General features: G+C 36.6%; 6 protein-coding genes and 2 non-coding genes across 11 annotated transcripts; 3 read left to right on the top strand and 5 right to left on the bottom strand.

Moving 5' to 3' along the window:
- Nucleotides 1-4,766: 4,766 nt before the first annotated feature.
- Nucleotides 4,767-10,419, bottom strand: LOC117339608 (transmembrane protein 127-like). Its single transcript, XM_033901297.1, has 3 exons — nt 9,910-10,419; nt 7,088-7,258; nt 4,767-6,536 (listed from the first exon to the last, which is right to left on the bottom strand). The coding sequence occupies exons 1-3, from the start codon at nt 10,319-10,321 to the stop codon at nt 6,220-6,222; spliced, it is 900 nt and encodes a 299-aa protein (XP_033757188.1). The 5' UTR covers nt 10,322-10,419; the 3' UTR covers nt 4,767-6,219.
- Nucleotides 10,420-20,059: 9,640 nt separating this feature from the next.
- LOC117339346 (galactoside 2-alpha-L-fucosyltransferase 3-like) lies at nt 20,060-24,968 on the bottom strand. Its single transcript, XM_033900887.1, has 3 exons — nt 24,839-24,968; nt 24,461-24,540; nt 20,060-21,060 (listed from the first exon to the last, which is right to left on the bottom strand). Coding segments are annotated over exons 1-3 (1,032 nt in total). The 5' UTR covers nt 24,841-24,968; the 3' UTR covers nt 20,060-20,110.
- Nucleotides 24,969-31,541: 6,573 nt separating this feature from the next.
- On the bottom strand, nt 31,542-31,613 carry Trnat-agu. Its single transcript has one exon. It is a non-coding gene; the product is annotated as a tRNA-Thr (tRNA).
- A 146-nt stretch (nt 31,614-31,759) lies between these two features.
- Nucleotides 31,760-31,831, bottom strand: Trnaa-agc. The gene has a single exon. It is a non-coding gene; the product is annotated as a tRNA-Ala (tRNA).
- A 2,528-nt stretch (nt 31,832-34,359) lies between these two features.
- Nucleotides 34,360-36,692, top strand: LOC117338902 (epsin-2-like). The gene is made up of 2 exons (XM_033900266.1): nt 34,360-34,377; nt 34,896-36,692. Exons 1-2 carry the CDS (start codon nt 34,360-34,362, stop codon nt 36,690-36,692), a joined length of 1,815 nt encoding a protein of 604 aa, XP_033756157.1.
- Nucleotides 36,693-39,899: 3,207 nt separating this feature from the next.
- On the top strand, nt 39,900-62,143 carry LOC117339361 (testis-expressed protein 36-like). Of its 2 annotated transcripts, XM_033900903.1 has the most exons (5): nt 39,900-40,213; nt 53,645-53,785; nt 58,009-58,041; nt 59,708-59,788; nt 60,718-62,143. In XM_033900903.1, exons 1-5 carry the CDS (start codon nt 40,163-40,165, stop codon nt 61,159-61,161), a joined length of 750 nt encoding a protein of 249 aa, XP_033756794.1. In that variant the 5' UTR covers nt 39,900-40,162; the 3' UTR covers nt 61,162-62,143. The 2 variants fall into 2 exon arrangements, with proteins under 2 accessions (XP_033756794.1, XP_033756795.1); XM_033900904.1 differs by lacking the exon at nt 58,009-58,041 and having other exon boundaries at nt 39,902-40,213.
- A 3,008-nt stretch (nt 62,144-65,151) lies between these two features.
- On the bottom strand, nt 65,152-82,962 carry LOC117339596 (E3 ubiquitin-protein transferase MAEA-like). The gene is made up of 9 exons (XM_033901286.1): nt 82,868-82,962; nt 80,448-80,633; nt 79,585-79,788; nt 78,939-79,061; nt 78,260-78,336; nt 77,003-77,111; nt 74,086-74,219; nt 72,578-72,773; nt 65,152-71,481 (listed from the first exon to the last, which is right to left on the bottom strand). The coding sequence occupies exons 1-9, from the start codon at nt 82,904-82,906 to the stop codon at nt 71,380-71,382; spliced, it is 1,170 nt and encodes a 389-aa protein (XP_033757177.1). The 5' UTR covers nt 82,907-82,962; the 3' UTR covers nt 65,152-71,379.
- A 1,573-nt stretch (nt 82,963-84,535) lies between these two features.
- Nucleotides 84,536-102,468, top strand: LOC117339595 (C-terminal-binding protein-like). Of its 3 annotated transcripts, none has more exons than XM_033901284.1 (11): nt 84,536-84,653; nt 92,909-93,071; nt 93,302-93,471; nt 93,892-94,049; nt 94,417-94,561; nt 95,094-95,300; nt 95,820-95,918; nt 96,388-96,513; nt 97,368-97,496; nt 97,833-98,003; nt 99,176-102,468. In XM_033901284.1, the coding sequence occupies exons 3-11, from the start codon at nt 93,402-93,404 to the stop codon at nt 99,412-99,414; spliced, it is 1,344 nt and encodes a 447-aa protein (XP_033757175.1). In that variant the 5' UTR covers nt 84,536-84,653; nt 92,909-93,071; nt 93,302-93,401; the 3' UTR covers nt 99,415-102,468. The 3 variants fall into 3 exon arrangements, with proteins under 3 accessions (XP_033757175.1, XP_033757173.1, XP_033757174.1); XM_033901282.1 differs by having other exon boundaries at nt 97,365-97,496; XM_033901283.1 differs by lacking the exon at nt 84,536-84,653 and adding an exon at nt 85,271-85,361 and having other exon boundaries at nt 97,365-97,496.
- Nucleotides 102,469-104,118: the final 1,650 nt, after the last annotated feature.

Raw genomic sequence — 104,118 nt, 5'->3', positions numbered from 1 at the left:
TGGTGGGTTCTGGCCCCACAGGGGCCTGAGGGGTAGGGCCAAATATGGAAAATGCATCTTGTATAGCAAATCCTTCTTCTGCAGAAATGTAGTGTTTTCCAATATTTACTGCCAAATACAGGTGAGCAATACAGGGCCTTTAGGTCTCATGTTTTTTTTGAGAGAATCCAAATCTTTCATCTTAGATGTAAGGAAGATAACTCTTACAACAGCCACTAATTTTAATAAAGCTGTGTTGGTCTCCCTTGGACCACATTTGAATCGACCAACGGTTGACTGCTTTCTGAACCACCCGTAGTGCTGGAGGGACGAGTCTCAAGAGGAAAATTGGCTTATTTATTTACAATACATTTTTTGTACTCTTCAGTTATACAATACACAAAGGCAGATGATACTGTCAGTTCATCACTATAAGGTAGCTGAAATTAACTTACAGGCTATCAACCAAAAAGTGCATGTAAGTGCAGCTCTCTGATTAAATAACTTCTTTAGAACCAAAATACCTAGCCATTAAGTGTTTTACATACTGGAATGAAGAAACTATTAAGGTTGTTCAAATAAATCTTTTGTACTCACAAAGTCACAGAATCCAAAAAATGTGACGAGATGATTTATGAGATTTGTCCACCAATATTTGGTAATTTACCTGCTGCCCCCATTGCATGATTCCTAAGAGGCGACTAAATTTGGGACCACATACAATCAATAATTTCTTTTCCTTCATGACAACTTTCTTCTTCGTACCATCTCCCTTGCCACTTCTCACATTTGGCCTTTAGTTAAGCGTTCGCCCCTGTGACCCCTGGCAGAGACATAGCAGAGTCTATAATATTGGTAGACACTAAACCTGCTTAGCATTTCGGTAGAAGCTGACTGGTTGGCCAGTTGTCAGTATAATGTGACCAGGTGAGGTGTTATGCTGGGTGTTTTCGGTAGTATGCTTCAGTGAGATAGCACTATAAAGTGGGTATCGATTCTGTGCTATCACTAAAAGACAAACATCACAGTCTTACAAAACACATACACTACACACAAGCATCGTCGGGGAAGTCATCCATTTATGACAATAGCTATTATAGGACATTAAACAATACAAAAACCCAACCTATTGTTTCGTGTATTTGGGTTATGAGACATAGTACAGTTTCTTACAGATAAAAATATTAACCAAAAGTATATTTGGTTTGTTTTTGCTTAACGTCCTATTAACAGCCAGGGTCATTTAAGGACGTGCCAGGTTTTGGAGGAGGAAAGCCGGGGTACCCGGAGAAAAACCATCGGCCTACGGTCAGTACCTGGCAACTGCCCCAGGTAGGTTTCGAACTCGCAACCCAGAGGTGGAGGGCTAGTGATAAAGTGTCGGTACACCTTAACAACTCGGCCACCGCGGCCCCTTTCCCAAAAAGTATAAACAAGACTTGTGTTTTTCAATCTTTTATATAAACATGTTTCCATAAAGAAATATTTACAAATAAACCACACAAGCAATTTCATTGCTGTACCATCCATGACACAAACATTACAGCATACATTGTAACCATGAAGGATGCATGAAAAAAGAAGAGGCCATGGGCCTTAACGGTCACCTGCGATTGAAAATATTTCAGTTCATTCAATTGACCCTGACGATCAGCCCCTGGGGGTCAGTCAGGGCCACATGAGCATACCATCAAACTGCCATCCCAAGCTGATAATGTTAACAAAGTTAGAATGAATTCCAATAGAAATCCAACAAATCATAGTCAAAAATGTGGTTTCCATATATAAACTATAGTAAAGATTACCCCCTCCCCAGGGACAAACATGAGACCCAAGGGTCATGAAATTCACAATTGTGGTAAAGCACCTTAAGATCCTTTCATGTATGAATGAAGAGTGTTTGATTCCACCATATCTGAGAGTAGAGAAGAAGATTTTTGAAGTTTTTATCAATTTAATCCTTTTTGGTCCTGCCCCTCATGCCCCTGGAGGTTGGGGACCATATAATTCACAATTTCGGTTGACCTTTACCCATAGAAACTTCCTGCTAAATTTCATTGAATTTGGTTCAGTGGTTTAGGAGAAGAAGTCAAAAATGTAAATTGTTTATGGACAGACGACAGACAAAGGGCTATTAGAACAGTTCACTTGAGACTTCGTCTCAGGTTACCGAAAATCCCAGCTGCAATGCAAAATGGTGTTATATCTTAAAACACAGAAAATAAATAATTACAGAACTCTACATCTATCTATCTATCCATCCATGTCATGACTTATGATTATAAACATTGTACGTATGTATGTAGATATGCCACTCAAATGTTGAACATGTATTTAAGGATCAAATGCCAGTTGGATAGCATAAATATGATAGTATGAATAAAGATAGCAACAACCATATTCTGTGGTGAGCACAGGTAATCATTCAAGAATATATCTGTTGCCCACAGTATCAATACTAATCTATACACACTTATACATATTTACTTCCCACGTATTTTTTTTTATGCAACATGAAGAGAATAAAACTTTTAAGAAGGTAACTTATTGCATTAAAATGTTTTAGAATGTTGCCACCACGTTTTATTGGTAGATACGAAAAATTGAAAGTTTCTGGAATACAGTTAATAGGCTTTCCAGTGCTTATTTAATTGGATATGATAAACCTTGAATATACCTTGTAATCTTCACATATTTTAGGAACTAAGCACTTGATACCAACATACATGTAATAATGGAATATTTATTTGTGAAACAGAGAGGATGATAAATGTTTTTCAATGCCTCCGCTAGGGATTGAGCCCGGGACCTCCATCTTATACTCAATTAAGCTAGAGAGAAGTTCTCAATAGCCGAGCAGTATATTGCGACTAGTATTTACCACATTTACATATACTCCCCCTCCAGGTTAGAACTCATCCTGGAGTTTCCAGGGGTTACAACGATGCTTGCTAGGTATGATTCTCGAGTCCTGGGTGCCAATGAAACAGAGACATAATGAAATCTGTTTTAATGCCTCTTCTAGGGAACGAACCTGATACCTTTACTAGTCTTACACTCAACCGATTGAGCTAAAGAGAAGATCTCTCTAGCCAAGCTGTATATTGCGGCTAGTATTTACCAAGGTTATATTCTAAAATATCCCATATGATACATACATTACTAGAATCGCCTAGTTTTACACCACACTGTTGTAGTTTTACACCACACTGTTGAACAACTGTGAAAACATGGATTTGATTCCAATCATTCTTTGCTATACATGTATACACTGCTAAAATTGTTGAATTCACACTCTTAATATTGGAAATCTCTACACAGAATGTACACATTAAACATAGAATATATCATGACAACCAGGAAGGTACATATTGCATAATTCACTGTCATAAACATAGCATGACATAATATCTATAACTGATAAAATAGTGAATCCTTCCCAGTATCACAACGACATTTATAAGTATTTTACTCTGATTTTGTGTTCAACACATCTCCATCCATTCTAGAAATAAAAGCGAAGTATGGAGTTATGGCCAGAGGATGCTGGCCAGTAATGATTCGGCCAATATCATCATGCACTGATGCATTTCTGACACTTTCATTATGACACCATTATCATTTCACAACTCTAATTCTAGGCTTTCCTCTTAATTATTGGATAATAACACTGATGCTGTGACTAGAGAACATGAAGAAAGTTTATACAATGTATACCGTCCTATATAACATGTTAATCATTGAAAAGTTATCCTCTCATTAAAATTATTTGATTTCCTAAAGATTTATTTTATCTTTAAATTCAAAGAATTTGTTTCAGTTTATAATCATCCCTTCATCAAAATTATGTACATGTATTTTCCTTTATATATTTAGATGAAAAATTAAAGTTATAGTTATAGCTACCGTATTTGAAATGATTCCTTTTACAGTATTCACAAGAGTAGTAATAGGTCACTGCACACTTCTGTGTTATTTCTATTTTTATTACAGGACAGATTGTCACCAGACACATTTTTCTACAGTCAAAATCCTCGAGAAGGTATAAAATGTTATCTCCCCTTGGAGATAAGAGTGAGGGCAGATAATTCCCCGGGCAATAACTTACATCCCACATCAGAATTAATGACATATCATAATTATACTAAACATTCCAGAGCCGTTCCACTCGAGTATCAACATGTATGGCGTTCTGCAGACATACACAGTGAAACTAACACCAAGGAAATCAAAAAAGATAGATAGGCCAAACCATAGTCATGATGGTAACTAAGGGCAAATTTGTTGCAAATAAACTGGTTTAGGTTTGGGTTTATGGTTTAAACCTGGTTTTCAAAACGGTTTGTAAACTAAAACTGGTTTGCTCTTGAGAAACAAATGCGAAATTCTAGTTTTCAATATGGTGTCTTTGGGAAAAAAAGCTTCAGAGCAGTATTTGAAACGTTAATACCTCCTGAACGCACAAAAATTCCCCGAATCCCAAATTATGTTGAAGACATACTTCCACAATTCAATGCAATGGCAAACACAAGGGAACACTGTCATACCAATGGGAAAACAATTATTAATATTTATAATTTATATTTTATTTGTCCAGTCAAATGACACTACAAGCCATAACTGGCAAGTTTGGAGCACGTAGCGCACTTCAAGAGCACATTCTGCATGTTGACAACATTCGCCATCTTGTTTTCAGAAACGAAACCTTCCAAACCACAACCGGTGGTTTGAATGGTTTAATAAACTAGTTAAGGTTTATCAGAAACAAATGAATGAACCGGTTTCAGTTTAGATGTGGTTTGAAACTGGTTTACTCAACAAATGGAAAGTTTACAGAACCGGTTCGAAACTAAAACTGGTTTTAGGAGAACAAATTCGCCCTAAGATTAAACAATACACAATCCATATCTAACTCTGGACAGTAATAATTTTATCACAACTTTAAAAATGGTTATAATACATAAATGCAAGCTTAAGATTCTTTTTTAGAGCTTAAAACAAAGTCAATTGAAAATTTCAAGCAAAAACAGCAAAAATTAAAATCTATCTGAACAAGCATACTGGTAGCAGTAGCAGTGACCTTGACCTTGACCCAAAAACCCTGAAACTCAATTTTGTCTGAGACATTATGGTTCTTTATCATCGTGTGAAGTTCGATAAAAATCCATCAAGGAATGAAGCCTTTAGACCACTGACAAAGTTTGGTATTATGTACGTATATACGAACAAGATGTATACCGGTAGTCCCCCCAGTTTTACTGGTAGACGACAAATAATTAAGAAACTCCAAAGCTGGCAGGCCTAAGTTCATTACTGCTACATAGATATATTATTATTAGTGAACTTATTAATAAGCCAAGCACTAACAATCATAAATGATAATCACACAATCTGACATATTTACTGCCAAGAATATAAGGATAACAATCACTTAAAAAATGGGTTCCCACAGATCTTCAGATTTTTATCATCACACAACAGCAAAATATTCATGACGGAATACCTTTGTGAAAGGCTCATTGATTGACAGAAGTAAAAAGTTCTCTTGATCAGATTGTCATTAATTAATGTTATTTTGGAGAATGGTCACTTGTTATCGACATGTTTGCTTCATTAGTATACAGAGTGTCACATGGTCGTTAGTAGCCAGTGAGCTTTCAATACAAAGACAAGGCAGAATTTTGCGTGGGTTAGAATGAAATCCAAGAGTTTCAAGACTTTTCATTTGATAACTTTAACTGTGGTCAACTTTTACAGATTAACTATTAAAACAAAGCTTATAACATTCTATATATATAGGCAAAACAGAAATCATTAAATATTTTCACAGGAAACAAAAAATAAGTGAAAATAAGCAGGAGCCCATCTTTAAGATTTCTTCACAACTATGATTATCAAGAGTGTTTTCTACAGTTCGCATATTTTTCAGGATGTTTTTATAACACGATTACACATATCTTTTTTTACAAATGAACTTATACAAAATTCGAAATTTGAAATGGAGTTCAGATATTTCCAATATCCTATGGTATAAAGCGATGTATATTACAAGTGCTGTGTTTACAGTATTAATCCTGAATTGTATTCATTTTCACCATAACAATCGTCTTGTTACAGATAAAGCTCATTACAGCTTTACAGTGTGTTAAAAACAGGTGTATCATGTGAAGTCTTGCCAAGGTCAATGTACAGCACTGTGTGAAAATATTTAGGCACGGCAGCAGTCCTGAAAGTTAGATATCACGGAGTGTAGGCTGGTGGTGGTGGAATATTAGCCATGGGGGAGGCATCAGGTTCTGGAGCTAACAGTCCCTCCATTCCATCAAAATCATCCAGTAAGGCTTCAGATGGGCTGTCATCATAGGCAGGGTACCTACGTAGACAGTTCAAGGCTGTGGCTAAAACTCCCACAGCCCCAGCCGCTGCCACCAGGAAAAAACTGATGTCAAAGTTTACATTTACTTTACTGCCAATGTGAACCTTGGTGTGCTTCTGAAGTGCCTGCACCTCAGCCGTCAACCAGTAGCAGAACATGTTTATAATCACGCACATTATCACTGAAAAACACAAGATCGAATACATTTTAATATTTTTGCGTAACAGATGAGATTAGCATATGATCTTTTCAGACAGAACAGTAAAATATGAAAATTAATGTCTACTGACAGGATACTAGTAACTCTGATAATACAGTGTTGCATTTTGATGGTTTTTCTGTTTATCCAAGATATTAAATTATCACATTCATTTGAATATTTCAAAAAGTTTATTGAAAAAAGAATTTACAGAGAAAAAAGACAAATGAGTTTTTTGTTTCTGGTTTTTTGTTTTTTGTTTTGCTATAATGTATTATCTGAATTTCATTTATTCATTAATTTCTATCATCATAAACACATTAATATTAACTACTTGTTACAAATTTTACCAATTTAAGTTAAAATAATTTCTTATAAAGATATCTCCCTTGCGGTGTTAAATTATACAAAATTATCATCTCTATTGGGATGTTGTTTTGACAATCATCTTTATTGGGATGTTGTTTTGACAATCAAAGTACAGAAAACTAAAATGTCATTTCTTTTCAAACAAGTAAAGAAAGGTTTTATACCAGCAATAATATTCAATATTGCATTTCTCCGTAAAATTTTGAGGGCTCTCCGGGAGGGACCAATCAGATCTAAGAGGAAACCTCCTAGGGAACAGGCCATGGCGATGAATGTGAAGGTGATTATGACCTTCATCAGGACCACAGCCTTATAGGTCACACAGTTATGCATATCTGTAAACAAAAAATCAAATTAGAATATCAAGTCATTAAATTAGTACATGTGCTTAATAAACAAACAAATCCTTATATCTTGTTGATCAATGTACCATATCTTATTTTTATTAAACCTTTTAATATCAGAAATCACTATTGGTAATCATACGTTGTCCTGTATAAATTAACAGGCAGCAGGATCTGTCCTTAACCAAACGTTTATATTAGCAATACAAGTGGAGCAAGCACAACAAACAGGTGTCCAAATTTTAACTGTCCAAAACACCCACTAATAATATTTTTGGGGAACTGACCCATTTTCAGTACCCGGACACACTAGTTACAGATCTAGATCAGGTCGATTCAAGACTTAACAGTAAGTTGCATGTGCCAATCAAATTTTGACAGAAGTATAAATGGATTTGAGTTGCCAGGCCTAAATCTTTTTTGAAATCTAGATCTCCTTCAGATATTGAAAGAGCTTCGGTCTTTTAAAAGTGGCACACATTAAGTTATAATTTACACACGAGTATATATATAGTTAAAAGAGCTGCAATTTTGACAATATTTTAAAGAGTTATTGCACTTTATTGTTTTCTTACTTCTATTCATTATTTTAATCATTTCCTGACAAAGCAAGGCTATCAATACCTCAATGTGCATCATTGGTATTTTGTCTACCATAATTTTCACTTCCTATCTCACCAAAACAGACAAGGCTTTAGCATACATATATGTATTATTCATGTAAATACTTTACATCAAGAGATATCAATGAGTAACAGGAGAGGAAAATGCAACGATCCCGACCAGGACTTGAACCCAGGACCTCAAAATTCTAGGCAGATGCTCTTATAATTACCATTTGAGCAACCTGGCAAACGGGCCCGGGGTTCAGCCCAGTCCGACTGGGCTGAACCCGATGAGTCCAGTTCCGCTACATTCCTTCCTCCTTCAACTACATATGTAAGTCTTCTACGTATTCCCCAAAGTCACACTAGATCTAGACCACTAAGGTAAGTTGGGCATCAAATGTAACAGGAGAGGGTAAATGCAGCGACAAGACCAGGGTATCATTTCACAAAGCTTCGTAACTTACGAACTTTGCTTAAGTCATATTTACGAATTACTAAGCGTTTCACAAAAACTTCGTAACTTACGAACGTTCGTAAGTTTACGCCATATCAACCCTGTCGTAACTTACCAAAACAATTTAAAATCATGCGCAGGCATGCCCTTTGAACAGAAAATGACGTCGTACACATTTACAAATTAGTATAAGAGAACGACTATGCCCTGTGAGCGATTGTTTCGAGGTTGAAACCGGGTTTTGAAAGTCGAGGAGGGTGCCGGCAAAATAAACATTGTCATGAAACTAATTGTACGCATATTCGCAGACCGTGCCAAAATATGGTCGATTTTAAGAACATTATGTATGTCTTTGGGCATTGAGCAAAATCTGTGAAAATTGCGTTGTTACTGTTTGTTTTAACGCATGATAAACAATAAGAATTGGAATTTTATAGAAAAAGTGATCTTCTATCAATAATATGGTTGTTTTGATAGAACAAAATTAAGTTCATGGTCTGTGTACGTGACCCGGGAATAGGACCGGCGTACAATTTTCACCCCAGAAGTGTCATCCTTTTTTACCTCCAAGTTAGAGAGTGGTATATTTTTACCGGGAGAACGTATGATTTTGACGTAAGATACGAAAAAAGTTACGAACACCTTTGTGAAACGCACTTACGAAATTCGTAAGTTTTGCATAACTTTTTCGTAAATATTTACGAACGTTCGTAAGTTACGAAGCTTTGTGAAACGATACCCAGGACTCCAACCCCAGGACATCCAAATTCAAGATGGACGCTCTTACCATTTCAGCTACGTATATATACCTGGCCACTGGAGTTAAGCCCATCAGTCCCTTCAGCTAATAAGTCTTCACCCCCAAAGACACATATTATTTCTTTTTTCCACAAAGAATCTTGATCGCGAGCTCACCAATTGTCCATGGTGAGCCATGCATTAATTTATACATGTACATATTACATATTACCATATCTCGGTCTTGTGTTGGGTGTTGCTTATGTAAAACTTTGCAATCTTTTAGATTGACTACATTAACTTTCAGAATCTAGTTTTTAAGATGATTCAAAGCAAATACAGTCTGCATCCCAGGCGAATAAGTTACGCAAAAAAAAATGAAATACTCTGATTTGAAAGAATAGGAAATAACACTACTCTTATAACATAAGTGGCCGCTGGTCAGCCCTTTTTCTATCAGATATGATTTTGCTGACTGAAAAACTATCTCGCTGTGTAAAACCTCTAACATTGTTGGAGTCGAAATAACACATTCCTGTCGAGAGCCCCGAAATAACACATTCCTGTCGAGAGCCCCGACAGGAATTGAACTCGGGTCTCCGTCACGTGCAATTTGATAATTCCGTGGCTGAACCTCATGAGAAGCATGCTCTGTCACATTAAGATGATGCATGCTCCAAACCAAAACTGGTCAAAATCCATCGAAACCATATATAGTCTTCAGAAGGACTTTTAATTACCTACATTTAGCCCATAACCACGTACTGAGTATACAAATAATCTACAATCATATTCTAAATATCAATTAACTTCTGAGGACTTTCTTATACGAATAAACTTACAATCATCGGAAGATGATCCATATTTGTAAAGTGATTGTTCATTTGCATCTTCAGTGTAGAATTTCCCTGGATAGAAAAACTGGTAAGCGCCAAGATGGTCCAACGGTGTGGATACGGTCCCCTGTACGTCTCCTACGGTACAGCCTCCGCCCCTTAATGACACCCAACGAGGCTCTGACAATGCAGTGCATAACACAACAATAGCAATCATACTACAGGAAGCCGCCTTGAAGTTTTTCTCTTTCTGTTTCTGGCGGAACCTGTAAAGCTGGCGGAGATGGGAATTGATGGAGTGGTGGCTATGCCGATGGTGATGGTGTTCTCTGTCATGTCTGTGGCGGCCACGAGAACGGCCGCTCGACGATCTGCTCCGTCGAGACCCAGACTCTCGACTTCTGCTTGATCTCGGCATTTTCTACCCGACAGATGTCATGTAAACAACACTATGCTGCACAGCTATATCCTTTTGTCGAACTTCTGACAACAGGAAGTAAAGAATGTCAATAAGAAGTTTTTTTTAGTTTCGTACAAAAGATTTACGTATTTTAAGTGGGAGACAATTAATTTCGACGTTTTTATTTAAATCATATAAAACGATATATATAATTTCACATGAAAGTAATAACGCGATTATTGGGTTATTGTAAATATACATATACGTAACTATCCCTGATTAGCAGAGTGAAAAGAACGACAACTCTTGGCCGAGATTGAGGTTGTTCAGTCCGTTCAGTCTGGTTAGCTTGCGTTTAAAAAGTAAGAAGAATTTCTTCCGTTGTCCTTTGATCAGCAGGTGTTTATGTTAATAATTGAGATGTGAAATGGTTTTAAAGAAGTTTCTATTGGTCGGAGCAGCTATAGACTGAACATATGTCACGATAAAACATAGTTTATGTGATCTATATTGTCCGAGATCAAATAAAAAAGTGCGATGTACAAAGTTGTCATACTTGTAGGTTATGGATGGATAAGCCCATATGATCTTGCTTCAGCACAGCATCATCATCATTGACATCTGTTATCAGACCCCGTTCTGTAAACAGATATTGTTATTGAGAATTGAGAATTAAAGAGATTATATTACTTAAAACTTCTTATTTAGGTGTAACGTGCACCTGGTCCGTCCCAAGTGTCCTCTGGGATACGCTGTGCCTTAAGCGCACTTGTCTAATATAATCTCAATGGTATGGAATCAGTAATATTTACAAATGATTAATCTATATATGACATACAAGAACAAGTGAAACGGTCGTGCTGCTTGCCACGGACCTCTAAAACTACCATACAAATATAACAATAGCAGGCACTGACGCTCGCAAACGCCTAATGCATGTGCTCTCTCTGTGCACTGGTACGAGCTGTGACTGTCGTGTGCGCCGGCAATGACCAATCAAGCACGCCGGCTACCTCGGGCACCGGCAGCGCCAGATCAAGCACACCTATTACAAGTGCTCCCGGCACTGTAACCTTGTGCACCGGCTACCTCGCGCACCGGCAATGCCAGATCAAGCACGCCTATTACAAGTGCTCCCGGCACTTGCACAGCGCACCGGCTACCTCGCGCACCAACACTGCCTGGTCAAACACGCCTATTACAGGTGCTCCCGGCACTTGCACAGCGCACCGGCTACCTCGCGCACCACTGCCCGGTCAAGCACGTGCTCCCGGCACTGGTACGTCGCAATGGCTATCTATATATAGCTAGCGCACCAGCTTATACAGCGCAGCAGCCACACTGACCTCCCTGCTGCCTAACGACCACTGGTCACTTACTCAGCGACCACTACCTTACAGTCTTTCCCCAGAGACTTATTCAGTCTCTGTAGTATTACCTGTAGTCTGTAGTCTTTTCCAGTCGTAAACACAAGCCAGCTTCTGTCAGATTTTCTCTCCCAGAATGAAACAAACCCGCTCTTATATACAGCCGGCCTAAACCATTTCTGGGTAAATCAGGTTATCCCATTTCTCGTGACGTCACCTGCATTCTGGTCTTACGAGCGCTTTCATCCTATACCTACTTGCATGCACAAACAACCGGACGCCACATGACAATGATTACACGTGGTTTATTTATAGATCATACACAACATACACACATAAACGCGAACATGGTTAACTCTACTATACGTTTTCATTACATAGGTATCCTTAAGTCCTTATAATTCATATTCTATTTTGACAGTTGAAATATTTATCATTATTTCTTGAGAATCAAGTACTTGGGAAGAATTTTTCAGAAACTACAGGCCAGCTATTCAGTTTCGAGGCTGATTGGAAAAATAAAATGGCCGACTTGAGCAGCCATCTTGGATATTGGTGGTAGAAGTTAGTTATAACTATTTCTTGAAGAGTATACATATTTACGTAACATTCACATGCAGCTTCTCAGACCCTGTTTAATTTTGAGACTATTTGGATGAAAACAAAAATGGCCAGCAAACAACAGCAAAAATAGGGGGTGGGTGATCTTGGTTTTTGACAGTTGAAGTTTTCATTGTTATTTCTTGGAACAATTTCGTATGGAACATACCCAAGTTACCAATGCTGGTTGAAATTTGATACTGATTATAAGAACAAAATGGCCAACCCAGGAGGCCATCTTGGATTTTGACAAAGTTTAATTTGTTTCCATTTCGTCAGAAATACTAGTTAGACTTGTCAGAGGGTTAAAATCCTTTGTGGAGATAGCTCATGTAAAGCTAATATTTGTTTCTCATCCATGTGCTCTGTGATAGGCGAGATTTGAAAGTAAGAACCATATATAAACCAATGATTACAGGTACCTGTGTGGAGGGAGTAAATCTTTTTTTAAATTTTTTTCCCCTATTTAATAGCCAAATTACAACTGGAGTTATTTTGAACAAAGACAGTCAATACCATTTTGCAAGTGTATGTGGCATTTAGGGAATTAAAGTACGGTAGTTTATAACCATTTCCTCCATTTCTGTCTCTATACCCACTGTAATGATGTGTTAATTTATTTAGCATTCCATGCTTTTGATCAACTCTCTTTGTTTGGCATAAAAAATCCAAAAGGTTTCTTGCGTTCTGCGCCCCATTTCAAATATGAAAAATTTCTGATTACTGTAATTGTGGACATTTATGCTAATTATATGCGGAGTCCTTTTGATCGTTAATATTTCTCTCATGTATTATATTGATATAAATTAGCCTAATCTAGAACTGCAAATAAGTGGATCAATTGCAAAAATTACCCCCATGCGTATAGTTTACATATTGAAATTTGGACCCCCCCCCCCCCCCAAACGAAAATAATCGCTTTCTCAGTACTTTAAGCCAACCTTCACTTGGATGACTCATCATTTTGCCATTTGTATTTGACTATATTTGTTGAAGTAGACTATCATTTTGCAATGCTGTATCTTCATTAGTATTGACATAACACTATTATATAACAATAGGCCCAAGGGCCTTAACGGTCATCTGACTCTAAAGACCCTTGTACTAGTGTAGCATACATACTCAGTAGCAAGTATAGTGGCACAGTAATGGCCATGGCGGCCATTGTGGATTTTGGACCGAGCAGAAAATAAACAACACTTGGTAAGGACCATCTCGGGATTATTTCATGTAAGTTTGAATCCCACTGGTGGAACTTGAAAAGAGGTTTGAAATAGATGTTGTTCAGGAAAACCATGATTGCACAATCATGTTACAAACTGGCCATCGTGGCTACCATGTCAAAGTTTTTACGAAGCTAAAAATTAACAACACTTTGTTGGCGCCCCTTCCTTAACATCCTCACCAATTTCCAGTTCAATGGCACCAGTGGAACTGGAGAAGAAGTTTAAAATGTGTTTTTCAATATGGCGACCATCTTGGATTTCAGACCGATCCGAAAAATAACAACACTTGGTTAGGACCATCCCAGGATCATTTCAGGCAAGTTTCTGCTCAATCCCACTGGTGAAACTTGAAAATAAGTTTCAAATGTGTTTTCAAAATGGCAGCTGTGGTGGCCATCTTGGATTTTAGACATACCCGAAAAATAACAACACTTGGTCAGGACAAATCCCAGCATCATTTCAGGCAAGTTTCAGCTCAATCCCACTGGTGGAATTTGAGAAGAAGTTTAAAATGTGAAAAGTTTACGCACGGCGGACGGCACACGACGACAGATAACCTAAAAACCTAGCTGTCTATGGCTAACGCTGATGTCAGGGGTATAGCAATAACTCCCCTGAATTTTTTTTTAACCCAACGAGCTAAAAATGTGAAAAAAAAACAACAAACATTTTCATTAAAACTTAGTTTATAATATTTAATTTATATAAACCTCACACACCATAAAAAGTTCTGGGACCACAATAATAAAATACATGTATTCACATTCATTCATTAACACAGAATAAAACTAAAATAATGGGAAATGTAATGCTATTTTCATGTATACATTTACATTGGATATGTAATAAAATTTGCTTAGCAATAACAATTGTTATCAATCTTGGAACTGACTGCATGTACAGTGTATTCACACTCAATATCAATGTTACCATGGTGTTATAAGCCAGATCGCAAATACAGACAAGAATTTGGTATCAAAAAGTAAATTATAATGTTCAACAACATGGATCATCTTAGTATATGAAGATTATCTTGGTACATATGGACTAAGTTAACATGAACCACTTTCATGGAAATGGAATTAAATGGAAAATCCAAAACATGGTAAAAGTTTACACAAACAAAATATTTTTCAAATTTGACTATAGAGCATCAATGTTTTGCCAAAAAAAAAAAAAAAAAAAAACTTTTCATACAAAATATCAGCATCCTGTCACTATCAATGAATGATGACAAACTTCCAATACCAAAAATGTTAAATGCAAAACATTTTAAAATTCAACAAAAATTAAAATAATATTTTACACCTATAGAGGGCATTCTGTATAAGTTCCACCAAATTATTTCTTATTTAATTCATTATTTCCTGTATGTACTGTTCATCAATGTGACCTTCAACATATGAATACATGTGTGCTTTGGAAATCCTGACATAGTTCCCAACAACATGACATCAAAATCATTTATATGGCAATAGGGAATTAATACAGTACAAACTTGTATAAATATCTATCAGAACTTTGTATGATCTTGGGGAATGGACAATAGTGACATTGCACAACAAAAAACCAAGATAACATTTCAACTAAATTTGATAAAGATATGTACATTCTGAAATGTAACAATAACAAAATTCTTCCCTGAAACCATAGCTGTCTCTTGTTTCTCATTATCAACACACTAAGGTGGTATTTCTCATCTCAAACACCAAAGAAGAAAAACTACATAATTGGAAAGAGCAAGGACAAATTGATAAACATCCTTGATACTCCTTAGGTTACGTTCACTTTCACTCTGCAGAGGGCATAACCCTTGGAGCAGAGAGCATAGTCAACGTAACACAAGATCAAAATATAACCAATGGAGCAGAGCTTAGTCAGTGTAACACAAAGTAAAAATAAAACCCCTAAAGCAGGAAGCATAGTCAACGTAACCAAAGGTCAAAATATAGCCCCTGGAGCAGAGAGCATAGTCAACGTAACCCAAGGTCAAAATATAACCCCTGGAGCAGAGAGCATAGTCAAGGTAACCCAAGGTCAAAATATAGCCCCTAAAGCATAGTCAACGTAACCCAAGGTCAAAATATAGCCCCTGGAGCAGAGAGCATAGTCAACGTAACCCAAGGTCAAAATATAACCCCTGGAGCAGAGAGCATAGTCAAGGTAACCCAAGGTCAAAATATATATATAACCCCTGGAGCAGAGAGCATAGTCAACGTAACCCAAGGTCAAAATATAACCCCTGGAGCAGAGAGCATAGTCAAGGTAACCCAAGGTCAAAATATAACCCCTGGAGCAGAGAGCATAGTCAAGGTAACCCAAGGTCAAAATATAACCCCTGGAGCAGAGAGCATAGTCAAGGTAACCCAAGGTCAAAATATAACCCCTGGAGGAGAGAGCAAAAGACTTGGATAACTCAAAGTTTGTTCATGATCCCGACTTTGAGTTAACGCTGTGTGACTGAATTCCATAACATATCCATCAAAATCCAAGGGTGTGTACTACTTTTGGGGTAAACATATCACCAGTGTTATTTATTACTTTATTATGTGCTAACCGAGTATTGTGAGGACATTCATCCACATTGCACTATTAGTTAATCATTTGCTGTATTATGCTAATACTGAGAAACGCAACAATAAATATGCAAAATGACTTACCTGGTACATTATACACATACAATGGAAAATTAACACAGCAAATTTTTTTTTCTCAAAATATACTAAGAAATACACTTATAATAAATAATTAATTATGTACTGTCTAATATCAAACCTAGAAAATGTCTGCAAGATATAAACGCCCTGCTGCCACTTGATTGTAATTCAATTTTTTTCCCCTTTAAAAACGAGGGCTGTCATGTTTTCATCCCTCCAATCAAAGTTCATTGAGATCCATCAAACAGAAGAACAGTTATTACTGTAGATGATCTCCGAGGCTGTGGCAGCCATCTTTGATGTTTGATCCGGGAAAAAACAGGGTAATGTGCACAACAAGTCGACATACCGTATTTGACCTAATAAGGGCGCCTGCCCTAATAAGGGCGCCCCTACCTTTTTTCAAGGAAATAAATCTTTGACTGAGTGTCAAAATGGTGTCAAAATGGTGTTCAAAAGTAATAATTCATGTGAAATATTTTGCTACTTTATGTGTTCAATTTTCTTCAGCAAATTAAGTAACTGGAACATGTTTTTGCCACATTTTGTGTATTCCTACAGGCTACAGATGACATGTCAGTGCAAAGAGCACCCAAAACTAAACACACATACAAATAATAACTTACCATCTTTATTTGAAGATAAAGTAAAGATTTCATTCTTGTTGATAAATAACTTTTGTTCAGAACAGAAAGCTAGTAAAAGACATTGTAAATCAATTATAAGGTCAAAGAAAACGATGTCTGATATGATCTGGGAAATCACCTGTTTCTATAAATAGAACACAAAAGAGTTCCATTTGAACATAAATGGTGGAACACATATTCTCTGGTCAAAAGATCAGCTGGCATGGTTTACAAGTTTACAGGAGTATTCAAGTGATGTTTAAGCTTAATATATGATAATGAATAGATATCTTCATCTGGAATATTTTTATGACTGAATATTTTACCGTTTCCACAACCTTGGGTATTCTGCTATAAGGTATAGTCTGTTTCATTAAACTTCAGAATAACTAATCTTAATAAGGGCGCCCCCACTGTCAATTACCCGCGCCCTGCGCCCTTATTAGGTCAAATGCGGTACTTATTATGTATGTAAAGTTTGTTTGCATTGGCACATCCTTAGATTAGCTATTTCTATTTTAGATTGCATCACATGGTTCACTATATCACCCCCCCAATATTTCATTGCTGGGGCATAAAAAGAAGTAGTTTTACTCACAAGTGAATGTACATTAACATTTAAAAATTATTTAATGTTACAATGCATGTACACACAATGATTCATAGAACTGATTCATAGCTATAGGTCAACATAAAAATAACCACTTGTAAATTTAAAAAATGTGCAACTATACTATTAAGGATTTCTAAATAAAACATTAAAAACAAACAAGAGTAATGTATCCAAATGGATAACTAATACCCCCCGTGGGTGTCTATAGTTGAGTAGGCTATTGGTGAGTGTAATCATATCTAATCCAGTCAGTTAGTACATTTTATGAATGATAATATTTAGACACCAATTGATCCAAAACCAGCTCCAATTTTTAAATAATACATGATATACACCATCCTATACTGCGATTGTAGATTGGTTCGGTATCAAATATCTAACACTCCTGATAACATTGTAAATTGACTTGTGTTTATTTTAGTTGGGCATAACCGATGTGACCGCATACACATGCATAAAATCGTAATAACAAATGCATGACTGACACTCTTTAACTATATGCTGCCATAATACATGTACATGTATTAGCAAAAAAGGAATGGACAAGCCTCAACCAATCAGAGGTCGGTGGCCATTTTGAAAAACGCATTATAGTAAAAAAAAGAGTCGAGATGCACAACAACATGTTGTACTGATTATACATGCCAAGTTTTGTTGAAATCGGAACAGTACTTTAGTATGAGTTGTCCGGACAAGCCTCAACCAATCAGAGGTCGATGGCCATTTTGAAAAATGCATTATCGTAAATAAAAAAGTCGGGATGCACAACTACGTATACATGTTGTACTGATTATACATACCAAGTTTTGTTGGAATCGGAACAGTATGAAGTTGTCCAGAGAAGATTATGGGACGACAGATGGACTGAAGGACGGACAGGTCAATTCCAGTATACATACCGCCCCTTACTTCGTTACGAAATTAGACCATGGCCATGTACATTTTAGAAGGCAAAAAAGGTCTAATGGACAATGCACAACTGTAGACAAAAGGAAAAGACAAATGTTATATACCACCACGACTATTGTCAACCAGCACACATGGGTGATAAAAATGAGTAGCAAATAATATATTAATCAAGGATTTATGATGTAGTTAAAAACTTAAATATAACTTTTAAACATGGTTATATCATGCCAACATGCTAACAAATCTTATCTAACAATGTACCAGTGCATATATACCAGTATCTTGTAAATTATGTGTACACAAAATATATGTCTATGATCTGTACTATATATGTTTATGTAGGAATGTAAACAAAAAAGTCTTTTCAACTGCGCGCAAAGCAATGACATTATGATCAGAATACCATTACAGAATATTCAATATGTATCTTCTGTTGTATCGGGAAAATATTTGGGTTACTTTAATTTTAATTTTTTTTTTTTTTCGAAAGAGTAATTATATATAAATTTCCAACAAAAAGGCTAGATCAGGTCTTCTTTCTCTATTGGGAAAAACAGCTTACATCTGCTCTATTTGTCACAGGCCATTATATATCTTGCTAATAAATTTATTGCATCATCACAAAACTGTTGCTATAGGACATTACAAGAATCATGAAAATTATAAACCCCGTCTATAAACCATGACATTGCATCTACACTCGCCAGTCAGAGACGCATGTCCCATAGACAGGAAATCCTCAAAACCCTCGGGAAGGATACGCCAATCCAGATCTGGTTAGAGTACCTCTATCTTGATATCAACTCATCCCCTTTAAAAAATTTTTGGTCCATGGAACACGGTCATGCATGATTTCATTAGACGCCATTTTGTGGGATGCCACAAATGCAACCCATGCAACAGCATGACATCATAACACAACAGGAAGAAACAATAAGTTGACATCACATGTACAGGAACAACAAATACAAAATGTACACTGTCATGATCAGCTATCATTTAACATATTAGGCTACAAATACATTATTTTGTAATCTAATATTTGTACAGAGAAAAACAATATCTCCAAATATGGTCATAAATGTTTGTCAGAAAAATAGGGGTTAGATTTTTGGATGTTGCTGTTAACCAAACCTTCGATTACACTGGTAATTCACAGTTTGAACCATCCCCTGGGTAACACTAACGCAGATTGAATCATCCCCTGTGTACTAATGCTATATAGCTAGTTCACTGATGGAAACATCCCCTGGGTAACACTCTAGCCAACTCACATTTTGAACCATCCATTATCTTGCTTAACATTAATTCACAGTTTGGACCATCCTTCGAGTTAACACTAACCCACAGTTTGAGCTATCACTTGGCTTACTTAACACTAACAGTTTGAACAACACCCTTAGGTACAACAATAACATCCTCTCTGCTTGTTATTTTGCTGTACAGCTTTCATGATGGATTTTATTGATCTTTTCCCCTAAGTAAAACAGGAATGTATATATATTAACTCTGAAAGACAATACACGTACAGTTCAATTTATATAACATTGAATATAGCCTCCAGCCCTCCACTGACCTTAATTATCTTTGTTTTTTAAACCAAAAGAAAAGCAGTTTATAAATCTGTTCTTTTTCTTTATATCTGAAAGAGGTAGAAACAAGAAAATCTGAGTTACTGAGAGCTTTAAATGAAAATTCAAAGGCATTTTGATATATGTTTATACTTCAGCACCAGAAAAAATAAAAAAGATGTCTATGTAAAGATATAAAAACATTCAATCATTTCATTATATAATTAGCAATGCATGATCAGTCCATCCCGATCCAATGAGGTAGGAAGTGGTCTTGGATTCCAGGTCCAAACTCCCATTCGTATCCAGATCCAGGTCTCGCAACATTCTTATAATAAATCACTGTTCCGTTGGTCATCCACCCGATGAACCAACCAAATGTTCCGACAGACATGATTGTGTGGTTTGTCATTGTAAGCAGACACATGTCTACTTCTCCAGAGTTGCCGGACACAATATAAACATCCTTGTATTTGCTTAAAGTAGTTGTCACCCATGGTGTATCGTCAGAAATCACAACAAACAGGATATCCTTGTATCTCTGTCGAAAATAGTTCATGGATTTATTAAGATAGCCTTCCGTAGCTACAAGTTTGCCAAACTTAACGTCACTTCTTTCAATTTGATCCCCACGTCTGACATGGATTCCGACCAAGATTGATCCCTTCTGTGGTTTCTTACCAGTTTCTCTCAAAATCTTCTGCATATAAGACCCTGCTTTATCTTTTACATCATCTTGAAAAACAAAAATCTTACGCAAGTCTGCATCATAATCTTTCCAATATTTCCAAGACTGGAAGAAACCTCGAAACGACAGATCTTTATTTTTTTCCAAGTCCTCAAATGATGTATCATATGCACAGTTCCATTTGTCATCTATTGTCCAGAAACACCAACACATGTATCGACTAAAGCCATATTGATCTCCTGTCTTTGGCTGGATCCCAAATACCTTCGTAAGGTATGACGGAGGAACAATCATTGACAAACCTTTCTTCTTAGCAAAGGCATAGAGAAAAGCATAGTCAAACATATGATTTGCCAGACGACCTCGAAATTTTACACAAATAAATTTCTCTCGTTCCCAACCCATCATATCATAGAGGTAGAGTTTCCAACATTGTGTAACAATGAAGAGGGTATACAGGAATACGAGGAAAAGCAGGAAACGGAGAAATCGCTTAAACCCTGAAATAGAAACACATACAAAAAATTACTATAAGTGTAATAACACTATCATATAACCTGTTATCAGTGTAATAACACTATCATATAACCTGTTATCAGTGTAATAACACAATCATATAACTAACCTGTTATCAGTGTAATAACACTATCATATAACTAACCTGTTATCAGTGTAATAACACTATCATATAACTAACCTGTTATCAGTGTAATAACACTATCATATAACCTGTTATCAGTGTAATAAAACAATGTTATAACTAACCTGTTATCAGTGTAATAACACTATCATATAACTACCCTGTTATCAGTGTTATAACACCAACATATAACTACCCTGTTATCAGTGGTATAACACCAACATATAACTACCCTGTTATCAGTGTTATAAGACTATCATATTTATAACATATATACCCTGTTATCAGTGTAATAACACCATTATATTTATAACATAACTACCCTGGTATGAGTGTTATAACACTATAATATAACTAACCTGTTATCAGTGTAATAACACCATTATATTTATAACATAACTACAAAAATCCTGTCTCCAAGGCGATATCAAGATTTGCTAAGAATACACAATGAGATAATATGAAATCGTGATGAACACATTCATTTTATACGATTGCACGATTTAATGTATTGGGACGAAACTGCATCTGAGGTATACTTCATGTATTGATAAGCGAATTTTTATTAAGCGTATGAAAAAGTGTAATTGTTGCAATTAAATGTACACCAATATTATGTATTGCTACATGTATGCATATGTATGGAAGAAAATAAAAAATTTCCAAAAAAAAAAAAGAAAAAAGATTAGATCTACTACAAAAAAAAAAAAAAAAAAAGATTCGCTAAGAAAAACTCACATCTCCAATTATTTGATAAAGTTACCATATTAAACCTAATAAGCACACATGCCCCTATAAAAGAAGATGGGAGAGCTAATTGAAACATAAAAGAGTTCCATACCCACTGATATGCCAATATAATCTGCGCATGCAGTGTTTTACCAAAGACGTACAATAGTTTTCAGTACATAAATGAAAACAAAAATTTCACACAGATTTTTTTCTCTGTATATGGTTTTATGAAGTGCACCCTTTTTGAATTTTTGTAACTTGTGCAAAATGTGCTTATAAGGTCTAAAATGATATATAGCCTTTTGATCAGGTTTATTACAAGATTTCTTCAACCTGAGAATAAAAATCAACCGAGGGTGAAGTAATGCACTTAACAAAATCTTAAGGCTAATAATGGATGGATAGCCTGTTTCCATTACCCCTGCCCGCACTTTATTACAAGGGTTGGGGTGTGTCAGGGTGGGGGCGTATAACAAGAAGTATATCAAATTTAAGATGAACTGCAGGAACATACTACTAACTGTGAAGCAAATACCAAGAGTTTCATGTTTAAATATGAGAATATATTCATATTGAATATGTTCTTGGTTCACAGAAATAATACAAAGTGATTCCAGGGTTTTCACAGGTTATTTTCTTAATGGGGTCTTTTTCTTACATCCAATATGTTTTTTTTTTCTATACAATGTGTATGGGATCCTTAAGGTCTTTTTGTTTTTAATTTCTATGCTTTTTGATAGGCTTTCGGGAAGGCTTTAACACAAATTCAGAGTGATGCTATTCAGTTTAAAAAGAAATATTATGGCTGTCGATATCTTATTAAACAAATTTACTGACATTATGCGTCGGCTTTTATTTCCTAAAGTTCACATTTACTGGTCATGTAGAGCAAAATTTAAATTTCAATGACATTGAAGCATCAAATGAAAATGGAGTCAGTCAGGCGAAACCACTGGAATATTTCATTGGTTTTGTGGGGCTGCCTTACCCTGATAAGAAAATTATGCTGCATTTCAACATTTTTAGATAAAGAACCAAGGGTCAATTGCTTTAAGGGCAATATTTTTCTGAAGCCCATGGATGTCTCAAACAAAACTGTACAAATTTCAATAATCAACTTCACATAGTCTAGCTCACTACTAACTATATTTATATACAGGGTAGTTATGTTTCATGAATAGTCGAAACGCAAACTCTACAAGTACCTCAATATGTTACCTGAGCATTCTATACCTTCATTTAATATCTAAATTAGATCTCACTACAGCAGTGTTTGAAAGTAAAGGTGGTCCGATGGCCAGAGGCTATAGAAAACCTGGTCGGTCTATGTAAAATTTCAAAGTGTTGGCCCCATTGGCTATGAAAAGTTTGAGTCCTGACATACATTACAATTCATGTAAACAACATTCCAATATTTTCAGACAAATGATCATATGAAATCAGAGCTTACAATCGAGGTTTTTTAACCCATAACAGCGTGTTATTACTGAATGATGCAAGCGTTTGCGTGACAGTTATGCTACTTTCAACTATATGTTTACAAAATGCGTCTATGGAAAAATGACTCGGGCTATGGGATTTCAATTTTCTGTAGACATATTGTATAAAGGAATTTTCATATATACTTTCATACACTGCTACAGGTATTAAAGTATGATACCTGAGACTTCATTATAATCTAGCCATATCAAAACTTTAATTGTGGTCAATACACATGAATCTCTGTACAGCTACTAAAAGAAAAATACATAACATACAACCAAATTTAGGTAAATCAAATTCTAATAGTGATATCATATATTGTCAAATTTTGTGTGTAAATTAGTTTTAAGAAGACATAAATCAGTTTAAATAAATAGACAAATTTAACATTGTTTCATTTTCCACCCTAAATTTTTTTTTTGCCAACCTTATTTTTTTTATATAAATAGATCTACATGTATTTCATTTAAGAATTGTTAATGGAGGGAAGAACGGACGGACAAAGTACCACGGACGCAGGGCGATTTGAATAGCCCACCATCTGATGATGATCGGCTAAAAAACGGCAGTTATGTTTTTGTTGGTTCAGTTTTCAAAATTTACGAAAATGGTAAGACAATAAAAATATAAGCATTGATCAGTGGCTTTAATCAATGTGATAGTTGATATGGCAGCTAGATTCATGGTTGGCAAGTGCCATGGCGACCCTAAATTTACCTGTCATATATCATGCTTCCATATCAACTATAACAACATTTAAACCACTGTTCATTTCTAAAATAAATACCTGTATTCATCACACACTCATGGCCTTAGATGTTCCATTGCAAGATGTCAAAAAGTGAGTTTTCCCTGTTTTTCACATTATGCTCAGAGACTGTTGGGATGAGGGTAGGGGAAGGGACTTGGGGCAGTAGCAGATCCAGACACCAACCACCCCCCCAGCTCCTGGTGCTCCCCCCCAAGTAAGGAAAAAGACTAATAAATAACTATTTTTCTAAAGGAATTTCTCAAAGCTTGTATACAAGCTCATTATAAATACTGACACTTTCCGTTGACAATAGCTTTGAATGGTGGACACCTCAGGTTCGTCAGGCGAACTCCTCCAATACGCTTTAAAAACATCCTACAAACAAAATAAAAGTTTTCATAACGGTCGAAATTGTGATTTAGTAATTTATTGTTAGATTGTGTGTATACATATTGAAATTTAATGATTTAATGCGCCGTATACCATGATGGACTTCGTAGATCTACGTACTCACAGACCGGCCTTTGCGTCCATGTTTGTTAGGCTGGAGTTGTCGAAATGTTGGCTTCCATGTGTTTAAGCATTTACTGAGTCAAACATTTATGGCCTGTTAATCCTGTAGTCAAAGTACTTTTTGATGTGTGACTTTGATAATGTGATACAATATACTTACATCGCTTTGGGTGTGTAGACCTGTCTCCAATAGGAAGCGCGTCAACTGTCTTCACCACAGTCGAGTGGAACTCTCGAGTGACCAGGGTGCGATTCTGACGTAGTTACGTCCCCTTGACCACAGGGGCAAGTTTAGTCTAATAAAAAAAAAAATAGTCAGAAATAGGGTCCTAAAGTCTTTCTTCTATAGGTATTTCTGGCAGCTTTTTTAATATAAGATTAGACATGCCCCTGTGCCTTGACTTAAGATTGACTGTAAATGATAGGGAACTCATAACAAAAGATGTTATGTGCATTTATACATGTATATTTAATATACTAAGTGGTTTTGCCGTTGATATGGATCACTGAAGTAATTAACCGTATCATCATTTTATGTGATTTTCAGTGAAAGACACTTTTCAGAGTCAGTCATGCGGAAGACATGGCAGTTCTATGTCGTTGATAAATCGGTTGAATAAATAAATAATTTATTCACCTTCAGATTTAAAAGTAATTCCACTTAATTCAAAATATTGTTTTAGATCTACTTTGGTTAAACGAATTTGTACTGTGTACTCTAAATATGTAGTTCTACATGTCTGCACAATGTATTTTTTTTATTGTTTTGGTTAAGTGAAATTTTGTTTCATTAACAGTAAAGAGAAAACAGATGATATAATCTGGAAGACATTGTATACTATTACCCCGCTCAAAAAGTCCGAGCTTCTAATTTTATCTTTTATATTCAATGTGGATAAATAGAAGAAATATTTTCGTGCCCTATTTATTTTGTATGTAATATTGGTCCTACACTTAAGGGTTCATGGTTAAAGGATGACATGTTTCGTGTTTGCATGCTTTATTGGCATGTAAAATGACAAAGGATTAGTAAGTTTTCCCATAATGCACATATATATTACATAAACATTACTTCACATGATGGCATTCAACTTATTGGACGACTACAGATGACTTATTGGCAGCTCCGTGTTACTTAGTGGACCACTACGGGTAACTTATTGGACAGATCCATGTAACTTATTGGACGGGTAACTTATTGAACGACTACGGGTAACTTATTGGACAGATCCATGTAACTTATTGGAAGGATACATTTATCTTTTAGGACGGCTGCAGGTAACTTATTGAACAGCCAGTCAACTACAGGTAACTTATTGAACAGCCAGTCAACTACAGGGAACTTATTGAACAGCCAGTCAACTACAGGTAACTTATTGAACAGCCAGTCAACTACAGGTAACTTATTGAACAGCCAGTCAACTGCAGGTAACTTATTGAACAGCCAGTCAACTACAGGTAACTTATTGAACAGCCAGTCAACTGAAGGTAACTTATTGAACAGCCAGTCAACTGCAGGTAACTTTTTGAACAGCCAGTCAACTGCAGGTAACTTATTAAACAGCCAGTCAACTGCAGGTAACTTATTGAACAGCCAGTCGACTAAAGGTAATTTATTGAACAGCCAGTCGACTACAGGTAACTTATTGAACAGCCAGTCGACTAAAGGTAACTTATTGAACAGCCAGTCAACTGCAGGTAACTTATTGAAATGCCTGTCGACTGCAGGTAACTTATTGAACAGCCACTCAACTACAGGTAACTTATTGAACAGCCAGTCAACTACAGGGAACTTATTGAACAGCCAGTCAACTACAGGGAACTTATTAGACGACTACGGACGGTGAGTTTATTGGACGGCTTCAGATAACTTATTGAACAGCAAAAGTAACTTATTGGACAGCTACAGGTAACTTATTGGACGAATACGGCTGATTTATTAGAAGGTAAAAGTAAATTATTGAACGAATGCGATAACTTTTTGGACAGGTACAGGTAACTTATTGAACGATTGTTTGGTTTATTTTGTTTAACGTCCTATTAACAGCCAGGGTCATTTAAGGACGTGCAAGGTTTGGATGTGGAGGAAAGCCGGAGTACCCGGAGAAAAACCATCGGCCTACGGTCAGTACATGGCAACTGCCTCACGTAGGTTTCGAACTCGCAACCCAGAGGTGGAGGGCTAGTGATAAAGTGTCGGGACACCTGAACCACTCGGCCACCGCGGCCCCTTTATTTAACGAATACGGCTGATTTGTAAGAAGGTAAAAGCAAATTACTGGACGACTACGGATTACTTATTGGAAAGATAACTTTTTTACGACTACGGATAACTTATTGGACAGCTATATGTAACTTAATAGACGACTATGGTATCTTAATGGACAGTTACAGATAGCTTATTGGACGACTATGGTAACTTAATGGACAGTTACAGGTAGCTTATTGGACGACTATGGTAACTTAATGGACAGTTACAGGTAGCTTATTGGACGACTATGGTAACTTAATGGACAGCTACAGGTAGCTTATTGGACGACTATGGTAACTTAATGGACAGTTACAGGTAGCTTATTGGACGACTATGGTAACTTAATGGACAGTTACAGGTAGCTTATTGGACGACTATGGTAACCTAATGGACAGTTACAGGTAGCTTATTGGACGACTATGGTAACTTAATGGACAGTTACAGGTAGCCTATTGTAAGGATACATTTATCTTTTAGGATGGCTGCCGGGTAACTAATTTGACGGCTAGAGGTAACTTATTTCACGAATACGAGTCACTTATTGGACAGTTACATGAAAATTATTAGACGGCTACGGATAACTTATTGGACGAATACGGGAAACTTATTGGACGAATACGGGTAACTTATTGGACGTTAGAGGTAACTCATTGGACGAATACAGGTAACTTATATCTAATTATTGGACAGCTACAGTTAACTTAAGGGACCGCTTCAGATAACAAATTAGTAACAATACGCACCAGAGAACCCCCATGGATGTCCAGTGAAATTCGTAAATTATGTCGGAAAAGAAAAAGATTATTCAGATTAGCCAAGAGATCAGGAACTGCGGAGGATTGGAGTAAGTATAAAAGAGTCAGGAACAAATGTGTAAGTTTAATACGTAGTGCGAAAATTATCTACATTCGTAAACTTTGCGGAATACTTGGTAATCAAACACATGGGAAATCTTGGTGGAAAACGGTAGGTAAACTGATGTTAAACTCTAATAAAAAGAGTAATATACCACCCATTCATACTAACACGTCTACTCTTACCAATGACTCTGACATAGCCAATGCATTTAATGATTTTTTCTGTCTTAACTCCACTGTCGATGATACTAACGCAGAACTTCCACCCACTTACAACAATGAACCTTTGCTTACTCATATCCATATTGAAACAAATGACATTTATTCCGTCTTATCTAATCTGGACTGTTCCAAGGCAGTGGGACCTGATCTTGTAAATCCAAGACTACTTAAGGAAGCGGCAGCAATTTTGTGTTATCCCCTTCAAATAATCTTTCATTATTCTTTAGCCACTTCATCTTTTCCTAGTACATGGAAATTAGCAAATGTTACCCCTGTGTTTAAAAAAGACGATCCTTCTCTTCTCAAAAACTATCGACCAATATCTTTAATTTCAATAGTAGGTTAAGTAATGGAGAGATGTGTTTTTAAGTACCTTTATAAGTTTATTACTGAAAATTCTATATTATCACCGTCTCAGTCTGGATTCAGAGCTGGCGACTCTACAGTAAATCAGTTAATTGCAATTACTAATGACATTTATTCAGCACTAGACAAAGGTAAAGAAATTCGAATGATCTTTTGTGATATTAGTAAGGCATTCGATCGAGTTTGGCATACGGGTTTACTTTCCAAATTACGCAAAATAGGCATCGGTGGAAGATTTTTATCATGGTTTCAAAGTTATTTAAATAATAGGAAGCAAAGAGTTGTTGTTAATAGTAAGACTTCCGAATGGATGGAAATTAGTGCTGGGGTTCCCCAGGGGTCAATATTAGGCCCTCTATTGTTTTTGATTTTTATTAATGATATTGTTGAAGGCATCAACACCAAAATAAAAATTTTTGCAGACGACACTTCTCTTTATGCTATAGTAGATACTCCCACTCACTGTGCTGATATGTTAAATGACTGTTTAAGGAAAATACATGAATGGTCTGAACAGTGGTTGGTTAAGTTTAACCCAGAAAAAACAGAATCTCTTTTAGTGAGCAGGAAAATTAATAAACCCCGTCACCCTACATTATTCATGAATAACGTTCCTGTAAGTGAGGTCAAACATCATAAACATATAGGGCTATTCCTCTCCCATGACGGTACTTGGTCTGAACATATAAATTATATGATTAAAAAAGCATCAAATAAACTAGCCATATTGAGACGTTTCAGATTTAAAATAGATAGGAATTCACTTCAAACCTTATACTTCTCCTTTATCAGGCCCATACTAGAATATGGGGATATCGTCTGGGATAATCTTACTATTCAATAGTGTCAATCTCTAGAAAATATTCAACTGGAAGCTGCAAGAATTATAACGGGTGGGACCAAACTTACAAGCCATGCTAAATTATATGAAGAAACTGGGTGGGACACTCTACAATATCGCCGTAAAGTGAAGAAAATTGTTCAGGTACACAAAATGATTTTTGACCTCACTCCCCCATACCTTTCTAATTTACTCCCTCAACGCAGAATGGACGTTCATCAATATAACACACGCGACGCTGATAACTTAAATAATGTATTCTGTAAAACGAACTTCTATACAAACTCTTTTCTCCCTTCTTCTATTGACCTGTGGAACTCACTACCCCCAGATATTAAAAATAGCCCCTCCCTTAGTAACCTGAAAAAATACCTACACAGACACTCACCGACAGTCCCTCCTTACTATAGTTATGGGAAACGTTCTGATCAGGTTCATCATGCTAGATTGAGGATGAATTGCAGCTCTCTAAATGCCCATCTATTTAGTCGTAATCTTATCGACAGCCCTGTATGTTCATGTAGACAAGCGTATGAAACCACTGAACACTTTCTATTGTCTTGTCCAAACTATACCATTGTAAGAAACGAATGTTTTGTAGATCTACCAATAGACTACACTTTTGATATGCTTCTATACGGAAATCCAAATCTATCGATTACAGAGAATGAAAATATTTTCCATTGCATCCAACTTTATATTTTAAAAACCAAACGTTTTTTAAATTAGTAGTGCCATTTTACGAGTCCCAAGAGGTCACTAGTGCTGTATATTTACATTATATCACTATGTTTTATTATGTCATTATGCTTATGTAGCACCTATAGTATCACTAGGTCCCATTACATCTCTCTCTCCCCTCTCTCCCACCTCTCTCTCTCTCTCTCCTCTCTCTCTCTCTCTCTCTCTCTCTCTCTCTCTCTCTCTCTCTCTCTCTCTCTCTCATCAATAGTTTTGTTTTTAAGTTATACTATTTGACTAATAAATGGCTATACAGTGTTGTCACCCGCCAATCTATTATTTAAGGAGACAGATTTAAATAAGTATTTTCATACTTTTTTTCTGAATCCTTTTATTATTATGTATCATATATATGACATGTAAATATTGAATAAAATATTGTTTAAACTAACATATTTGACGGCTGGAGGTAACTTATTTAACGGATACGGATAACTTATTGGACGACTACGGGTAGCTTATTGGGCGGCTAGAGGTAACTTATTTGACGAATACGGTAACTTATTGGACGACTACGGGTAGCTTATTGGACGACTACGGATAGCTTATTGGACGACTACGGATGGCTTATTGGACGACTACGGATAGCTTATTGGACGACTACGGGTAGCTTATTGGACGACTACATGTACCTTATTGGACGACTACGGGTAGATTATTGGACGACTACGGGTAGCTTATTGGAAGACTACAGGTAGCTTATTGAACGATTACGGGTAGCTTATTGGACGACTACGGGTAGCTTATTGGACGACTACGGGAAGCTTATTGGACGACTACGGGTAGCTTATTGGACGACTACGGGAAGCTTATTGGACGACTACATGTACCTTATTGGACGACTACGGGTAGCTTATTGGAAGACTACGGGTAGCTTATTGGAAGACTACGGATAGCTTATTGGACGACTACGGATATCTTATTGGACGACTACGGGAAGCTTATTGGACGACTACATATACCTTATTGGACGACTACGGGTAGCTTATTGGACGACTTTTTCGGGTAGCTTATTGGACGACTACGGATAGCTTATTGGACGACTATGGGAAGCTTATTGGACGACTACATGTACCTTCTTGGACGACTACATGTAACTTATTGGACGACTACATGTACCTTATTGGACGACTACATGTTACTTATTTGACTTCTTCAGGTATTTCAATGGACGACTACAAGTAACGTGATTAGTGGACGGCTATATAGGTAACTTCTTGAGCTGCTACGGGTAACTTTTGACGGTCACTTTTAGCTTGATCCTGTTTATTATGACGTCATATATAAGGGACAATTCCACATGTCCTCTTATGACGTCACAAGTAAATTTAGCAAGCCATGTCAACCACAACATAAGGGACGGAAACAAACGGGTAAGTTTTCTTAGATTTTAACAAAAACGTCAATCCCTGTTTTGGATCCAAAACGTATTATAAATTAACTGTTTCTGGTCAACTTCATTGAGTCACTAGTCACATATCACCGGACTGTTGAAAAGCGGAGTGTTTTAGTCGAGGGTGCTCCGAGGTCCATATACAGTCAAACTGCATTATCTCGAAATGTAACAGGAGAGGAGAAAAGGTAGTGGCCAGACCGGGGTTCGAACCCGGGACCTCCGAACACTAGCCGGATGCTCTACCAATTGAGCTACCTGGTCACCGATGATCGACCCAGTCCAGTCCCGCTATACACCTCCCTCCTTTTTTCAAGTCTTCGCCCTCAAAGACAAACGAGACCCTTATACCACAACCGTGGGTATTTTAGTTGGGCGCCAATTTTGTAACAGGAGAGGGGAAAATGTAGCGGCCCGACCGGGGTTCGAACCCGGGACCTCCGGACGCTAGCCGGATGCTCTACCAATTGAGCTACCTGGTCACCGATGATCGACCCAGTCCAGTCCCGCTACACAGATATGTCGAAGGCCCTGCTAAGTTCGAAGTAAAATTCAGTTTATACAGCAACAAACCTATATGAAACATTCTTGGTTACATCGAATACTCTGGATATCTCGAAGCTTTTTCATGAACCTATTTAATTCGAGATAACCAGGTTCGACGTTAGTATGTAGTATGATCTTACATTGATCAAGTTTAATTGCCTTCTTTTTCTTCTTTCTTCTTTGACCACTGCCACCAATAATGATGATTATACATATTGGAGGTGTGTGTAGTGCATTTATCAACAGTAGTGATTTTTATTATCATTTGGCTCTGCTATTTAGATCAATTAAAATGGATAGGTAAAAAGAAATTTAGATCTTACTATATTTTTACAGGCAAGACGGGCAACAAAAACATAACATAAAATGTTATAAAATTGGGAAGTAGCTAGTTATGCTACCCCGCAAAACCGTTCAACGGGAGGTAACTCCATTTCGTTTCGATATTAAAGACTTAGTCCTTTTAAAATGAAATAAAACAAGGCAGGTTGTCTCCTCCCTCGACCATGAACCCGTCCGCTATAAAAATATCAAAAACAGCCCCTGCTTATTTACAGCACCGCATTAATAAAGACATTTTGGGTGGTCATGTGGCACAGTGGTAACATACTTTGCCTCTGACCTTGGCGGCCGGGGTTCGATTCCCTGATCTGACGTGGAAAGGTCTTGGTTCGCCTGCCCGACCACGTGGGGTTTATCCGGTTTACTCTCACATTAAGACCCATCCGGGCCAACAAACGTGATTAATAGTTTTAAAGTTTATATAACTTTTTTTTTCGCAATTGTTATTTCTTTACAAGAAGATGCGTAAAAGAGACGAATCTTCTGTGAAATTCTTAAATTACGTTATTGAATATTGATATAAATGAGATAATAATTCACAATACTGATTTTCATCCTGTTTTACCTTGCATTATTGTTTTCCATTTGTTAATACTCATATTCTCTGCACTGTACTGTTTACGAGAATAAACAATTGTCATTGTCATTGTCAGATTTGTCATTAACATACACTAAGTATACTGAAGGGCCTTGAGGGACCCCTTCTTTCATGATACCGGTACCAGGACGAGAAAAAGAATTTTAGAAATAGCAAGAGATCCCAGAGAGATCTTGGCGCCCACCATGGAATGATCCATATCGGTCAAATGAAAGACTGCTCTTTTCTCTTTTTTTCGCTTCTTTCACATTTCTTTCAAAACATTTGATAACTTTATATAACACTATATAGCAGGAGCAACCTGCAATTGTCAAATCCAAGATGGCCATACTCTTTGTCATCCATTTGATTTTCAATCAGACTTGCATGCACAACTGGAGACCAAGGGGAACCTCAAATTTGAGAAAGATTCATAATGGCCATTTAGTACTTTAAGAAATTGTTATAACATTAACAATGCAGTTTCAATTGTCAAGCTTCAATATGATTGCCTGTTGGCCATTTTGTTGTCAGGTTGGTCCTATACAGGAATATGCATAACTAGGGATCAAAGGGAACCTACAAATTTGCAAACTAGCAGCAACAAGCTTCAATCAAAATCAAAGATGGCCGCCTGTCGGCCATGTTGTTTTCCGATCGTCCCAAAATGCTATATGCACAACTAGAGATAAAGGGGAACATACATATGAAATTTGAGAAAGATTCCTTCAGTACGCTCTGAGAAATAGCGATAACAATCTTTAATTGTCAAAATTCAAGATGATTGCCTGTTGGCCATGTTGTTTTCAGGTTGGTCCTATACAGGGATGTACATAACTAGGGATCAAAGGGAACCTACAAATTTGAAAACTAGCAGGAACAAACTTCAATTATCAAAATCAAAGATGGCCGCCTGTCGGCCATGTTGTTATCCGATCGGTCCCAAAATGTAATATGCACAATAAGGAACCAAGTGGAACTTACATATGCGATTTGAGAAAGATCCCTTCAGAACTCTCTGAGAAATAGTGATAACAAACTTTATTTGTCAAAATCCGAGATGGTCGACTGTTGGCAATGCTTTTTTTGATTTCCAAAATTCACAATGCACAACTAGAAACCAAGGGAAACCTTTCTATGAAAGAGAAAGATCCCTTCAATACTTAATGTCTTCAACTGACAATGGTCTGTCTGTAAAACAATACAAAAACAACACATCCTGGCAGGGAGGTTGGTCTGAAGGTCACGTTTGACCATGACTGGAGTCCCAGTATACCAACACCAGGTGACGGTTAATCACCAGGCGGTTGTTCACGGCTGGAACAAACATTGTTTTTATATGTGTGATAACAAGTAAAACTGTGATAGCTGATGTGAACGAGTCGACAGAGTCGGGCCGAAGAACTGGGCAGCCAGGCTCCATTGTGAGAGACATTGTAGTTCTGATAGAGAGGTCATGTACTTCAACCCCTGGATGTATTTAAAGGAATATGGATTATGATGGCTTGATCAAGTAATGGGGTCAACCGAGATTAGATTTCATGGATGGAGAGCGATGTGATTGTAAGCTACAGGGTAGAATATGATATGTAATTGAGGCTATTTAAAAGCGTCTATCATGTCCGAAACGGAGCTGGTGTTAAGATAGTTGTTACATTTTCTAACTATAGTTGCTTTGGAAGGTAATGATGGAGCGCCAGACTGAATCAGACTATACTAAGGAGCGCCCGACTGAATCACACTATACTAAGGGGCGCCAGACTGAACCAGACTATACTAAGGGGCGTCAGACTGAATCAGACTATACTAAGGGGCTCCAGACTGAACCAGACTATACTAAGGGGCGCCAGACTGAATAAGACTATACTAAGGGGCGCCAGACTGAACCACACTATACTAAGGAGCGCCAGACTGAACCAGACTATACTAAGGGGCTCCAGACTGAACCAGACTATACTAAGGGGCGCCAGACTGAATAAGACTATACTAAGGGGCGCCAGACTGAACCACACTATACTAAGGGGCACCAGACTGAACCACACTATACTAAGCGGCGTCAGACTGAACCACACTATACTAAGGGGCGCCAGACTGAACCACACTATACTAAGGGGCGCCAGACTGAACCAGACTATACTAAGGAGCGCCAGACTGAACCACACTATACTAAGGAGCGCCAGACTGAATCAGACTATACTAAGGGGTGCCAGACTGAACCAGACTATACTAAGGGGCGCCAGACTGAATCAGACTATACTAAGGGGCGCCAGACTGAATCAGACTATACTAAGGGGCGCCAGACTGAACCAGACTATACTAATGGGCGCCAGACTGAACCAGACTATACTAAGGAGCGCCAGACTGAACCAGACTATACTAAGGAGCGCCAGACTGAACTACAATATACTAAGGGGCGTCAGACTGAACCACAATATACTAAGGGGCGCCAGACTGAACCAGACTATACTAAGGAGCGCCAGACTGAATCAGACTTTTGGCCTACTAAGGGGCTCCAGACTGAACCACACTATACTAAGGGGCGCCAGACTGAATCAGACTATACTAAGGGGCGCCAGACTGAACCAGACTATACTAATGGGCGCCAGACTGAACCAGACTATACTAATGGGCGCCAGACTGAACCAGACTATACTAAGGAGCGCCAGACTGAATCAGACTATACTAAGGAGCGCCAGACTGAACTACAATATACTAAGGGGCGTCAGACTGAACCACAATATACTAAGGGGCGCCAGACTGAACCAGACTATACTAAGGAGCGCCAGACTGAATCAGACTTTTGGCCTACTAAGGGGCTCCAGACTGAACCACACTATACTAAGGGGCGCCAGACTGAATCAGACTATACTAAGGGGCGCCAGACTGAACCAGACTATACTAATGGGCGCCAGACTGAACCAGACTATACTAATGGGCGCCAGACTGAACCAGACTATACTAAGGAGCGCCAGACTGAATCAGACTATACTAAGGGGCGCCAGACTGAATCAGACTATACTAAGGATCGCCAGACTGAACCACACTATACTAAGGAGCGCCAGACTGAATCAGACTTTTGGCCTACTAAGGGGCTCCAGACTGAACCACACTATACTAAGGGGCGCCAGACTGAACCACACTATACTAAGGGGCGCCAGACTGAACCAGACTATACTAAGGATCGCCAGACTGAACCACACTATACTAAGGAGCGCCAGACTGAATCAGACTTTTGGCCTACTAAGGGGCTCCAGACTGAACCACACTATACTAAGGGGCGCCAGACTGAATCAGACTATACTAAGGGGCGCCAGACTGAACCAGACTATACTAATGGGCGCCAGACTGAACCAGACTATACTAATGGGCGCCAGACTGAACCAGACTATACTAAGGAGCGCCAGACTGAATCAGACTATACTAAGGGGCGCCAGACTGAATCAGAATATACTAAGGAGCGCCAGACTGAATCAGACTATACTAAGGGGCGCCAGACTGAACCAGACTATACTAAGGGGCGCCAGACTGAACCACATTATACTGAGGGGCGCCAGACTGAACCACACTATACTAAGGGGCGCCAGACTGAACCACACTATACTAAGGGGCGCCAGACTGAACCATACTATACTAAGGGGCGCCAGACTGAATCAGACTATACTAAGGGGCGCCAGACTGAACCAGACTATACTAAGGGGCGCCAGACTGAACCAGACTATACTAAGGGGCGCCAGACTGAACCAGACTATACTAAGAGGCGCCAGACTGAATCAGACTATACTAAGGAGCGCCAGACTGAATCAGACTATACTAAGGAGCGCCAGACTGAATCAGACTATACTGAGGGCGAACTTGGGTATTTTAGGCATCGTCCTTGATATACCGAGATTTTAATTTAGGATTTCGCCCTAGGAATCCTAAGGATGGATTTGTCTTGAATGTAATAGTTTATATGGCTGTACCATCTGTGATTTGAATGGATGGAGACTATTTTGCAGAATTTGTGGTTTGTAATGTAGCTAGAAAGGGTGTGGACGAGAATGTATTTTGATGGGTATTTGGTTGGTTTTATTTAGTATTGTTTAATGTCCTATCAACATCCTATCTCGCCATGTGTGGCATGATATGTGTTTTGGGAGGCTGGCGGTATGTTTGTGTTTGTCACCTTTGATATCACGGAACTGATGCCGACTGCGCTACCTCACTAAACCAGACACTCAGCACCCCGCCCAGCGAACCAGTCGTTCCACTCCAAATATGCTGAGCAATAAGAAGGAGTAGCAAGTCAACTACCAATTTTATAGACGCCGGTATGTCGCGGCCAGGGGACAGAAACTTAAACGAACCCTCAAATAAAGGCCAAACGTGAGGCATTATCAGTGTAGACATTCGGAAGAATAATGTTGCTGGAAAAAAGGAGAACATATAAGATCCCAAACTTAGTCGCCTCTAACGACCATGCAATGGGGGCAGCAGTACTCTCTTTCCCAGGCTCCTGCTACATATAGACCAGACTGTAGTTTCTCCTGTATCAGAAGTTATGTTTCTGTATACGGTGCTACCATCGGCGCATACACGGAGAGTACTCTATCTGATATATTCGACCAGGACATTGGTATAGATTAGAAATAGTATGGGGGCTAGGCCATAGGCCAGTACCCTGTGTGACACCAGAGGTCACTAGAGGTGACAGAGACTGTATGGGAAGAGTGTTTGGCCTGATATTACAGAAGTATAGATTGTATATTACATTTTTGTATATGAGGATGAGAGACAGTATCAAACGCCTTACCGAAGTCCACGATAATAACGACAGTACGTTCGCTCTGGTTACTGGATGAGGTAGGTTTACTATCGCCGTTAACCCACGATCCTGACGTTCATGGACAGAGACCATCAGGACCGTAGGTTACCGATGATGTGATTTTCCAATAACATGTTGATCGGAATCCATGTTGGAGAGTATAGATAAGGTCATTGGAGTGGAGATTAGTCACGACAGAAAATGTGTTCACAAAGTTTACAACATATATAGGAGATTGGCCGATAGTATTGAAAACTGGCCTTGCGTTAGCATGGTTCAAGTCACTGAGGCATTACCATATATATATATAGAAATAAAATTTAAAAAAAAATAAAGATACGAATAGGATTGATATACTCGACTGATCATTTTATCGGAGAAATCATCCATTATCTCTAATTCTGCACGTGGCTTAAAACAACTCGAAACGAACGAAAGGACTTGTCGTCACAATGAAGATGATGGCTGTTTCGCCCCGTGGGATGTCACTGTTCCCCGTGGAGTGTCACAATGACGATGATGGCTGTTTCAACCTGTAGAGTGTCACAATGAATATGATGGCTGGTTCACCCCGTGGGATGTCACAATGAAGATGATGGCTGTTTCACCCTGTGGAGTGTCACAATGAAGATGATGGCATTTCGACATTTGGATTATCAATGAAGATTATCGCTGTGTTGCGTAAGAATTAAAACATTATTTCGATTCACGATTTGCTAGATATGAGAAAATATCGGTTCGGTATACTACATCTTCATTTTCTCGTTAGTTCGTTCAGCTGCTTCAAAAAGAGATGTATCGGCATTTCTTCTGCCACGAAAAATACTAATTAGCCAACAGCTTTTCATTTTTTGATTTGCAACACTCATGATGGCGTCCGTGATAATACAGACCAACACATATGTACAGTACGTAATGATCTTCACAGTATCGTGTATAATGATGACCTGTATTTTAACCAGGTTGGACAGACGACGGAGTTGGGAAAGAATAAAATAATTAAGGAGTAAATCTTAAATATCGTAATTGAGGCACCAGACTTACTTAGTCGCCATCGTCATCGTGTCCCAAAACAAACGCAGGAAAACAAATCCCGAATTCTGCAGAGAGTATCCACATTAGGACCCCCCGCCCCATCCCTCTCAAACTCCGGTGTGCTGTGACATTATAATGTTTTTTTCTTTCTTGCTGGATCGTTCAGATGATGATGTACATTTTCATATCAAATCATACAGACTTCCCCGCCCCAGCAAAAGGAGGGTCCACTTACCGCTACTCCACCCAGCTACATGACCGTAGTCTTCTGTATTCCGATTGTATCGATATAATTCAATTTTTTTCCGAGACATTCTAGAAACCCTGGACCAATTTTATCATAACCTCACCTACGTTTGTTTAATTTCACTATCGGTATATTCGGCACATAACCGTATTGGTTTGTATTTTAATGTTGCCGATTATCACGTGAATCTAAAGTAGTTTTATTAATATCATTGAGAAATAAAATACGAAAATCTTACAAAAAGACATTCTTTAGAAACTTTGTAAAGACATCATATGAAACAATCTTGAGAAAATAAAATATTATACAGTCCGAAATAGTCTTGAAAGATATCACCTAAAATTATAATATGAAATAGCCTTGTAAAAATACAATTTGAAATAGCCTTGTAAAAATACAATTTGAAATAGCCTTGTAAAAATACATTTTGAAATAGTCTTGTAATGCAATTCTGGGATTCAGAACAATAGCTGTCAGATTGACACAGATTTGGGTTACTAGCATTTATAAGTTGTTAGTTAGGAAGATAAATAAACAAAAACAATTCACAGTTTACCATAAGGGACAAATGTGTTGACATTAAATTAGATATATCTCGTTATGACATTTGTGCTAGCCATTAGGTCTACCTTAAATTTTCAAAATCTGTGAAACGATTTATTTGTTCTTGATAATGTTACAGTAGTACGTTAAATTCTGATAAGAAAACCACCTTACTTAATAGCTCTGCCGATATCAAAAAGTGCTAGCGATCTATTCGAGTTATCTTTCTTAATAGAGTTCCACTATTAGCGTCGTTAGCAACCACCCCGAATAAATTAATCCGCGTGGTTATGAAAAATTATGCTGAAATAAGGTTTTGCTCCAAAATTTACTTTAAATTCAGTTTAGAAATGACCGTTTCATATAATAAAGTCATAATTTGTTATATCAATTCACCTATAGTTCTGTAATAAGTGTTTCCATGGGACTAAGTTTTACCTGTATTGGCGGATGGATATGTGTGCCACGGTACCATGTGTGCATAACCTGATATGGGAATGACTATAAGATAAGAGTTGATGTATTGAATTGTGTATATTGTCGGGTCATACTTACTGTGTTAGTGAAAGTATGACAAGTGTATAGAACTGCTCTGCTGAGATGGCCCAAACTAACGGAATACGTCCAGTATAATGACTTTTAATCGTACTTGATTATTTTTTACTGAATAGGTGAGAGTGCTAATTAGTGATTGTGTCCAGGTGAAAACCAGGTGAGACATGGGCCGTGGACGTAGGTTTGCACCCCCCTCGGCCAAGGAAGGAATCTGGGTAAGTACACCCCCCCCCCCCCCCCCCCCCCTTTTTTTTTTTTTTATTAATTTAAGGTACAAAATTTATTATATAGACGTTTGCTAGTTTCGATATACAATATCATTGGTTTACACACGGTATTGAATATAATCCCAGATAATCTGATATACTGTAATGCTTTTGCTACATCGATAAGCTCTTAAAATGAACTCGGTATTTTTAAATACTTTATGGTTCAGCAGTCATAATGCTTAATAACTAGACTTGGACTTGACATACATAAATTCACTGCAATTTAAGTATTTTATTACAAGTATGTACCAACATTTCCGATATATTTTGGGGAACAAATACCCAGACACAATCCTACCACCAGGAATATACCCTCGTTTAATTAAAATTGCTTAATCTAGCGTTTAACACAATCAGGATTTGGTGACATTTTCTTGATTCAAATGACATAAAACCGATAGAATCGAAGCAGATTTACTGTATATCATTATATATATACATAATACTTTAAAGCCGTAGAATACGTGAACGTAATGCTAGAAATACTTGACGAGTTCGTACGTTTTTATCTATAGTACTTATACACGTGGTAACCGGATTCCAATAAAGAGACAGATCGCGACAGACACTACTGATTCTATTAATACTGCTTTATGTCCATAACAATATACGGGCTGAGTCTGCTAATTGAATACAGTGTGTGATATTTAAGCTACCTATTTGTCTATACGTAATGTGGTTTAAACAAATCTACAGGTAGACTGTATATGTTATTTGTGGATGACGTTATAATGTATCCCGGTACAATACCACTTACCCCCAAAAACTATCCTCTCATATGTGACCACCGCCCCACCCCCAAAAAACTATCCTCTCATATGTGACCACCGCCCCACCCCCAAAAAACTACCCTCTCATATGTGACCACCGCCCCACCCCCAAAAAACTATCCTCTCATATGTGACCACCGCCCCACCTCCAAAAAACTATCCTTTCATATGTGACCACCGCCCCACCCCCAAAAAACTATCCTCTCATACGTGACCACCGCCCCACCTCCAAAAAACTATCCTCTCATATGTGACCACCACCCTACCCCCAAAAAACTATCTTCTCATATGTGACCACCGCCCCACCCCAAAAAACTATCCTCTCATATGTGACCACCGCCCCACCCCCAAAAAACTATCCTCTCATATGTGACCACCGCCCGCCCCCTTTTCTGCTCAAAACCTGGAAGAACTCCCAAGTTGACCCATAAAGAGCCGTACATTTACACGAAGCACCTACAAAAACTATGCTTGGAATCAATCTCCTCGTCCCCACTCAAATGTGAGAAAACCTGCTCCCTTTTCCGAAATACAATACTCTGTGAATTATTGAAAAGATGCAAACCTGTCAGTCATCGTGTTAATCTATGTCAGTCCTACCTTTTGTTTATTGTTAATAATTGTATCGTAGGTATCGATCGGTTAAATAAAGTTCTGTTCCTATACACACTCCTCAACACCAACACCCAATCGCCTAGACACCACCCCACAGCCAACACGGAAGTCAGGACAGTTTAGCAAACAGATTCGATGTAGATAATAAGTCAGTACAGGTTAACAAACAGATTTGATGTAGATAATAAGTCAGGCTGTAGATGATAAGCACTCCACTTCCTTATTGTCTTTTTCCATATTGTTTGTTAAATTCGTCGAAACGTCTCATCAGTAACATTTTATGGTAGGAGTCGTGTTCAAAATATAAACTGTTATGCTATCACGATGTCTCAAATTTAACATTGCTTGTTATTTGTAGATAATGATATACTTACCTATAAGATATTCTAAGTAGAGTTTGTAAGCCTAAAACATAACATTTTGAGGCGACTAATATGATACCCATTGTAGACTAGGCCACAAGGACCTGAGCATTTGTTAGAGTTTAGGTGTACATGTGTTTGGACCTATCCTAGTGTGAACATAACCTTTTCAGACGTTTTAGGGGGTCAGACAGGTGCTATACATGTACATACTAGAATAAGTCCAAACCCACCTAGACTAATTCTCAGGTTCCTGTCGACAAGGTAATACATCAGAAAAATAGAATTTCTCTGCATAATGTGGTACCAATATTATAACTAAATTTGAGGTTGCTGATTTTTTCACAGCTTCTATACAATGTGGGTATACATCAGGTGTATGACATAATTCAAAGATTATCAGAATTTTAAAATGCCGATAAAAAATATCAGAAATCACTTCAATGTAATGTGTGTTTGCGTCAGTTGCACGACATGATCCAAAGATTACCAGATTTTTAAAACGTCGATAAATAAGATCAGAAATCTTCGGATTAGAGTATACATTAGACACAGTTTGGGTTGGAACGTCCTGTCAGCCAGGGTGATCATAAACTGACTCGAACAAATGGCCGCTACAGCAATGCTAACACTAGTACGAATACGTTACCATTCCTACATAATTTCGTTTGTTTTCTCATTTTGTATGCACGGTTGATCTTTCGATATAGCAACGTGATCATTATACAGATGTAAGTACATAATTATTCTGTCAATATTGACTTATCCGCGGCGCCATTTTTGTGCTCCGACCTCTGCGACAAGTTGATAATCGAATTTTAAATACGTGTTTGTAATACATAAGGTTGGGTAATGGACCGATGTTCGTTAAACACTTTTTAAGTTCCCGTATATGTAAACTGTTGTCTTATTACCTGTATCAATGCCTTTTAATTAAACACCTGTTGGTATGATACCTGTTATTGACATACCTACATGAGTATGTGTACTCTAACTGAGCAGGTATTTACTCATGTAAGTAATGTCAACATGATTCCAATTGATAAGTTTCGGTACTGTCTGGGATATGAGGACACTTGTCTATACTGACAGTCTAGGTGGACTTACGGGTGGTCAGGTTACAATGTCATTTGTATGTGGTCAGTTAGAGATTCCTAACACCAATGTACGGGAACAGTAGCAGTCATTTCTATTGGATTGGTCGGGATCTATACATAACGAATGGTCAGCGTACAGAGACAAGGGTAAATGGTCAGTTGTAGTGACCTCTGTACCTGGTGGTCAGTTCTGTAGTGAGACACGTGGAATAGTCAGTTAAGAGGCCGCGGGCTGTATGAAGCAGAAGACGCTTTCTAATTAGGAACACCTGGTCTTTCTCGAATGGTATTTCCAAAGATTTCTAGGCAAACCTATATTTTGTTGGTATTTTGTCACTGTCTTATCGATTTTGAGTCAGAATTACGGTTTTGTTGCATGCTGGTATTTTTTGCTGTTTTTATATTGGTCAGTTTTGTAGTAACATTCATGACATGGTCAGTTGGTACCTTTGTATATACAAACACATCGATGTGGTCAGTATCATATAGTCTGTACCTAAATTCATTAACCGGACTGTCAGCTCTGTTCATTTGCAGTTATTTAGCCATATTGATAGTCAGTTTATCAAAGATTTAAAAAATAAATCATTTATCTAATACGTGTGTTTATCGACAGAAGATCACACTGGGCACTTGAGCAAGGCACTCCAATCTGACACGACTGTTTGGATTCGGTGATTTAAAGGGTATATTATACAATGGCTACATTTCATTTACGTTCGGCATTTCAATAGTCACATTTCATTTATATACGACTTTTCAATGACAGAAGTGCTGTCCTTAGACCCGGTCCGATGACTTTCAATAGAGAAGAAAAAACGTGTATATATACACGTATGTAGTCCAACTTTAACGACACTCGATAACTACGCGGTCCTAAATGACTGGAAGAATAACGGATTTTTATTCTGAAATAAAACCTCATCGGTTAGTTTAAATGTCCTGTATAGAAATATATAAACATCACAAATCCAATGTCATTACACGAAGCCATGAGAGTTTAATTATTTAACGCCCACCCACTCAATGTATACCCTAAACAATCACATACTTGTGTAAATTACAACAGGGACCGGGCCCACTCGGGTATGTCAAAACAGGGAACTGACCATCTCGTGTATGTTACCACAGGGAACTGACCATCCCGTGTATGGTACCACAGGGAACTGACCATCCCGTGTATGTTAGGACAGGAGTCTGAACATCCCGTGTATGTTACCACAGGGAACTGACCACCACGTGTATGGTACCACAGGGAACTGACCATCCCGTGTATGTTAGGACAGGAGTCTGAACATCCCGTGTATGTTACCACAGGGAACTGACCACCACGTGTATGTCTGACCATCCCGTGTATGGTACCACAGGGATCTGACCACCACGTGTATGTTACCACAGGGAACTGACCACCACGTGTATGTTACCACAGGGAACTGACCACCACGTGTATGTTACCACAGGGGTCTGACCACCCCGTGTATGTTACCACAGGGAACTGACCACCACGTGTATGTTACCACAGGAACTGACCACCACGTGTATGTTACCACAGGGAACTGACCATCCCGTGTATGGTATCACAAGGATATGGCCATCCCGTGTATGGTACCACAGAGGTCTGATCCTCCCGTGTATGTTACCACTGGAGTCTGGTCCCCTCGTGTTTGCTACCATAGGGGTCTGACCATTCCTTGTATGCTACCACAGGGGCCTGGTCGGTCATCCTATGTATACTACCACAGGGGCATGGTCGGTCATCCTATGTATACTACCACAAGGGCCTGGTCGGTCAACCTATGTATACTACCACAGGGGCCTGGTCGGTCATCCTATGTATACTTCCACAGGGGCCTGGTCGGTCATCCTATGTATACTACCACAGGGGCCTGGTCGGTCATCCTATGTATACTACAACAGGGGCCTGGTCGGTCATCCTATGCATACTACCACAGGGGCCTGGTCGGTCAGCCTATGTATACTTCCACAGGGGCCTGGTCGGTCAGCCTATTTATACTTCCACAGGGGCATGGTCGGTCATCCTATGTATACTACCACAGGGGCTTGGTCGGTCATCCTATGTATACTACCACAGGAGCCTGGTCGGTCATCCTATGTATACTACCACAGGGGCCTGGTCGGTCATCCTATGTATACTACCACAGGGGCCTGGTCGGTCATCCTATGTATACTTCCACAGGGGCCTGGTCGGTCATCCTATGTATACTACCACAGGGGCCTGGTCGGTCATCCTATGTATACTACCACAGGGGCCTGGTCGGTCATCCTATGTATACTACCACAGGGGTCTGGTCGGTCATCCTATGTATACTACCACAGGGGCCTGGTCGGTCAGCCTATGTATACTTCCACAGGGGCCTGGTCGGTCATCCTATGTATACTTCCACAGAGGCCTGGTCGGTCATCCTATGTATACTACCACAGGGGCCTGGTCGGTCATCCTATGTATACTTCCACAGGGGCCTGGTCGGTCATCCTATGTATACTTCCACAGGGGCCTGGTCGGTCATCCTATGTATACTACCACTTAATTATTTGATGTTATCCCGCTTCTATAGTAGAAACACTATCGTTGAAGATATTGATACACTTTATATTTTTGTGAAGAAATCTGTCGAAATCTAACCTTTCTTCAGTTATACATAGTGAAAGTATAGCGAAGGAAGGAGTGATAGACAATATTCCAGAATGATGTTGGGGATATACAATTTGTTTCAACTGTACCAAGAACATTTCATATCGTTCTATATCAAATGTTCTCAGATGTTAATCACGGGCCAGTTGGATTCTCCCCCCCTTATCTCTGGCTATTCATCGTGTCAAAAATATGCCAAAACAAAACCAATCAATATTTCTCTAATGTATGTGCTGGTACTCTCACCCCGGCGCAGTCTAACATAGGGCCATACCGTAACGACTTCTTTTGTAAATACTTTGACGATCGATTTAATTTTTATAATCACCTAGCAGGCAGATCGATAAAGATTATGTCTGTGTTTGTGGAGGCTTCGGCTATTTACATAGTATGTATATTTCAAGTAGCCACAAATCTCACGAAAGCCAATTTTAACACGTGTTAACGTACAGACCGTTAAGGGTGTATGTTACGGCAAAGACCGTTAAGGGTGTATGTTATGGTACAGACCGTTAAGGGTGTATGTTACGGCAAAGACCGTTAAGGGTGTATGTTACGGTACAGACCGTTAAGAGTGTATGTTACGGTTATGTTATGGTACAGACCGTTAAGGGTGTATGGTACAGACCGTTAAGAGTGTATGTTACAGACCGTTAAGGGTGTATGTTATGGTGCAGACCGTTGAGGGTGTATGTTATGGTACAGACCGTTAAGGGTGTATGTTATGGTACAGACCGTTGAGGGTGTATGTTATGGTACAGACCGTTAAGGGTGTTTGTTATGGTATAGACCGTTAAGGGTGTTTGTTACAGACCGTTAAGGGTGTATGTTACAGACCGTTAATGGTGTATGTTACAGACCGTTAATGGTGTATGTTATGGTACAGACCGTTAAGGGTGTATGTTAGGGTACAGACCGTTAAGGGTGTATGTTAGGGTACAGACCGTTAAGGGTGTATGTTAGGGTACAGACCGTTAAGGGTGTATGTTATGTTACAGACCGTTAAGGGTGTATGTTATGGTATAGACCGTTAAGGGTGTATGTTACGGTACAGACCGTTAAGGGTGTATGATACGGTACAGACCGTTAAGGGTGTATGTTATGTTACAGACCGTTAAGGGTGTATGTTACGGTACAGACCGTTAAGGGTGTATGTTATGTTACAGACCGTTAAGGGTGTATGTTACGGTACAGACCGTTAAGGGTGTATGTTATGTTACAGACCATTAAGGGTGTACGTTATGGTATAGACCGTTAAAGGTGTATGTTACGGTACAGACCGATAAGGGTGTATGATACGGTACAGACCGTTAAGGGTGTATGTTACGGTACAGACCGTTAAGGGTGTATGTTACAGTAGAAACCGATGTTTGCCTGTACTTCCTATATTGCTCTTTTTAAAAGACTTCCAAACTAAAACACGTATATAACATCTGCCCGTTTCATTATCAAAGCAACGAACTAAAGCCATTGCTCGGACGGACATTCAAGACGTTGTATAAAGTTTACTTTATAACTCTTAAATGCATTCAGATAAATATGCAGTGATTTTTTTAATGTAGAATGGTATGGCAGCAATTGTCGTTTTGTTGGTTTTAGAATGATGGTTCTACCTGCATAAATATCTGTTTTCCATACTTAAATTTATATGTGCTAGTTATGCTAAATCACACCCCGGTGACATGTTAAGTGTGCTTTGAGCTTTCCACAACTTTACCTGTATTCTGATATGTAAATAGTTACCGGTTTAGACAACAGACCCGCGTCGCTATGACTGTGCTTCCTTTGTAAGATCCATGTGATCAATGCAACTGTATTATAAATAATCTAAACGATTTAGGTGAAATTGAGACATCCAATATTTTTAAACGCCTCAACGTCACATTAGTGACTCATTTTGGCCTTGTAATGATAACATTAAAAGATAAGCGAACGCGTTTATCGTGGCATATAAAAATAAATTCATAACCGAAATTACGAATGGTTCTCACAGATATATATTTAGGAACGTGGATGTGGTGTAGTGGTATAAGCTGCAGGTATTTGTGGCTAGGCGATTAGGTGCTGTAGATCATGACACGAGTCATCAATTGTCTTTCTTCATCATTTGTCTTTGCGAGTTCGCTCGCAGGTAGGGCATGGGTCATTTTGGGAGGAACTTGACTGTCAATGTACCTGGAGAAAAATCACGTGGTCGGACAGGTGAACCGTACTTTGGGGATATTGAACCAGGGTATTTAGAGTACTAGTAGAGATAGAAATAATGATACAAACTGTGATACTGAAAACAAAGATGGCTGTCGTGAAACCATATTGTTCTTTATGACTACAAGCAAAAACGATTATTACACAGCTAGAACCTAAGATAAACATATGTTTAGACTGAGAAAGATCTGCCCATTATAGATAACAAGAGTTAGATGGCACGTGTAGACACCTACATCATGTCCTGTGTCATCACAGGGATTAGACGCATTTGACCGTGGTTTGGGAATTCGTGCCTCTGTGCTTATAGAAAATTACAGCGTAGTCTAAAGATCAATACAACAACGTTTCTCGTCCTTGTTCATGTGGTACAAGCCAGCATTAATTGTTTATAAAAAATATTGACATAAAAAAACACACGAATGTCGTCATTGTGTTTGCTACAGCGGTGCGTGGTTCTTCATGACAGATCGATCACCAACGAGTTTTCAATGTCAACGCCGCGACAATAGGAGTAACGAACTGCAAAGGCTCCTAAAACACATCGATATTAAACAGTAATACTACATCCGGTATTCAAGAACACCACTTCCGGTATTTGTATCTCTGTTTTAGAGCTGACGTCACTTAGTAAATCTGCATTGGGTCCTTTTCTTTATCGAATATATTTCTACCGCTTTTAGAATTGATAGTGGCGGATTAAATAATATCGACCGCGGTTTTCTCAAAATGTCAATACATGTAGCTGTGTCAGGTTGTCGTTACGTACACCTGTCAAAAAACTGAACGGCAAGACATTTGGCTACATCTTCAAACTATCTTCGCAAAAGATATGTCATTCACTAACTTGTTTCATATTTATATACTACAATGTTTTAATCCAAACCGAAAGGATTATATTTGGATGGATTGTTTCTACACAAGATTTCGACATTGAAGTTAAAATAGTTCATTCTTTACTAGGCTAATTATAATTCGGTTTAACCTACTTTTTCGCCAGTGGCAGAGGTATGTATACGTGTGTAAGAGGAAGGCGACTCTGGGTAGATATTGGTAACATTTTATAACCAGAGTTGTCGTTCCTCTAAGGAGAATGCTGCTGTTCTTGTTACCACAGACGACTGCATCTTCTTAGTATTTATCGTAAAAAACATTACCTCCTACTATATCAACAAGGTGTGGGGGTGAGCTTCGCTTCATTTAATATCAAATACACACAATGTACTTTCGTTTAGAATCCTCTTTTGTCATGTGACAATGATTTAAAGATGAGGCTATGGACCGGAAGCGGTCGTAATAGCCGAATATTCATCGACTGTGGAACAGGAATAGACTTAGGAAATCTAATTTGTGGACAGTTGTTAACATTACTAACTATAATTGTCAACCAATCAGACTGCCCGTTTTAAAACAGCTCTAGGATAAATAGTCTACTTCCGTTCCACAGTCGATGAATCGTCCGATCTTCAAGTGTTGCACTTATAGGATTAAGGGCAAATGTTTTTTCTTCTAAAAATACATGCAGTTACGGGGTCGTCATGTTGACCTTTTTGTGGTCTTAACTTGTTTATTGTATCGGCATGGAATTTAATTTGATTCTGATCTGTTTTAAAATGATGGCGTTTTGTTTCTTAATGAATAAGACTTATATCATCAATGTTACATCCAAGGAAGTTGGCATTTATATGAACTGTAATCGTAAAATATGATTCCGGTTATATATTGTAGTTTTTTGTTTGTTTTTTTGTTATATATATACATGTATATATATATATATAACCCAGAAAATCACAAGCGCTTCCACATGCTTTGAGAGCAAGCTCTTCAGGCGTTATCATATGGGATTGCGTATATGCTATGTAATTTTATGGTCGACACAAAAATTAGGGGTCGTCAGCAGGGTCGTATGAAACAAACGTTTTGTTTTGAAAAAAATATTCACGGTTACAGCATTACATTAAAATTAGACACTGCTTGAGTGGATCCCTTCCGTTACAAATGTCTGTGTACACTTCTGCAATACAAAAATGTTGTACTGTAAAATCGCTCACTTATAATGGTTCATTTGAAATTTAAATATTGAAGTATAGGCTAATACCGAAGTTAAATATGTTGTTGACCAGTCGAGTTTAAAACATAGCTCTGAATTCATTCGTGCGCAAATCTAAAATCACAGGGAGAGCTTTGTATCGGAGAGGTGTACAACAAATCATCATATTATTGTTTGTATTTGCGAAGTCGCATGTGATCTGAAACGTTCGTTTTGGTTCGTATTCAATTTCTTAGCCAGACTGTAAAACCCAGCATTTAACAATGTGTTATTGTCTATGAATAGCTAAAGGTTATTTAAGTTAACAAGTGAAACTGAACAATGAATAATAGAGCCATTCTATAACAATGACCATTATAGTAGATGTGTTGCTATAGAAATGACCAATCGCAACATCTCGACCAATTTCGTCAAAACTAGGAACTTATCCATAAGTCATTATACAGATAAATTTTGAAAATAAGCTTATTTCTGTTTCTAAAGTTAGTTCACGAATAGAGTATTAATATAATACATTTTCGGCTATCATCGATTGCCAAGCTTATATCATCATGTCAGTATACCGACAGAGTAAAACTAAGGGGAGTAACTCTGGTAGATCATAATGATACAATATTGAATATCATTAAACTTGGTTATTGATTGTATATCAAACGATGTTTTCAGTTTAGTTCATTAGAACCACGGATTTGATGTGCCGGAACATTGCAAAAATACAAAATTTTCTTAGACTGATTCACATTAAATTTTATTGAACATGTAAAGTCGAATAAGAACATAAACTGTATATTTAAAATACACGATTTGACTACTAATAGAGATGATTTAAATGGACCTCTGTTAGCATGACTAACCATACGTTATTTCCAGTAGATTTACCTTTTCATCCGTCAGACACCGACACTAGCCAGCTTTGTCGTGAAGTATTAAGTAGTATACCCACTATCGCAATGAATAATTCAAATTTGTTTATTTAAATCAGGAAATATCGATCGTTTGCATCTAAATTTGTTTAAGCTGCTTTTCAAAGGAAAGATCGTGCGATCAACATGTTTATTCCATGTGTGTACGACGGTCCACAAATATTGAAACGGATTTTTGAGAGATCGTCTACATTCGAAAACGTACGTCTTGTCGAGTGGTAAATTTTAAACGCATGTGTTAGTCAATTCTGTTAAAACATGTTGACATTCAGTGCCAACTAACAAAAATCTAGTGAATTTATGCGAGTTCTGGGTTTGGGTGTAAGTGTGTATAGTTTTAGGGTTCAGACATATTGACTCCTGGGTTTGGGTGTAAGTGTGTAGTTTTAGGGTTCAGACATATTGACTCCCGTGTTTGGGTGTAAGTGTGTAGTTTTAGGGTTCAGACATATTGACTACTGTGTTTGGGTGTAAGTGTGTAGTTTTAGGGTTCAGACATATTGACTACTGGGTTTGGGTGTAAGTGTGTAGTTTTAGGGTTCAGACATACTGACTCCTGGATTTGGGTGTAAGTGTGTAGTTTTAGGGTTCAGACATATTGACTACTAGGTTTGGGTGTAAGTGTGAAGTTTTAGGGTTCAGACATATTGACTCCCGTGTTTGGGTGTAAGTGTGAAGTTTTAGGGTTCAGACATATTGACTCCTGGGTTTGGGTGTAAGTGTGTAGTTTTAGGGTTCAGACATATTGACTCCCGTGTTTGGGTGTAAGTGTGTAGTTTTAGGGTTCAGACATATTGACTCCCGTGTTTGGGTGTAAGTGTGAAGTTTTAGTGTTCAGACATATTGACTCCCGTGTTTGGGTGTAAGTGTGTAGTTTTAGGGTTCAGACATATTGACTCCTGGGTTTGGGTGTAAGTGTGTAGTTTTAGTGTTCAGACATATTGACTCCTGGGTTTGGGTGTAAGTGTGTAGTTTTAGTGTTCAGACATATTGATTCCTGGGTTTGGGTGTAAGTGTGTAGTTTAAGTGTTCAGACATATTGACTCCTGGGTTTGGGTGTAAGTGTTTAGTTTTAGGGTTCAGACATATTGATTACTGTGTTTGGGTGTAAGTGTTTAGTTTTAGGGTTCAGACATATTGACTCCTGGGTTTGGGTGTAAGTGTGTAGTTTTAAGGTTCAGACATATTGACTCCTGGGTTTGGGTGTAAGTGTGTAGTTTTAGGGTTCAGACATATTGACTCCTGGGTTTGGATGTAAGTGTGTAGTTTTAGGGTTCAGACATATTGACTCCTGGGTTTGGGTGTAAGTGTGTAGTTTTAGGGTTCAAACATATTGACTACTAGGTTTGGGTGTAAGTGTGTAGTTTTAGGGTTCAGACATATTGACTCCTGGATTTGGGTGTAAGTGTGTAGTTTTAGGGTTCAGACATATTGACTACCGGGTTTGGGTGTAAGTGTGTAGTTTTAGGGTTCAGACATATTGACTCCCGTGTTTGGGGTGTAAGTGTGTAGTTTTAGGGTTCAGACATATTGATTACTGTGTTGGGGGTGTAAGTGTATAGTTTTAGGGTTCAGACATATTGACTCCCGTGTTTGGGGTGTAAGTGTGTAGTTTTAGGGTTCAGACATATTGACTACTGTGTTGGGGTGTAAGTGTATAGTTTTAGGGTTCAGACATATTGACTCCCGTGTTTGGGGTGTAAGTGTGTAGTTTTAGGGTTCAGACATATTGATTACTGTGTTGGGGGTGTAAGTGTATAGTTTTAGGGTTCAGACATATTGACTCCCGTGTTTGGGGTGTAAGTGTGTAGTTTTAGGGTTCAGACATATTGACTCCTGGGTTTGGGTGTAAGTGTGTAGTTTTAGGGTTCAGACATATTGACTACTGTGTTTGGGTGTAAGTGTGTAGTTTTAGGGTTCAGACATATTGACTCCTGTGTTGGGGTGTAAGTGTGTAGTTTTAGGGTTCAGACATATTGACTCCTGTGTTTGGGTGTAAGTGTGTAGTTTTAGGGTTCAGACATATTGACTCCTGGGTTTGGGTGTAAGTGTGTAGTTTTAGGGTTCAGACATGTACTTTAAAGTTGCACTGTGTTTGTCGCTATATTATATATCATTTATGACAAGTGTGTAATTTTTGCTTGTTATGAAATCTGAAGTTGTAGTTGCTATAGTATCATGAAAAAATGTACGGCACGGTAACACACTTGCCTTTCACCGGTTGGAGTTTGATTCTTCGACGCGAAAATGTATGGGTTCACGTGCCTGTCTACGTAGGTACTCCGGTTTCCTCCCACAGTAAGACCCCTCGCGCGCTTCTACCCGGACCAACAATGTGTTTTAAACATATTATTTGCAAATATACAAATGGAATCAGATACAAGTTTAAAACTTATAATCCGTCTTCTCCCGTAAAACATAAATAATTAAATAAACATATGACCGCAAATTAAAACAAAAAAACAGTGATGATGAAACAAATTTCAAAAGTTACTGTATCTGCATGTCTGTGTAAAATGCATGTTCATATGCAATAGTATTATACATTGTATATACATTACATTGTATAATTAGAATGAAAATCAGTTTAATATATAACATAAGGAGGGTTATAAGTTGATATATGTTGTTGTCAAAGCATATTTCAATATACCCGACTCCAAAACGAGGATGTAATGAGGACCATTTTCTTCTGATTACAGTTTAACCACCGGGGGTCGGAGAGTGCGGGAGGACATCGAACAGCCGCCACTAGTACCGGGATCATGTTGACCGCGCCCTTCGACAGCGAGAACGAGGCTCGACCACAGCCTCCCCCGGCACCCTTCCGGTCAAAAACAGAGGTGAGTCCATGTCAATGTTAAGGGGGTATTCAGGGTTGATGTACACATGTTAGGTCTCTTGAGATATTAATTGTTGACAGGTATATCTTAATTATCATTCCATTCCAGAAGATATATGTTACTGTCACATATAGCAGTAGAACAAAGAAATGATGAATTAATTCATACTAAGCCTCAAATTAGTTACATTTGTTAACAGCATGTGACAAATAACAGTCATTCTTCAATACTAGCCACGTTTTATTGTGTTCTCCATTTCGTGACTTCATTGGATTTGCGATCTCGAATATGTATACGTCATAACGTCATATGGTCATGATTGTACACAGTTGCGAACTGTTCCTTGTAAATGTGCTCCAGTCAGTACCGTGCCAGTCACCATACCGCCAAGGATTTGTGTGTTTGTGTGTGGATATTTTCGTTTGACTACTTTTGACTGCCGTGTTTACTGACCATTGTGTGGTCTTTTTTGTGTGTGCATGATATTTTTTCTGGTGACTTATATGATAATCTACCTTGTTGGTATGGTAACGGAACCCCTACCCCCAGGAAATGGTCTTCAATGTTGAGGTTTGACAAATCGTACGTCACCTTAAAATTCTATGTTCCACACATTGTCTGTGAAGTTGTCCCTCTGACAAACATCAAGTCTGATAACCAATAAGCCCAACTTTCGTTTTTAGTACTTGTGGAAAATTAACGACCTAAAGTACTTTACCTTAAATTTAAACAGCTAGTCCGTAAACTGTATTATATCGGCCGATGACAAATAGATCATATGTGTACTCTGTGTATTTGTCACAATGACACTAGATATTATCTCATAACTTAAAGTCATATATCAATAAATCTTTAATTCATCTCCACATTAATTAAAGATTAACACTGATAAGCCTCGGTGTATAGGTGTATAGATATATCCTCACTTACGACATCACAATCACAGCATATACCACTATACTTAGGATAAATACGTCCCCGAGGACACCATACCACTATAGTCATAAATACGTTCCCGAGGACACCATACCACTATAGTCATAAATACGTCCCCGAGGACACCATACCACTATAGTCATAAATACGTCCCCGAGGACACCATACCACTATAGTCATAAATACGTCCCCGAGGACACCATACCACTATGTCATAAATACGTCCCCGCGGACACCATAACCACTATAGTCATAAATACGTCCCCGAGGACACCATACCACTATAGTCATAAATACGTCCCCGAGGACACCATACCACTATAGTCATAAATACGTCCCCGAGGACACCATACCACTATAGTCATAAATACGTCCCCGAGGACACCATACCACTATAGTCATAAATACGTCCCCGAGGACACCATACCACTATAGTCATAAATACGTCCCCGAGAACACCATACCTCTAGTCATAAATACGTCCCCGAGGACACCATACCACTATAGTCATAAATACGTCCCCGAGGACACCATACCACTATAGTCATAAATACGTCCACGAGGACACCATGCCACTAGTCATAAATACGTCCCCGAGGACACCATACCACTATAGTCATAAATACGTCCCCGAGGACACCATACCACTGTAGTCATAAATACGTCCCCGAGGACACCATACCACTATAGTCATAAATACGTCCCCGAGGACACCATACCACTATAGTCATAAATACGTCCCCGAGGACACCATACCACTATAGTCATAAATACGTCCCCGAGGACACCATACCACTATAGTCATAAATACGCCCCCGAGGACACCGTACCACTATAGTCATAAATACGTCCCCGGGAAATAGAGGCGGGAAATCTCCTGTGATCAATGTCAATCGTTCTTTAGGATGTGAAATAGAGGCGGGAAAATTCCTGTGACCAATGTCCAACGTTCTTTAGGATGTGAAATAGAGGCGGGAAAACTCCTGTGACCAATGTCAATCGTTCTTTACGATGTGAAATAGAGTCGGGAAATCTCCTGTGACCAATGTCAATCGTTCTTTAGGACGTGAAATAGTGGCGGGAAAACTCCTGTGACCAATGTCAATCGTTCTTTAGGATGTGAAATAGAGGCGGGAAAACTCCCGTGACCAATGTCAATCGTTCTTTAGGATGTGAAATAGTGGCGGGAAAACTCCCGTGATCAATGTCAATCGTTCTTTAGGATGTGAAATAGAGTCGGGAAAACTCCTGTGATCAATGTCAATCGTTCTTTAGGATGCGAAATAGAGTCGGGAAAACTCCCGTGATCAATGTCAATCGTTCTTTAGGATGTGAAATAGAGTCGGGAAAACTCCTGTGACCAATGTCAATCGTTCTTTAGGATGTGAAATAGTGGTGGGAAACTCCTGTGATCAATGTCAATCGTTCTTTAGGATGTGAAATAGAGGTGGTCAATGTCAATCGTTCTTTAGGACGTGAAATAGAGGCGGATGAATTCCTGTGACCAATATCAATCATTCTTTAAATAAGACACGGAAGAGGGACGGGAAAATTCTAGTGACCAATATCACTTGGGCATGTGATAGAGGCGGGACAACGAGAAGTGTTTGACAGAGCTTTCGGTAGGCTTGTCCATAGAGTAGGGAATGGTTGGTATCCTGTGTTGTTGGAATTGTGCCTGTCGTGTCAGATTAAGCCATTGTTTTGATCCTTATCAGATCCTTGTCGGATTCACACATAGACTTTATACAGTTCCACACGGCGCTTAAAAATATATACCTCATAGCAACATTGGTCTCTGTCGACAACAAGATCAAGAACCGTTGCCTGCGGTTTCTGTGTTTCTTAAATAGTCCATGGATTCATATTTTTGGTGAAAATTGTGTAATACATGCTGTGTTTTGGAAGATTCGCCTATCTCTACTTGTCGTCTGGATTTCCGGTTGATTATTACTCCAAAGTCAGGCGTAAGGTTATCACACCGTGGATATTAGAGCATCAGTATATCGACACTTTAAATCTAGTGGCTTTGTGTTACGTCTTGGAACATCTGTCCTTGTTGAATATTTTACTTGAAATGCTCATTCCACTATTGTGATGGCTTATTTCTACCGCGGGGATCGTACTGCCACTCGCCGCTGGCTCTTAATGCCAGGCATGAACGACGTACGTATGAGATTTCTTCATGGCATAGGTCACGTCATCGCCGGAAACCTACAAACAATAGAGCAGTCTTGTGGGTTTCCGACGGAAGCTACATGTACTTTCCTAACTCGATATTTATTTATAATATTTATTTATCTATTTTTGCAAGTACAAGTACTATTCATTTCATTTCCCACTCGTTGCCTTATCTGATTAATCAACTTGCTTTAGAAACGGATATAGATGGTAGTGGAACAAAAATAAAACTGAATCCAATTAAAATGGGAATGTTATTCCGCTTTATTATATACATGTATACATATCTAAATGGAAAAAATAGGTTTTTATGTGTCGTTATAAAACAGCTTATATCGTGAAGTGTTTGAGAGGCTAACATTCCGGTGATTTCACTTCATCATCGTCATCATTAAATTGACAATTTCCGGGATAATGCACATTTCGTTTTAAACACACTGTATGTGAACGGACGTTTACACGTTTAGCAAGTGGTATTATGGTCTAATAACGCGCACTGCTATATTGCTGATAAAATTAAATTAATATGTTAGTTTATTAGCGAGCTCAACGTGTGTTATAGGGCCATAAAACGGTATTACACTCTCCTACTGTCAGTTTATCGACGTCTTGGAACAATTAAACGATTTCGTCAAAATATTGGACCGATGACATCACAATGAAGTCACGTGATCAAATGGTATTATAATCCTGTAACACATATGGTATCGTATTTGGGAGGATATAAAACAAATACAAAAAAAAGGATTTATTTGTTTGGTGGGTATATAGCCCCGGGAATAGCCAGGGTCATTTTGAGGCGGGATAACATTGTAGTAGTTGGTGACTGCCTCAATGAACAACATACGGGAGGCCCATCGCATACCATACAGAGCAATTAGGGTAAGGTGTTCTTCCCGAAAAAATAACCACGACAGCACAGACTGGCACGTTTCTCAGCTTTAAAATGAAGTTAAAATAGTTGCTATAGAACACAAAGAGTTCCCATTATAAGCTATCTGTCACATTAACATCCCCAAAGACTGACTGTTATATATTGTTGAGATAATACCCTGCCACATCAGTACCCAGAATAAAGAGAACTAACATGGTTTACTTGTTTTCAGTTGGATGGCACCGAATCGGTCTGTTCTGACAAAGTAAAGTTCCCCAGTTTGGTTTGTCGTTGAATGGTGACTGGTATTTTATTTAGGTGTTTTGGTGAAGGAGTTGTTTAATATTTTATTTTTATAACCCTAAACTTGTGTTATGTAGCTAGAGTATTTAATACTAGCTAGTTCAAAGAAGCACTCGTGTGTGAACCAGTTAGACAAATAATACCTTATACACGTCTATTGGTTTATTGGGAAATAGAAATTACAATATATATATATATATAAGTAATGGTGGTAGGTATACCTGTACGTGTATGATCAGGTTAACGAACTTGCGTTGCTTTATAAGTGATATTTGCTATAAATAGAGATATTAGATTAATAACAAACGTAACATTGAATTAGATTTCACGCTAAACTGGTTTTCCATAGCGCTTTGTAGATATGAGCAGAGTGAGACCTTTGTATAGATAAAAGGTTTGTAGTGTGGGGTGTAAACTCGATTGGTATATGTACATGATCGGATTCACCTGAATGTTTAAATAAATAATATAAGTATGGCCTGATTCATGTGTATGCTTGTATGCAGATATATGGCCGAAATCACGTGTATGTTTGAATGTAATGTTTGAATGCAACTGTATGGTCGGATTCACATGTATATGCTATACACACACATGTACAGTCTATGGTATGTTTGAGTTCACTTACAAATTCAAATTTTGATTTTGATTGTATGATAGGATTTTCGGATATGTTGGATTCATGCACCTCTAAAATGTAATACATGTGTAAACATGTGAGTTTACTGAGTGCACGTGTATATGGTCAGATACATAATGCACGTGTATATGGTCAGATACATAATGCACGTGTATATGGTCAGATACATAATGCACGTGTATATGGTCAGATACATAATGCACGTGTATATGGTCAGATACATAATGCACGTGTATATGGTCAGATACATAATACACGTGTATATGGTCAGATACATAATGCACGTGTATATGGTCAGATACATAATGCACGTGTATATGGTCAGATACATAATGCACGTGTATATGGTCAGAAACATAATGCACGTGTATATGGTCAGATACATAATGCACGTGTATATGTGGTCAGATACATAATGCACGTGTATATGTGGTCAGATACATAATGCACGTGTATATGGTCAGATAATAATGCACGTGTATATGGTCAGATAATAATGCACGTGTATATGGTCAGATACATATTGCACGTGTATATGGTCAGATACATAATGCACGTGTATATGGTCAGATACATAATGCACGTGTATATGGTCAGATACATAACACACGTGTAGGTTCGTGTGTTTACTGGATGTATATGGCCAGATATACATAGGGAGGGCCAAATTATACTTGTCAACGGAAATACTATTTAAAATACCAATGTAGATATGTGGATAAATATACTAATCCTGAAATTACATTCATATAGAAAAACAAAATAAAAGTGAACAGTCCAAGGTACACGAGAATGTTAGAGGTGGCCGGACGCATCATTCGTCATAATAAGTTTGTATTTCTTTTAGAAAATAAAATATTTGATAAACACGATGTATATGATGGACCACTGATTTATCAATTTACTCAGTATATCTGATAATTTCATATTGTCAGTACATTCTCTATGTATGATCTCTCTAAACCACACCTTTCTTATATTGCAACAGATTAACTACAAGACGTCCAACAAATTTTCCGATCATGACAACAGGAATGCTTTCCAAGACCATGGAGTCTACTTCGGAGACGTAAGTATACCGGAATAGGGAGAGTGCACTTCCGGAACGGAACTATTGGTAATGTACCTCGGAACGTCAGTATACATTGAGGAGACGTTTTCCTTAATTGATGACATGCTACAATATATATCGATGACGCATTGCCGTAAATGTTTATTGATGGGGTATTTGCATATAAATGAGACGCAACGATATATTGATGAGACGCTCGCTAGTACTGTGATCTAGACGAGACATGTATTTGAGACGCAACGATATCCCAAGGATTTAGATACCTGTAATATATGTCCGTGAATATACTGACGAGACGCTTGTACTGTAGCTTGATGAGACATTACCGTATTTGTGTATTGATGAGACACTACCGTATTTGTATATTGATGAGACACTACCGAATTTGTGTATTGATGAGACACTATCGTATTTGTGTATTGATGAGACACTACCGTATTTGTGTATTGATGAGACACTACCGTATGTGTGTATTGATGAGACACTACCGTATTTGTGTATTGATGAGACACTACCGTATTTGTGTATTGATGAGACACTACCGTATTTGTGTATTGATGAGACACTACCGTATTTGTGTACTGATGAGACACTACCGTATTTGTATATTGATGAGACACTATCGTATTTGTATATTGATGAGACACTACCGTATTTGTATATTGATGAGACACTATCGTATTTGTGTATTGATGAGACACTATCGTATTTGTGTATTGATGAGACACTATCTTATGTGTATTGATGAGACACTACCGTATTTGTATATTGATGAGACACTACCGTATTTGTGTATTGATGAGACGATAAGATGTATCAATGAGACGCTAAAATATAACGATGAAACGCTACTGTATATCTTGATGGATGTATATTGGTGAGACACTCCATTAACTAGAACCTGACCTTTATGTGTTTTGTTACAGGGTCGAGATGACCGGACACAGGGCCGAAGGATCATACTTCCAGACCTGAGACTTCACCACACGGAAACCTGCTTCCTGAAACACTTTGGGCGTTCCGCAGTGGACCGAGATTTGAACACCACGTACGGGAACTCATTCATGGGCACGCCCACGAAACAGCCCCCTATACATAGGCGGTTTCCTAAACAGTACAAATCACCACAGAATGGCTCCCAGAAGCTCAACACCTCTACCACACACTGGTTCAAACAACCGGACGTCCCTCACAAAACCCCAACTCAGGTCCTGGCCGTGTCTCAGGAACCATTCCTAAAGCACAATGCGTGGAAATATTCCAACCACGGACTCCGGAAAATATATCCCCCATACGATAGAAAAAACGAACCGTTAATTAATAATGAATTTAATAGATATGGCGCTGCTTTTACTGTAGGAACACAGTGACGTCATCTTGCACACATGTGACCTCACTGCTGGGTATAAGTGTCACGTGACTTACGTTGAAGACGCGAAGAGTAAGCACGTCGGGAATGTTGTGAAAGTTTCGCTAGAAAAGCCGGAGTAGAAGCGACTGAGCAGATATGTTAAATTGTTAGATTTTAAAATTACCACAGTAATTAAGTTTTAAATGCTCAATCTTTGTTCAAATTGGCACCTCTTCTGTAACATGTTATATAAGTTATTACCTAATTGTTGTCCATTCGTTTCCACCCTTCCGTGATGTTACTGTCTGCCTTTCCACCCTTTTAAGGTCTACGGTGGAATCGTTGTTATATATATGTTAAATGCTTCAATCGTCATGTGTGGTTTTGTTGCAGAAAATATTTATATATTCTGGATTAACAGAATGGATTTCGTGAAAATAAGAAGGAAAATTTAATGAAGTAGAACGCTGGGGGTTTATCTTATATAACGATTTAACAGAGAGTCGACCGATGGAGTGAAAGTTGTACTAAATATAAAATGTGTGTACATGTAATATGATTTAAGTGGTCTGTGATAAAGGCTAAGTATATTATATTTATATTTCCCTAAAAGATGCATCTAGTGTGTCACAAATATATATTTTATTCAATATAATTATAAATAATTATATTTCCCTTGTTTATAAATTCTTCCCTTCCAAACCAAGCATTCGAAGAAACATAATGATGGTATCAAATCACATTTCGTGATCTGGTTGATCCAAATATGTAATATTATGTATTGATATCCTTAAAAGAAGTAAATTTTTAATTGATCGTTGGCTATGTTAGCGTTAATATTCTAGTTCAACCTTGTTACTTTTTATGCTTGTTTCCAGTAATTGTTATCACGGTGCCTTATTTCCCCATTGTTTTATTTCTCTTCATATATAATCTGTGATACGTATGCTTATTGCATATATTTTGAAAAAATGAATCAATAAAATATTTCTTGAAATTCATCTTATCTGTTATTGTTTTAACATATAATACAGATCATGGTAATTTTATCTTTTCACAAACTCTAAAAATACACGGGTGTAACATAATTGTACAATCACGGCATCTTGACAAATTCCGTACATAACAATAAAGAATACCGCCATAATAACTGACACATGATTCCAACTCAAAGTCAAACGGACAAAATAAAAATACATATTTGCATGGGGGCTGCTGAAAAAGGATAGGACCAGGTGTTCCATACGAGTAAACGTCTTTTGCCTCATCGACGACACCCGTCTTGAAAATACAAGTCAAATCCGGGATAAGTCACATTCTCAAAATGATAACTAGGGTGTGACTACAAAACCACAAGGTATGTCAGGAAACATCGAACACGTGTGACTTATAAGGAAATAGTGTATTTCCAAATAAGGTCACGATGGCTCGGACTAACTTTCTGAGCCTTAACGGAATTAGCCAAGATGTTTCAAACGTCCTTGTAACAGCCAGTGTCATAGGAGGATGGATGGATGTAAAGAAAAAAGGGGGTAAATGTGGAAATGGGCGCAGCAGCTCCATTCAATAGGTAATGATTTGTAGTAGACTCACCTCCTTAAAACGACATCAAAAATTGCCGCATGTATATAAAAATAATCACAGGCACTCGACTCGTCTTTAACCCATGCAATATAGGGGGGAGGGGATCTTAACAGACAAGCGGGTGCCTATGGAAATAATATGTACACGAGTTCTTTGTCTTAACTTGTAAAAAAATTCTCCTGAGTAAAATAAATTATACAACGACTTTTTGATACCACGCAACAGGCACATCAGCAACCTATAAGGTAATATATATATATACATTTATATATCGACAAAAACGAGGCTTATGATCTAGTGATATGTCTAGTAATACTTCTCTACAACAAAGATGCTAATACTATTTTCAATGTATCTATCGGGCAGTTTTCCTTCATCGAATGTAGCTGAAATGTTTTTTTTTCTTATGTTTGGTCGTCCACAGCGGCTTATATCGGTGAGAAATGACTCCTCCCTTTCACACCTCTTTACATTCCAGTAGAATACGCGAGTGTATCTGAAGCCGGTCTAAAGCCAAGACATCTAGGAGATGACATCTTTCTGAATAAATTACTTCTTTCTCGTCTTTAGATAACATTGTGGCTATAGCGATATGGGGTAACTAAGTTCTAGGCCGATGTCATGTCCTTATCAGCTCTCCGGTACTTGTGTTATTGCTCACTTGACCACATCAGTCAGGAGTTGCTGGTGGGTGGGAGGTCGTGAACGGCTGCAGCATCATTACTTCCCAAAATTTCAGCTGTTATTTTCCTTCAAAATTCTAGACATATATTACACCTTCATCATCCATATTTTGAGATTTTCCTGTCGCCTCTAAGGTATCAATACTTCAGGGCCAAAGCCTCACTGATGACTACCAGGGGGGAAATCCCACATTTTTTCCCTGCTGTATCTTACTCTCAATTTATATTGATATGTTTAATGTCTTGTGTCTATTGTACCTCTTTGTTTCACTCAGCAATGACATACTCTATCGAGTCTGGTTGCCAAATAAATGAAGTATTATGAAGTTTAACCTCTCCTCAACAGCAGTAAGCGTGCTACTGTACATATATAGCTAGCATTGGAGATGTTTATTGGCTTGGCTTCTGAAATTGTTTTACTTTTGTGGCTGAAGCTGATTGAGAATAGGAAGGAGAAAGTTCATTCCGTAATACAAGACTGGTTTCTATTATGTGGTCGGGGTGCTCTGGCCCCATTGAATCACAAGCAGTTTGTCTTCCGTTCATAATATTTGCAGTGACATTTTGATGTCAAGCTTTTTATTTCTGAACTTGAGATAGCGCATACTTTTGCTGTAATCCACCGACATACGTGGTGTATGTTCATCTGTATTGCGACCTCTTACTCTGATTTTGGATTGAAGTCCGTCATCTGCAAATGTAGGTGAATAATCCGAAGATGTCCGATCTTTTATCAGCCTTTAAACAAAATCCAGAATTTCTTGGTCGTTCCAAAAGATCGTTGATGCATAGGCACTTATATCTGGTAATTAAAACCCCCGAGTTAAAATTATCATCGATATAATTTTAACTCTGGGTTTTTAATTACCAGATACAAGTGCCTAGCTATGGTTGATGTAATATCTACAGTTTCGTACCGATAACTCCCCTTGCCAGAGTACACAGACAGAACACTGACAATATGAAACATAGCATAGGTTATATCATGTAGACGATTAAATTATTAACTAAATAACCCTTTACCGACTCCTTGAAGCATCGGACAAGAATGTGAATTTACATCCTCCTCCCACTTAACGGGTTAAGTCACATCCGTGATGTAATCTCTTATAAGGGAAAATAGGGACTTGGCACAAATTATAAACTCACTTTCCGTCGTCTCAGGTGACCTTAATACTCTTAAGACTCGTTTGAAAAATCACATATCAGTGGCGTAGAAAGTCGTCAAAAAGCCAATAATTATCATTTCAACATCCCCATGATGGGATCATTATGAAATCAATCAACTTCACAAATTATCATCAACTTATCGAATCTATGTGATGAAGTTCAGCAAAATTCCGTATTAAGATATAAATATTGACTTACAAGGCTAGTGCAGACGACCGACACACAGGTCTGAGGATTGATATACTAGTATAAAAGTCGGAATGTTCCGGATGTACAAGATTACGATTTTATCGTTGCCTTCAGGAAAACATTTTTGGTTCGAAAATTTAGATATTTATCAAAATAAATATCAAAATTCGTTAGTTTTTTTCCCTTTTTTAGATTTTGGATGTCAAAATCCCCCCCCCCCCCCCCCCCCCCTTCCCCTGTAAAAAGTGGGCTTCATACGCCACTGCATATAAAATACTAACCATAATTATGTTGTTGTCATATGATGTGTAGGTCTTTGTACGATCATGAGGATGGCCCGACAACACACTGCGCCAGGCAAATATATGACAATGACATTGATATATATATTTTTAATCATTTAATATACTATGCTTTGCATATGGAACTCAGTATTGACATTTGCATCCATATCTAAATCACTTGAAGCAAGAAAACATAAAAAAAAATCTCAAGGTGGCGTTTGGTACTCAGCAGTTACCCCCCTTTGGCAGTTCTATCTGGCACCTGCCTCTTAGCATGGTAGATAATTACTTAACAAACACAATGAATTTTCAACACTTCCTGAAGTGTTTCAATGACAAAATCTTAAAACAAACACAAACTTATATGAAGGTGAAAAATAGAAGTTGTTCCACAACTGTAAGCACTTTCTGAAAAGTTGGTGAAAAATTCACTTTCAGGAATAAATTTTGATGCAACCCCATCAGTGAAAACACAGACTTAGATATACATATGATATATATATATCCGCAGTGAAAACAAGCATAATTCTTCAAATTCCATCTGATAAGTTCTTTGATTCTTTTTTATCTGAGAACTGTTTAAAATCCAGCATCTCTAGGAAAATCTTTCTAATGCAAATTGCCAGTCAACAAAAAAACCTTCCTTTTTATATTTCCTAGACATACCAAATAACTCTTAAAAATCACTTTATCTTTAAAGATGTTCTTTTTATAAATTCTACAAAGATCACTTTCATAGAAGTTAAAGTTATATATATCCTCAATCAGAAACTTTAAATATTCCTGAATAAAATTGGCAAAGTTTGTGAAAAATTACTAATGTATATTCGAAAACTGAACTTTTTGAAATATTCATCTACTTTTTCATTATCTTAAAAAAAATCCAGATGATTTTCAGAAAACAAGTGTGCAAGTTCGCCAAGTTCCATGCTGCTATTGTAATTATATTGTAATTGAAATAAGGAGATTATCAGTCCCTACAGCATTCCACTAGAGGACATTTTAGTTTAAGTTCACATCAATATATGACATGCATTTTATACTAGAAAATAATCTGATACAATTATTTAATTTTCTTGATAGGTTTGTTGATTTTTGAGTCAAAACTCCTATGTATCTATACCAGTATTGATATATCAGTATATATACCTGGTATGTACAGGTCTGTATGTATCAATATATAATTTTTATGAACATATGTACAAAATACTCCCTGCACTGTCAAAAAGTTTGAACTTAATATGTGGTATCCCATTGGTAGTTTTTTTCTTTTAGAAAATGTAAATGTACTCCTTATTTACTAATTTACTTACTCCTATATCTTCTATGTTTGCTACAGCTACCCCGATCTGACAGGAAATGGTATAGGTCACATGGGCTTTCACCAGGTTTTCCAGTTTGCTCCCATATAAAGACCACAATTAATACTTTCATTTTCATTCTAACCAACATGAGTGCTTGTACATTATATAAGTTGATGTCACTTGTTTAGTACTGTTTGGTAATCATTTTTAAATACAGATTTAGTTTAATTATAAATGCTAAGAGGTGTATACAGCTTTAAGGTGTGTAAATCATATACTAGAGCAGGTTAGGGTTAAATGGGGCTTATTAACATACAGTTTCTGATTTCATAATTTAGATTGCCAACAGATCTAGGTTGAAGTAACTGTGAGTGAAAAGTTAAAACAGTATCAAAGGACACGATAATTATTCTTTAGGTTAGAAAATATAATGTCACAGGATCTTTTAACTTAAAGGTTAGGTAGTCATCAAAAACATCTCTCCTTCAAACATTCCAGTCAGAATGTGTTATGTTAACATGCACACAACCAGCACAATCCTTTACAAACCTCAAACAATTATGGAATCTCTTTAATCACAACATACTCTGCAACTAGTATACAAACGTATGAAAAACACTCCGCTTCACACATACAGTTAACTTCAAACATATACTTTCACTTGTACCCGTCTGACGTTTCTTTTCTCAATTAAAATGAACATAATTAACATGTAATATGAAAATAATGTTTTCATACCTTACTATCAAATACTTTAATCAGACCTATAGGTCTTCCAAGTAAGCAAATTAATGTTATGTATTTGTGGTTTCCATGATTTGTACTGTATACATAGGCTATTCTGACTCAAATACACATCTTTTTCCTTTTTTTTTCAGACCTAAAATGACTCTTCAGATATAGTGTGATTAATATAATAAGCTTTAATTCTCTTGAATTGATAAAATTTGGGGGTTAGTGCATGCACACCCCTTCTGTTTTCATATTTGAATATCGTAGGCTGGTTTAGATTTCATCAACTCTCAAACCCTCTGGATTTCTATACATAGTGTTGGCCCCTAATATCACTGAAGGCCCTATAAGGACCAAACAGCTGTATCAAAGTTTAAGTAACTGTAGATGTATTCTTGGGCAAGCTTTCCACTTAACCAATGGTAAAGAAAAAATTTCTTCAGATTTTAAAGAAATGAAGTAGAAGTTAAATAATATACCTCAGGACAAACTCTATTACTTAAACACAACCAGATACCTTTCATCTAAACACTGCATCACAAACATAATCTCCACACCGAGGTATAATACTACACTCAATCACTGCACACTACCAGCAGTGTATGCCTTTTGTTCTTCACAGTATGCAACTGCATCATTCAAAATTTCTTTAGGGTCAGCAGACACCACTTGGGGTTAACATGAGGTGTGTTCCTGGGACCAACTCGCATTAAGACTTTAGGTACCAGTACCATGCAGTCATGGCTCCTGAACGGATGCTCAGCTGAGGCATGCGAGAAAAAAATACACACACAGTGACCCTCAAGATAAAATTGGACCTTCGTACACTATATTGTGAAAACATTTTTGTTATATAAACAATCAGACACATTACTTTTAATTTGAAAGACTGTTTGAAATATAAACAAATATACCTGACCTTCATTCAAATCATTTAGCAACACATCTCAGTTAAACAATAAATGTACTGCACTTGGTACCACGGTCAACATGACTGATAGTCTTATGTCAGAACATTGTTATATACCGTGGTCAACATGACAACTAAACTTATGTCAGAACATCTTTATATACCGTGGTCAACATGACAACTAAACTTATGTCAGAACATCGTTATGTACAATTGTCAACATTACAACTAAACTTAGGTCAGAACGCCATTATGTACAACTGTCAACATGACAACTAGACTTATGTCAGAACGTCATTATGTACAATTGTCAACATGACAACTAGACTTATGTCAGAACGTCAATATGTATCGCAGTCAACATGACAACTAGACTTATGTCAGAACGTCATTATGTACAACTGTCAACATGACAACTAGACTTATGTCAGAACGTCATTATGTACAATTGTCAACATGACAACTAGACTTATGTCAGAACGTCATTATGTACAATTGTCAACATGACAACTAGACTTATGTCAGAACGTCATTATGTACAATTGTCAACATGACAACTAGACTTATGTCAGAACGTCATTATGTTCAACTGTCAACATGACAACTAGACTTATGTCAGAACGTCATTATGTACCGCAGTCAACATGACAACTAAACTTATGTCAGAACGTCATTATGTACAACTGTCAACATGACAACTAAACTTAGGTCAGAATGTTGTTATGTACAATTGTCAACATGACAACTAAACTTATGTCAGAACGTCATTATGTACAACTGTCAACATGACAACTAAACTTATGTCAGAACGTCATTATGTACCGCGGTCCACATGACAACTAAACTTATGTCAGAACATTGTTATGTACTGCGGTCAACATGACAACTAAACTTATGTCAGAACGTCGTTATGTACCGCGGTCAATATGACAACTAAACTTTTGTCAGAACGTCATTATGTTCAACTGTCAACATGAGAACCAGACTTATGTCAGAACGTCATTATGTACAACTGTCAACATGACAACTAGACTTATGTCAGAACGTCATTATGTACAACTGTCAACATGACAACTAAACTTAGGTCAGAACATTGTTATGTACTGCGGTCAACATGACAACTAAACTTATGTCAGAACGTCGTTATGTACCGCGGTCAATATGACAACTAAACTTATGTCAGAACGTCATTATGTACAATTGTCAACATGACAACTAGACTTATGTCAGAACGTCGTTATGTACCGCGGTCAACATGACAACTAAACTTATGTCAGAATGTCGTTATGTACCGCGGTCAACATGACAACTAAACTTATGTCAGAACGTCATTATGTACAATTGTCAACATGACAACTAGACTTATGTCAGAACGTCATTATGTACCGCAGTCAACATGACAACTAGACTTATGTCAGAACGTCATTATGTACAATTGTCAACATGACAACTAGACTTATGTCAGAACGTCATTATGTACAATTGTCAACATGACAACTAGACTTATGTCAGAACGTCATTATGTACCGCAGTCAACATGACAACTAGACTTATGTCAGAACGTCATTATGTACAATTGTCAACATTACAACTAGACTTATGTCAGAACATCGTTATGTACAATTGTCAACATGACAACTAGACTTATGTCAGAACGTCATTATGTACAATTGTCAACATGACAACTAGACTTATGTCAGAACGTCATTATGTTCAACTGTCAACATGACAACTAGACTTATGTCAGAACGTCATTATGTACCGCAGTCAACATGACAACTAAACTTATGTCAGAACGTCATTATGTACAACTGTCAACATGACAACTAAACTTAGGTCAGAATGTTGTTATGTACAATTGTCAACATGACAACTAAACTTATGTCAGAACGTCATTATGTACAATTGTCAACATGACAGCTATACTTATATCAGAACATCGTTATGTACAATTGTCAACATGACAACTAGACTTATGTCAGAACGTCATTATGTACAACTGTCAACATGACAACTAAACTTATGTCAGAACGTCATTATGTACCGCGGTCCACATGACAACTAAACTTATGTCAGAACATTGTTATGTACTGCGGTCAACATGACAACTAAACTTATGTCAGAACGTCGTTATGTACCGCGGTCAATACGACAACTAAACTTATGTCAGAACGTCATTATGTTCAACTGTCAACATGAGAACCAGACTTATGTCAGAACGTCATTATGTACAACTGTCAACATGACAACTAGACTTATGTCAGAACGTCATTATGTACAACTGTCAACATGACAACTAAACTTAGGTCAGAACATTGTTATGTACTGCGGTCAACATGACAACTAAACTTATGTCAGAACGTCGTTATGTACCGCGGTCAATATGACAACTAAACTTATGTCAGAACGTCATTATGTACAATTGTCAACATGACAACTAGACTTATGTCAGAACGTCGTTATGTACCGCGGTCAACATGACAACTAAACTTATGTCAGAATGTCGTTATGTACCGCGGTCAACATGACAACTAAACTTATGTCAGAATGTCGTTATGTACTGTGGTCAACATGACAACTAGACTGCTCTCAACCATTGTTACGTACCACTTATGTCAGAACATTGTTCAGAAAACATATGATCAAACCATTGTACATCATGTATAATGTCTTCTGTTGAAAAAATAGATTTCCTGATGCACAATCAATTCTTATCTTAAAATGACATGTTAAAATTCTACAATGTTAAACATAAACACCATTTGAGATTACCGATTCATAAAGTAATTAGATATTGCAAGGACCAACTGAATGTGTTGAAAGGATTATTCAACTCAGCATATTTACACTGGAATCTTACAAGACTAATTAGCACTCAGTTCAACATTTAATCCTCATCTGTTCTTTAATTACAATTCGCTCATCTTTAGCTTAAAATGAGCCAAGTTATTTGCAGATGACAACAATAGTATTACTAGCACCACCTGTTCACTGAAAGGGATTCATTTTCTTTGTGAAATTGGAGTTTTGTCTTGCCCAATAAAGAGAACGTGGAAGCTATACTGAACAGATATCATGAAGGTATCCAATCTCTATCCAAGAAAAAGCTTTAAAAAGTTGGTCCAAGGATTGACTCTCCCCTGTAGTTTGTTGGTTTAGTAAAATACCAATACAGGTACTCGTGTCTCTCAAAAACATTGAATTATCTAACAATGAAAAAACCCATTTTTCATGTCAGAAGACATATTTTAACAATTTTGATGGTTACAATACGCTACTATGTGGGATGGTCTTGCTGAAACATTTAGCGAATACTAGCTTCACAGCTTTGCAGGGAAGGGAGTATACACAGGCATATATTGAAACACAAGTCAGTTGCGTCTACATAACAAAGACTTTTTCTGCCTCATCTATGTGGAATATTTCTCTGGTTCTGGGACAAACTACTCGCCCGTCATTTTGTGCAGCTTGCTCAGCTAAAGACTGTAAAATGACAAAAAAAGAAACAGGTTTCAGAACAATGCTGACTAATTAGTTCAGAATAACTAGTTTCCTTTCAGGCAAGAGGTACAGACATATTTAATTTAATTTCCCCTTCCTTATACAGGTTATATTTAGATAAATATAGGGTTTTTTCATTTTATGATACATAATCAGGTAGCATCGAAATAGTTAATAGTTCCTGTCCAGAGTAAGAACTGCATGTGTACCTGACCAAGCAAAACTTGAAAAATAAATGCGTTACAAAACTTGGTAGCATGCTAATTCCTTTTTGAAATATTGTAGATCTTCTTAAAATACTTCTTTTAAGCCGGGCATTGACCAGAATTTGGGGCAGTAGAAACTTGCTACTTATGCCCACATTTCAATTGTAAAACAAATTTCAAAAAGAATATTTGGTATTGCTAAAGCAAAACATATACCCTACCTGTCTCTGATAAAAATAGTAAGTGACCTTGACCTTGACCCAAAATCCCTGAAATTTGAACTTGACCAAGATACTAAGGTCCTTTCATTGTTTGAAGTTTGATCAAAATCCCTCAAAGAATGAAGCCACTAGAATGCTAACAAACTTTGGGGTCACGTACAAGACAAAGGGAGAGGAAACCTATATTTTCTTACCCTGGACACCGACAGGGATATCCGCAGTTTTACCGGGGTGAGATTTTCTTATCTCACCATAGAGAAAAACAAGCTACACATCTTCTTTTCACGCTCTCAACAATTGTATTTCGTCACGTCAACAATACCATGACGTCATGGCAACAGTACAATGACATCACGTTGACAATTCAATCATGTCACGTCAACATTTCCTTGCATAGATGTAACGTCAATATTAGATACATAAGAGGGTAAACAGGGTAAGAGAAAAATAATCATTCACCCCCATGGAAGTGAGACGAGGAATCTCAACCCTCGGGGTAAGATAATTAAGCTGCCAAACACGAACTTAAGAATCTTCTCCTTCGGTTGAGATCCCCCTGTCTCACCCCCAAAGGGTTGAAAGATTATATTAGTCCCCTGGTTTCACTGATAGGGGACTAGTAATTATACTGGCAGCTTATTATAAACTTACATTGAAGCCATACACATGACCGTTTGGGAGTGACATCGGAGGATTGTGCTCATTCAGAGGCAGTCCTGTGATGGTACAGATAAGCTTGGAGTTGGCACAGTGAGCGTAGGGTAGTGGTCGTGCAAGTTCATTCAGGTTCCTTACACACACAGGACAGTCAGCGTTCCTCCCTTCGTGCTCCTCCTTGTAACAAAATCTGGGGCAGTCAAGGAATCACATCCATTAATGAAAAGAGCACATTCTTTTTTTTCAGTTTTTAGATAAACATTAAAACAACTGATGTCTTCATAAACTAAAAAATTTCAGCCAGGATACTATAAATTGGGATATATTGGATGTGTTTTGATTACTTTCAGGATTTTATTGTATAAGTAGTTCCACATGGCATTGATTTGTTTTACTTCCATCAATCGATTGTAATAATCACAACATTAACATGGGTAGTGTATAAAAGTACAATGTACATTAATTTAATTAATCAATTAATTTAATTTGTTATCAAATGTGTCTCATTTCATCTCCCGAGTCTGCATCAGTTCTTGGTCTAATGTTCCCCAGGTATTTGTAGCAGGTCCCAAGGAAGGTTTTGACATTTAAAGAGTCTTTTCCCTGGTGCAGGCTATTAAACTGATAACTTCTTTTTTCAGATGCATACAAATTATTTTGAAGTAGATACCTATTTAATGAACAATGGGGTATGCTCTAGAAGCTAAGTGGTGATGTGTTTACAGATTAACATTAAAATGAATTACACGTAATTATATGTGTCGTCTGTTCTATTTTGTCAATATCAAAAGCATTTTACATGGGTAATCAAGGATATATTTGAAGAGATTAATGAAATTCACTGATTTTCTTCTTGTTTTTACCCAAAAAATACAATAATCATAAAATGCTTGTAAAAAGTGTAATGCATTCAGCTATACATCCCACGGTACACCTATAACCCAACTTTGGTTGCTCCAGCTTTTATAGTTTGTCAGAAACAGCCTAATAGGCAAGAGCTTAATACAAAACCTTCAACGTTGATATTTTCCAGAAGTCCAGAAATTTGAGAATTTCACCCAAAAAATTCAGAAATCCATGAAATGTTTTTAGTGAAGTAGGCTCTACTACCCATGCTACATCTATGACTGAGGTTTTGTTGGTCTAGCTTTGTCAGAAACAGCTAAACACAAAACCTTAACATTATTTACGATGTTGTCAGCATCCATCATGGCGACACAAATATGACTCATTCATGTTGAAATATTTCTCTGAACATAATGTTCAGGTATAACAGGTATAATGTAAAGGCGGCCGGGTGGCACAGTGGTAACACACCAGCGGTGGTTTGACTCCCCTTTCAGATGTGGAAACGTATGGAGGTCAACTGACATGTTGGTTTTTCTGAAGGTACTGCAAACATACCCCTTCTGCACTTTCATCTTGGTCAAAAAGAGCAATTAATAATAGTTTATAACTGAAAATAAATAGATTAAAGTTTACGGTACTTTATGGAAGGATACGGTGTCTTAAGGGCAGATAACCCTGCCTGTAAACTGACAGCAAACACTGATGACTGGTTGAGCTGGTGAAGTTTAAAGTTCTCATAGCGGAACTGCTGGACCAAGTCCTGCCATCGTTCATCATTTAACAGGTCCTGGAAACAAGAAATAAATCAATTTTAAAGAAGAAAATATTTGTTATAACTAGTGTATATAACAACTCAATCAGGATACACAGTAACACCTCTTCCTACAAGTCATGTCTTATGACTTCCAATAATTTATTTTAACAGCAGTTACTGCCAGTACTGTACTGTCTGATGTTTCTTTCATATGATAAGTTGTAATACAGTGCATTCCGCTTAATCGGGTTGCCTATTTGCAGTTCTGAACATGACAAAACCCCGACATAACATTACCGTTTAAGGTAATATTTAACTGTTTTTTGACATTTGAACCATCAAAATTACACTATTTGTTGATAAATGTCTAAAACTTAAAGAAATACGCGATGACTTTCGTGAAAATCGGAGCATTTCTATTTTTTGTCCCGATTGTTCTATTCGAATAACCGAAAAATACGACTTTTCCAACCCAATTAAACGAATTTTTTTAACATGATTTAAGAGAAAATGGTTTTGGTTTTTGAAATTTTACCCAATTAAACGAAATACCCGATTAAGCGTTACCCGATTAAGTGGAATGCACTGTACCTACTAATTGTGTACCTACCTGGTAAGTTGTAATACCTACTAATTGTGTACCTACCTGGTAAGTTGTAATACCTGTTAAATGTGTACCTACCTGGTAAGTTGTATACCTGTATAATTGTGTACCTACCTTGTAAGTTGTAATACATATGCATTTTTTGTACCTGCCCGGTAAGTTGTAATACCTACTGTAAAAACCTGTGTAATTTGCGCATGTGTGTAATTTGTGCAGGTACGTTTTGGGGCTGAAAAAAACTTCTCTAAGTATATTTTGCGCATGGAAAATTTTGACCAAAAATGATGTCCAGGAGGTCCCGAAAACGAAGTATGAAAATGACACCAACACAGATAAGCAAAAAACTTTGCTAAAATCATTTTACTTAATACTTGATGATTAAAATAAACTGATTATTTTGTATTTGTAATGAGAAAATAGCAAAGTTGTGTCTTGTTTATTTCCTTTTAAATCGACAGTAAGAGGAAAAGCTACAGTAACCGCTGTGTACATTGCATTATGAAAATTTATCAGCTCAAACTTGCACACACTTTCAAAGAAAAGTAAAATTAAGTAATCAATACTAATCATTTTTGCATATATCGCGACAAGTATGTCTAATTAATCTAATTATTTATCCCAATAAATCTTTATGCGGTAATTGACGACAGAAATAATGTCCGCTTGGATGTGGGTGTTACGCTTCCATTAGAACCGCTGCTGCAGCTGTTGGTAGCTATGAAATAGTATAACTGACCTTGTGGCTGGTATACTAATTATGTCATCATTGATTGTTCTAAAATATGGGTACTGGTCGTGTTGATATTATTTTAAGTGCTCCCAGTTTACGAGACTCTCCCAAATAAAACGTGTACACCGTCCGGGTCCTAGTTACCAAAGTGACTGCATGTGATCATCCTAGAGTTTGCTCAGTTTTAGCGTAAATATGCAAGGTACAGCCAGTTTCATTGTCAAATAATCTTAAATAGATACATATAGGACTTTATATTAGCAGTTTTCAATTTATAATAAATAATAAAATCAGCAGAATGTGTTATTTTTAACTACACAAACATATTGGCAAAAATGTCACCGGCAAGCTAAGCTATTTATAGCCTGTGTATATATACACATCCTCTCCCCTTAGGTAAGCATCATTAGACTGTTCCAGTCACAGTTTTGAGATTGGGTACAGTCCATTTCTAGGGTGAGAAGCGTACAACACATGTTCTGTGTGTTCGACGGTGTTTTGACACTAACATGCTGATGGGGGGTAAACGGAGACAAGACACACTCAAAGTGTTAAATAGACTTATTATCCTAATTAGATTACAGCCAGTAACAGATAAGAGGTGATGATTTCTCAATCAAACAAAAGAATTCAATTTATAATTGGCTTAGATCCATGGAGTCGGGATTCAAAGATTGGTAAGCCCATCATGTCATGACAGACTTTTAAACAATACAATTAATAGGCTAGTTATTTTATCAATCTGTTCATAATAACATTGCATGAATATATTCCCCCTTTTTATAAGAAATTTGTGAAAATAAATATTAACTTTGAAGACCTGAGTATGGCGCTGTTGCATCATTCTTTAGTTACGTTTTTCCAGAACTGATTTCTATTTAATTGTGATGAATCCCTAATTAACTCAAATATCAACACATATAGTAGGTAGCTATACATCAATTCATTATCTAACATATTTAAAAAGAATAAATTGCTGTGTGTATGTTTATTAATCATCAAGTTCCTAACGGGAATTTCCATCATTTGCCAAGATGGCAGATATTGAGAATTGACAATCTTTTTTTCTGTAAAAAAAACTTGAAAACGTCTCTACCTGTATAATTTGCGCACCCCAACTTAAAACTTACTTTCAGTACAAAAAAACTGCGCAAATTATACGAGTTTTTATGGTATTAATTTTGTACCTACCTAGTAAGTTGTAATACCTATTAATTTTGTACCTGCCTGGTAAGTTGTAATACCTACTAATTGTGTACCTACCTGGTAAGTTTTAATACCTATTAATTTTGTACCTACCTGGTAAGTTGTAATTCCTACTATTTTTTGTACCTACCTGGTAAGTTGTAATACCTATTAATTTTGTACCTACCTGGTAAGTTGTAATACCTATTAATTTTGTACCTACCTGGTAAGTTGTAATACCTACTATTTTTTTGTACCTACCTGGTAAGTTGTAATACCTATTAATTTTGTACCTACCTGGTAAGTTGTAATACTTGTGTCACTGGGAAATGCCAGGAGGCCCATCACCCTCTGCACATCTGATAATTGGTCCTCTTCTAAGTTAACAAAATATTTCCTGGCATGTCTAAAAGTAGAATTAATATGCATCATTTTAGTTCATGTAATATCAAAAACCAGGTATGCATTCTCTCAGTTAAGAACTTATGATAGTCTGGAACCCACATAGTTATGTTTGCAGAAAAATGTTGTTGGGTTTTAATCCATACTTTGCTGCCAATCCACTACATTCCAGTCAGAAAAGTGTTAATTCACAATGAAGGCACTCCTCTGACCTGTCGTCCTGTTATCAAGATGCTAAACTATTAATAAACCTACAGAATGTTTATACATGTACTACATGTATATCTATTGTTTAAGAGTATTGATTGGCTTACACCGATTGACATACACTATCAAATACAGAATTTTACAATGATCTTTCTAATATTTTGTACATATGTATAGTTTGGATATTTTCTTTTATAAATTGCTATTAACACAATTATCAAACTCTATCTAAATGTCAGACAGAAAGTATTAGTCTTTTGAACTTTCACTCCAAATAATTATTTTTGGATCCGACAGAGTTTCTTAACCTTTAATCCATACTGAAATAAAGCAAGTACAGAACAGGTCTAGTAGGAAATAAATAAACAATATTGCATTGATACTTTTTCATATAGGGATTAGATTAGACAGAGTTTATCAATTCTTGTTTCAGAGCGTTTTGTGCTGAAAACATTCTGCTAAATTAATGATTGTGCTAATTATAGTTTCTGTATATTTTTTTATCATTGCACTAATCTGTTTAAATTCAGTTATGCGCTTAAATTTGAGAACACAAATAATAAATATGTCACAGTATACGTAGCATGGTCCAAATGGTCTGACATGTTGGACCTGAGCTATTTGCTTATGAAACTATGGATGAGGCTGGTGATTCTTCTTTTATTTTCAATGCCTGTATTAACATGTGCATGTCAGTCAACATTTATGCCTGGAATGCTCCATTTTAAAATAGACAAACCAGTTTGTCTAGATTGACCAATATGACTTTGTTTTTGCCATGGTATTGTGCTTTCTTTCCCATTTAAAATCTGAAAAGTTGTCAAGTTTGCATATTATGAAGGCATTTATCTACATTGTGGTTCCTGAAACATTCAAATTCATTGTAAATGAAAATTGATAAAACCTGTCTATGTCTGATATGCTTATGAAATTCATCATAATTACCGTACAGCCTCCATCCTCTGATTACTTCGCACCAGTTCTATGAATTCTTGTTGACGAAGTTTGAATTCTAATGTACTCTAAAAAAACAATTCATCACAATTAATTAAAAGATATCAATGCATATTTTCACATATTTATAAATCTGAAATGGAAAATAACTTAATTTTGATAATATTTTTATTAATATTCTGACACCACAAAAATCTAATCTTTCAATAATTATGTTATTTTATATGAAGTTGCAGAAAATTATCATATCAATTAAATGTACATTTTTATTTAAAAATTCATAATTGAGTCAGACATTTCAATCAGATGTGCTGACATTAGAACTGGTCAAATATGATGTCTGGTTAAGAGATCAGTGAAAAACCTTGGACCAGTCTTTGACTTTGCCAGTACATCTCCTTTGTTCAAAACAGTCGAAATCAACAGCACACACAAACATTAAAAACTGACAGAACACAGACAATTGTTGGTGAGACAAAACCCAGTAATAGGGGGATTCATGTGTGGTATAAACAAATTTTAAGTAAACTAACTATTAAACACAAGAACATTTTTGTGACCTTTACTGTTTTAACCCTACATGTATTGGTTTGCTGAGTAAAGTAAGTATATATTGGAATATACCTCCATCCAGCAACTTGTATGTTTTTATAAATTCATTTGTACCAACCTTCATCTTCCTCAATTTTGATTTATTATCATAGCACCAATTAAGACAAGGAGTTGTTTCCCTTTGCAAAAGTGATTCCTCCACTTGTTTTGATGTCAGAAATAAATCAATATTGGTCAGATCCTACAAAAGAAGAAACCAAGCATTCAACATATGATAATTTAACTGTGATTGAATATCATAGGCATATGACACAAACACTGTTTAGTGTCTTCAGTCATAAAATGCTTGTCAAACTAAGTGTATGTAACACGTTTTTCGGCTACAGCAGTATGGATCTAAATGTATGTGGTTATGAACATTCACATGCATTTATTTTACTGGTATATATTTCACCAAAACACAGTGTAAATTTCCCGGTATGCAGTCAAACTAGAGCACTGTTCCTATGAAGATATAAATAATGGAATGCTGCACATTTCTAGTCATCAAATACCACTTGTATAAATTCATCCCCAAGTAAGCCCCTGTCCACAACTACTGTCCACAACTAATCCCCATCTTCATTTTTGTAGAATCATCAATTTTAAAACAGTAAGCTAAAAGGGGTTCACAAATAACCCTACCCAAAGTTTAGTACTAAACTTCTACACTAAGAAGGGGACTTATTTGAGGATAAATACGGTATCAAGCAAGTCATGTTTACCTCAATGTCTGAATGTTGTGCTAGTTTTATAGCTGTGTTGTAGTAACCAGACCTCAGGAAATACTCCACCAACATTCGATCAAGTCTCTTCTTGTGCCATAGAGGTTTAGCATGTGGCTCTAATGACTCTGCCTCTTTTAAATGTTCCACACGACGTTTTATCATACGTGCTGCTTCCAATTCCTCATTGATACTCTCATCAGCCTGCAATGAAATTACAGCATTTGTTGTAGACGCAATCAAAACAGTTAATATACAACACAAATTTATTTAATATATCTACCAACTATATAATAATAGTTATTTAAGTTATTATTTTACTGCTTTGTCACAGCCACAAAGCAGTCTCAAAGACAAAGTGAATCATAAATTAATAATCTGTGGTTATCGACCCTTCAGCTACCAATCATGGTCTTGTTCAACTCTCTGGTCATGGGGAGCATACATCCAGAGCTGCCATTCTGTGCTAATAGCAGCTTGTGCACAACATTCCCAGCATGCAGTCTTTTACAGCCAAGTCAACTGGAACATAATGGAGGAGAGTATCTTGTTCAAGGATACTACTCATGCCACAACTCAAACGAACGACCATTTGAATCGAACGACCATTTGATCACCAGCATGATGACCTACCACCAGCCACTGGTCCTGAATGTACATTGTACAGTACAGGAGGCTTATAAACAAGCAATTCTTTGATCCCCAGCCCAAGAGTGACCTACCACTAGACCATGCTACTGTGCCTTCAATATATATACATTTATACTGGAAGCATGAGGCATGATTATAATTATACGTTTGATTGACACTCTGAAGTATATTTATAGAATTTGAAGAACAATATGAAATAAATGGTGACCTACTTTTCTTTTAAGAAGACACAGCTTTTCTACCATGCTGTCAATGGCCCAAGTAACATCTCCAATAGTGGGACTCTTCTGTTGAAGACACACTTCCAGGTCATTTCCTGCAGAATGAATATGTGCAACTTCACGGTCGATACACTTCTGGGCTGACCTGAATTTCTTATTCAATAGCTCATACGGCACCTGAAAATCATGTCATTTAAAGTCATTAATCAAAATAATTCACTGAAGTGTCCAGCCCCACAGTTTAAAAGTAATACCATCAAATGTTCAGCAGTTCATTTTAATATTCAATATTAAAATATTATTGTAATACCAGTGATCAGTGTATTAGATCATGTAGATCTTTTCAAAAAGTGATCTGAGCATCTACAGTACAGATCTTCATTTTCTACTAATTTTATATAATTAGTCCCCAGCTCCATTCTTTTGCTCACCCCCTGCTCACAAAGAGACATATATTTCCCCATATTTCAAAATATGTTGTATTATCTAAATCTTAGATAACTCCTGATGGTGTGAATTTACAGGGTTGGTATATATCGATCACTAATGAAGATCAATCTTGACTAACATGTGATTAGTATTACTCAATCGCGAGTCCTTAGTGCAAATATATATGCAAAATTACAAATATACCCCGCATACGTGGAAACTATAGCGCCCCCTTTTATAAAATCATACTCTTTAGAAAGCTTTACAACTTCTAGGTATATATAACTTCCAAGCATCTTTTTGACATCAACAGGGTTAGCAAAGGTCTTGAGAAAGCCTTGAATTTCATTCTAGGCCTTGAAAAGCCTTGGAAATTGGTTTACAGCTTGAAAAGTCCTTGAATATTAAAGTTTCATTAGGATAAATGAAACCCTGGCCACTGATCATTTGGATTCAACTTTGTCTTTGCCGCTTTCCTACAAACATTAATAATATAACCATGTCAAGTTGTATTTTGATCAAGTGGACAGTTATAAGTTGTTTTTTTGTTCTCTTGTTCCCTCTCAAGATGACTTAGGTGATGGGTAAAATGGGCCTTGGATATTTAGTTAAGACATTGAAAAAGCCTTTAAAAGGCCTTGAATTTGGTTGACATAATCCGTATGAACCCTGATGCTGATCAAGGCTATGTAATAAACAAAGTAGAAGACAGACTGTCCAGAACAGCATGTAAAACAACGATGGTTCACCACCAACAATGATTGTTGTTACACCAGTGAAGTTTCTGAACTAGCTAGGCTAGTGTGAATAATCAATTTATGTTCTTCATATTCTAACCACCCTTAATTCCTTTGTTCCCTAGCTACAAGCCATAATGAACGTTTGCCTTATCAGCAAGTGTTAGGCTATTATATAGGCAGACTCCATTTACCCCAAACCAAAACCATGTCGGTCAAAGCATCACCAATCCACAGTTAAGTCAATATACCCTTGCAATATATAGCTTAAGTCCAATGTACCCTAGGTATATAGCTATACACATACCTTGCTTATATGATTTGATAAAGTTTCATTCCAACTGCTGCTCCTCAAACTAAAATCATATGAAATACAATACCATGGAAAATGCTTATTGAGAAACTGGTGTCTGAACCTGTACTTTTCCTGATCACTGTCAGAAAATCTCCTGCTTAGAGTTGGAAAAATGTTGAATGAGATGCAGATGGATGCACGTTAGTTGGTTGAAATTATCAACAAAATAAGATTGAAAATATATCTATACAAAAATTTTACTTGTATAAATTTCTCTTATTTTGTCATGATTCAATAAGATTTTTCACAGTTTCATTTCTTTTCTCCTACCATGAGGATTGAGGAATATTTCCCCCAGCTTGTTCTTGGTGGGGAAAGTAAGGTTCAGATTCTATCATATACTTTCAGTATGTATTCCATCATATATTCACGTAGGTTACTAAACATATTAAGTCACACCTATTACACAAAGCAGATATATACATACTCTGTAAAAACCAGGTCAATGTAAACTAATATGAACGCCAACTGTCATTCTAATTGATGTGTTCATGGACACTAAAATGGGTCAGCTAACACTGCACATATTAATATTTATAAGGCTTACAGTACAGCCATGACTCAGATAGAGAATATGCTTAATTGACATGGCCATAGAATTTGTAAACATGCATTCATCATATGTACTCCGATACATTTCAATGAACGTCCATTTTATACATTTTAATGAATTTCTATGGCCGGACTAGGTCTAACTAGGCCTATATCGACTGCACTGTTATGCCAATGGTCCAGGAGGCTTCATTTTGTCAAACCAAACTTGATCCAGTTGGACCCTACAGACGTTTAATTTTCATCTGTGATAATCATCTACGTAGATACCAATAGCGCTTTGTTGTAAACAGAATAACTGGTGTGTAAAACATCCATCCGACCGAGGATTAGCCTACCTTCAGTGTAGGATGTTCGAGTGCCTTCACGTCAGCCATTCTCAAGCTGAAAAACGTCTGCTGTTCCGTTCGAGTGTGCGCACTGAAAAATCTACCCCGGAACATTGGTTCTGGTCCGAGCTTGGCATTGCTGCGTTTTTTGTTTTCTTCTCTTTTTTGCCAATACATGTTTTATCAAATGCATAACGTAGGTAATATTTATATTTTAAATGAAGTCATATTTCCCTCTAAAACTACGGGGGAAATAGGTTAACAATAGAGGACAATGACTTCATATGATAAATATAATTGTAAACATTGAACTGATTTATGGCATTTACAAATACTTTGGATGATGCAGCCAATGTGTCGCTTTCTTGAGCTCTAGTGTCACTTATTATTATGTGTATTACTGAATGACATTGACGTGCGTATGCATATGAATAGATGTCATAGATAATGGACACGTGAGCAATGTCATTTATGTACAATGAGTCTTTTAAATTATATTTCTTTCTACTGAATTTATTTAACTACATGATCCATTCCATTGTAAAATAGAGGGGGAAAACTGATATAGTTATATAATCTTACTTACCCCGACATGCTATATTTAAATTTGTTTTTATTATAAATACATTACACTATTAAGTCCCTGTTAAATCGGTTAAAAATCGGGGGGGGGGGGGGGGGGGGGGGGGTTGATTTAAACATATTTTTATTGTTCAATATAACAACAAGGATAAGGCACAAGTTATCTCAACTTAGAAACGCCTTCTCCCAAAATACATTGTATATCTATAACATATCTACAATAATATACACTATCACCAATTAAGTTTTCTAGAGTTAGATATAATTAGATATTGGTTGGTTGGTTTGGGGGTCGATATCTTCTTTATGATGTATCAGTATATTTTAAACTAATCAGTTAACCCGTTAAGAGAACAAAATATAAACATCTATAACGCATCAAGATTTAATATTTAATGTAGTCATTGTAAAATTTTGATTTTTAATTAACAAATGCAAAATTTATGTCAATTGTTTGTTGCATTTATTGTGCTATGAACACAGCCTGCGGCTCATGAACAAATAACATTGAATTGTTTTGATTGGACATAATTCAGGTAATACTAGGGATTATCGCGGACTTATAATATAGTGCTGTAAATATATAAATTGTATCTAAATCCATGGGAATGCCGTTCAACTCCTGAAAAAAGTGTCACTCCAACTTCATAAATGGTACGTATGTCTTTCACTACAAATCAGAATCTTGTAAAATTCTATGTTTATTGTTTGGTCAAATAAACCACAGTCTAATTTTTGCATTGTAGAAATAATAATATTCGCGTTATTAAATTGATTTATTGAAAGAGTTACTTAACAGTATGATAATTAGATAGTATGATAATTAGATCACTACCAATAAGGTGATTTGGCGGGGAAATGGCTACTTCCGTGATATCTCAGGCCCTGTTTGCCTTTTGGCTTCGAAATTCATGGTTGAGTGACCATACAATGCAAATACACACACAATCGCCGAAACTTGGACACTTAAATGTTGTCTTTCTTCGTTCAAAATCATGTTAAATGGAGTTAGTATTGTTAAACTTAATTTAAATCAGTAATTACACCATAGAAATTGCATTTAATTGGATTATTTGGAAATTAATGAATGAAATATGTGTATCACACTCAAACGAGATTTCGCGAGAGTTTGAACAGTCTGCGGGCTAGCCTGCATTACAGAAGTAACGGACCGTCACGGCTTTGGAAAGTTATCACATTTAGCATTTAATCGGTAAGTAAACTTAATTTGTTGATGTCAATAAATGCTTCAAGGATTTTTTGTGTGGAAACTATAGTAAATTGTGGACAACATCAAATATTTACTTTGAAACTTTGCCACCGAAAACCGTACCGGAACGATCAGCAGTCTTTGTCTTTTGATTGTGAAAGGTGAGATTTTGAAACTCCATATTTTCAGTCTGTATTGTTAATTATAGAATTGCCAACCTTATAACGGAGTTCATTAGTAGATCAATTAGATTGTCAAATTGAATGGGTTGTTATTTTGGAGCCGCGTGTACTATTACGATAGGCAAATGTAGGTCATTGTAGTGCAATATCAAACAGCATGGGCTGGATTGGAAATCAGCAAATATCGTAGAGTCCTGCGTTTTTCATAAAAAAAAATCCATTTTTTTATCGACCGAACGTTGCATCAAGTGTAATTCTTTAATTCTGAATTCTGTGTATTCTGTAAACGTTGTATTAATTGCACAAATCTCAAAGTAATGTAAGTTAGATACGCTTTACGGGATATGCACAGGACAGCTCGAGTCTATTTGTGTCGGTGCAGTTTATGCAAATGACCCCCAGCAAAGCTAAAGGGTGTCCATTACGGCACTCGCCTGTCTGACTAACTGACACAAGGAGGCCAGCGAGAATCGTGATTGCTTTGTTGTCGAGTTGAAGTTTAACGTACTTAATCAAGATTTAACCAACGGTTTGTAGTAATGGCTGATTTACGTGTTTCTTCATCGACTTTTGAATTGACGTAGTAAATGGAATGCTGTTATTGTAAACAAGGTTTCAATACAGTAATGTGATGTGTAATAATTTGTGTATATATTTGTAGATATAAATTGTTTGTAATGGTGAGTGTGAATTAATATAGAACCAAGAAAATGTTCAGCCGACAAATTGAACAGAGCTGAAATATATTCATGGATCATTTAGCTGACTTACATTATTTTTTGTTAACTGACCATTTAAATAATTTGTTTACAGGCTATACTGTACATAGGGAATAGAGTTTTACTGCAAGATGACAAGACTACATACTATTCAAATCAAAATGTAGATTTGCATTTTATTTATCTCATTTTAATAGATTAAGTCTACCTGACATTGCAATATATTTTTCATTTATTGGGAAAAAAACTTTACGTGAATTGCAAATCGTTACCAATTTTTAAACAATTATGAAATTAATTTTCTGTCACATGTGAAACAATGATTGAATCTTCTACAGTATATATATATATATCTATGATAAACACAGTACATTGTAATTATAATTACTGAGCAAATATTTTTAATGTCTATTATAAAATCAACATTGTACTTGAAAGAAGGCATGGAAAGGAATTGATTCTTTTGAGTCATTATAAATTAAATTAATGTGCATGTTTTATATTTGAATTTAAAAATGACTAATTTTGATATGAATAGATGGAGATGAAATTTAAGGTTTTAAGAATGAACCACTGCAGTTGTGCATAAATAATAAATCAAATGTAGAAAATGTCACACGTTGGTATATGCAAAATTTTCTGACCTAACATAGGACATTCGGTCATATATACTTATCAAACACTGGACTCAGTGTGCGAACTTAACGATAGACCGATAGACCGAGTCTAGTAGATTTGCTGTCGGTCTATGGAAAATAAATACACTGAAGACCGAATGTCTATGCACAAGAATCTGGTGCATATACAATAAAATCGGGAGTGACATAACACCTACCTTACATGTATGGATAAATGAGATATTTATTTAACACAGAACACCCATTTAGTCTCACCTAGATATTTAATTCCGTCCGTATAGACCCTCACTTTACGCTAGTCAAAATCTCATACTTGACTCGATGCCATATTGCTAACTATGTGTAGGTCGTGGTCGGCCTAATTACCCTAAGTGCGCGATGGAGCGAAAAGAAAAAAAATACAACATTTATTTTTATGTATTTTACCGCTTATAGTTTATAAATAATAAATTTTGAATTGAATATAACAGTTTATGGGAAGAATTAGCTTAGTTTTCTTAATTTTAACTATGTTAGAAGAAAAACACAATTATTGATATATGGTCTTTTCGGTCCATTGCGTTCCGATTCGGGTAGTTGGTCGTACTGTCACTTTCAAAATGGCGGGTCGACAGTATGGAATTTTGACTAGCGTAAAGCGAGGGTCTATACGAACGGTATAAAACATCTAGGTGGGACTGAATGGGTGTTCTTGGGTAAATAAATATCTCATTTATCCATATATGTAAGGTAGGTGTTATGTTACGCCCGATTTCATTGTATATGCACCAGATTCTTAGCTACACCAAACGGTGTCGGATAATTCCACGTTTTCATATAAATTCTAGTAGTGTTCGGATCGATTCTGTCAACATGTAATTTTGGTAAAAAATCTAGGTCTATGAAGTTTTTAGCAGGTCTATGACATTTTGAAATCCCATAGACCGATTGTCTATGAAGATGAAAATCTTAAGTTCATTGACTGTGGACTTAAAGAAATGTGTCGTGACAGAGAAAAAAAACAGTTGCTTCAAATATTCTTCTTTTCTTCCATATTTTCAAATGTTTCAGAGACCGGAACTAGTTACAATTATGTGACAAATCGAATACTGGACATTTGGTCTTATTAATTAGCAAATCATGGGTCCAACAAAAGTTTCACCGGTTGAAAGTTTCTGCATAATAATCTATATTTCTTGTCATCACAAAAAAAAAATCGTTAAATCAGTAATCAGATAGAAATTTTATGACTGTAGTTTGCAAGTTGATATACAAGGCTATGGCAGTGTCTCAAAATCTTAAAGAAAAAAAAGGAAAAATTGTCAGTCTTAGGCCTAAACCAAAACTACCTGTGAACAATAACCCTACAAACCCATATTTTTGTGGCAACCCTGAAGTGTTTTTGGCCATTTTCAAATGACTATTAAAGTCAAGATTCCTTGTCTATATAACCTGAGTAAAAACAATGTATTTATAAAAAGATATTCCAACATACATTCCCTTTTTCCATGGTATGTTTATATAATTATTCCTTAGCAGAAACACATTTTGATTTTTTAGGCCTAACAAACTGTGATAATAGTGCTCTGCTCATATCATATATAGACAGGTGTTCAACAATTGATCTGTTATCACTGTTAGTTTCAGAATATCTCCAGTTTTGATAAGTATCAATATAATTGATGTGTATTTGAACCTTTATGGAGGGAGTGGGTGGGGAAGGGGAGGGAGGGAAATGTATGTATGATGCCAAAAATGAAAGATTTGAACTGAATTATTTCATTGAAAATAAACTGAATGTGTTTTTTTTTAATTAGTTCATGTATTACTTACTAGTTACAGTTATTTATTTTAAACATAAGAATATGACTAGTGACTCTTGATATTTGTATTTGCTCCTTGGATAATTGGGATACAAACTAGATACTATAACAGTTATTAGTTAAATGAGAAATAGGTTTTTAACAGCATGGAGGAGGCCATATATATATAACATTTATAGTATTTCTTTTTCTCTTGGGAATTATTGGAAAAGTTAGGAAGGTTAAAACAGTTCTACTGATAATTCCTGTCTAAATTTATTAGAGGGTTTGCAAGTTAGAGTTGTTAACCCTTGATTAATAAATCTTGGACTGAATGTGCTAGTTTGATTTATTTAATTTAGTAAAATAAGAAAAAATATCAGAGGAAGTTACCACACCCAACAAGGACCAACAAGTTCTAGTTTTTGTGAGGAGAAGTGGTATATTTTGATTAGTTAATAGAAACTATTGTTATCATTTCTTATCAAGTATCAATTTTTAATGGATACTTAATAAATATTGTGAACTGATTAATTTTGTAGATACTGGTTTGATACGGTTAACTATACTGATTAAAGATACTGGTTTGATATATGCATACAGTTAACTACTGATAATCTGTACACTCCTATACTATAGGTCATCGACTCATGCATGCATTATTGTCTTTTATATCACATACACACATATCATAATATTCCATGTATTGGAATTAATATTAGTGATAATGTGTTTCTCAGGGTTTGCATTGAAGCCGTCCCAATAGCCTTTTTAAGCAAAGAAAATAAAAAAGGACCCCACTTTTTCTGGATGATGATTCAAATTATTCACAAGGACCCCATTTTATCTGAAAAGCCTTGAAAAGGACTCCATTTATGAAATGTCCAGCGCAAACACTGGTTTCTGTTGTAGACAAGCAAACAGTGATTTTTGAGATTTGGATCTTGCTCAAATTTTGAGTTCCAGCTTTATCATAAATTTAGAATTCGGAAATATCAAAATTTTGGAAATGATGTTCTAGACACACCTGAAAACATTAAAAAAATACTAATCAATACCTCCTCCTGAACATTTGATATATTGGATGATATTCCAATAGAACACTGTTATGTTAATGTATGAAAATCAGTGAAGCATGTCTTCTTATCTGGAATACCTCATCTTAGAATATTAACTATTCTAACTTAGTGTCATTATATAACTGCAAAGGTGTAAATTGGTATGTCAATATCTTGTCAGGTGCTGTGACTTTATTCAAGTTAATTACAAAGGTGTGAAATCAGAAATTTAAGCACACCTGCTGTCAGTATATATATAATAATAGTATATATAAAGGTCATTGGCTTTAGCTGTCAGGTGCTACCAACCAAAATTGCTCTCATTACATAATCTTTAATATACAATTGCATTTGAATGCATTATAACAAAATAGACAGAATTTTATGCATCAGAGTCTAGCAGATGATAGGATTTATGTAGTCTGAAAATTGTTACAGAATTATACACATCTGTACATGTGATCTCTTCTGATAAAGGAATTTTCAGCAAAAAGATTTGTTGGCTTACTATAGCAATAACAGTTTAATGGTCTGTCAAGATTGTTATGCACACCAGTGAAATAGAGTTTTTTCTTTTGTCTTGATATATTCCAAGATAACACAAAAGATACACGTGTATGACATAGATGAAGCTAATCCTTTGAATTTTGAAGAATCAAGATGACTTTGATTTATGAATTTATAAGCCAGGTTTCTAAAGTTTACATGGAATCAGCACAATTATGTTATTTTTAATGGTTATACATTGGTATGCTTATACTGTGGAGAATAGAGTGATGATTGATTTGCCAGTTGCTGTTATGTTGCACTTGCTGAAGCAGCATCCAAAGTCTATTGAATATTATTGATCAATCCTGCTGTGAAGTGCAGATATGGAATTGAAAATAAAAACGCCCAAGATTATCAGTAAAATTCCAAATTAATCTCAAGTTAATACAGATTGGGAGTTATTAATAAAATTTCAGCTATGGCATTTAGATTTTTAAGTACATGTTTTTGAAATGTGTTGCATATGAATTGAAACATTTAAAGTAATAAGCAATAAATAAAGATGAAGAGACTGCTTCTGCTAACGGATTTGTATACACAGAAAGCAAGAATCAGCTTGTTGATTATGATCTGCTGTAATGACTTGACTCGGGTATATAGCTAACGTCAGGTGTCTTTCTTTCCTGTCTTAATAGTTTTCAATCTTTATGTTTGGGAAGTAATTTCACCAAAGTAATCATATACAGAGTTTATTAGTAGGCCTGACTATTACAGGATTTTTTCACAAAAGTAATCATATACAGAGTTTATTAGTAGGCCTGACTATTACAGGATTTTTTCACAATTGCAACTTCATTTTAATTAGGGGAAACACAATTGGGAATGTTTAACTTAAACCTGAGCTTACATGGCAATTCACTTCTGGTTCATTTGTTATGTTGTATGTCTTGCATAGATGCTAATTTTAAAGAGAAAAATGCCCCTTTCTTGTCTCTGATTATCATTGCTCATAATTATAATCAAGTGCTGCATGAAGTTGTCCCTCTAATTAATGATAAATCATCTTAGTGAGTAGTTCCAACACTATTGAAACTATCGATACTTCAGCACACTATTAGTGATTATCAAATTTATTAATTTACCATCAATTAATTGAATTCGGATGGAAACAATCACTATCTCTTGATAGTTAAAAGTATTCGCTGTATAAGAGTTTATATGAGGGACCCTAGTTATTTTAAGGAAATCCATTCAAACTACACAGAAGGACCCCTTTAATCTGAAAACAGTAGTAAAATGTCTGGTGAAAACTCTGATCTAGCTAACATTGTCAATCAGTAATTAAAGTTACTGTTTCCTTGAATTATTTGTGTTTACACGTACACCAATACAGGGGAACTGAAGTTTTTATTGTTAGGAAAGCAAATGTATAAATTCATTCTGTGTTTCTGCTGGATTTCATAGTACATGTACATGTATTTTATGGGAATTATTTTTTAATATTGTAAAAAAAGAAAAAAATCTGTATACATTTTTAAAAGATATGCTGCAATATATGTTAATCAATTAAAATGTAAAAAATATGGATTTGGAGATTAACTTTGTAAAAAATATTTTACAATTACATGAAAGATAAAAAATATTTACCGGTAATTCCAATATAATTGTGATTTAGCTTATCAGGTTTGAAAGAGAAAACGCGATATAATGGGAGAATGTTTTTGTCTTTGCCAAGCAAAGATATGTTAGGAATGAGAAACATTATCATGCAGGCAATGCCAGCTCTTTGTGGCTGATTATTAATTATCCTGGAATGCAAAATCTTGTTTTGTTTCTAATAATCTATAATTGCAAATGTAATGTACACAGCTGACATTTCAAGGGAAAATGTGTTGGGTGGGTCACAGGTGGTTAAGTCTTGAAAGTTGAAACTCCAGAGGAGGTGTGTGAGATATATAGATGATGTTCACAACATGTTACACCATTATAGACTAACAGCAAAAACATGATAATCAAGGCAGTAGTGGAGATGCTTTTATGTTTGGGCTGCTTAGATACATGCTCTCATACAATGTATATAAGTTTTAAGTGTATGCCTTTTTTATCCCACATTTTGAAACTAGATTATATTACGTCTGGGGACTGTTGCCTGTGTTTTGGGGATTTGTTTTATATTAGATTCAGAATTTCATTTCTTTTAACATAAAGCTTAAGTAATTTAATACATAATTGATTGAAAAATCAGACTTTGTGAGGAAATAATGCATTCAGCATACTAATGATACGTTATTAATTTTGTTTCATCTTCCTCCACAGTATCACTAGCTAGTCTTGTGATATACATGTATATATAAAATAGAAAAATATCAATTTTGAATGAAAGTCAGGTAATCCAACAAAGACAAACTTTATAGCCAAACTTGATATATAGTTAAATCAAATAGTGGAAACCTCATGATCAAAACAACCTTTATTTACGGAATGTCATTCAGAGATTTCATTTCCATTGTCTGGAATTGGAAATGCTGGGAATCTGGACTTTTTAAAGTTTTTGTGTTTAAAGCTGTTTTTCACAAAGTATTGGTGCACGTGTTACCACATCTTTAAAAAAAAACATGTAACCTATGGTGTGCAGGGATAATTTTGGAGCGGGTCATGAGGCCATTGGCCGACAATTTTCATGAATAACCCACATGATTCAGAAAAATCCTTCAAATTCCTATAAATGGCCAATAAATTATATTACAGATAGTTCTTTTTCTTGAAAATACCCATCCATTTGGTAACCCAAAATAATATCTGGCCCGGTGTGTTGAGATATCCATATATACAATGAAGCTATATATATGTGACCTTAATTGTAATATGGACATCTCATGATCAGCCAACCGCATATAGGTTACATTTTTTTCTAATCATATCACATGTTTATATATTTTGGAGTTAAAATGGCTTTTATTTTGAGAAAGTAATATAAGATATTACAGCTTCTCTAATTGACTTGCCAATAAAGTTAGAATTTGGAACAAGTTCTGCAGTATATAATTATATATATTGATATATCAGTTGCATTTTCTTCTCAGCGTCACTTTTAATTATAAGGAAGAGTGATTTTTTAGGTAAAATGCCTCATTCGGGAGAAATAATAATGATTTTGAGAAATTTGTTATTTGTCTTAGAAATGTATCGGTATATATGCACATGTTTATAACTTTAAAGGTGTTTCAAATGAATACTGTCTCTTTATTAATGTGGATGTTGTTCTCAGAAAAATACAAATTTTAGTTGATTTTAAAGATTGTGGAAATACTTCTGATACGGACAAAGCTGTACAGGTGAGGCATATAGTTATGCATAATTCTTCTGTACTAATGATGTATCATTATTTCAGATTGCCCATTTTGAAGTATGAAGCGCTGCTAAGGCAGGCAACATGAAGATGATTTCATGAAGCTGACCACCAAACAGAATCAAACGTGGATGCAATTCATGCCCGAGTGGACAAATCACCAACAACTGTTAACCAAACAGATTGATCATAATAGAGCAAAAAGGTATGAAATGTTTATGTCATTTCATCAATAGCTAGTATATATATTAAATCTGAAATTAAAATCATGACAAACTACTTTTAACTTCTGGTTATAATAGCAAAATGTTTAAGATAAAGTCAAGGATGAGAAGTTGTTCATACTATAATAATGAATTGTCAAAGGCATTCAACAGTCATTATTAACCAATTTATTGAATTAATAGTCATGCTTTACTTTTGTTTATCTTTCAGATAGTTACAAGGGAGTTGTTGCTGTTGAAGTGTTAATTTTTAGATCAGACGTGGAGTGTTGTCTCCTGCTGCGTTTATTAACGCCTCCCAACGTCATCACATGGACCAAAAGAAACTCCTTCAACCAATCAAAAGACCTCGGCTAGAAGCACCGACCAGCATGTATCAAGGTGTGTTTTTGTTTGTGTATGTTGTTTATAGCTGTAAAAGTATACCACTCTGGCCAGAACCATTTTTTAGAGATCTCAGTTTTTGATTGATCTCTGAAACTTTGTAAGACTTATTATGTCATATAGATTGGCTTCCTTAGCAGCATTTTAATTTGAAAATTCTTGTTATAATTTCATATTTTCATGCATCATATATGTATATTATGTCACTTCAGCTTAGGACGGGCATTTATCCTGCCCCCAGGTTCTCCTGTGAAGATCAAATAGTCAAACAACTTGTTATGCTTGATGAAAAAATATACACTTACACATGGTATGGATTGTTAACAAGATGAGAGACATTGACGAGAAAGCAGATGCTTGATTTTTAAATTATAGAGATGTAGATCATTTGGTAATATTGTAATCTTGATTTTGCAGTGTCTATTCGAGGGCCGATACCCAATGGCCCAATGCACCCCCGGCCGCTCATAGCTCTCCTCGACGGTCGGGATTGTTCTGTGGAGATGCCAATACTAAAAGATGTGGCCACAGTAGCATTCTGTGATGCTCAGTCTACACAAGAAATACATGAAAAAGTAAGTGTCTCTTGGTACTGCAGTGGTTGGAGATATAAAATTTTGCCATTCTGTCTATCACAAATTTTTGTCAATGAAAAGCTTTGCAATTTGTCATACGCATTAATGATAGGAAGTTCTATTGGTACCAAACATTATGGTCATGTTGGATCTTCAATTTAATTTCTGTTAAGCATATTCATTTGAATCATAATAATTCATTTTTACAAACTGCCCCAATATTCCAGATACATGTTACGGATCCCTTGCCAGTAGACCAATCATTCTGCCATGCTACTTGTTACAGATGGTGTGGGTGAAAATATTTTTCTAATTGCACAAACATATTGATTGTGTTATAACGCTATGTTTGTTATGTGTGTTTCAGGTCCTGAATGAGGCAGTAGGGGCCCTTATGTGGCATACGATCACACTCTCTAAAGAGGACCTGGAAAAATTCAAAAGTTTACGAGTCATCGTCAGAATAGGCAGTGGCTATGATAATCTTGACGTCAAGGCAGCAGGAGACTTTGGTGAATAGTTTTTGTCTTGTGCAGTATAATAAAAGTACAGATTTGCCTTCATCAGATAAACTTGTCCAGTGTACATGTTACATGGAGTTTTAACCAGTCATGCTCTTTAGTAATATATTATCAATATATATAGTCTGACCATGTTGTATTTTGGTAATACTGCTTGAGCAAGAAAAACACTTTTGAGATCATGACATTTTGGTGACATTCAAATCACAAACCTATTGTGTCTTTTACTGAGTTTGTGGAGTCCTCGCTCTACAAATATCTTTGGTTAACAGGACTTATCATATTTTATTGCTCTCTCTGAAATGACTTCTCTCTCTTAATCATAACAGGGAAAATCAGTACACTTTGATTATTACGGAACTTTACTTATTTTGTTTATCTCGCCACTGTTAACTAATTATACATAACCTGTAAAGACTTTTAGTCCCATATGGAATGTTATTATGATATCATATAGATATAAATGTCTTTTTTTATATATGTAATTGGCCATCTGTTAATGTGTGTTTTCGTTTGGATACAGGCATAGCTGTTTGTAATGTTCCTGGTTACGGTGTCGAGGAGGTAGCAGATTCTACAGTATGTCTAATTCTGAACTTGTATCGGCGGACATATTGGTTGGCTAACCAGGTAAAGGAGGGTAAGAAAATTAGTGGACCAGAACAGTTAAGGGAGGCTGCACAGGGCTCGGCAAGAATCAGAGGCGACACACTTGGCATTGTTGGTTTAGGTAAGGATGCTAACAACTAGACAGGAATTCACTCTCAACTCCTACTGTTATACAGACATGGGAATTTTCAGATAAATGTCTGATTTCAGACTTTTTCCTCATGTTGGCTGTTATGTTAATTTTAATATTTCATTAAAGAAACAACACTACAAATTGGGATATCAGACTTTTTTACATTCAGCTGCTCTCATCTCTGGTTATAGGTATAACATTGGCAAAACTAAATTTCCTGTAAGTTGTAATTTACAAGATTTAATTGGTAAGATCACTGACATATTTGAAATGTTTCTTATAAAAGATTTGATGTGAATTTATAATTAAAAGAAAAGATTAAATAGGGATATACTGTCATTTGTTTGATTTGTACTGAGAATTAGAAAAGTTTCAATGATTAGTAAAGTTTTATGACTGCTTTTGATATCTACCCCATATAGTAGACAAAAATATCTTATTTTCCCTGTTAACTCGTATTGTCATACACGTACCAATAATAGTGTAATGAAATAATTTTGTCCACAGGTCGTGTAGGAACAGCAGTGGCTCTACGTGCTAAAGTTTTTGGATTTAATGTAATATTCTATGATCCTTACCTTCATGACGGAGTAGAAAAATCATTAGGTAAGTAATTTGATGAGACTTGATGTATGACATTCAAGAACTAAGATTAATGATGCAGTCATTCAGAAGGTATATCCGTGTTAGCTTTGATTGTCCAATCAGAACTTCCTATTTTACTCAAATATACTTCGTCCAGGAATATTTTTCAGTGATGTTTAAAATAGAAAAATATACTGTTTGCACATTTATATCAACCTGTACTAATACAGTTAGAACTACAATGTAATCAACCTCTACTTTAAATGATAGACTTGTGCCTCTTTAAATACAGTATATACAAATATTTATAATAACAATTGACTATAATTATATTGCTGGATTTGGTTTATTTATTTTGTTGATTTTTTGTTCAATGTCCTATTAACAGCCAGGGTCAATTAAGGATGTGCCTGGTATATTGCTGCTGTGCCCTGTATGGTTGTTATATTATAAAATGTGGAAACTAAATTTCTGAATTGTTTTGTTTCAGGTATAACACGAGTGTACACTTTACAGGACCTGCTGTTTCAGAGCGACTGTGTGAGCCTACATTGCAACCTTAACGAACACAACACTCACCTCATTAACGATTACACTATCAAACAGATGCGGCCAGGTAAGCTTCCTCCCTTGTGTGGCATTAAAATGATGTGGCCAAATAAGTATCCCCTGCATTGCATCAAACAGATGCTGCAAAACTTCCTGACATCAGATTGCTGCCACCAAGTAGGTTTTCTCTTCTGTATGGCATCAAACAGACTATTAAATAAATATCCTCTCCTAAACAGTATCTCAAACAGATGCCACCAAGTAAGTTTTCTACATTGAAATTAAAAGTTTTGTGTATATCGCAAAGATAGGCTTGATGAATCAAATGTTGCCCTCTTGAGGAGAAACCAGCACAATAAACTGTCAAACATGATGTTGTTTTCCAGTTTTCATCATTTACCATCAATCAGACATTACCTGATCTGAAGACTATTGATGAATAGAATCTTACATGGGTCTGTTTCCCGGACCGGTATATCACAACCAAGTGTAAGAGTCTGGTTCGTCAGCCTAGGCTTGTGACTACTTATCTTGTATACTTAAAACTGAACAAATCTTGTAATGGGATCAATCTTGTGAACTATGCAAGAAATAATGATCTTTTCCCTTGAATCCTCCTGTGCTACTTTTCTGTGGTATCTTTCCTGTCATCCATGGATATGTGTTATAAGTAAAACTCCAATAAAACTTGACAATGTATTATCTGTAGATTATAACAATGGACAAGCAACCAGGAAATAAGGTATGAGGTTTTACAACAGACATAACACTACAGGTATACAATCTTCTACAGGTATATGGGTGGACTAGACTTCCACTATTTTAACTGTAGAGGTTTTTTTATCATTAATATAAAGAGGAAATGATAGAAGCCTTAATGTATAATTGGTGGTACATAATTTTTTCCCTTTCCAAAAGGAGCTTTTCTTATCAACACCGCTAGAGGTGGTCTCGTCGATGAGCATGCCTTGGCAGCAGCATTAAAGGATGGAAGGATACGAGCAGCAGCATTAGATGTCCACGAAAATGAACCTTTCAGCCTCTCAACCAGTAAGCATACTATTGAATTCTATCTCCCCTTGCACAGAGTTAGCTGATATTGAATATGAAAACATACATTGAAACATTTAAGAAAATGTTTTGTTGATGTCAGTGTCTTATAAGTAGATTGTTGTTGTAAAATAAATAGTCAACGGAAATCAAAAATCCTAATTTATTTGTTCATAAAACCTTAAGTCATCAAAGGGTCTTAAAAAGGTCATCAAAGGCAGACTTTGGACATTCTGGGTTCTGATTTAAAAGTCTTTTTTCAAATAAAAATTTTTGATTAATTTCTCAATTGCTCAACTGTGATGCAGTTTTCCATGTTATGTTTTTCATTGACAGGTCCTCTCAAAGATTGTCCAAATTTGATTTGTACTCCACACTCAGCATTCTACAGTGAACAAAGTGTTACAGAACTGCGAGAAATGGCTGCCACGGAAATTAGACGAGCCATCGTTGGCCGAATTCCAGATGGTCTACGCAATTGTGTTAATAAAGAATACTTCACTACAGGTAAAGTTCTATTGAAACAAATGTATGGGGGAAATTTTGAGACTGATTTCAGCATTTGGAAATATTACATTGGTGACATGAAATTACATATCTGTCAAAGACTTATCTTGGTCAAATTATAGTTAAATTTCCTCCAAGAAGGGGGCTGTGATAGCTCGGTCAGTTAGAGCCCCAGCTTACGTAACCTCAATTGAAGAACCAAAGTGCATGATTCGACCTTCCCTACCTATGTTGGTTTATTTCTCAGGAAGCTGAGAAACAAAATGGTTTGTTCCGACATGGTTGTGTGCTTTAGCAAGACACTTATACCCTAATTGTTCAAGATAACATGCCACGGGCATCCTGTCAGTTCAAGTAGCTATGAGTTACAAAGAATATCCCACCTCAAAATGACATTGGCTATTCATGGGGTGATAAAACCCATCAAACGAAACAAAATCTTTTGAAGAGAAAGTTTTGCATGCCTCAGAATTCCCCTTTATTTTTTATTCTTCTTTTTTTTTTTCCCAGAAATGATTATGCTAATGTGAAAATTATCTTAAATCTAGATATCATTCTCATGCTTTAATATTATCATTCTCATGCTTTAATATACTTTGCTAAAATTTGCAAAAAAAAAATGATAATAAAAACATTTATTTATTGAGAACGATCCAATGTATAACTATGATTCCATGCATTGAAATCTTCTGCGTTGATTTTAAAAAAGACAAAAATTTTCCTTAATCACGAAAATAAAGTGAACTCTTCGGAAACAAGAATAGGTTTTATGCCCTCATCATTTTATGTTATCATATCACCCATGTCTGTCTATTTTAGTCCAATCCCGTCCCATCCACTCTCCTATCCTGTCCTGTCCCATTCTCAATGACATATCTTGATTTATATGATTTACACCATATTTTCATAACATCAAGTTCTACACCTGATCACATTCTGATGGTTATTGGTCAAAATTTAAGGGTCACCTTTGACATTATCTGGACAGGACTTGTTGCACATGAGTAGGAGTATTTAAGACATTTTCTAGTGTTTTAGTAGCGAGTGAAGTGTCACAGTCAAGTAGCCTGGTATGTTTACCTTAAGGACAGTTTCCTCAGTTTTCCTGTCTCTTGCTTTTACTTCTGCATTGTATTAACAAGGTTGCCTATCTTTTTCTTCTCTGTTTACAGGAAGTGTTCGTCCTCCCTATGCCTTCCCAGGTTACCCAGAAGGAATGAACGGTGCTGGTTATCCATTCCCAAATCCAGCAGCTGCAGCAGCTGTTGCAGCCCTGGGAGGTGTACACTCCACCACAATGGACCAGCACCCGACAGTGTCCCACTCCACACCTCACTCCACTCCCCACAGTACTCTCTCCGACTCCTCCATCCACAACATGGCTAAACCGGAGAACTCAGAGGTTCACTAGTGCTACCCTGCCTCGGTTATCTCCCCTGACTTGTACAATGGACTAGAGGGCCGATGGATGGATGAAGACACGCGAGTGCTGTTGGTCAAAATACAACTTTTATAATGTTGACCAGAATTAGTCTGGAGTAAGAAAGGACAGAAGAAAATATTTTCTATGGAAGGATGTGTAGAAAAAGGAAGCATTTTGAGAAGTAAAACCACAGTCATTTTTTGTATCATGGACATTTTCTATGTATATGTGTTTTTTCATTACAGGGGGAAAATTTCGAGGGAAGCCATAAATATGTTGGATGCATATTCTCTGTATATAATTCATCATCTTTTTGTTCCATTACACATCTTGCCAACTGTTTCATATATTTCGTATGTTTAATAGAAATGTTTGTAAACAGTTGATACAGAGTATCAGCCAGTGGTTTTGTTTCTCAAAAGTATGACTGTAGAAAATATGTTTCAACTGTATAATGCGGTCACTCATTGGGGCCACTTTTTTAAAAGCTATACAAGTTTCAAAAACGATGGCGCTTCATTTTGAAAATTTCATAACCAGCTATAACCCACAGATATTTGATTCTTCCTGTTGTAGGAATCTTATAGGTAGGATAGTATTCTCATTGGATGAGAATTATATGTTGCAAGTTATGACACCTGTGAGGTTTAATAACATGCAGATCTGGCTTGAGGTGGAGAATTGACACGTAGGTGTATACCTACATGACAAGGTTTATAGATATAACATACTGAATCATGTTTTTCATGAACTTGCAACTGTTATTAAGTTCATCCTTGGTAACATTTGTAATTACAAGGAACATGATCTAGACATACTTCAAGAGTGTTGTTGAACATATTTTTTTGTGTTTAAATTGTTCAGCAAACGTTTTGAAATGTAAAACTAATTCTTTGTTGCATTCCAGGGGAGCTAACTCTTCATTAAAGCATCAAAGAAAACTGGAATCTCATCCATAATTTTCATTCAAAGGCATTAATTGTTTTCTTCCTGTTTATTCTTTAAATATACTGCAAAATTAAATACATCAAGGATGTCATATCTGTATTGAATTAAAGATGATGTTCATTGGTGAATTTTTGCCCTGTGACATATTAAGCCCTTTTTATAAGCATATTCACCCACTGTACGTTACACAGTGATATTCACCACCATGATAAATTTGCCCTCGCTTCAAAGAACAGAATGAGATGAAAACTTAATAGTATTTTCCAGAATGGAGTTTAGAAAAAATCACTGAACATGAATTTTGAACAAGTTGCAAACCCTCCATGCATCTCACTTGATTTAATTTTTTTTATGTGAATTTATCTTGTTGCACAATTGTATAAATCTTTCCTTACCTCAATTATTTCATGGCAATCTTGCCTGAAAGGCAAAATACAGCTTTTGGCTCTTTGGCATTTCCTCACACAAAAACATTGATACAGTCAATTTATATTTGAAGATTTTATGCTGGTGATGTTAAGTCTTAATATCAACCTGTTCACCTTGATTAAGACATCAAATTACGCTAAAGGCACTTTGACTAAAGTCTGATAACTGTGAACACTTATATTGACCTTAGTTCAATGACGAATCTAGCACTTACCAGAGGTAGATTGTAATTCAGTTTTGGATGTAGTATGTGTACATTTAAATATTATCAATGAAGAATGACAATGCAGAGAAGTCAATTGCTTTGTATTCGTATTAATTGTATAGAATTTTCTTACCTTCCTAGTGACACAGACAGGAGAGAAAATACGTGTTTGGAGAATTAGTATGGTAGTGAAAATGTGCATGCTGTACACCAAAAGTGATTTCAGAATTTTGCAGACTTCATTGTATTTGTCCTCTAAGTAAATTTCATGTGTGAAAGTTAGGGGCGTATGTGTGGGTGAACTGCTACAGTACATGTGAGAGAGAGCAGTCTGTGCCTATATCTACTGAAAATTCTAAGCGGGTTTCTCATGTGCTGTTAGATTTTTTCTATGTAGTAACTGATTCATACAGGTGGTTTTATCCAAAATGGTCCTGTTTACAGATTGAATTTGTCAAATGAAATCTTGGATGGTGAATTGAAGTTTTATGCAAGTAGGTATTTAATTATAATGAAATGTTTACCAGTGAAGGTGTTTTCGCTGTTAAAATTAATTCTTTTACATAATTGATATTTTTGTAGTTATTAGAATGTGTATCATGTCTGAAATAGCTAGGGAATTTTAAAAGAATCTAAACAAATCACATCATATAAAAAAACTTGAAACAAAGTTAAGCATTTTAGATGTGAATTTTCCAGTGATTCATTGTACCTTGTATGTGTTGTAAAAATCCAGGCTCGTAAAGCATATAATGCTGTGTTACTGCACACTACCATCCACCATACTGTACTGTAGCATGCTGTATTATCCGATCATGGTCAGAATGGCCACTAAACATTGGGGCCAGATGTGGCAGCATTTTGTGTGTTTAATATGCAGTTTACAAAATGCAAGGTTTTGTGAGCCAATTTTTTAAAAGGAAAAAACAAATTTGTGTATCTTAGCATGGAGCATCCAATGTAGGTTGATTCTATGTATGAACGAACAGTTTTCCTGTTATCTGCTAGTAGTCATTATCTATGTAACCATTTGTAGGAAGTTATCTCACATCTTTTCTTTTGTTGAATGTAATTGTTTCAACTCACAAACAACATCGGACATGTACCGTCTCCCCAGTGCGACCATCAATGTTCTCATTTTCTTTTGAAATAAAAACACATGCAGAGAAATATTTTTGTAAAGAGAATCAAACTAGTTTTTTCCAGTTCACAAATATTGAAAGATGCACCTCATTCTTCATCTTTTTGATGCCATAAAATCATGTTATTAGCATTTGATCATGTGTAAAAAGGGTTATGACTGTTTGTGTATGAATGGATTTCTTCTTCATCACATCAGTGTCACAGGACAGTCATACATTAGAGACATTGGATACCATACTTCACAGTTCACAATAGTATAAACTAATGCTGGATTCAAATTTGTCTGAAATTTGTCATTAAAATAAATAAAATACATACTGTTTTGTTATTTTGTATTTGTCACTTAAAATTGTTTTAAGATTATTACCCGATTCATGCTTTTCATATTTTTTGTCGGATTTTCATCACTTCGGAAATACTTTACAGATGATTCTGTTTAGGAACACCTGTGAAGAAATGTTAATGACGAACCCCAGTCATGAGATAAGAGAAATGTGTTATCTACAGTAAAACATGTTTATAATGAACCCCTGACAGGAGAAATGTGTTATCTACAGTAAAACGTGTTTATAACGAACCCCAGACAGGAGAAATGTGTTATCTACAGTAAAACGTGTTTATAACAAACCCCAGACAGAAATGTGTTATCTACAGTAAAACATGCTTATAACGAACCACAGACAGGAGAAATGTGTTATCTACAGTAAACGTGTTTATAACGAACCCCAGACAGAAAAAATGTGTTATCTACAGTAAAACGTGTTTATAACGAACCCCAGACATGAGAAATGTGTTATCTACAGTAAAACATGTTTATAACGAACCCGAGACAGAAATGTATTATTAACAGTAAATCATGTTTATAACGAACCCCAGACAGGAGAAATGTGTTATCTACAGTTAAACGTGTTTATAACGAACCCCAGACAGGAGAAATTTGTTATCTACAGTAAAACGTGTTACTAACGAACCACAGACAGGAGAAATGTGTTATCTACAGTAAAACATGTTTATAACAAACCCGAGACAGAAATGTATTATTAACAGTAAAACATGTTTATAATGAACCCCAGACAGGAGAAATGTGTTATCTACAGTAAAACATGTTTATAACAAACCCGAGATGGGAGAAATGTGTTACCTACAGTAAAACGTGTTTATAACGAACCCCAGACAGGAGAAATGTGTTATCTACAGTAAAACGTGTTTATAACAAACCCGAGACAGAAATGTGTTATCTACAGTAAAACGTGTTTATAACGAACCCCAGACAGGAGAAATGTGTTATCTACAGTAAAACATGTTTATAACAAACCCGAGATGGGAGAAATGTGTTACCTACAGTAAAACGTGTTTATAACGAACCCCAGACAGGAGAAATGTGTTATCTACAGTAAAACATGTTTATAACGAACCCCAGACAGGAGAAATGTGTTATCTACAGTAAACCGTGTTTATAACGAACCCCAGACAGGAGAAATGTGTTATCTACAGTAAAACGTGTTTATAACGAACCCCAGACAGGAGAAATGTGTTATCTACAGTAAAACGTGTTTATAACGAACCCCAGACAGGAGAAATGTGTTATCTACAGTAAAACGTGTTTATAACGAACCCCAGACATGAGAAATGTGTTATCTACAGTAAAACATGTTTATAACGAACCCCAGACAGGAGAAATGTGTTATCTACAGTAAAACGTGTTTATAACGAACCCCAGACAGGAGAAATGTGTTATCTACAGTAAAACGTGTTTATAACGAACCCCAGACAGGAGAAATGTGTTATCTACAGTAAAACGTGTTTATAACGGACCCCAGACATGAGAAATGTGTTATCTACAGTAAAACATGTTTATAACGGACCCCAGACATAGAAATGTGTTATCTACAGTTAAACGTGTTTATAACGAACCCCAGACATGAGAAATGTGTTATCTACAGTAAACGTGTTTATAACGAACCCCA

Source organism: Pecten maximus, chromosome 12 (assembly GCF_902652985.1).
Source record: "Pecten maximus chromosome 12, xPecMax1.1, whole genome shotgun sequence".
In the NCBI taxonomy this organism is placed as follows: Eukaryota; Metazoa; Mollusca; class Bivalvia; order Pectinida; family Pectinidae; genus Pecten; species Pecten maximus.
This window is presented reverse-complemented; position numbering and strand designations above follow the sequence as displayed.

Coding starts and splice junctions, on each gene's coding strand:
- LOC117339595 (XM_033901282.1), top strand. CDS start 93,402: ATGGACCAAAAGAAACTCCTTCAACCAATCAAAAGACCTCGGCTAGAA. Junction 94,050..94,416: donor CACAAGAAATACATGAAAAA/GTAAGTGTCTCT, acceptor TGTGTGTTTCAG/GTCCTGAATGAGGCAGTAGG. Junction 98,004..99,175: donor TAAAGAATACTTCACTACAG/GTAAAGTTCTAT, acceptor CTCTGTTTACAG/GAAGTGTTCGTCCTCCCTAT.
- LOC117339596 (XM_033901286.1), bottom strand. CDS start 82,906: ATGGCTGACGTGAAGGCACTCGAACATCCTACACTGAAG. Junction 79,062..79,584: donor CACAACATTCAGACATTGAG/GTAAACATGACT, acceptor CTTCTTTTGTAG/GATCTGACCAATATTGATTT. Junction 71,482..72,577: donor GTCATGTGTATGGCTTCAAT/GTAAGTTTATAA, acceptor GTCATTTTACAG/TCTTTAGCTGAGCAAGCTGC.
- LOC117339608 (XM_033901297.1), bottom strand. CDS start 10,321: ATGCCGAGATCAAGCAGAAGTCGAGAGTCTGGGTCTCGACGGAGCAGA. Junction 7,259..9,909: donor TGGATCATCTTCCGATGATT/GTAAGTTTATTC, acceptor TTTTGTTTACAG/ATATGCATAACTGTGTGACC. Junction 6,537..7,087: donor AATATTGAATATTATTGCTG/GTATAAAACCTT, acceptor TGTGTTTTTCAG/TGATAATGTGCGTGATTATA.
- LOC117339346 (XM_033900887.1), bottom strand. Junction 21,061..24,460: donor AGCTATTGTCAACGGAAAGT/GTCAGTATTTAT, acceptor TTTCTATTTCAG/GGTTTAAGCGATTTCTCCGT.
- LOC117339361 (XM_033900903.1), top strand. CDS start 40,163: ATGGGCCGTGGACGTAGGTTTGCACCCCCCTCGGCCAAGGAAGGAATC. Junction 40,214..53,644: donor CGGCCAAGGAAGGAATCTGG/GTAAGTACACCC, acceptor TTCTGATTACAG/TTTAACCACCGGGGGTCGGA. Junction 58,042..59,707: donor AATCGGTCTGTTCTGACAAA/GTAAAGTTCCCC, acceptor ATATTGCAACAG/ATTAACTACAAGACGTCCAA.